Genomic DNA, 144,179 nt, shown 5'->3' on the forward strand with positions numbered 1-144,179 from the left:
ACATAGATAGTGACATGAGCTGAGGCATGAATGTCAGCCATGCAAAAATGGGGAACACAAAGGACACAAAAGCAAAGGGCCTGGGACAGGTATGAGGGTGGAGAGAGGTGGGCAGAGGGCAATTCATCTGAGGCAAGCAATATTGGGTAGAAACAGCATGTCCTTCAAGGTCCTCCGGGAAGCCACGAAAATTTTCCATCAGAAGCTGGACATGATCCAATGTGTGATTTATAAAGGGGAGAAGGGGAGCAGGGAACCAATCAGGAGACTAATGCCCATACTCTGGCACAGAAGGGCCACTGAGACCAGGGAGGGGATAGCAGAGTTGGGAAGAAGTGAATCTAGTCTGTCCATATGTCAGAAGTGGAGGAAGTAGGAAGGCACGGAAGTGTAAGATGTGGAAGAGAATAGCGAAGGGCTGTCCTCAGGGGTGAACAGGGAGTTACCAAGGGAGATGGGAAGACTGAGAGAGGAAGAGATTAGGGAGGTTTCAATGCCAGTTACGCATCCAAGTGGAGATGCCTAGTGCTTAACTGGTGCTCAATAAAACCTGTTGGATGAATGAATAAATGAATGAATGAGACTCCAGGTCCTCTGTAATGTGGAGGTGATAAGCCTCACTTTTGTGAAAAGAAAATAAGACTGCAGAGGTCATGGGTGGAGGAAGTTGCTCTGTTGCTGCCCTGGAGAGGGAGAGGTGGTCTCCCCTGCCTGCCCCTGAGCTGCCCTGCCCTGCCCCAATGCCTGCCCCTGCCCTCCCTGCCCACCCTCCACTCTATGTTTAGAGCTCTCTGACTTCCTTCTTCAAGTGTCTCCTGCCTCTTTTCCTGAGAAGAGCTACTGCAGTCCAGAGGGGCCACAGCTCCTCTCAGCCCGGGGACACTCTGCCCAGCTCCTTGGGGTGCAGGGTCAGAGTGGCCAGCCTGCTGAGGGTGCAGAGGTGAAGGCAGTGGTGCCAGTTCCTTGACCTATGAAGGAGCAATGTATTTTGGTTGGGACTTGGTTTGGGGCTTGGTTAGAGCATGGTGCAGGGAGGAGGAGGCTCCAGGTGTCCTGGGCAGAGGCCAGACCCATGCTGGGCAGGGCTACCGCTCACTCTACCTGTTTTTCCCATAACTCCTCTCCCCCATGGTTCTCCACACACCCCTGCACCCATCCTCTCATCTGGTTGGCCTTTTCATTCTCTGGCAGGTGTTGTCTCCAAACTGAAGGTGTCTGTGAACACTGTGGAAATGTGAATATGTCAAGGCTCTTATTTCTGTGCAGTTTTATCTTAACTGCCCTTCAAAGAGACCTGGGGCTTCCTAGCAGAGCCATGGCACCAGGTGGACTTGGGCTTGGATCCTGGCACTGTGATCACAAGCTGTGCCACCTGGGGCAAGTCACTTCCTGTCTCTGAGCCTCAGGTTCCTCGCCTGCAGGATGGGCTGTTTGCACAGGCTTCTCGCCTGCAGGATGGGCTGTTTGCACAGGCTTCTCACCTGCAGGATGGGCTGTTTGCACAAGTTCCTCGCCTGCAGGATGGGCTGTTTGCAAGGCCAGAGCGCTTATTTGTTAACATGCACTAGACCCTCAGCTAAATGTCTGGCCCGGAATAGAGACAGAGAAATATTAACGAGCTGCTTCCTCCCAAATCAATGTAAGACCAAAGACCCCAGAAGGCTCACTTCACAAATTCTAACATTCACTTTTCAGATCCTCATTCATTCGAAAAGTACTAAACGGCCTCTCTCCTCTCCTGTGTGCCGGGTCCTGGGCCAGGTGTTGGGGTAGATAAAGGCGTGAGCAAGACTGGAACCTCAGCGCCTGATAGACGAGAGCCCTGTGAATGGCAGAGAGTGGTGGATGGGGTCCTGGGAGCAGAAAGACCCCACGGCTTCAGGGTAGGAGGGTAGGCTGCGGGGATGAGGGGGATCTGAGCCGAAACCTGAAGGAGGGAGAAGAATGACCAAGGTCAAGGCAAGGAAGTCACCTGTTCTGAAGCAAGAAGATCATGACACTCAGAGAAAAGGAAGGAGAAACAGCAAAGAAGGAATGAGGGCATGGATAGGAAGGAGTGTGATGCCCGAGGGTGGGCCATGGCTGGAGCACGACGTGATTTGCTTCATGTTTTCCAAACAAACCCCAGGTTGTGTTGCTAAGAACGTGTTGCAGTGGACAACGGATGGAGCAGGGAAGAAATAAAAGCCAAATTCCTCGTGCTCTCCGGAGCCCTGGAATCGGACAGGCTTAGGCTTCCCTCTCAGCCTTACCACTTCATATTTAAGTGGACTTGGATAAGCCCCCTTTCCTCTCTAAGTCCTGGGTTTCTTGTCTGTAAAATGGGAAGAGTTTAGAACATGTTATATGTTATATGTTATATGTTGTATGTTATACAAAATGAAATGTGTTAATTCATGCAGTGACTGGCACAGAACAAGCCCCCAGTAAGTGGAAGTTGTTATCGTTCCTGCCTTTCTCTCCCCATCACACACATATGCACTCCTTGCCCTAACATATCAATGGACTCTCATAAGAACCTCTCCAATTTTTCCAGCCAGTTCCAAGTCAACCACTGTCAGCAGCTCTGGGTTGGGGGTGAGCGGAACAGAGGCCTCTCAGGATTCGTGCTGTAGCTCGGTTGCCTAGCAACGGCATCGGCATCTGCATCATTGCAGAGCCAAGCTGCATCAGGCACCAGTCAAAACAAAGGCAGAAGAAATGAGTCACAGCCAGGATCTGGGAACTGGTGGGAGCAGGGCCTTGTTTTTGGCAAGAATCAGATACATCCATAATATAGCTCTGGAGGGAAGCCCCCCAATTCTAGCTTCCTCTGCTTCCCTAGGGGGACCCACATCCCTCCCAATTCCCTGGGCATTCTGGTATGAGGAGAGGACTCAGAGTGGATCTGAGTGGTATGCTACAGCCCTCTGCATACACTATACATTCATGGTTTTCAGAATAATGCTATCTCCAACTTACAGCTGAGAAAGATGAGGCTCAGAGAAGATTTAGAGTTCAAGTCTCTCTTTCCCCACAGACCTTGCTCAGTTCCCTAGTCCACAAGGGTACCAATACCTCCCCAAACTTGCTCCCCAGCCCTGACTCTACTGAGCTCGAGACACAAATAGTCAAGTGCTCATGGTCATCTCCCATGAATGAACTCCAGGCAGCTCACTTAAGAGCTTCAAAGCTGGACTCTTCATCCTCCCCCATCCAGCTCCTTCTCCTTCTAAGTCCTCTTCTCACAAGGGCACCAGCACCTGGCCATGACTCGCACCTACTGAAACAGGTGTCATCCTGGATGCTTCTCTTCCTCGTCTACCTCAAGGCCAATTTGACCCCAAATCCCAGCAACAGTCTTCTCCACAGGCCTCCTCTCCATTCTCAGGACCGGACCTGGCCATGGTGTCCTGGACCCACCACCTGGTGCCCAGCCTCAGCTGCCCACCCCTCTCCACCCTGCAGCCCTGTCTAAAGGTTGCCTCTGACCTCATCACTCCTTTGCTTGAATCCCTATGATGGCTCCACCTGCCCACAGTTTGAAACCCATATTCCTTACCAAAGCCTTCAAGGTCCTGCACGGTCCCTGTGCCTGCTGCCTACAACACACACACACACACACACACACACACACAGGGACTCCCCACTCTTCACTCCTGACACTCTGAGTGACTGTACTCCTCAGTGTTCCCTGACGACAGGTGAGCAGAGGACAGCTGATAACCTTAGCCACTCAGGCCCCTCTCTGACCCACCAGTTTTCCAGTAAAAACACATCCTAAGTTCTAGGTCAGGTGCAGCTCATCCCTGATTCTGGATGCCCCAGTCACCCTCAGGTGATGCCTGTTTACACCTGAGACTGACCAACACCGTCACATCACTCCTGAGGGTATAAGGTGGCCTGTCGACGCAGCAGGAGGACCTCAGGCTTCTGGACCAAGATGACTTAGATTTGAATCCTAGCAAACAGTCTTACTAGGTCCATGGCTACAGTGGTGTTAAAATGTGTCCATGCATTCTTTTTTTTTTTTGAGACGGAGTCTTGCTCTGTCGCCCAGGCTGGAGTGCAGTGGCGCAATCTCGGCTCACTGCAAGCTCCGCCTCCCGGGTTCATGCCATTCTCCTGCCTCAGCCTCTCCGAGTAGCTGGGACTACAGGCGCCCGCCACCACGCCCGGCTAATTTTTTTGTATTTTCAGTAGAGACGGGGTTTCACCGTGGTCTCGATCTCCTGACCTCGTGATCCGCCTGCCTCGGCCTCCCAAAGTGCTGGGATTACAAGCGTGAGCCACCGCGCCCGGCCCGTCCATGCATTCTTTAACACTTCCTTCAAAAGTTAAAACTTAGTTCTCCTTCCTTTGGGTGTCTGCTGGATTTAGTGATCCACTTCTAGCAAACAGAATAAGGTGGAAATGATGGCACATGACTCCCAAGTCCAGGTGAGAAGCTTGGACTTTGCCATCTGTCTTGGATCACTCACTCTGGGGAAAGACAGCTGCCATGTCATGAGGATGCTCAAGCAAGCCCAAGGAGAGGGTCCCATTGACAGAGAGCAAAGCCCTGAGGCCTCTTGTCAGCAGCCGTGTGAGTGAACCACCCTGGACGCAGTTTTTCAGCTCCACCAAGCCTCCAGATGCCTGCGGCACCAGCCAACATCCTGACGACAGCCTCATGACAGCCCCTGGCCCAGAGCCACCCAGCGGTTCCATTCTCCAATTCCTGACCCACAGAAACATGAGATAATAAGTGTTTGTTGTTGTAAGTTGCTAAGTTGCTGTAAATTTAATACACAGCAACAGGTGACTAAACAGTATCCTAGAGCACATCACTTCACCTCACCATGCCTCCACTTCCTCCCCTGTAAAACAGAGTTAATAAGAACATATGTATACTGGCGTTCAAAAGATTAACAGAATTAGTAATTAGGAAGCACTTGGCACAGTGCCTGGTGCATATTAAACTTTCAAAAAATATCAGCCTTCATTTTGTTTACTATTATTTATTATAAAGGGTTTATTATTTGTTTCCATAGACTCCAAATAAGGCCAAACTCAAGAGGCTGGTCCTCTACCCAAAAAGGTGTTCACAGGTTATTGCATCCGCCACCAGAAGCCTAGATACTGATACTGTGATCGCTGAAAGCCATTGCCATTGTTTCTTCTCTCTCTTTTTTTTTTTTCTTGAGACGGAGTCTCACTCTGTTGCCCAGGCTGTAGTGCTTGGTACCATCTCGGCTCACTGCAACCTCCACCTCCAGGGTTCCAGCGATTCTCCTGCCTCAGCCTCCTGAGTAGCTGGGATTACAGGCATACACCACCATACCTGGCTAATTTTTGTATTTTTAGTAGACACAGGGTTTCACCATGTTGGCTAGGCTGGTCTCGAACTCCTGACCTCAGGTGATCCACCCGTCTCGGCCTCCCAAAGTGCTGGAATTACAGGCGTGAACCACCACACCCAGCCCATTACTTCTTCAAGAAAGAATTTTAGCGTAATGGTTCCTAGCCTTTGCCGAGAGCATGATGCTTGCCTCGATAACAATAACAGCAATCATAACAAAATAGGTAGCCACTATCACATACCAAGCTCTTCCTCTAAGTGTCTTACACATATAAATCCTCATGTAGGAATATCGGGTCCAGTGACAGATGAGGGAATTGAAGTGCAAAGGACAGAGGGTTATGTCCAAGGTCCCGCAGTGAGTAAGCCACAAAGCCAGGACCCAAACCTGCTCTGTCTGACCTCAAAGCCACTGCTAAGAGGAACTTCGAGAGCAGACCTGATTCTTACCTCCAACCTCGGGAACTCCCAGAAAGGCAAGTGTTGACTGTGGCAGGAACCGAATGCCAGCTCTGAAGTCAAAGGCACTGGTTTTTGGAGATGCCATACCTTCTGAACACCCTCCTGCCTGCACTTCAGGGGCTCGGAGCCTCCAGGGGCTTCCAGAAGCCGGTGGCCCTGTTTTGCTGTGGGGAGCCAACTCCTCAGCCTGCTCTCCAGCCGAGGCCCCATTTCCGTGCTGAGGCCTCCAGAGCTGAGCAAGGCCGAAGGCCCTGGAGAGAATGAGGCACCTTAGCGTCATCTCCAGGTGCTCTGGTGCTCCCCTCCCTGAGGTGTCACAAAGGCCCACGGTACAAGAAAGCACTTCCAATGCAGAGTGCTGCCACTAACACCTTCCTGGAACACGCTGTTTGGCCAATTCCAACTTCACTTCCCCACCCAGGAGACCCCCGCTAGGGGTGGCCGTCTGAGCCTCGAAACCAAATAGTGACCTTTCAAATGGTTATCAAAAGCCCCATCATCTTGTTTGTTTGTTTGTTTGAGAACTAGTCTCGCTCTGTCACCAGGCTGGAGTGCAGTGGTGCAATCTTGGCTCACTGCAAACTCTGCCTCCTGGGTTCAAGCAATTCTCCTGCCTCAGCCTCCTGAGTAGCTGGGACTACAGGCGCCTGCCACCACACCCAGCTAACTTTTGTATTTTTAGTAGAGACGGGGTTTCATCATGTTGGCAGGATGGTCTCAATCTCTTGACCTTGTGATCCGCCCGCCTCGGACTCCCAAAGGGCTGGGATTACAGGTGTGAGCTACCGCGCCCGGCCAGAAAACTCCATCATCTTTTATAGCCCTTTGTCCTAGGTCTTATCAGTGTAGGGATCACAGACTGTGGAGGAAAGGCTCGGGCACTCATGTGAGGCTCAGCATATTAGATTTTAAAGTTCACGCAGCAAAGCATGGGCCAACTTTCACACACCTTTGAACCTGGCAAGCAGGCTTGCAGAGCTCTCACTGAGAGGAAGGTGGAGCTTTCTCGCTGATGTCAAGGAAGTGAAGAAATGAAAGGCCTCCCATGCACCTAAAAATGTCTCGTTCCCACGGTCTTACAATGAGGCATCCAGAACTTGAGAGGGGACAGCAGAGCCCCACATCTTCCCTCCCATCCCTCAGTTTCCTCTGTCTCCTTGCGGGAGAGGCGAGATGCTCAGCGTGTCCTCGCCTATCTGCCGATAGAGCTTACTACTTTGCAAGACAGCCCTTTCTGGAACCTAGATTTAGGAATGAGAACCTGGGGTTAGATATTGGGTTCAGCTGTGTGACCCCGGAAAGCCGCTGCACTCCTTGGGTTCCGGTTGCCTTTCCTACAGACAGGGCTTGTGATCTCACAGTGCTGCAGAGACTCAAATACGGCATTGGCTACTAATATGCTTTAGAAACGGCAAAAGGTAAAGCGGCAAAAGGTAAAGCAGCAAAAGGGAAGGCGAGGATTATTTTTGACATAATTACTGTTATTATGAGGATGTCACACGGCACTCATTGTTCCGGAGCTTCCCCTGATATTGAACCCACATTTGCTCCCCTCTGGCACCTACTCACCAGGTCTCTCCACCCGCAGGGTAATCGCAGTGGTTGTGATGAGAAAGATAAGCATTTGTCAGATTTGTTAAGACTTGAATCCAATCTGAGAATGGCCATTCTGGAAAACATAAACCCAGGGGCATTCACTTAAGACCTTGCTACCAGTCACGAGGTCATATGCATCAAAGAAAGGAAGTACACCCATCAGTCCTTCCCCTCCTCCTTTCTGTCAACAGGCATTCTAGTGTCTTCTATGACAGATACAGAGAGACCTCCTCAGACCACCCCACATGCATCCAGCACACACCCCCAGCGCTCTGTCGCTGCTGATTTCCTTCTTTCTTTAGCACTCATCACCAATGGATAGTTTCTCATTCATCTATTTGTTTGCCTATCTGCACTGCCCTGCTAGAGGGTGAGTCCCTTCCAAGCAGAGACCTTGTCTGACTTGTTCTCCACCGAGTTGCCAGTGCCAGCCGGGGGCCTGGCAAAAGAGACCTGAATACATGCCTGTAGAATGAATTTATAAATAAATTATAACAAGGTACAGCCTCTGCACCCAGAGAACCTCTGTATGGTATAGAACAACCGACAAGCACACAGGCAATATGGATTCAGTAAGATTAATGCCATGAGAGCAGCTGAATAAGAAAAAATAGAGACAAAACAAGACGAGGGAGGAACTCTGTTTCAGCAGTGGCCAAGAAGGCTTCCCTCAAGAGAGACTTGAGTTGGGCTTTGAGGGATGAGTAGGAGTTAGCCAGGTGGAGGAGGACGTTGTGCATATAAAGAGCCAGGGGGTCAAACAAGGAGGTGTGCTTGCAATTGGACACATCATTCCTTATGGCTAGAGCATAGGGTTTACTGGGAATCTGCTGAGTGAGGGCTGGCCCTGAAATGCAAGGTCAGGATGAGTGGCCCTCATCTCAAGAGCAGCGGGAAGTTCTGAGAGCTTCTGAGCAGGAGTGTGATGAGGTCAGATTTACAGCTGGGAAGATCACTTTGGGGCAGTGGGGAGGAGAGAGGGAAAGAGAATGCAGGCAGGAGATCAGGGTGGGAGTAGGGCAGGAGAGGGGTGGAATGTCCTGAACTAGGGCCTGGGAAGGAAGCTAAGGAGACCTGGAAATGAAGAGGCAGGAATGAGCTTCTGGAGTCAAGGTGAGAATAAAATTAGGAAAAAGAAGACCTAAGAAAAATTTAAATGAAAACCTTAATTGTATGATACTAGCACAGGCCTAGATTCCTTAGGGAAAGCGGGAGGGGAGGAAACAATCACACGTGGATACCTACTATGTGCCAGGCGGTTCCCACCCACTGCCTCGCTCAGTCCATGAGTTGGGCATTCCTACCTCCATCTTATAGATGAAGAAACTGAGACTCAGTGAAGTTGAAAAATCTATCCAAGTTTTCACATGTAGGAAAGCGGAGAGCCAGGAATCAAATCCGGCTCCTTCAGACATCAAAACCCAAATTCCTTACACTATACCACCTACCTCCCGGATCAAATCTGGTTCCTTCAAACATCAAAACCCATATGCCTTACATTATGCTACCTACCTCCCAGAAAACTCAAGGGGACAAGTACTGGAAGAAAGGGAAGAGAGGAAAGTAGTGGAAGACAAAACCTGGCTGCCCCAGAGCTCGGCCTCTATGGAATTCTTCCTTTCTCATTGCCAAGCTCAGTCTTGTCTAAATGTCAATAGTAAAGAGAACAAGTGGCCCTTGTTCTTCCATGCTAATTATGTTCACAATACATTTTTTTTAATCCTTCCCCATTCCTGGATTCAGGCACTATTTTCCTTTTTGTTCATGTAAAGTGAGATTGTGGAGGCCTAAACTCTGACCTACTTTCTCTCTTTTTTTTTTTTTTGGCACCAATTGTAGGCAAATCTTGGCTTCAAAAGTGAGAATTTCTGAACAGATAGTCTGAGCTCTTAAAAGGGAAGAGAAAGCTGTCCCCAGTGGCTCACGCCTGTAATCCCAGCAACTTGGGAGGCTAAGGTGGGAGCATTGCTTGAGGCCAAGAGTTTGAAACCATCCTGGGCAACATAGTGAGATCTCATTTCTGAAATAATTTAAAAATTAGCCACTTGCATTGACACATGGCTTTAGTAACAGCTACTTGGGAGACTGAGGTAGGAAGTTCACTTGAGCCCAGAAATTCAAAATTACAGCGACCTATGATTGTGCAACTGCAGTTCAGCCTGAACCACAGAGTGAGACCTGTCTCTGTAAAAAAAAAAAAAAAAAAAAAAAAACAAGGCGGCCGGGAGCGGGGAGGTGGAATAGGGAGGGAAAAAAAGAGCTCAGATATTAAAACCCAAGAAAGGGCTATTCCTCCAAGCACCTTCTGTGCAAGATTGTTAAATCATAATTTATCACCATTCCCATTTTACAGATGAGAAAACAGAGTCAGAGGTGAAATTATTCACACAGGATCACACTAATAAGTGAAGACCAAGCCTATCACATCCATCATGAAATACGGCTCACGTGGGCTTTTCATGTGGCAGGGGCTATGACCATTGAGCACAATATGGGGACTCAATAAATGTTTGCAAAATGCAGTAGATGGATGAGTGGAATCTTTTTCACTCTAATGACAACTTTTTATCTGTATCTTCGTTTCCAAGTATAGCGCATGATACCTAATGTTTATTTCATCAAAATATGTTGAGAAGACTGACAAATCATGTTGTAACTGGTGCAGAAAGGTTCCACCTTTCTGCACCAGTTGACAAAGGATGGATGTCATGAAGGTGGGCTCAGTTGACAAAGGGTGGATGTCATGAAGGTGGGCTCAGTTGACAAAGGGTGGATGTCATGAAGGTGAGCTGGCACAGAGCCACCACGGAGAAGACAGGCTGCTCACTCATCAAAGCCATCTCTCTCCCCACCTAGGCACTAGGAAGACTCCATTTGCACCCAGCTGGGGCCACATGCTTGATAAAGGGAATGACAAGGACACAGTCCTTGAGGCAGAAATGAGCAGCATGAGCGTTTGAGGAATGATAAGAAGGATGTGGTATAAACACACCGTGAACTATTACACGGCCATGAAAAGGAAGGAAATCCTGCCCTTTGCAACAACCTGGATGAATCTGGAGGACATTATGTTAAGTGAAATAAGCCAGACACAGAAGGACCAATGCTTTGTAATTCCACTTATATCTATATCTAAAATAGACAAACTCATAGAAGTGGAGAATACCATAGTGGTTGCCAGGGGTTGGGGTAGAGGAAAATGGAGAGTTGTTCAATGGGTAAAGAGGTTCAGTTATGTGAGATGAATAAGTTCTAGAGTTCTGCTGTGCAATGTCGAGCCTCTAGTTAGCAATATGGTATTGGACCCTTCCGAATTTGTGAAGAGGGTAGATCTCATGTGAAGTGTTCTTACCACAAAGCAAGAAAAGCAAACAAAAACAAAGCTACACATGAAAACTTCAGGGGGGAGGCTGACTATGTCAGTCACCTTGATTGTGGGGATGGTATCACAGGTGTTTGAATATGTCCAAACTCATGAAATCACACACATTAATTATGTGCAATTCTTTATCAAGAACACCCCAATAAAGCTGTTTTTGAAATGCATATTTTTGTGTTTTGGATCCAAAACAAACTGCTCCTTTTGCTTTGGGGGTAGGATAATCTTTGCAAATTACAACTGGTATTCTACACCCATGTTACTTTCCCTGCTCTCTCTCCTCCCTTACCCCTACCCCTCAGGACTGTTCCAGAGCTTAAAGCAGAGAAAAGGGAAAAACCTAAATTCTTAGTGGAGGGAGACCCCTTACAGCACACAAAACATTTAGGAGAAAACATGAGGCTGTACAAACAAGGCCTTCCCCTCCTTCATAGCTTGCCACCCCTCAAGTCTGAGCAGGTTTCTCCAGACTTAGAGCAAGAAGGTATCAGAGGAGAATCAAGATACTTCAGGGGAGTCTTAGAGAAAGTGCATTGATCTCTGCTCCAGGCAGCCCCAGGAAGGGATAAATATCTTCAAGAGGTTTTTGGGATCCCAGGGCAGAGACCTCACAGGAGTACAAGGAGGGTGAAAGAAACCACAAAAGCCAAAATGCATGGTATGTCTTGGAAACAAGGCCCCAGACAGGCTCACACAGATGTGCTGGTGGCCAGGGGCTGCAGAAACAATGCAACGACATCCAAGCACCCAGCCAGCACCCAGCAGAGCCCGCACATCTGATAGGGCAGCCTTGACCCATTCTCTCTGAAGAATGAGCAGATACTGGGCTGGCCCTTCAAAACCTAAGTACAGGGGAGATGCCCCACTAGTGTTGCTTTTTCTACTTTCATGTTTCTCCCCATCTTCATACCCTGGACCTAGCCACCACCTCTCCCCTGAATTGCCACAGCAGCACTCCCACCCTCACCCTGTTACAGCTGTTTCTTCCCACAGCAGCCAGAGTGATCCTTTCAAAACATAGGTTAGGTCCTGTCACTCCTCCTCTGCTCAGAATCCCCCAGTACCCCCTGGTCTCACTGAGCCCAAAAGGCTAATCCCCTCTGTGACCTACAAGGCCCTACCTGCCCACCCCTCGGGCCTTTTCTCCCCCTTGCTCACTCAGTTCCAGCCACTCCGCCCTCCAGGCTGTCCCTCCAACATACGGAGCTCACACTGGGGCCTTTGCACATGCCCTGGAATGCTCCTAGGCAGAGCCAGGACTCACTCCTTCAATTCTTTCAGGTCTTGGCTTAAACACCACCTTCGTGTCCTGTCCATCATCGCCCCCACTCATTCACTCTCCACACTCTGATCGCCATAACTCTTATCACCTGACAGATGTTTACTGGATTATTTTCTATCCTCCACCTTCACCCCTATTAGAATGTAGCTCCAAGAGCATGATTTTGTCTGTTTCTCTTATGTCTGTATCTTGAACGTCTAGGACAGCGCTTGATGCTTCAGATGTGATCAATGAGTTTTTATTGAATGAACAAATGGCCCACGTCGACAGATAACCAAGGGCCAGTGGACTAGAATCCTGAGTCTTGAATGGATGTTACCAAAAACCAGAGAAGCCAGATCCTCAAGGTGTGTATAATATTTGAGACCTCTAGATCTTAGATGTCACCCTAGGAGAAAGTAGGGGAATATTTGATTGTGTCCACCACCCTAACGTGGAGGCTAGAAGTAGAAGTCATGTAAGTTATAGAAAATGAGGCTATGTTTCTTGCACTGTCTGTGGCCTGGGAGCCATAGCAGGTGCTCTTTTCTGGAAGCACAATCCCCAGCCAGTTGGTGGTGACCCATCGACAGTCCTGATGGCCTTGCTCTTGGATGAGCTCACCTGTTTCCCTCCTTCCTGTGCACTGGAAACAGGACTCAATCCTTTCTGTGTGTTGGCCCCTGGGCTGGGTGGGCAGTAGGTCACTATCAATAACAATTTCTAGACTTTATGGAGCATTTACGGTTTCAGAAATTGTACTAAAGGTCTTTCCTAGATTATCACCTTTAATCTTCCCAACTACTTATAAGGTTTGTAAGGCTTTCACTGTTATTAGCCACACATTACAGATGGTCCCTGACCTAGAAGCACTCCAAGTTCCATGGGGGACATGAAGACATGAATCCATAACAACCCATAATAACCATATGGTGGGAGCTGAAGCAGAAGGAAGCACAATGCTGCAGAAACACAGATGGAAAGCTGATTAATTCTATTTAGGGTGGGGGCCAACAATTCTACATCCTGCAGCTACCACAGCTCTCCCAGCTCCTTGCTTTTGAGAGCCTCCAAGCCTGCTGTTCCATCTCTTGAAGACACTCTGCCCTTGGTTTTTCAAATGGCCAGCTCCTCCCCTTTTATCTCCAGTCACCCTCTCACACCTCTTCCAAAAGTAAAGCCTCTTCTCCCCATCTCCATTATTTCCTAGGACTGTAGTTGGTCCATTTCCTAATATTGTTTGTGTGTTTCCCATCTCCTTCACTAGAATGTGAGCTCCCTGGGGCAGAGACCCTGCCTGCCTTATTCATCACTGTATCCTCAAAACCTGAATGAGTGATTGACACAACATAGGTGCTCAATAAACATGTATTGAACAAAGGCCTGCATAAGCGTGGGAGCAAATTAAGTAGCTGAAATTATAAGAGGCTCAATAGGCTGGGGGAAGGCAGAGAGGGAAGAGGAGAACATTCCAGATAGAAGAGAATGCTTAGGCAAAGCTGGAGATAGTTTGCCAGAACTCTGCAGAGGGGGTGTAAGGCCTTTCAGAGATATCCTCTGAGTCACTCCATTCAGGGAACCTCATGGTCAGTATCTTATAACCCTCCTGGCAAACACATCTTAGCGGAATTCTTAAAACACTCTAGATTCTCCTTGATGTGTGATGAATGAATGAATGACTGGGAATCATCCCAGCTGAGCAAATGAGTAGCTGCATAGGGTGGTGCTGCCTCTCCAGGCATCCCCTTCTCAACAACCAGTCTCAGTAACTGGTTAGTTCATTCTTTTGCTCAGTAGCCTGTTCACTGGAAGTTCTAATGCCAGGCAGACCTGGTTTGGAACTCCAGCCCTGCTACCATGGGCAAGGTGCTCAGCCCCTAAGCCCCCATTTCTGTACCTGCAAACGGAGTTAACAATACGTGAATGGTTGCTATGAGGATTAGGTGAGATGAGGACTGTGAAATCCTCTGAATAATGGTTGGTACAGAATGAGGGCATAATAAATAAGAGATGGATGGATGGCTGGAGGGATGGATGGATGGAGGATGATGAATGGATGGATGGATGGATGATGAATGGATGGATTGATGGATGGAAAATGGATGATGAATGGATGAATGGATGGATGGATGATGGCTTGATAGATGATTAATGGATGGATGGATGGATGATGGATTGATAGATGATTAATGGATGGATGGATGGATATTGATGGATGTATGAGGAATGGATGGATGGATGGATAATGAATGGATTGATGGATGGAAGGGTGGATGGATGGATGGTGGATTGATGGATGATTAATGGATGGATGAATGATGAATGGATGTATGTATGGATGGAAAATGGATGTATGTATGATGAATGGATGGATGGATGGATGGATAATGGATGTATGTATGATGAATGGATGGATGGATGGATGGATAATGAATGGATGGATGGGTGGGTGAATGATGGGTGAATGGATGGATGATGGATGGATGGATAATGGATGGATGGATGGATGGATGGGTGGATGATGGGTGAATGAATGGATAATGAGTGGATGGATGGATAGATGATGAATTGATGAATGAAAGATGGATGGATGGGTAAATAATAAATGAATAGTTATTTTTGATGAGATTTTGGGATTTAGCAAATTTAGGACAGCTAGATGCAAGACAGGGTGCACATCCTCCTCCCCAAGCATCCTGAGAGGTAGTGCTTTTTAAAAGCATAGATGTGAGCTGAGAAGGAGGCTTACCCTCACACCTACCCTCTTGGCAGAACTAGAGCAGGAGTTTGGAGGGCACAGGCCAGGGATGTGGGTGTGATGATCTCCATCCCACTGTCCTGTCCTCACCCCAAAGTGGAAATAGCCAACACAGCCAGAGGGCTGCCTCTGCCCCACAGGGGCAGGGGGCTTGAGGCTGGCCCTCAGAGAGCTTGTTATACCTTTGCAGATATAGTTTAGTAGCTGAGAGAGTGGGCTCTGGAGCTCAACTGTCAGGGTTTGAAAGTCAACTCTGCTTCTTATTGAGTGTCCTTGAGCAAGTGGCATGACCCCCCATCATGCCTTGGTTTCTGAATCTGTAAATTGAGAATAATAATAGCACCTGCCTTACTGGGTTGTTTAACAGATTAGTGAGTTCACACATAGAAAGCATGAGAATGATACCTGGCACACTGTAGATACCCAATAGATGTTGGCTAAGAGTAAAAATGAAAAGATGTACCATTGGCCAGGCACAGTGGCTCACACCTGTAATCCCAGCACTTTGGGAGGCTGAGGCAGGCAGATCACAAAGTCAAGAGATCGAGACCATCCTGGCCAACATGATGAAACCTCGACTCTACTAAAAAATACAAAAATTAGCTGGGCATGGTTGCACACACCTGTAGTCCCAGCTACTCAGGAGAATCACTTGAACCTGGGAGGTAGAGGTTGCAGTGAGCCGAGATTGTGCCACTGCACTCCAGCCTGGAGACGGAGCGAGACTCCATCTAAAAAATAAAAATAAAAAGATGTGGTATTATATACCTAGCCCTTACTCAGCATCCACTCTCTTCTAAGTCCCGAATGTGGGAGATAGAGAGATAACCAAGAAGTGATTGCAATCCCCATGTGGCTGTAGCATAGTGTGGGAGGCAGCTGGGTAAACAGACAGTGGCCCCCACTCACACGGCTGCCATGATGGGAGAACTATTAACAGGCTGTGAGCACCCGTGGCAAGGGCACTCAACTCAACCAGGCAACCCAGAGACCCTTCCTGGAGGAGGCAATGTACCACAAATGGCAAGGGGGCTGAACCAGGAGAAGGAGAGGGGAAAAGCATTCCAGGAGAAGGCAATGTATGTGCAACAGCCCGGAGGCAAGAGAGAACTTGGCACAGCCAGGACCTGGGAGGATGGGAAATACAGAGGCAACTTGGGAAGTGATCATTGATAGGACTTTGCAGACACACCCCATGGAGGACAAGAAAAGCAGACAGCAGCAGGTATCAAGGAGTATTGTAAGAGAGATGGAAACCTAGATAAGCAATAATGGTAATACCTGGGAGGCAGTGGGAGGAGGCTGTGGCTGAGGTACACCCAGCAGCTGGAGGGAACCCCGGGTAAGCATGTGAGAAGACTTGGCAAAAATTCTGAGAGGACACAACGACTGCAACAGCTTTCTTTCCTTCCACCAAGAGGCAGCATGGCATGGTGGCTTGGCAGTAAGCAGTGCTGGCTCTCAATTAGCAGCTGTGTGACCTTGACCAAGTCGCTAAACCTCTCTGTGTTTCTCATGCAATTGCAAAAAAGATTTAGAAAAACTTTAGCATATTTAAAGCACTTAAACCAGGCCTGGCACAATGCTCTGTTATGTGTGATTATTCATTTATTTGGCATACCTGCGTTAGGCTCTCCTGGCTGCCAGACCCAGTTCTGATCACTGGAGACATCGGAATAAACCAAACAGACAAGATTCTTGCCTTCGTGTACCTTATATCCTAGTGAGGGAAGACAAGCAATAGGCATATAGACAAATAAACGAACGTGATAGATGACATGTGCTAGCAATAATTGCCATGATAGAAATAAAACAGGGTGGCAGGGCGGTGAGTGACCCAGGAAGAGTGGCCTGGATGGCGTGCACAGCAAGGACCCTTTAGAGGTGACATCTGAACTAATTCCTTGAGGGTGAGGAGAAGCCAGCTAGGGACAGAGAGTTTTGAAGGTTGTCAGTGGCAGGCACAGGGACCCCAGGGCAGTGCATGAAAACTCAGCTCAAGGCTTCCTGAAAGGAAGTCTTCCAAGACCCCCATAAGCTGGGAACCCACTTGGCCAGTTCAAAGAGGAGAAAGAAGATAAGTGTGGCTGGAGCACAGTTCACATAGAAAACAAGGCAGGAGAGAATGCTGGAGAGAAAAGGTATTCGAGCTTTATCCCATATGCAGTAGGAGCCACAAGAGGTTCTGTTTTGGGGAGTGACATAGTCAGATGTGGTGTGTTAGAAAGACCACTCTTCCATGCAGCTGTTCAGTTGAGTACTGCATGGGTTTCTAACGCTGCTGTGACAGAGCACATCAAACTGGGTGGCTTAAAACAAGAACGTATCGCCTCACAGCACTAGAGGCTAGAAGACGGAAATCAAGGTGCCTGCAGGGCTGTAGGGAAATCCTTCTGAAACCTGCAGAGAAAGTTTCTTCCTGGCCTCTTCCAGCTCCTGGCTACTTGCTAACAATCTTTGTCGTTCAGTGGCTTGCAGCTGCCACCCTTCAATCCTCGCCCCAAATTCTCACATGGAGTTCTCCCCTCCTGGATCTGTGGCTTCCCATGGCATTTTCTCCTTCTTATAAGGACACCAGCCCTTTTGGATTAGGGCCATCCTAATGACTTCATTTTAACTTGATCGTGTATAAAGGCTCTCTTGCCTAATAAGATGATATTCACAGGTGCCAGGGATTAGAACCTCTGCAAATCTTTTTTGCCGGGGTTGGGGGGACACAATTCAACCTATGACATGTGTGTCTAATATCAGAGTTGTTTTTGACCCAAATTAGCAGGAATCTGTAGGCCAAAAGATACAGCCTTGATGCTGGCCCGGAAGAAAAGTTAAAGACCTATGAGAGCTGCTTTTGACATATTCTAAGCACAAGCATTCGCCTTTAAGGCCTTCTCAAAACAGTACCTGGTGGCCAGGCGCGGTGGCTCACGCCCGTAATCCCAGCACTTTGGGAGGCCAAGGCGGGTGGATCACGAGGTCAGGAGATCAAGACCATCCTGACTAACACGGTGAAACCCTGTCTCTACTAAAAATGCAAAAAATTAGCCGGGTGTGGTGGCGGGTGCCTGTAGTCCCAGTTACTTGGGAGGCTGGCAAAATTAAAATGTATCACCACCTGCCTGAGGCCACCTCTTTGGATGGTAAATCAGGAAACCTGGGCTGAGTTCTGGTTTTCCAAACTTTCTGGCCATGGACCAGTCACCTCCTTTCACATCCTATGTCCTAGCTAAAAGACACTAGGAAAGCAAATACACTAGGAAAGCAAATTCACCTATCCAAGCTTCCATTTCCTCATTAGAAAAATGAAAGTGAAAGGCCGGGCACGGTGGCTCACGCCTGTAATCCCAGCACTTTGGGAGGCTGAGGCGGGCGGATCACGAGGTCAGGAGATCGAGACCATCCTGGCTAACACGGTGAAACCCCGTCTCTGCTAAAAATACAAAAAAATTAGCTGGGCATGGTGGCGGGAGCCTGTAGTCCCAGCTACTCGGGAGGCTGAGGCAGGAGAATGGTGTGACCCCAGAAGGCGGAGCTTGCAGTCAGCCGAGATAGCACCACTGCACTCCAGCCTGGGCAAAAGAGCGAGACTCCGTCTCAAAAAAAAAACAAAACAAACAAAACAAAAAAAACAGTACCTGGTGGGGTTTGTTGCTGAATCCAAACAGCTGCCGCCTTCCTGCCAATTCTTATGAATCAATGATCTTTACTCAAGGACTGTAAAGTCCCTGCTGCACCTTCCTAGGATGCCCAATGGTCCCAGACTGAGGGAAGGGTTTCATGGGATGTGGTTCTTCCAGTGTTCAAACTGGGACAGTCCCAGGCAAGCTGAGACAGCTAGTCACACTAATTTTTACCTGTGCAGTCTTGGGAATTGCTTTCTTTCTGAGCACCACTTCCTTCACTTAGAAAGTGAGGCCCAGCCCTGTACGTGCTGCCTGCAGATTGCAAGTAAGACTCCTTGGGACAGCCCGGCATCTTCCTGATCTGTTTCCCAACTACCGGACCAAAAGGTAACATCAGTGCCTTCTAACGCTACTGTTATCTCAGCCATATCACTGAGCATATCTACTACCATTTACTTCACACTTTTTAAAAATGGACCAGAGAGGTTTACTTAAAACTTTTTAAGTAAAACGTTTTATTTTATTTAAAGAGGAAAAGATGAAGGACATAATGATGAGGGGTCCATAGCGATCAGGAGAGGGAACATCTTTGGTAAAGAACAGAACATAAGTGAGCCTGTTTGTTTTAGAACATCATTGTAGAAACAGAAGGTTGGGACAGAGCAGAGTATTGGGATCAAATAGGGAAAGAACTCAGAGACCCTATCATTGGACAGGCTTATTTTATCAATGAAGCAACAGAAGGACCCAAGGCAGGTACACAGAGGTGACTCACCCAAGTCCCCCCAACGAGTCTGTGGCAGAACTGGAACCCAGGCTTTTTGGCAGTGAGTTCAGTGCCCTGCCCAATCTTTCATCTCATTTTCACTCTCTTCTGCTGAAACCTCTAGTGAGACCATGTGGAGTTCAGTATAACATCTAAAGATGAGTCTTACTCCTCTCTCAGCCTTTGTGTAGGTCAAATAGATACTTTCCCAGCCCTTGGTCCTTGCAGTGGCCAACTGCTATGTGAATTGAGAGTTTGGGAAATGAAATCTTTGTCTCTGTCATGAGTATTTATTTTCCTCAATAAACTCTGGCATTGTATTATGAAAGCCCTAAAGTATTGATATTCGTCACGATTTGGAGTCCACAGGGAATCAAATTGTTTGCACAAATCCCGGTTTATAACTTAGAGATTTAAAAATAAACTGCCGTATTTCAGTTCAAGCTTCAAATGAAAACCTTTTATTCCGTCTGGGTCAGCCCGAATTCTGACCTTCACTGAGATATAAATATTATTTGCTTTCTTCTTGGGTCCAGAAATTCATTTCATTAAGTCATCCTAGCCATTTTGTAAAGGCTAATTTAGCATGGCAGGATGTGGAATATTTGGGAATCTGCTCAAGTGTGTTGCCCAAATGTTTATTTGCAGTAAAACATTCACACGCTTCATCATGGACACACCAATAATTTTATCCTATATGGACAATCCAAAGGAAGCTCATTATTTTCACACCAAATCTGGTGCTCCTCGCGGGTTCCCTGTCCTAGTAATGCCAGCACAGTCCACTTAGGTGTGCAGAAACACAAGAAGTATTCTAGATGCAGCCCTCTCCTTCACCCTCCACATTCAATCCATCACTCGTCCCATCATTTCTGCCTCCTCCCATGTGTCCCTTAAATCTGTAGGAATCATGTTATTTCTAGACTTAGCTCAAGTCTTATCTTTTTTCTTTTTCCTTTTTTTTTTTTTTTTTTTTTTTGTTTGTTTTGAGACCCGTCTCACTCTGTCACCCAGGCTGGAGTGCAGTGGTGTGATCTCGGCTCACTGCAACCTCCGCCTCCCAGGCTCGTGCGATCCTCCCCTCCCACCTCAGCGTCCTGAGTAGCAGAGAATACAGGCATACCCCACCACGCTTGGCTAATTTTTTGTGTATTTGTTGTAGGTACAGGATCTCACCATGTTGCCCAGGCTGGTCTCGAACTCCTGAGCTCAAGCGATCTGCCCACCTCAGCCTCCCAAAGTGCTGGGATTACAGACATAAGCCACTTATCTTTTTTTCACCCAGACTTTTCTAGTAGCCCCTAACTGGGGTTCTGTGTCCCAGCCCACTCCTGTGTCTACTACCTAGACTTCTGGTCAGACATCTTCCAAGTGTCTGCCTAGACGCCCTGTTTCTTTATTTTAAATTTCTCTCCTTCCTCCCTGATTCTTTTCTTTCTTTCTTTTTTTTTTTTTTTGAGGTGGAATCTCGCTCTGTTGCCCATGCTGGAGTGCAGTGGTGCAATCTCAGCTCACTGCAACCTCCACCTCCTGGGTTTAAGCAACTCTTCTGCCTCAGCCTCCGAAGTAGTTGGGGCTATAGGCGCCTGCCACCACACCCAGCTAATTTTTGTATTTTTAGTGAAGACAGAGTTTCACTCTGTTGGCCAGGCTGGTCTCAAACTTCTGACCTCAGGTGATCCGCCCGCCTCAGCCTCCCAAAATGCTGGGATGACAGGTGTGAGCCACTGCACCCAGCCTTCCCTGATTCTTTATTAGACTGAACTCTCTTAGTACCCAGCCTACTATGTCTCATGCACAGCTTTAAATATGCATTGATTCTAATGAAATAGGTAACATTGCTTTGTGTGTGATGCATTTAATTTAGATACATTGTGCCATGGGGTTAATTTCGCTGGATTTCCTACTTGCTTCCCAGTGTTGTTGCATGGAGACCTTTCCATGCAGCTGTGTGTACACCTCATTTGTGGTTTCTGGCTTTTGCATAGTATCCCACGCAGTGTGTATCCACCACATTGTACTTGTCCTTGCCCCTAATGACAGACCCCCAGGTTGACTTCAATGCTTTCCTCCACTTCCACACAGAGCCTAGCAACACCTATCCTAGTACATCTTCCTTTGCAGACATTGGAAACAATTGATCTGGATTGTATACCTAGGAATGTGCTAACTGGGACATAGGGCACAGGTGTGCTTAATTTTGCTAAGTGTTACAGGTCACCTTCTAGAAGGGATAGCATTAGGAGATATACCTAATGTAAATGATGAGTTAATGGGTGCAGCACACCAACATGGCACATGTATACATATGTAAAAAACCTGCACGTTTTGCACATGTACCCTAGAACTTAAAGTATAATAAATATATATATATATAAAGAAAAATCTAAAAAAAAATAGAAGAAAAGAAAGACTCTGCCCAATTCTATTCCAGCTTCAGAGTAGGAGAGCTCTGGTCTCCCCACATCCCCACCAGCACTTGGTGTTATTCACCTGCTAATGTTTGTCAAACTCACAGATATAAATGGATTATCTCATTGCTGTTTGCATTTTTGTTTCCCTCATTACTAGTGAGTTTGGGCCTCTCTTCACATATTGTTTAGCCAATTGGATTTTCCTTTCAGTGAAGGAACGGTCCATCTTTTTTGCCTAATTTCTTATTGAATTCATTTCTTTTTAATTGATTTGTAGGGGTTTTATATATATCAGAGGTATCAGTAATTTATTGATATGAGATATTGCAAATACCTTTACTCAGTCTGTCATTTATCGATTAACATTCCTGCTGGGTTTTTTTTATTAAGAGAGAGTCTTCTGTTTTAATGTCAAAATCATCCACTTTTTTCTCTCTGGCTTGTCAGGATCTCTGTTCCTCTCGAAACTTACTCCTGGTCCTAAGTACGTGACTGTAGCACAGACAGTCATGTGCCTCCAATGTCTTCTTGCCTTCATGGATATAAGTGACTGTGCACAGATGGGCCCCTGACCCCACTGGGACGAGGACCCCATTTCTATGGAATGTGAAATTGAGAACGAGAGCCATTCAATCAATCATGCCCCAAGTGGCTATAAAATTTGGGAGCTATTGATGACCATTTTCTACTGTGATAAAGCTGGTCTGCAGAGAAACACCAAAATACAGTAGGTGTGTGAAGAGAAACAGAGATAGAACAGAATTCCAGGGTTTCATGAACTCTCTTTCCATTCTCTAGTCCCTAAGGCCCTGCTCCTAGAAACAGTGCAGCATATTCCTGACCTGTGTTTCTCAACCACCTTTCCAAAAGGTAATATTTGGGCATTTGAATACTACCCCTATCTTAGCCATATCCTTGCACCGCACCGCACCAACCATTTACTTAATACTCTTCTTTAAATCGAACAGATTTGTTTGCTTAAAACCTTTTATTTAAAGAAGAAACTGCATATCAAGTCTGTAAACAGAAAATTAGTAGCATTTGCTATACCTACAAGTAATGACAAAAGTAAATATAACTAAAACAATGTAAATATTAGCTAGGTACCATTACGCATTGAAGATGGAGACACAGAGAAATGTACTAATAAAAGTAGATCTAAATTGAGACCATCTCTTTAACATATCCAGATGTATAAAGATTTAGGAGAAGAATAACCTTTTCTTTGTGTGACTCAATATTCCTTAATGCTTTTTCCCCAACCTTCTAAGAGCATCTCCCTATCTCAGGGGTACCTTTAAAAGCTAGTGTTCTAACAAGTGCCCTCATTTCTCTCCCTGATAGCCTTTTTATTTTCCTTCTCTTTAACCTACTAAAAGGTTTCTGGTCACCACAACCAAAAACATGTTACAACAAAGTGAGGTATCTGCAGTTAAATGGACCAAGTTTTCTGATTTATCATGAAGAATGAGGCTGCTGGGAAAATGGCCTACATTCCCTCCTACACTCCATTGGCCAGAATTCAGTCATATGAGCCCATCTAGGAAAAGGTGGGAAATGTAGTCCAAAGCTCAGCCACTGCTTTCTGCAACACTTCTACTCCATGGAAGTCATGCACGAATCTATTGTGAACCATGTCTGCCACACATTGTCACCAGCAGCTAGCACACATGCTATAGGACATGTTATAGGAGCTCAGGTGAGGAAGAAAACGAAGGAAGAGAGACAGAGGAAGAGAAGGTGCCCTATTCTTTCCCTTTAAGTGGGAAAAATGCTATTCACCTTGAGTCTTCATTCTTTTAAATGAACGTGAGCTACTTTTTCCATAGACGTAGTGATGTTAGCATAACTCAGTGAAAACGTAATGGTTTTACTGAACAGTCTCACTTTCACTCCCAGCATCTCTATGGCAGTACATGACATATAGATAATTCCTGAAAGGTCACCTGGAAAATAGATTTGTATGAATTAAGCCCTGTCTTCTTCTGGCTAAATAGGGCTAAATAGCCAGAGCAATCCCAAGAAAAAAAGAACAAATCTGGAGGCATCACATTACCCAACTTCAAATTATACCACAAGGCTGTAGTTACCAAAACAGCATGGTGCTGGTATAAAAGTCAGCACATAGACCAACAGAATGGAATAGACAACCAAGAAATAAAGCCAAATACTTACAGCCAACTGATCTTTATCAAAGCAAATAAAAACATAAATTGGGGAAAAGACACTCTATTTAATAAATGGTGCTGGGAAAACTAGATAGCCCCATGTAGAAGAATAAAGTGGGATCCTCATCTCTCACCTTATACAAAAATCAACTCAAGATGGATCAAAGGCTTAAATATAAGAGCTGAAACCATACAAATTCTCAAGGGTAACCAAGGAAAAACTCTTCTGGACATTAGCCTAGGCAAAGAATTTATGACTAAGACCACAAAAACAAATGCAACAAAAACAAAAATAAATAAATAGGGCCTAATTAAACTAAAATACTTCTGTACAGCAAAAGAAATATCATCAGAGTAAAGAAACAGTCTACAGAATGGAAGAAAATATTGGCAAACTGTGCATCTGACAAAGGACTAATATCCAGAATCTACAAGGAACTCAAATAAATCAGCAAGAAAAAAACAATAATCCCATCAAAAAGTGGGCAAATGACATGAGTAGACATTTCTCAAAAGAAGATATACAAATGGCCAACAAACGTATGAGAAAATGCCCAACATCACTAATGATTAAGGAAATGAATATTAAAACCACAATGAGATCCCACCTTACTCAGCAAGAATAGCCATTATTAAAAAAGTCAAAACACAATAGATGTTGGTATGGATGTAGTGAAAATGGAATGCTTGTACACTGCTGGTGGGAATGTAAATTAGTAAAACCTCTATGGAAACAGTACGGAGATTTCTTAAAGAACTAAAAGTAGATCTACCATTCCCTGCAGCAATCTCACTACTGGGTATCTACCCAAAGAAAAGTAAGTCACTATATCAAAAAGACACCTGCACACATATGTTTATTGCAGCACAATTCACAATCGCAAAGACATGGAAGCAACCTCAGTGCCCATCAACCAATGAGTGGATAAAGAAAATGTGAGATACATACACCACAGAATACTACTCAGCCATAAAAACAAAATAATGTCTTTTGCAGCAACTTGGACGGAGCTGGAGGCCATTATTCTAAGTGAAGTAACTCAGGAATGGAAAACTAAATGCAGTATGTTCTCACTTATAAACGGAAGCTAAGCCATGGGTACACAGAAGCATACAGAGTGGTATAACGGACTTTGGAGACTCAGGAGGAGTGGTGGCGGGCACCTGTAGTCCCAGCTACTCGGGATGCTGAGGCAGGAGAATGGCGTGGACCTGGCAGGCGGAGCTTGCAGTGAGCTGAGATCGCGCCACCACACTCCTGCCTGGGGACAGAGCGAGAGTCTGTCTCAAAAAAAAAAAAAAAAGAAAGAAAGGTGAAGGATAAAAACTAAATATCTACATATTGGGTACAATGTAACCTACTTGGGTGATGGGTGCACTAAAATCTCAGGCTTGGCCGGGCACGGTGGCTCACGCCTGTGATTGCAGCACTTTGGGAGGCTGACACAGGTGGATCACCTGCGGTCAGGAGTTCAAGACTAGCCTGGACCAACATGGAGAAACCCTGTCTCTACTAAAAATACAAAATTAGTCGGGCGTGGTGGCACGTGCCTGTAATACCTGCTACTTGGGAGGCTGAGGCAGGAGAATCGCTTGAATCCGGGAGGTGGAGGTTGCAGTGTGCCGAGATCCCGCCACTGCACTCCAGCCTGGGCAACAAGAGTGAAACTCCATCTCAAAAAAAAAAAAAAAAAATCAGGCTCAAACCACTATACAGCTCATCCAGGTAATCAAAAACCGCTTGTATTCTAAAAGCTATTGACATTTTTCAAAATATTTTTTTAAAAAAATTAAGACAGGCCTGCTTTAAAAGAGTAGTGCTATGCACAGCCATGCACCCACCACCGACATATCATTAAGATTCGGCTGCATTTCCTTTATCAGGTATCTTTCCATCTATCCATCCCCTCCACCCATTTCTCCCTTGTCATTTTTATGCATTTCAAGGTGAGTTGCAGGCATTGACACGCTTCCTTTTGAACATTTCAGCATGCATCCCATTAACCAGTGTTCAATATTTGTTTACAGTGCCTTTTGTAGTTTGGGGTGAAATTTAAGACAGTGAAATGCACAAGTCTTTGACAAATGATATCCCTGTAAAACACAAACACCTCTCAGGATACAGAACATTTCCATCACCCTAGAACCTTCCCAGTTAATTCCTCTCACCCATCCACCGTCAGAGGCAGCCATTGTCCTAATTCCTATCATTCAAGACTAGTTTGGCTGTTAAAAAACTTCACGTAAATGGAATGAGACAGTATGTATTCTTCGGAGTAAGGATTCTCTCACTCAGCAGAATGTGTTTGTGAATCATCCACGGTATTACATAATCAGGGGCTCGTTCCTTCTGTTGCTGAGTACTATTCCATTATATGGATGTATCACACTTCCTTTACCCATCCTCCCACTGATGGATGCCTGGGCTGCTTCCACTGTTTTGGCTAGTGTGGAAACACTGCTATGGATATTCTTATACAAGTCTTTGTGCAGACACGAGCTTTCCTATTTTTTTTTTTTTTTTTTTTTTTTTTTTGAGACGGAGTCTTGCTCTGTCTCCCAGGCTGGAGTGCAGTTGTGCGATCTCGGTTCACTGCAAGCTCCGCCTCCGGGGTTCACGTCATTCTCCTGCCTCAGCCTCCCGAGTAGCTGGGACTACAGGCGCCCGCCACCACGCCCAGATAATTTTTTTTGTATTTTTAGTAGAGACGGGGTTTCATCGTGTTAGCCAGGATGGTCTCTATCTCCTGACCTCATGATCCACCCGCTTTGGCCTCCCAAAGTGCTGGGATTACAGGCGTGAGCCACCCCGCCCGGCCGTGCTTTCCTATTTCTTGGGAGTGCAAATGCTTGGTCATAGGGTAGGAATATGTTTGGTTCATATATATAGGTACAAACTTCCAGAAACGTTTTCCAAAATAGCTGTGTCATTCTACACTCCCACCAACAATTTTCTAAGATTTTTAAAAAGGAAGATCACTCTGGTGACCTCCTAGGAAGACAGACTTGAAAAAAAAGTGCCCAGCCAGGCGGGTGACTGGTAGGAAGCTTTTGCAATATTCTGGAGAAGGATGATAGAAGCTTGACAGGTACCTCCGAAGTCACAAAGACGTCACTCATCTTCTTAAAAAGTTGATAATACAGTAGATTTTTTTTCTCTGTGTGCTCCGAATAATCCCAAACTACTACCAAGACACCAAACGGAGTTTAGAGAGAAAAGACCAGTCTTAATTTAGATGATAATTTATTGGGACAATGAAGACCTATAAATGTAGAATATTTTAATATCCACGCCACTGTATTGTTTTATTAACTCTAAAAAGGCTTGACCTATTTAATACCAGAGGGGAATCATCTGGGCTGAGAGAGATGAGGCTATTTTCGTGCTGTTTCTCTGTTCTTTCACCCTGCAGCTGTTGCAGGGAACACTGGCCTCCTTAGCAGGCCCCTTTGCAGCATGGATTTGGGCTCAGGAAGCTGAGCCTGGGGGTGAGTTCCAGCCCTCTCAATGAATCTGTGAACCTCTTAGCAAGCTTTCCTCATTCTCCTTTCCACTTATGTATCTGAGAATCATCAAATAGGTGGAGCAGACCCCAGGATGGCACACAAAGACTTAGGTTTGTTTTAGGGAATCAGTTTTCAGATCTTCAGCTTCCAAAAGCCTGGCTTCCAACACAGGGCCTCTGGCCATTACCAAGGCCTGCCTGCACTTCTTTCTCACCCCGCCCCTGCTTCCCAGTCACCCTTCCCCACTTAGCAAAAGTGAGAACTGCTTCTCATTATTATGACAGTGCTTTGGCACAGGGGGCAATGTCTCCAGGCCCAAAAAGGGGGAAAGATTTGAGAACGGACAGCTCCACCACAAAGCAAAATCAGTGAGTGAGGAATACTGAAGCTTGCGGGGCTCCTGGACGACTTTATTCAACCATCTATCTCTGTCTGTCCGTCTGTTTGTCCAGCTTAGAATTTGGAAATGGGATACTTGTCTCAAGGTCGAATGTATTTGAACCCGGCAATGAGGTCAGATGTTTTCCAGCAGACGGTTTGATTTGGCTGATGGTTTAAATACACAGCCTTGCCATTTGCGCTACATGGCAGACATTTTTTGAAATTGAAAGAGCTAAATGTGCTGCTTTAGGGTTTCAAAGAAAGTATGTTTAAAGCCCACACTTAAATGCAATAAATCGTAAGTTATATCGTTTACAACTGTTTAAATGTGTGATTTAAAAACTTTACATATCATCCTAAAAACGTGTTAAGGGAAAATGTAGTTTTTAAAATTATTGTTGTTTTAGGGGGACTTTGAGTAAAATTTTTTAAGACCACTGCCTGAGCTTATCTCCCTTCATCCAACTGGCTTCTCAAAGCATTTCTTCCAAATAAATACAGTGCTTTTCTCAGGAGGAAATCTGGCGAAATGAATTCTCACCATCTCATTGAGTGGGAGGAGGGGTGTGTAATAAAGCTGTCCCTTTGCCTTCAGGAAAGGAAATTCATTTGCAAAGAGTTCGATTAGCCACAATAAAGCTGTCTGATGGGCCCGGATGAAAGATAGGCATTTCAGGGCACCCCAGAATCACATGGTGTGCTTCTCAGCTGTACATATTTTCCAGGCCTCAGCTGAAAGAAGCTTTCTTCCCACAGCTGCAGGAAGGGATTGCAGGCCAAAGCCCAAGCAAAAAGTACTGCTTGTTGCTTTTCAGCGATGCAGAATCTGAAGCCTCTTTGCCTTCTTCACTTGGAGGGCAGCGCTCTCTCCAATGAGAAGGCGCCTATATACACCAGCAGCCGCCCCCTCCACTTACTTAAGGAATGTGGCAGAGGATGGAAGTGAATTTCGGGTTGGCTTGAGCCCAGCTTGACCAGCTTTCATCTGGGTTACTGAGAAAAGGGTCAAAGAACAACTAATTAAAAGCACCAGTTCTCACGCTGGAAAAAATACAATAATGACTTTAAAAGACTTTCCTCTGTTTTTCATTCCAAATGCAATTAAGTGGCAACTACCTTTGCTGATTTCCAGCTCAAATTGCTGATGGTATTTTATCTCACTCTCATGATTACAAAACAGGAGTTTGAGAGCTACCAGCAAATATGTAAGAAAGAGAGGTTGTTTCCCAGCTCATCGAGTCCAAACAAAGTTTCTCTCCTCTTGTTTTGCTCCTGGCTGGCTAATGGTTGGGTTGCTGTTGTGGGTGTGACCGTGAGCATGATGATGTTATTATTGTCTGTGGACTGTCCTCTCTGTCACCACACTGCGAAACCCCCAGCATTAGAGGCCGTGGTGTACTTCCTTAATACAGTCCTCTCCAAGCTTTTTGTAACCCTATGTCCAGCCACACCAGTGTTCACTTGGGAGCTTCCTAAGGGCAGGGCCAGGCCCTCCCATCTTTTATGTCCCCACCAGCTGATCCAGGCAGTATGGGCACTGCCTGAATGACTGAGAGACATTTATAAGAATGAAAGGATGCCATTTTTGGACTGTGTTTGGCATCTGTCACTATTGCCTTGAAGGTGGGGGTCTGCATTTTGGTCATGGCTGGCTTCTCCCTTCCTAGAGGCCCTGCATGTGGCTGGAGGTCGGTTGATGCTGAACTGAATAGATCCGCTCAACTTTGTATTTATTTTATTATAATGACTACACAGTAAACAGTCATCATTAGAGAAATGGCACAGGCCGGGCGTGGTGGCTTACACCTGTAATCCCAGCACTTTGGGAGTCCAAGGTGGGAGGATCATCTGAGGTCAGGAGTTTGAGACCAGCCTGGACAACATGGTGAAACTCCATCTCTACTAAAAATACAAAAATTAGCTGGGCGTGGTGGTATGCATCTTTAATCCCAGCTACCCAGGAGGCTGAAGCAGGAGAATTGCTGGAACCTGGGGGTTGGAGGCTGCAGTGAGCTGAGATGGCACCACTGCACTCCAGCCTGGATGACAGAGCAAGGCCCCAGAAAAAAAGAAAGAAGAAAGAAAGACAGAAAGAGAGGGGAAGGAAAGAAGGAAGGAAGGAAGGAAGGAAGGAAGGAAGGAAGGAAGGAAGGATGGATACAGGGTTTGGAGTCTGTATAAAAAGTACCACAAATGGTAGCTTAAAATGTTTTTCAGCCAGAAACTAATTGTCTTGCAGTTCTGGAGGCTGGAAGTATGAAATGAAGGTGTCAGCAGGGTTGGTTCTTCCTGAGGGCTGCAAAGAAGAATCTGTTCCATGCCTTGCCTCCCCCACCTGCCCAGCTTCCGGTGGTTTCCTGGCAATCTTTCTGGGGCCCTGGCTTGTAGATGCATCACCCCAAACCTCTGTCTTCACGCGGCATCTACCCTGTGTCTTTGTCTCTGCATCCAATTTCCCTGCTTCATAAGAACACCCATCACAGTGGATCAGAGCCCTCCCCAGTGGCCTCATTTGAACTTGAGTATTTCTGTGAAGACCCTACCTCCAAATAAAGTCACATTTTGAGGAACTGAGGGGTGAAGGCTGGAGTATATCTTTTGTGGGGGACACAATCAACCCGTAACAGATTTAGACATCCCTGAGTCACATCACGACCCCCTGAGTTTCTAGCAGGGTGACCACATACTCTCATGTCCTCAGGAGGATGCCTGGGACCCTTGTTTGTTTTTGTGCAATCAAATGTAAAGGAATATTATTCCTCTACTTCTACTGCATCTTAGAGTTTCAAAAACACCTGGATCTTTTCTCAAATGATCTTCACAGCTACCCTGTGAAGATCAAGGTATCCACAGGGTTGGTCCTTTCAGAGGGTTGCAAGGAAGCATCTTGGGATTCTTATCCTCATTTTGCAGATGAAGAAAGTGAAGCTGGAGGGGTGATATGACCTGCCCATGGTCTCACAGCCAGAGAGCGGTGGAGCTGGATTCAGACCCAGTATCTGTCTGACTCGAGGCCCGGGATCCTCTACATGCTACCAATTTGCTGATAGCATCTTCATTTTCTCTCTCAAGAGCTCACTGGTCTAAATTGTGTTTTTTTCTTTTTAATTAGGTTGGACAATTTGCATGGAAGGGAATAAATTGCCAACATTGGAAGGCACATCCTCCTAATCAGATGTGTTTATTTAAAGTGGCAGGGGGGAAAGCCAGCCGGTGGAGATGTCAGTGATGCTGTAGTCCTGCAGGAGACTGAAACTGGGAGAGGGCTGTGAGGAGGCTGGAGGAGGGCAGAGGGGCATAAAGGGGCCCCATGCCAAGGTGCAGGGGCACTTGCCTGGCACTGGGCTGCAAATCAGGTTCACCACTCCCTGCACGTAACTTCTCTGAGCATCCATTTCTTCATCTATTCAATGAAATAATCATGACGCTCAGGTTTCCTGTCTGGAAACCCAAGTGGTTGGTGAAGTCATCATCCAATTTAAGGAACACAGGAAATGGAGCATATTTGGGGGAGATAGGACAAAGCTTTTGGGGGACGTGTTGAGTTTGAAGTTCCTGAAATGATATTCAATTAGAAATAGCCAGCAGGAAGAGGTGTCTATGGGTAAGAACCTCAACAGAAAGACCAGAGCTGGGGATAGATGTTTTGGAGTTATTGGCATAGAGATCATTTCTTCATCTATTGATTCAAACATCCATCCAGCAATTCACAGACAAGTAATCAGAAGATAAAAATAGGTTGTGGGAATTCTGCAAAAGAGAGACATACAGGATTCGAGGAAACTACAGTGGAGGATACTACCTAGCTAGGGAAGATCAGGGAAGACTTCCTGGAAAAAGTGATGCTTGAACTGAGTCCTGAAGTATGAACTGGAACACATTTGATGGATGAGAAAGCTTGGAGGCCAAGGCACTTCCTGCAGAGAGCTCACCTATGGGAGAGCCAGGTTGAGCATCATGAGCCCAGCCATAGTTATAACCGATCTTAAGCCAGGTATGGTGTCCAGAGGGAAAATGGGTTTCATTTGTGTATGGGGCAGGGCAATTCCACTGTAACAAACCCCAAAATTTCACTAATAATACTGTAAAAGTTATATTTTACTCAGGCAACAGCCCAACGTGGGCAGCTTCATGTGGCTCTCATCCACCTGGAGATTCGGGGATCCAGGCTCCTTCCAGCCTGTAGCTCCATCATCCCCTAAGGCCAGAGAGGCCTCAGCTTCCAGATATTACAGAGTAGGGAGGGTTGGTGTAGAAGAGATACTGGAGAAGCACCTACCACTTGCTTAAAAATGACATCCTAGAAGTGACATACAACACTTCTGCTCACATTTGAGTGGTGATTCCTAGTATGTCACCAAGTTTGAAGCAAGAGGGGCCAAGAAAGAAAATCCCCCACCAGTCATGGCCTTCCTGGAAACAACTTCATGCTATGAATAGGGGTCATGAAACACTCTAGAGAGCCAGAAATCTCTGTCACTGTCAGCATCAAATTGAGTAACAGAGGGAGCATAGAGAGCTGTGCAGGGAAAGATTACTTGGCTGCAACAGGGCTCAGTGGGAAAGAGTGATGTGACTGATTTGCAGAGCCTGCCATGGGTATAGATAGGAACAGGTATAGTGTGTGTCAAGTATGACAGCCATTACTCAGATTTGTCTTCAGTGCAGCCCCCGTGGAGTCATGCATGGGTCCCACGTGGAGTAGCGCAAAGGTAAGGGTGCTGTGGATAAAACAGAAAGAACAAAGAACCATTTTGGTTAAAACTCTGCAGGATACTGGAAGCAAAAGCAATCCCACAGTGGGCCCCTGATAATGGAATGAAGTTCAAAAGAAGAAGAATACCTCTGGCCGAGGTAGAAGCATCTCCTGAGCCCAGAAGTTCAAGGCTGCAATGAGCTAAAATCATGCCACTGCATTCCAGCCTGGGTGACAGACTAAGATCCTGTCTCTAAAAATATAATAAATAAAATAAGAATGCCATCTTCACTTACTGCACTGGATCCTGAGGCAACTGGAAACTGCAAGAACTCCAGGGCATCTGTGGAGCTGTCCATCAGAGCCTGAGAACATCTGGGCATCCATGGAGCTCAGAGGAGCAGCCAAGTCCAGCAGGTACACACCTGTTCTTGGGCACATGCGAGAGTCCACCTGGGAGCTCCCAGAAATATCTGTAGTGGGCTGATGAGTGAGATCTTTACAAGGGGGTCAGGATCCTGCATGAGCAGATGGGAGTAGCTATCTATGACGTTTAAGAGATTATTGTTAATAAGTCCTCATTGTTACTCTAAGTGATGAGGCCTTGGGAAACTCAGCTTAAATATAATACAACACATTGCCCCCTGCAAAAATGTTAGCCTTCAGAAAACATGAAGTGGCTTTATATATGAGTCCTTACAATTAAACACAAAGATGCTGTACTCTCAAACACAAGGTTAGTGACTCGGAAAATGTCTCTGGCAATGTCAGAAGTTCTAAATGCCAAAAAACGTGTATCTGAAGTGACTTCACATGTACACTAGAGATGAATGAATAAGTAAATATATTGTAAATAATAGAAACATATTTCCCACTGTCAGAGAAAGAAATTACAAGCAAATGAAGAGAGAATCCTAGAAAAAACCCTATGGTTTTGCATTGGAGTAAGAGGGATTAAAATACTCATGTTTGTGTGAGATGATAGATAGATAGAGAGATAGATAGATAGATAGATACATAGATAGATAGATAGATAGATAGATAGATAGATAGATAGATGATAGATAGATAGATAGATAGCAGACAGACAAATAGACAGATGTATACACAGGCTAGTATACATCCATAACTTCCTAGCTCTGTATACCAAGAAAGCATGGAAGCAATGACACCCTGCAGCAGTCAGCACAGCTAACATCCAGAACTGGGTTTCTAAATGTCATTCCCTCATCAAAGGAACCAGGGCTCCCTGGGGACACAGTCGATTCCAGGACTGAAAAGGGGGAAATATAAGATGAGCCTGAAGTATCTTGTGGTGCCAGAAAATTAGGAACTGTTAAAAAAACAGGGATGCGTCAAAAAGACACATGAGCTAACCTGAAAGAGCACTCAATGACAAAATCAGAAACAATTTGAGCAACAAAATAAAAATCATATTAGATTTTAATCCAAAGAATAAATAAATATTTATGAGTCTACACTAATATAAATAAATGATTGAATAAATAAATGTGGAGATGGGACAACTCTTCCTTATAGAGGAATTCCAGTTAATAAATGTACAAGAAATGGGGGAAATATAAAATTGCTATGATAACACCCTAACAGTAATTGCTGCAGGTAAGATCCATTGATGAACACTAAAATTAATGTGTGAAAGAATAGAATATTCGCATTGTCCTCAAAGGAACTTCCCTCACATTTTTACTAATTACAAAGAAAAAAATATAACTTGTAATAGAGAAAGCTGGCAAATACCACCTAAACCAAGGGGTCAAGGTTAACTTTGCCAGAAATAAGACACATCAATATCTTGTACTCCTGATATGATGCTCTAAGAAGGGCACCTCTGTGCAATTCTTCCTCCAAAATCCATATCTTCAGTGTGATCATGGAAAAATGTCAGACAAAATTGAGAGATAGGCTACAAAGTACCTGATCAGCACATCCAAAGTGTCAAGGTTGTGAAAGAGTAGGTAAAGCAGGAATTGTCACAAATCTGAAAGGACTGAGGAGACAACTAAATGCAATCCAAGGGCTTGGATCAGATCCTGAAACAGAGAAAGGATTTTAGTGGAAAGACTAGTGAGATTTGAATAAAGTCTGTAAATCTTGTTTTATTTTATTTATTCATTTTTTGCTTGTTTTGAAGTGCATGTAAATAATTTAATCAAAATGGTTTTGGAAAATGTGACAGAGACCTCAAAGCAACACTTTATTTGTAATCTTTAAAAATGATGTATTTGTGTCCATCAATGATAGACTGGGTACAGGAAATGTGATACATATACACCATGGAATACTATGCAGCCATAAAAAGGAATGAGATCATGTCCTTTGCAGGGACATGAATGGAGCTGGAAGCCATTAGCCTCGGCAAACTAACACAGGAACAGAAAACCAAACACAGCATGTTCTTACTTATAAGTGGGAGCTGCACAACGAGAACCACGTGGACACAGGGAGGGAAACAACACACACTGGGGCCTGTCGGGGGGTGGGTGGGGTGGGGGGAGGGAGATCATCAGGATAAATAGTTAATGCTTGCTGGGCTTAATACCTAAGTGATGGGTTAACAGGTGCAGCAAATCACCACAACACACATTTACCTATTTAACACGCCTGCACATCCTGTACATGGACCCCAGAACTTAAAATAAAATGAAATTTTTTTTTAACATGATGTATTTGTGTAACTAAATGTAGCAATTAAAAACTGTGAGTAGAGACATGGAGAAAATGGGGCAGCTGTGGTTTTGAGTTGGCACGTGTGACAGATGACACGAGGCCGCCCTGCGAGGAAAGGGACAGGGCCTGGGAGCATCCTGAGGGCAGGCAGGAGGTAATCTATTTCTCTGTTGTAGTCACTTCAAGGCCATTGCCTTATTTTAACCCACGGCAACCTTGTTGGTGGGGGGCAGGGCGGTATTTACAAGTAATTCCAATTTATAAATAAGGAAACTGAGGCAGAGAGATTGATCCACAGTAGCTACAATTTGTCGAGTTCCTGCTATAGGTAAATCTTTAAACACTGTGTCATAGAATTCTCACAAAATCAGTTAGGAACAATTCTTATTCCCATTTTAAAGATGAGGAACCTGCGGTGTGAAGAGAGGAAAGGAACTGGCAGAGGCAGGTGCAGGAGTCGCACCCGGTCCCAGGGCCGCCTGCTCTCCTCCCGGGTGCCACATCCCCAACACCTGGCCCAAACCAAGGGCCTGCAATTGAAAAATAAATTACGTAAGCTCAGTCCACAGCCACTAGACAACATGCCCTCGGAAGGAGATAGTGAGGCAGATACAGAAAAAGAGAAAGATTAAGAGAAAGAGAGGAGACAGCAAGGAGAGAGAGGAGTGGGGAGTGTCCAGAGAGAGAGGCACAACCATCTTTGGGGGCCACTTTGACTAATTGAACTATAGATCTGTGTTTCCAGAAACAGATCATTTCTGACTAAAGGACAGGCTCAGATAAACAGCCTGCTGTGTTAGACTGAGTCTGATCTATGGGAAACGGCATTGACGTTGCCGTGGAAACCAGTCCTTTTCTCTCCACTGTTCAGGAGTGCTATTTTTTAAAGACATGGTATTATGTGCTTCTTGGAAAAATTATTGGGGATCAATTTCTTCTTCTTCCACATGACTCCCCATTTGGATTAGAGCACATTGTAGGAGTTCAGGGAAGATAAATTGACCAACAGCAGTTCTGACAGGTGGCCTTTCAGTTTTCCAGAAAAAATTTGTATCTCCCTAAATATCTTCTGATCCGATCGACCGCTGGGATGACTCCGGGCACCATCACTGTTTCTCCCCAGTATGCAGTCATGGGCTGCTCTTTCATCTCGCTCCTCCTCTCCCCAAGCCTGGACTGTGAGCCCAGGGGTACGGACCTGAATCTTTGCCTCTGGCACTGGCTTGGGGGAGGCACCCCAGCAGCCTTAGGAGCAGAAGCCCTGGGCTTTCCCTCCTCCAAACCTTTACGATGCTGTTCCCATTACCTGGGAGGACGGCTGTGTGTTGTCTCTCCTCCATCCTCCTGAATTCTTCCTGTCATAGTGCAGCCCGTCCTTCAAGGCGCAGTTCCAAGCCCAGGTCCTCCCAGAACCCAGTCTGACACCCACACAGACATGCCCTCCTGCCTCAGAACCTCTTGCCACACGCAGGCCCAGCCCAGCCACCCTCTCTGCACAGCCTTCATCCTGTCTTATCTGGTGGGATCTCTGGGGAGATTCTCAATGTTGGTGAATAGATTAAAAAGCATGCAAAACACACAAAGAGAGCTCGATCTACAAACCAAGATGCTGTTTTTAGGATCATTACCTGGCTCCCCTGACCCTCCATCAACCAGCAGGGCTCTGTAACACCCCATCCTGCAAAATGCAGAGGAGATGTCCCTGACCAAACCCCCTTTGGTTAAACTCTTCTAACTGATGCCACACTCCTTGGATACATTCACAGGAAGAGTTAGGCATCATCGTCTATTCTGATAAGGATAGCACTTGGCCCCAGAGTCACTCCTAAAACAGAAATATCTGCACCCACCTCCTGGCCCACTCATTCTCCCTCATTTCTACTCGTACACCTGTAGCCTGTCCATTCCAGAGAAGTGATAGCTTTCCTACTTTCTGAGGCACTGGAGTGGCAAATCCACTTATGACAGAGTGTTTGTACATGTGTTCATTAAGCCTTTCACTGATTCTGTGTAATTGAAAGACATGTTGGGTGTTTCCGTGCTGGCTTTGTGGATCAGCCAGGCTTTGTGGGTGGGATGCCAGCTCCGATCCCTGCACTCTCCCACTCACCATCTCCCAAAGCCGGGCTGGAAACCCGAGGCTGTATGGGAGTGGGTAGGGTTGTCTGAGGCCCTGTGCTCAGCAGCCTGTGCAGGCCCAGCCAGGAGGTGCTGTGTCGTCTCCCTTCTCTCTCCCACCCACCGTGCATGTTCAGCCCCAACCCCTAGCACAGCAACCCACTTGGAGCCTCAGCTTCCAACTCTGCCCAAAGTCAACCCTGGTCTCTTCCTCAGGTGGCCTGCCATCCACATTAGAGAAGATGTATGAGCACAAACTATAACCTACAAAGCAAGATGCAGAGATGCATGGTCACTGCTGCATGGCACAGTGCTTAAGACCCTGGTACCAAAAAGGTGTGGGCTTCAATCACAGCTCTGCTGCTCACTGACTGCGTGACCTTGAGCAAGCTGCTTCACCTCTCCGTTCCTCCAGTTCTTTGTCTCCAAATGGGGATGATGATGACAAAGTAGATGGTAGTGGTGCTGAAGGTGGGAGCACCTACTTCACAGACCTGGTAGGAGGGTTGTAGGAACTAAGATACATAAGGCATTTAGTACTTGGCATGGAGCACAGGGCATTTAAGTGTTGGCTTTTCTTCACAGTCACCATTGATACTGAGTTCTGGCTGAGAATCAGCTCGTTCACTCTTATAGCTGCAGCTTGACTTTCTGGAAAAGTAACTAGACAGTGTTGCTCAGGGTCTGACACGGAACAGAAGTAGGGTGGGGGTGCAAAGGAGTCCCACAAGCCTGGGATTGGACCCCCACTGCTCTGTTACAGCCCTAGTACAGTCTCTTTTTCCCCTCTGAGCCTCCATGTCTTCATCTGTCTAATGGGGTCAATGACCCCTACCTGCCAAGGTCATGCTAAGCCCTAAATTAGCAATTTAAAAAGGGGTCCTCAACATCTTCCTCCTAGTTGCGGGTAACCACCAGTTGCGTTAAGTTAAAGGCATCATCACACCTGTATTTTCATATCCGACTCCATCACCAGACTTCAGGGCAGTGATTCTGTGTCATCCTTTGCTGTATCCCCCATGCCCAGCACAGCCTGGCCCTAGAAGATGCCCAGTAGGCATCCGCTGCATGAAGGACATTGAGCTGGCAGATAAGCAGCCGGGTACACCTCTTGGTCCTTCCTTAGGACCATAACACCATCTCAGGCCCCAGTTGCCTGAGGATGGACATTCTCCTACAGTCCAATTCTAGCCCCAGCCCAAAGGACACTGTAGGGCTCACCCTGCCTTCTGGGACCCCCACCCCCAGCATCCTCCCCATCAGGCTCACTGAGTGGGAGATAAAGAACATTGCAAAGGAAGATCAAGACTCTCAGACACATCTATCTTTATTTGTTTCCTGTCAGAAAATTTCAAGAATTACACCAAAAAATACTTCAGCCTCTGCTACCTACTGACAAAAATACACCACAAAATTATAAAGCGCTCAGCGGTTTTGCTAGGGACAATTTGTTATTCCGCTTTGAATGACAAATGAATTTACAGGTGACTCAGGGTGATTGGAGGTTGGGAGAGAAGGGAGGAAAAATCAAATGAGAGCGTTTGGCAGGATAGTTTGAGCTATGCTAGTCTTATTACCCAGCTGTTGCATATGATGATTTCAGCAACACAGCAAGCCACAAAAAAATACCCTTTACATGGCCTGTCGGAGACTTGTGAGGAAGCAGTACCACATCTCAAATGACCAATTCTCCCAACTGGTTCTGGCCCTGTGGGTCCTGGAGCTGACACCCTGCAGAACTGGCCTCCCTGAAACGTTTGTGAGAGGCAGGGGAATGCCTGATACAGTTCAGGGAACTGGGAGGCCTGGTCAAGGCTGGATGCTGCCTCCTTGTCAGGAGCTTCTAGAACTCGGTTGGGGAGTTTGGACAAATGTCCCCTTTTAACACAACGAAGTGGGCAAAAGACAGTCCCATTTTTCAGCTTCCTTTAGAAATGATTTGGCATTGTGGTGGCCCCAATCTTCAGATCTCTTCCTGGCTGTCACTTGAGGCGCCTGGTTGGAATCCTATTGTTGTTGTTATTGTTATCAGCACTTTGGGAAACAACAAACAAACAAAAACTTAAAAGTCAGGTGCCTGTGCTTATCAATTGTGGCCTAGTGTCACATGCCTGTCCCGTGCCTTCCTTCTTGCAGCCACACTTTCCTTCCCTCCCTCTCCACCTGCTGCTGTCTCGTCAACATGGGCAGTATCCAGGTGTGGATCTAGAAAATGCAAGCAAAAGACAAAGAAAATCTGCCCACTCCTCAGCGTTTGCTGATGCAGAACCCACCGTCGCAGGGTGGGCATTCAGAGCCCAGGCCATGTGGGTCTACCCAGGTCTTAGTACGGAGGCCCAGAAAGTTTGTGCTCGTCTTGCAAAATACACCAGAGGCCAGTACATTTCACTATGGGTTATATGCATTCTGGGCTTAGTAATGCCAAAATCAGTTCTTCTCTCCAGCTCGGCCATTCCTCATTTCCTGCGTACCTACCCTGCAGACCACAGGCTAACGGAATAGTCCCGGTCTGTGTCACTCACATATTCTGCACCCCTGGAGCCCCCACTGAAGCTACGTTTGCTTATCTAAGAAGCCCACAGAGTCTGTGCTCTTCACCGCCCTTCAACGTCTTCCAATGGAGCCAGTTTAATGCTTTTTGTTCATGTTCTTTGTTTCTTTCCTTTTCTGCTATTACATTTTCCTAACAAAGAATAAGCAGTGGCTTTAAAAATATCTTACATGGGAACAATCAACACGAAACATGCCTTTGTACATGAGCCTGACTCGGGGACGAATCAACAATACCAAGGAACAAAAAGAAATCTCGGTTCAGACAACTCCAGCACACACCATGTTTGTGGTGCGTTCCTCCCCCCACCCTGCCCTGCCCCGCCCCCGCCCCCATATCCCAGGAGTACAGTGTTGTCTTGTAACTGGAGCTTGGCTTAGCCAATGGGGGTCCTCCTCTCCACCCCGCCCCCCATTCTGGCTGGGGCAGGCCTCTAGTGGCCCTGGGTCTTGGGCGGCTTGGGCTCGTGGATGACAGCGGCTGCCGACAGCCACGGCCCGATGGCCCGGGCGGTGCTCTGCTTGGCCACGCTGTAGTGGCTGATGACTGTGTAGAAGCGGCTTCTGGAATTGGGGTCCTGGGAGGAGTAGTAAGCATCCAGGGAGGCTGGGATACAGCGTTTGTGCTGGGGAAGAAAGAGACAGAGTCAGGGGTCATTCAGCAAACTGCTCCCAACCTGCCCAGCAACACAGCCACCCTGACTGGAGCACAGCTGCATCGGGCTGTCAGCCAGAGGGCAGGTGCCAGCTCCTGACCTGGGCCTGGCATGCAGCAGCCTTCCCAACACCAGCACCAGCACAAACACCAAAGCTCCACTTAGAAGAAGCCAGACAACCTGAACCTCATACTGACACTGATTCAAGGCCAGCCTTCTCTGCGTACTGACTGTCCGGCTGCAGTGGATGCCGTAGAGACCCCCACAGATTCCCTCTATCTGGCTGATTCACCTGTCCCCTGGTTGCCTCTCTGGGCTGTTGTTCACAGCCAATGACTATTTATTTCCTCTATTTTATACTTGCATCTCTTTTCTCTTATATCAAAAGTCTTGCTGGGTGAGGTGGCTCACGCCTGTAATCCCAGCACTTTGGGAGGCCGAGGCTGGCAGATCACGAGGTCAGGAGTTCAACACCAGCCTGACCAACAGAGTGAAACCCCATCTCTACTAAAAATACAAAAATTAGCTGGGCGTGGTGGTGCATGCCTGTAACCCCAGCTACTCAGGAGGCTGAGGCAGGAGAATCACTTGAACCCAGGAGGCAGAGGTTGCAGTGAGCCGAGATGACACCACTGCACTCCAGCCTGGGCGACAGAGCGAGACTCCATCGCAAAAAAAAAAAGTCTTCGTTCCTAACAACGTTCATGTAATGATGTATTTGCATTATCCTACAATCAATATAGAACAGTCACAAAATAGCACCAATATTACTTCTAAGAGGTAATGAACCTGGGGACTACCGGACGAACTTGGAGGTTTCTCTGCAGCTCCGTGTGTCCTTAGAATACACTCCACCAAGGGTGTAAGGTGAACACGCTGTCATCTACAACCGGCTGAAATATTTATTTTCTTTGCACATTTATGTCCTTAACTTGATATAGAGCTAGGTTCTCTAAACAATGAACCTCTTGTTTTTTCTCATTTATTTATTTTTAAATATGTCAAACATTTACATATTTCAAGGACAAATATTTAAGAAGATAGATCCGAAGAAGCTTTGTGTCCATCCCTTCCTCCTGATGAACGATTTTTATTAATTTTTAAAATTTATCCTTCCTGAATTTCTTTCCAAAACAATAAGCAAATAGCACTCACCTCCCCTTTGCCCACACACAGGCAGAACCTTCCTTCCCTCATTCATCCTTACTATCTTCAAGCACATTCTCTGTCCCTGTATGGAGGCCTTCCTTCCTTATTTTCCCAGTTTTAGTGACGTCCACCGTGCGGACGTCACAGTTTATTCAACTGTCCCCTACTGTTCCCATTGTTTTGAGTCTTCCAGAACCTCAGCTTCTTTTTTTTTTTTTTGAGATGGAGTCTCACTCTGTCCCCCCGGGCTGGAGTGCAATGGTGTGACCTTGGCTCACCGCAACCTCCACTTCCTGGGTTCCAGTGATTCTCCTGCCTCAGCCTCCCAAGTAGCTGGGATTACAGGCATGCACCACCACGCCTGGCTCATTTTGTATTTTTAGTAGAGACGAGGTTTCTCCACGTTGGTCAGGATGGTCTCAGAACCTCAGCTTCTGACCACTTGGAGTGTAGTCTAGGAAGCCAGATCTGAACCCCCTCCATGGAAGTCTAGGAAGTCAGATTACACCCTTGGTGGAGTGTATTCTAAGGACACACGGAGTTGCAGAGAAACCTCCAAGTTCATTCAGTAGTCTCCAGGTTCATTACCTCTTAGTAGTAACATTGGTGCTATTTTGTGACTGTTCTATACATATTGTAGGATAAGGCAAATACATCATTACATGAATGTTGTTAGGAGCCAAGACTTTTGATATAAGAGGAAAGAGGTGCCAGTAAATAATGGAGGAAATAAACAGTCACTGGCTGTGAGCAGTGGCCCAGAGACGCAACCAGGCGATAGGTGAGTCACCCAGCTAGAGGCGATCAGACTGGAGTGTAATCTAGGCAGTGCAGAACCGAAGGATACACATTTTCAGGCTGGCACACTTCCTATTTGATCTCCCCACATCAAAACATAATTATTGTGATGTCTTGGAAAACCCTCTTAACTAAACACTCTTTACGTTTAATTCCTTACATGTAAAATAGGAGCCAAAGAAACCCTATTTCTCAGAATGGTGGTACAGCTCAGTTGAGATAATGTTTAAGGAAACGTCTAGCAAAGGGTCTGATGTATTAGAGATACTCAGCAAATGGTAATTATAAATATTAATAGTATCAGCTGTGTTCACTCTGAAACAGACTCTGTCTTTATTGCAACTAACATTTGTTGAGAGCTCATTATCCAATAGGCCCTTTGTTAACTGATTCTACTTAAATTATCTCCTTAAGGCCTCCCAAAAATCCTGGGAGCAGGCATTATCAGCCCCCTGCAGGTGAGAAAACGAGGTTCAGAGGGGCAAGAAGACTCCCAGAGGTCATGCAGCAGGTTCCGTTCTTTCAGAGAAGGAGTTTAATCAGAGCGTGGGTCAAGGGGAGACTTGGAGACAGAGCTTCAAAGAACCTCAGAGGCACCAGCCCTGCCTTCACACCTCTGGAGGGCCACTGCAAGGGTAAGCAAACAGCCACTGAGCCAGGAAGACTCGCACCAAGCTGAGCTTTCCCAAAATGGAACAGTCCATGTCAAGAGGTAGTGAGCTACTTCCCTCACTGCTGATGTGCTGTCGAAGCTGGACCACCTCCTGGCCCTGGAGAGCACCATCTTGGGGGAGGAACTCTGCTGCTGACTGGAGACTGAGTCCCTCACGAAAACTTGGAAACTCCTTGCCAAACACATATTCCATTTTAAACAGTCAGTAGGGAGGTCGTCATACCCAGAATTTGGACATCAGTGAAGAGAAGACATTGATCAACCCTCTAACTGAACTTGATAGTGACCCGGGGCTACTCGACCACCTCTTACCTTATAGACGAATCCCTCTGGGCAGCTGTGGTCATAGGTGAAGGCTTTGTAAACCACCAGGAACACGATGCACGCAAGGAAAGCTAGGGCCAGGCTGACAAGGATGGTGACCTGGAGGAACACAAAATTGAGAGTCATCCAGCTTCAGTCCCCGCATGCAGCCTTCAGAGCCTAGAACTGGCAGGCAGCATGGTATGCTAGAAAGGGGGACAGGCCCAAGGAACTGCTTGTGTCTTGGCTTTGTTACTAACTTGCAGTCTTAGGCAAGTTAGTCTAATCACTGAAGCTCCATTTTTTTTGTTTTGTTTTGTTTGTTTGTTTGTTTTTGTGAGATGGAGTCTCACTCTGTCACCCAGGCTGGAGAGCTGGAGTGCAATGGCGCCATCTCAGCTCACTGCAACCTTTGCCTCCTGGGTTCAAGCGCTTCTCCCTGCCTCAGCCTTCCGAGTGGCTGGGATTACAGGCACTCACCACCACACCCAGCTAATTTTTGTATTTTTTAGTAAAGACAGGGTTTCACCATGTTGGCCAGGCTGGTCTTGAACTCCTGACCTCAGGTGATCCACCTCCTTCGGCCTCCTAAAGTACTGGGATTACAGGCTTGAGCCACTGCGCCCGACCACTCCTTTCTGATTTAACATGTGATTTCCCCTTCATTTTCCTTTTCCTGATAACTATGTGGGATGTGGGGCAGTTGATCATTAAGCCGACACTTTCAGTGCTTCCTGCTTTCCATCCCCACCCCGCCCCACCACTGGTGCATTCCAACCTCGGACATCAACTGCTTCTTTTGCCTCTGCTTGGACATCTAATAGACACTTTCAACACATTCCCAAACCAGATCCCCGCTCTCCTCCCCACTCAAACCTGCTCCACCTGCATTCCTCTTCATCTCAGAATATGTCAATTTCACATTTGCAGTCACTCAGGCCAAATATCCTGAAGTCATCCATGACTCCCTTTTTCTCACACACCACATCCAATCTACCAGAAGAAACTATCATTTCTGCCTTCAAATACGCCCATAATCTGACCACTTCTTACCACCTCAATCATGTCCAACCAAGTGGAAGCCATCATCATCTCTCACCTGCAGCATCTAACAGCCTTCTAACTAGTGACAACTTCCTTGTCCTTTAGGGTGTATTCATCACATAGCCACCAGAGAGAGCTTTGTAAAATCTAAAACAAAGCAGGGGCCAGGTGCAGTGGCTCACACCTGTAATCTCAGCACTTTGGGAGGCCAAGGTAGGAAGATCACTTGAGGTCAGGAGTTCGTGACCAGGCTGCCCAACATGGCGAAACCCCGTCTCTACTAAAAATACAAAAATAAATAAATAAATAAATAGCCAAGGGTGGTGGCAGGCACCTGTGATCCCAGCTACTGGGGAGGCTGAGGCAGGAGAATTGCTTGAACCTGGGAGGAGGAGGCTGCAGTGAGCTGAGATTGTGCCACTGCACTCCAGCCTGGGCGACAGAGTGAGACTCCATCTAAATAAATAAATAAATAAATAAATAAATAAATAAATAAAACAAAGCATGGCCCTTTTCTGCTCGAAAGCATGCAGTGGTCTCCAGCCTAAATATAACCCAGTTCCTGTCCACTATCTGAAAGCAACCTTTAGAAAAAATAATACAACACAAAACAAAGTGGGGGCACCATCAGGATTCATCTGAAACCAGTAATTGGTTAATTTCAGAGGCACCTCTAGGCTCGCACTGACCCCACTCCACCAGCTATGTACGAGGGGGCAGGGAAGTCCCCATGATACCAGGGCATCTAATATTACAAGCAGAATGTGTGTGTGTGTGTGTTATTTTTTAAAGCTGGTGTCCCTTTCAGTCAGTTGGCCTAGAAATATGGCAGGATTCTTCTCATGGAGGAGAGGTTCCTTTTGATTCAGAGAAAGAATAAAATTAACTTTGGGAGTGCCCATGCCATCTCTTTCCCACCCCTGGGCATGTTTATAAGGAAAGGAAGAGACAGGAGTCTACACTGCTCCAAAAATATGGAGTTGTCTGTTGGCCATTTTAAATACTGGATGGGAGGGATTTGAAAAGGAAAAGAGGAAGATGGATATAGGGAGGATTCTGTCCAAATCTCTTGGGCAGACACTGTCCATGAGCAATTCCTAATGAGTGTGTATATGAAGTTTTAGGACAGTACTGTGTAACATTCAGTTTTACGATACTGTTGACACCATGTGCTGTCCATTCTCTCCATTACCCCAAGCCAGAAGTTGAAGCCTGTTGCATGTTTATCAGCTTCCTGCCCTGGATTGGAGTGATAACAGTATGGGGTGAGATGGTGCAGAGTTCAGTCCAGTATCACACGGGCAAGAGGTGGAGCCGAGGTGGAGAAATCAAGAGAAGTTGGACTTAAAGCAAGAGATACCCTGAAGACACATATGCACCCTAGGAAACTCCTATTTGAATAGTACAGGAAAGGGGGCCACCCAAGACCACAACTCACAAATGCTGAGGACATAGGAACACGTGATCAGCATGTGTTTGGAGTACAGATATAAAAAAATTTTAAATGCCCAGATTTTCCAATAGCCAAAAGGTAGAAACAGCCCAAATTTCCATCTGCTGATGAATGAATAAACAAATTGTGGTCTATCCATGCAGTGGAATGTTATTCAGCCACGAAAGGGAATGAAGGACCAGCTGCAGATGCAGACGGCCCTTCAAAACATGATGCTGAGCCAAAGAACCCAGATGCCAATGGCCACATGTCATGTGATTCCATCTGATGAGACACCAAGAATGGGGAAATGCACAGAAGCAGGTGCAGACTGGAGCCTGCTAGGACTAGGGGGTCTGGGGGAATTGGGAATGACTGATAAGGGGTATAGCGTTTCCTTTTGGGGTGAGGAAAACATTTTGAAACTAGACAGAGGTGATGGTTGCACAGCATTATGAATGCACTAAATGCCACCACACTGCTCACTTTAAAGTCGTTATGTTTATGTTACATGAGTTTTCTCTTAGTTTTTTAAAATAAATGCCCAGAGTTCAGACAGCATCCTGGCACCTGCAGCTCTGCCCTGGGGACAGAGAGCCAATTTCCTAAGTGGTGACCCTTTCTATTAAAGGGACATTAAAATCCTGCTGGCATCCCCTCCCCTCAAAGAGAACACACCTGGGCCCAGCCAAGAGCGTTGCCTATAGTCGCAGGCTCATCCACGGACTACAGTGCAGCTGCAGAGCTCGTGCGTGCGCAGGAGGGAGTTCAGAGCCTCAGCCCCAGCCTGCCATTGCCTCCAGCCTGATGCAGGGTCTGAGGGAGCTGCTGGAAAGCTTCCCATCCCACTGACCATGTGCAACCCCAAACCTTGCCTAGGCAGTCCCAGGCCTCTTGGGAGACTCAGGAGCCGGGCAAGACCTCCCAACACGGGTATGAACATGCCCAGACAGGGCTGGATGCAGCCCCTGGTCAGCAGCAGGTTAGTAAAGGGGCACTAGGAGCTGGTGCAGGACCCAGCAAGCCCGCCTGTGGGACAGGTTCCCCTTACAGAGTGGGCTCTTCCCCTGCTAACGTCCGCTGAGTTAAGAAATCCCAAATAGGAACTGCAGGGGCTGATTCACCAAAGTGCCACCAGGCTAGAGAGCACAGAGCACAGAGCAGGCCTCTAGCAAATGCTTCTGGAAAAAGAAAAGGGAGGGAGGGAGGTCCCTTTGAGGTAGTGGTTTCAAACCCTGCTTCACATTAGAAGCAGCTGAGGAGCTCGGCAATGCTGATGCCTAGGTTGTCACCACCCCCATGGATTCTAATTCCATGGGTCCAGGACAAGGCTATCCAGGTAATTACCATGCGTAACCAGGAAGAGAAGCGCTGCTCTAGTAGGACTACCTGTGAGTGGTTCTCAAGCAGCTGCACATGTTAGAATCCCCTGGGATAGCCAGGATCGGTGGCTCACACCTGTAATCCCAGCACTTTAGGAGGCTGAGGTGGGTGGATCACCTGAGGTCGGGAGTTTGAGACCAGCCTGACCAACATGGAGAAACCCCGTCTCTACTAAAAATACAAAGTCAGCCGGGCGTGGTGGCACATGCCTGTAATCCCAGACTAGGGAGGCTGAGGCAGGAGAATCGTTTCAACCTGGGAGGCGGAGGTTGCAGCGAGCTGAGATGGTGCCATTGCATTCCATCCTGGGCGACAAGAGTGAAACTCCATCTCAAAAAAAAAAAAAAAAAAAAAGAATCCCCTGGGATTCAAACATTTCCAATGATCCTGGTGCTCTAGCCCTATCTCAAACCAACTACACCAGAATCTCTGGGGGTGCAGTCCAGGCCTCAGTGTGTTTCGAAGCCCCCAGGTGGTCCCCACATGCAAGCAGTCCTTTGTGCTGACACTTGCCGGGGTGTCCTCTGTGACTGTCAGAGTCAAGGGTCTAATGCTGACTGGTTGCTACGGGTACAGCCCAGCCCATGGGATTCTGCCCAAGCAGGGCTAACTTCCGCCAGGCCTCACCACATGCTCCATGACCCCAGAATTAGGCTCAATGGAGGCTGTTTTAGCTGAACGAGAGTTTGCCTCCCTGTCCTGAATTTGGTAACTTCTGCAACTGAAGGCCAATCATTCCCTAAGAGTCTGGGGAGGTCAGACAGTACGTTGTGGTGAATCAGGCACAGGCTCTCTCTCCTGAGGCCTCACAGTCTACAGGGAGAGGGAGAGATGGACTGACGGGTGCAGACACTTGCAATGCAGAGGTGACACCATGACTGAGGCCATCAGCACAGGGGGCTGCTGGACTTAACCAACTTGGGGGCAGGGGCATCACGGAAGTCCTCCTGGGGGATGTGACATCAGAAGTGACTTCATGGAAGAACATTAGGATTGAGGGGAAGAAGGCTCTGAGCAGAGGAAATGGCATCAGCCCTGGACAGAACATGGAGAGCACACGGGCTGTTCTGGAGGCATCACAGGCCTTGGCATGGTTGGCCCAAGGGGTATGAGTAATGGGGAAGCCTGGGGGCCTGGGCAGGGGGCAGAGAACAGATTACACTTGGACTTGATCTCAAGGACAACAGGGAGCCAGTGACAGTTCTAAGCAGGGAAGCGACAGGGTGAGAATTATGTTTTGGAGTGATGTCTCTGGGGGCAACAGGAAGCATGTTTGCAGGGGGATGGCTGAAGGCAAGGGGGCCAGTGGGAAGGCCGATGTAGTAGGGCATGCCCCAGGTGCTGAGGCCAGACGGGGCAGTGGGGTGGAGTCAATGGCCTAAGATGGCATAGGAGGTGAGCACAGCACTGCGAGACAAGAGGAGGAAGGGCCGGCTCAGGCCAGCGAGTTCCACTGGTGAGCTTTCTGGATTCTGGATGACGGAGTTGTCAGTGGTTGCTGGGGTGGGGTGGGAGCTGGAGAGTCCTGGTTTGGTTCCAGGGCAAGATTTCCTACAGGCAGGTTTCAGTTCTGCGAGGCATCCTGCTGGACCCGGCCTCCCCGGCCTCCCTTTCTGGTGGATTTGTGAAATTCATGGGCCCACGTGCCTGATCCCTGCAACAAAGCTCCCGCCATGCCGGATGAGCCTAAGAGGGCTGGGGAGAGAAACTCCCACTTCCCCACAAAGCACCTCTGAACATGAAAGCAGGACTCCACATCAATATTTATTGACTCGGTTTATATAACCTCCATCCTCAGAGACGTTCTAAAGCCCTTGGTTTCACCTCTTGAATTTAACAACCTGAGCCTCGCAATAAACAGCTCGCTAGTTCTCCAGCGCTAGATTGGAGGGTTTCATTAGAGGCACAGTCCTCACCACGGAATCACACTCTCTGCACCCGTCTCCCCTCATCCACTCGCTCAGCCACTCATCGTCCGCTCAGTGCGAGTCTATTAAAGGGCCTACTGTGAGCCGGATGCTGTGCAGTCATTGCCTCAAGGAGTTCACAGGAGGGAGAGAGTCAGACATTCAATGAGCAAATCACCAAAGAAATAACCACTAACCAAGCACTGAATGTGGTCTGAACAGAGCACACGAAGGGAGCCCTTTGACGGGGTGGTCCTGGAAGCGAGAGGGGACTGGGATCCAGGCAATCCCGGGCCAGAGCATTGCAGCATTCTAGGCTGCCCAGAGATCCTATAAGGAAGAGGAGCTCGAGGTTACAGAGGGCCTGGAAGAAGCAGTCTGGCTGTGACAAAGGGGACAAGGAGGAGAGAGCATTGAGGTGAGGCTGGAAGGAAGGCAGGGGCCAGCCCCCCAGGGCTTTGGAGGCCAATATCACCCTTGTCCTGCCCAAGAGAGTAGCTCCCCACAGAGGCAGCCCTGGTGCTGTCAGGGTAACATCTTCGCTCAGCCTGTACCCCCTCAACCACCCTCCAGTCTCATGTACCTCTCCCCACTGGCTCACACTGTCCCCCTCCAGCCCCGGCACCCTGACAGCTCCTGCAGTTGCTTTTCTGGGCCTTGGGCCAAGCCTGGAGCCCCCGTGTGCCCTTCCTCAGCAAGGAGAACATCTCCTCAGCATTCAGATCCAGCCCTGAACCCCCAATCCATCCCCACTCTGTAGCTGGGGCCTGGTTCAGTTCCTCCTCCATAGGAGCACACTGCATCCCCATCATCCCTCTCGCCTCCCAGCCACCTTCTGCTGGGAAGGCCTTGGGCAGCAAGCGAGTCGCACCCTTTTCTCTGTGCCCAGCAGTGACTCATACAAAGTGGGGATCAGAAACATTTCCTGACCTGCAGTGTTGAGTTGTATTAAGACCAGAGAGACAGAGAGAGAGAGACAGACACATAGACACACACACACAGTCATACACACACAGACACACAGAGAGACACACTCACACACACAGTTACACACACACAGACACACACACTGAGAGAGAAAGGTACACACACAGAGACACAAACACACACGAGAGAGACACAAAGAGACACACACAGTTACACACACAGAGAGACAGACACACACACAGAGACACACACACTGAGAAACACACAGAGACACACACACAGAGAGACACAGTTACACACACACAGACACAGAGACATACACAGAGACACAGACACACATACAGAGACACACACACTGAGAAAGACGCACACACACAGACATACACACATGCACACACACAGCCTCCCCCCAGACATCCACAAGCAGGCAGACATGCACCCTGGCCCAAACCGTGCCGTGTGCAGGTGTAGTGGTGCACGGAAGCACCTGCATGTCTCCTCCTGTTCTCCTTCCTCTCCTCAACCCCACCACCCCACACATGTGCCCAACAAAAGCACTTTAACCTTGAAGAGAATCAGAGTTTGGGGTTGGCACCCACGAAGATGCACCCAAGATTCCTCTTCAGGCTTGTGAGATCCAAGAGACAAGAGAGGAAGAATTCAAAAGAGAGCACAGAGCTGGCGACTCTGGCAAAGATGACTACGGTCACAGCGACCACTGCCCCCCGACTCTCCCTCCATCTAATCACAGTGGCAGGAGTCGTAACAATAACAACAGATGCTAAGAGTTATTGGGAACGTAGTATACACTATCGTCACAATCATATGAAGTAGAATTATTATCCCCATTTTGCTGATGGAGAAAGTGAGGCTCTGAGAGGTGAAGTGACTTGCCCAAGGTTCCCCAGTTGGTAAGAGGTAAGTCGAGAAAAGCCACCAAGTTGTCTCATGGGCACCTTGACCTCACCATGCCCATGACCAGCCTCAGCTGTGGCAGGAGGCAGCGCTGCCCACTGCATCTGGGGTCTGACTCTGCAGCCACCCCTGCCTCCACTTCTCCCCCAGAGCCATGCCCAGGCAGACACCAGCTCTGGCAGCTTCTGCCAATGACACAGCTTATTTATCTCCCCCTGCCCCCATATTCATCATAAGCCCCCTGGCCAGACCACCATCACCTCTCCCCTGGGTGCAGCAGCCTCACTGCTCCTGGGCCTCCAGCCTCTAGGCTTCCAGTCCACCCTAGACTCTCCAACAAGCCAACTTGGTCACACTGCCTCCCTGATGAACGAGCCACCACACCTATAGGATGAGGGCTCATCTCCTTGGCACAGCAGACAAGGCATTTTCAGATTTAACCTCCATTCCCTTTTCAGCCCCAACCCTGGCCCTCCAAGCTCCAGGCACCCCAGTTTTCCCCACCCCCATGATCTTGCAGCTGCTGGTCTCTGCCTAGAATGCCAGTTCCCACTCCTCAGCCTGTCAAGTCCCTGCTCACCCTAGACTGAGCTCAACTATCTCCTCCTCCCCAAAGTCTTCCCCAAAAGTCCTCAGGCAATGTTGAGCTGCTACCCTGTCTGATCACAGCTCTTCAAGACACTTCTCCTAGGGCACTTTAATTAACCTCACCTGTCTGCCGCCCCGCTTGGGATGCAGTGTGGGGTAATACTTCCCACTTCCATTTACTAGGCACTGATTGTGTCAGGCACTGTTCTCGGCACTGTACATGGATTTGCTCTTGCAAACCTTACAACAGCCCTATGAGGTAGGTGCTATTATATCTTCATTTTTCAGATGAGCAGACTAAGGCACAGAGAGGTTGCATAATTTTCTCAAGGTCACACAGCTCATTAAGTAATCCAGCCAGGCATCTAGCTCTATGTAGCATGGCCTGGGCTCTTAGCCTATGCTATGCTCCTCATAAAGCTTGGGCTGAGATATTTTATTCACTAATTATTAACTGAGCACCTACAGTGTGTCAGAGATAATTGCACACATTGGGCATACAAAGAGGTCAGGGGAGTCCCTGCTTGCATAAAGTCTACCTTTAATCTTTTGAGTTTCCTTTTCTGTCAAAGGGGAATTGTAACAACATCTGCCTCTCGGAGTTCTGAGGGTTACATGGGATAATGCATGTGGGACCTGAAAGTGGGTTGAGTGGTGGCCCCTGAAATACATGCCCACGTCCAAATCTCCAGAACCTGTCAATGTGATCTTATTTAGAAAAGGGGTCTTTGCAGATGTAATTTAGTTAAGAATCTTGAGATGAAATTATCCTGGATTATTCAGGCAGGCCCTGAATTCAAGCAGTGCCCTTATTAGAGACATGCAGAGGGAGACAGACCCACAGAGAGAAGAGAAGCCACATGAAACGGGAGGCGGGATTGGAGTGATGCATCCACAAGGCTGGGAACACCTGCGCTCACCACAAGCCCGAAGAGGAAAGGAGAGATTCTTCCCTGGAGACTTCAGAGGAAATGTGGCCCTGCCAACACCTCAGCAGTGGAAGTCTGACATCCTGAACTGTGAAAGAACACGTTTCTGTTGCATTCAGCCACACAGTTTATGGTCATTTGTTTTGGCAGCTCCAGGAAATGAATACAGCGCCCTCCCGCAGTGCCTGGTATACGTGCTACAAATGTGGGCTCCTCTATTCCCCCATATTGTCTGCCATGCTCCTCAGCATGGACCTCAAAAGCGCCAACCACTCAGGAAGACTGCCATATGAACTGCTCTTGCATATCTTTTCAGCCTTTCTCCCCTTGGTGAACTCCTAGTCAGGCTTCAAAGCCCAACTCACCATGTCACCTCCTCTGAGAAGCCTTCCTTTGCCTATTTGTGCTCTCACTACACTTTGTGCATCCATCTACCACTTAGCACTCAGCCTACGGGATTACAATTGTTCATTGTGTGTGTCATGTGGACAGGGACCAAATCTTATTCCCAACTTCCAACTCATGACCTGGCATGGGATAGGGAGAGGCTAATTCATTCCCTAGCCCACAACTTATCCTCATTTTTGGTACAAAGCACTGGCTGCAGTGAGTTTTCAGGACCTGTCTTAACTGTTCTATAGCTTGGCAGAGTGACTGAAGGGAAGGGAAGAACCCAGTTGGATGAAATCACTGCATATGGTCATCTGAAGTATAGTTTTTCTGATGCTAGAAGAATTCTTAGTTGACCCTGAAGTGACCTCTTTGCCTGCCTGCTGTGCCCCTCAAAGACGAGAAGCTTCTCTCTGACAGCTGGGAGAGCTGGACCCTGCATTCTGGAAAGTATTTAGGCAGTTCTCTGCAGTAACTATGACCACATCGTGACAGGGGTCAATCTCGCTTCTGCTTCTGACGAGCTGTGTGACCTTGGGTAAGATGCTTCATCTCTCTGAGCCCCTTTTTCTTCATCTGTTAAATGGGGACCAAAAAAATCAATCCCACCACATAGGATTGCTGTGAAGATTAAATGAGATGGTGCCTATAAATTGCCTGGTATTATTGGCCCAGCCTATGGGCTTACCTGATAATAACAATCATTTATTGACTATTCAATAATGAGTGAGGCATTTGGCGAGTGATTTTTATGTGTGATCTCCTTTAAACCTCATGATAGCCCTGGAAGCTGAATTATTACCCCCATTTTACAGCTGTAGAAACTAAAGCACAGAGAGGTTTAGTAAATTGTCTGAGGCCACACGGTTACTGAAGGAGTACAGCCTGCTTAGAACTCTGGAGTATCTCATTCTAAAGCCCTCAACCCTAACCATACCTTAACTGGCATTGTGATACATATTTTCCTGTCCTGCAGCCACATTTGCTTGTAATAGTGCAATGAAGCAAGATACCATGCACAAGGCATACTATAAACTTATTCTAGGAAGATATGTCACCACCCAGGTAGAAACCTCAGGAATTAGGAAGACAGTGGAGAAAACCAAAAACCCTTCCACTGTCAAGCCAGGATGCTGATCTAGGACGCTCATCAAGTCAGGAAACATGAACTTCATTAACACTCAGGTACTGCCACATCTTAGCACCACAGTGCACAATAAACCAGTCTTTTTTATGAAGAATGCAAACCCTGGAAACCTCAAAGCAATAGAACCACTCACATCAGGGAAATTAAACTTTGTGGGGAAATAAAAACAGGGCTGCCAAACAGACATTTGCCTTCTGTATGTGGCAGCTGGAACCTCCAGAGACAGAATTAGGCCTCCTGGTACCTTGTTCCTGGCTGAGCCCCAAAGATCCTGACAATAGGGCTTGAGCAGAAAGTTCAAAGGGGTTGCAACCTCTGTAAAGTCTGCCCAGATGACACCTGGGGTTTTTTTTAGCCCTTCCCCTAGTACCAAGTAGTGAATGAAGCAGAGCCTTCGAAGCCAGAAGGTCTAGACTGAAAGCACAGCTCGCCACCTGCTCACCAATGAAGCTGGGAAAGTTGCTTACCCTTTGGAATCCTCAGCTTACTTCTCTGAAAGGTAGGTGACACCTGATAACTGCCTCACAATAGCTGTTGGATGGCGGGGCATGGTAGTGCCTAAAAGCCCTCAGGATAGGCCTAGCCTATCCTAGTAGATGCTCAGCCTTTCCCGGGAAGCCTTTAGTTAATTAGCATACATGGAATGCTTACACGCATTTCAATACTTCATGCCCCTGCAACTCCATGAAGTGGGTGCTATCAATGCACCCATTGTACAATGTTGTATCAGAGAGCGATGGAAAGACCTTACATATGTGAGGGGCAGGGTGAGGATTATAACTCAGACCTGTCTCACTCAGAAGCCCAGCTGGCTAACCATATGTTAGAATGCCTATAAACCTACAATGACATTACAGTTCATTTTTATTAAAAATATATTGCACCATTATTATAAGAACAATATTGAAAATCCAAAAGGAAAAATACCTATTATAATCCTGCCATCAATCCCCCATATGTTTTTATAGGCTTGCTTCTTGTTCCCATCTACATGGATCCCAGCTTAAATCTTGATTCCTTCTGTTCCATCCCATTTTACACACTGTGGCCCCTCCAACTTTATATAATCACATAGAGCATCCTCACGTGCCAAGTCTGGGCCACCTCAGAATCAAGACAAGCCTTGACCTCACCACCTACACAATGGCTCTAAATCAGTGCGCTAATGTACAAAAAACTGTCATGAGGTACAATCAAGATGATAAAATGCAAGAGGAAAGAGTGCCATGTAAATGCTAAAGTGACAAATTAATGCTTCTTGTTGTCATTGTTGTTATCTTTATAATTATGCATCATTTATGAATTTGGTTTGGCTATCCCCTCAGCACGAAGCCATTGAGTATTAGTCTGTGTTGCCTGGGTATTACACTGTATTACATCTGTGATCCATCCTCCCCAACCAGCTGACAGCCCCTCAAGGGCAGGGCCATACCCTCTGTGTTTGACCTTCCCCAGGGCCTGAGGGCCCCACCCTTTAAGGGTTTTGCTGATGATTCATATTAATGGGACAGAAAAGCACCTTTGACATGGATCATTTCCTCTTTGACCCTTCCTGCCTCCCCAACCCTAACCATTCTCCCTGTTGGCCACCAAAGCTATCTTCTTAAATTACTCTTCTGAACATTGCATGGTGGGGCTGAAAGCCCTCCCCTGACTTCCCATCTCCTGGCACAGCAGGTCTATGACTTGACTAAGCATCAGAACCATCTAAGGAGGGTGGTAAGATGCAGAGTCCTGAGTACACATAGATTCTGATCCCCTTGTTCTACCATAACACCCAGAAATCAGCATTTTCCATACAAATCCAGGAAGTTTGAATGCAAGTAGCCTGGAGACTGTCATTGGAGCAAGACAATGTTCAAAATCCTTTGTCTGGCTTCTGACTAAAGGAGGGCAAGAAACTCACATCCTTAAATCGTCAGCTACTCAGCACTTGACAAGTATCATCTCACTAAGTCCTACCCAGGATTCCATAAAGTGAGGACTGTTGATATTCCTGGTTTTCAGATGGCAAAACTGAGGCTTGCAGATGTTGGGTAAATTGTGGATTAAATAATGGATTATCCAGCCAATTAGTAGTAAAGCGAGACCTAGAAGCCAGGTTTTCCTGGATCCAAAACACGTGTTATTTCCTTGGCACTGTGCTATTTCCATCATCTGGTCCCTGCTTACCTGTCCCACTTCACTAATTGTTCCTGCCTCAGACACACACACACACGACTGTCCTAGTTCCTGAAAGTTCTAGGCTGTCTGCTACTGGCATGCCTTCCACGGCCTCCCACTTAGAGGGTGCTCCACACACACACACCAGGAAACCTTCCCAGACTTCCTCTGTGAGCAAGGCCCCCCCAGGCTCCCAAGGCCATCAGTTCCAGCTGTGGCCATACATCACATGTGCTATCATGGCCATGTAACACATCAGCCTGCCCCAGCAGTCCATGAGCCCCTCAACAGTAGGGCCTGTGCCTCGGTGGCCGCCTGCCCAGCTCTTGGCCTGGGCCTGCACAAAGGGCACACAGGTGAACTCAGATGAAGAACTCACATCTATTTGCTCCATCCAACCCCAAGAGAAAGGCCCCAGAGCAGGGCCAGACCATCCCCCTCAGCCCAGAGGGCCATCCGTGCAGATCCCGGCTCCAGTCAGAGGCACACAACTGTCTCGCTGCATCCCTGCCAACCGTCTGTCTAGACACAGCCTGCATTACCATCTCCATGGAGACATGAGCCCGGCAGCCCAAATAGCTTGTTCCATTAAGCTACTTCCATTCCTTAATCCCCTTTCTTGGCAGAAAAGTTGACGGAAAAAAAAAAAAGAGGAAGAAGAAGGGGAAGGAAGAAGAAAAGAATCAGATCAGCAAAGTTGGTTTGGAAAATTAAAAATCATCCCCAAATTTCAATGTGTGGCACTGCTAGGCATGCCAGTGGGGGTTCCCCTGCCAGATAAACTCCTCCATGTCTCCCTGTAATTCTTGCAAGGATAAGAATAATGTCTGCTAATACCACAGTCTAGCATACCCAGCAGTATCTCCTCTGGACATACGTCAGCCATGTTGGGGAAGACGGCATTTCTGCCCCTGTGCTCAATTTGCTACCTTGTCCATGAGGAGGAAGGAATCTCTACCCTGTCTTCTACCTCCACACCCCGCTGCCCTAAACAAATACACACAGACACACAGACACACTCTACCTGGGAGGAGTCTTGGAGGGCGTTTTCACACAAAACAGTTCACACAGCCAGCCTGAGATTGGTGCCCTTGGCAAGGTCTGCATGCAAGACTGGCCCCTTCGCTGGTGTCTGGGAAGCTGGATTTTAAGAGTGTTCCCACCATCCCCAGAACTGATAGGAGTGGCTCACCCTGCCTAACTTGTACTTACAATATGGCTTAGGTTGAACACCTGGAGTCTGAAACTTGGGTGGGTGCTAAGCAAACAGTGCCTATGTGACCAGCCCCCAGTGAAGACCCTGGAGACAGTCTCTAACGAGCTTCCCTGGCGGACATTTCCCACGCGCCTCTGAAACTGCTGCAGGAATGAAGCGCATCCTCCATGACTCCACTGGGAGACGAGTCTTGGAAGGTTGCGCCCGGTTTCCCCTCGACGTTGCCTCATGCTCTTTTTTTCTTTTCTTTGGCTGATTTTGCTGTGTATCCCTTTGCTGTAAGAGATCACAGCCATGCATACAGCCATATGCTGAGTGCTGTGAGTCCTCCTGGTGAATCGTCGAACCTGGGGATGGTCTTGGGGACCGTCAACACAGCTGCCCCTGTGCTCAATGTGAAGGCAGGAGAAGGCATTCCGTATCTTATTTTTCAGGGTCGAACTGGTAACGAGCTATACTTTACCAGGGACCCTGTGCCTTAAAAGGCAGGCACCAGGTTCCAGCCCTTTGCCTTTCTCTTCCTGCCTCCCAGAGCCCAGGCCCCACCAACATCTCATCCTGGCCGGGTATGGTGGCTCATGCCTATAATCCCAGCACTTTGGGAGGTCAAGGCAGGAGTATTACTTGAGGCCAGGAGTTCAAGACCAGCCTGGGCAACATAGCAAAATCCCATCTCTACAAAAAAGAAAAAAGTAAAAATTAGCTGGGGGTGGCGGTGCATGCCTGCAGTCCCAGCTACTCAGGAGGCTGAGCTGGGAGGATCACTTGAGCCCAGGGAGTTTGAGGCTACAGTGAGTCAGGCACCCCAGCCTGGGCAACAAATCAAGCAAGAACTGTCTGAAACATGCAAACAACAAAATCCTCACAAACTCTTCCTTTCCTTCTTTCCTCATGGGTCAGGATGAGGGTAAGGGTCTTATTCTTCCTGCACAGAGAAGCCTGGGGTATCTTTTTTGGGCCAGGCTCCTCTGTGCAGGAAGAATAAGACCCTCTTCCTCTCCTTCCCTGTGGCATCCTGACTTCAACTATCTTTCAGTGAGCCTGACACTAGACATGGAAAAAAAATACACCCTCTCCTACCTTCCACCTCATGGGTTTCCCTCTGGTGGTGGCATACACTTTGGACTGCCTCCTTGCACTGCAGGATGAGACCCCTCTTTGGGGCGAGGGTGGGCACAACAGGACAGGAATCTGCAAATTCACTGAGGACCCCATCCTGAGCCTCAACCCCAGCTTTGCTTAGTGGAGGTGCTGCCCTTCAGAGTTAGGGATGCTTGCCAGGTGAATACAGCAGTTCTTTGCCATTTGGGGCTTGTCCTTATAGACAGACCTCCTTGTCAGTGAGCCTTAGAAGGCAAGAGTGGTGGGATTCCAGAATCCAAAGCCCCTTTCTGACCCCTGTCAGTATCAGTATGCAGATGGGGGTCATGGCTGACCCCACATCCACTCAGCCCCTTCAAGGGGCTTGCCAATTTCCCCTTTAAATAATACCTAGAAGCCAAGTCTGCCCTCAAAGCCCACATGTTCCCAGGTCAGGAAGTATGTTTCACTGTGACTTCACCTTTGCATCCATCTGTTCTGTCCTGATAAAGAGAAAAACCAGGTCTTGACCTCAGCTTTGGCCTGAAGCCAGAAACACGCATGCTTAGATTCCCACCCATCACTTTCTGGGTCTCTTATTACATTTCCTGGGCTCAGCTGTCTTATCTGGAAATGAGGATCCTAATAGCCACCTTGAAGCACTGATGTAAGGAGGAAATGAAATCATTGTGTGGAAATGCCAAGACCAGCGCCTGGCATAGAGCAGGTGCCCAGAGACCAAGGATCTGGGAGAAGGAACATGCCGTAGGATCTAAAGTCTTGTTCCTCTCCCTGTCCCATAGTTCCCATGTTTCAAATGAGTTTTTTTCATGCCAAACAGACTCATTTATTCAATATGAATGAATTCATTCTCTTGTTTTGGATTTATCAGACTCATGCACATATCTGAGAATAGGAGATAACCAGGGTGATCATGATATTTCTGTTGGTCTATTTGGCCTAATAAGAAGAAAAGGAATCATTTCCTTGGGGTGTTGTGAAATACTGGAATGAGGCTGAAGACAGCCTTCACTACTGGCCAGAGCTGGTCTGGAGCCAGTATAGCCTCTGGGGGCAGATGGACTCTCCGCCTGCAGCTTCTCCCACTATTACCACCTGTGCGACTTTGAACAAGTTTTGTGATATCTCTAAGCCTCAGTTTCTTCATTCATAAAACAGGAACTAGAATGCCCTCTCACACCCCAAAACGCTGAAAGGTGGAATGAGATTATGGAGCTCACCTGTCTGGCTTCGGTCTGAAACAGTATGTGTTCAGTAAATGGCATCTAAGTCAATATATCAGAATTCCTGTAAAGATCCTCTCTTGGATAGAAATGACAGCCCTAAAATGGCAAGACAGGTTTGGGAGGTAACATCTGTGGAAGGCCTGTTTACTGCCCATTGTTCTGTCTAATCCCTCAATTGGGGTCAATCCCTAAAGAAGGAGTTGGCTTTGTCTGTGGGCTGCACTCTCATATCCAAGATGATTTCATTGGAAAGGCTTAAGATGCATATTAGAATTTATTAAACATGATGTAGTTATTTTAACTTCATTTCTTGTTAACAATTTTTTTTTTTTTTGAGACAGGGTCTCCCTCTGTTACCCAGTCTGGAGTGCAGTGGTGCGATCTTGGCTTACTGCAGCCTCAGCCTCCCAGGATCAAGTGATCCTCCCACCTCAGCCTCCTGTAAGTAGGAGGACTTGCAGGCATGCACCACTATGCCCAGCTATTTTTTTATTACTATTTTTTTGTAGAGATGGAGTCTCACTGTGTTTCCCAGGCTGGTCTCAAACTCTTGGTTTCAAGTAACCCTCCTACCTCAGCCTCCCAAAGTGCTGGGATTACAAGCATGAGCCACCATGCTCAGCCTCATTTCTTACTAATAATTTTTAAAACCAACTCTATAAGGTAGATCCTGTCATTTTTCCTGTTTTATACATGAAGAAAATGAAACCCAGAGTAGTTAAGTCACCTGCCTATAAGGAAACTCAATTAATGAATGGAGTAGCCAGGATTTGAATTCAGGTGTGACCCCAAAGGCCATGTGCACCGTCTACTCACTCCACAGCCTCTGGAGTGGCCGTATGATTGTTGCAGCATGGAATACACAGGTTCCCTCCATCCTCAAACCAAAAAGATTGCATTATCATAATGTTTGGTCAGCTCCCCATGGAAGCCCCCCAAAAACCCATTAAAGAAGCCCATTCTCTAGGGCCCCAATGAATCTCACTAAGTAAATTGCCTTTTGAAAGTAAAAGGAAAATGAAACATCTGTGGCCTCAAACTTTATATGAGCAATAATTCAGGAGTCTCTTTCAGAACCCAGAGAGGAAAGCTCCCCATGGGAAGAAGGAGAGGTATAGAAGTGTGATTCCTGGGTGTAGAGCCAGAAACTCATTAATATTTGTGGAATCCTTGAAAGAGAAAAAGCACAGTTTGAACTGGAACATTCCAAAGTAGTAATTCATTTCCCAAATTAATGTGCTGTGGTATAATGGTTAGGAAGAAAAGCGAGGGTCCGACGGCCCTGCCGACGTAGGAGATAAATCTCTGGAATCCCGAAATGTTTTTCATTTTCAAAGTTCAAGTCATCATTCAATATGGGCCAGAGAATACTAAGACCTTTGACAGTGAACCTCTTATAGGATGGAGAAGCTGAGGTCTTAACTCACAAGGTTGTGCCTTTATAAGGCAACAAAGCAAAAGCAAGTGCGTCATAGATGGAAACCTGTTTACCTAGATCTCACTGACCTGTTGAGAGGAAAGGAGCCAACCTGGCCTGGTGACCTTCTCTGTGCAAGCAGGGAGCAGGCACACACCACCAATGAGTGAAAAAGGCTGGTGTGGCATGCTCGGGACCTAGAGGGAACCTGCCTCATTGACAGGGGACAGCAGCTGCACAGCTCCAGACGCTCATTGTCAAGGACAGGAATGAGATTCTAACATGGCTGATCTGATTTTTCAAGAAAGGCAGAGATCGTGAAATTACATGAAGTTTCCCAGTTTTTAAATTGGGGATGGTGCTTTCATTACTTTCTTTTGTTACTTGCATTAAGCCTTTCAACAACTCTGTCTGGTTGGGCTTTTTATCCCTATTTTAGAGGAAATAAGTTTCCAGAAAGTGATTGGCCCAGGGTCTGTTAGCCAGCAATCACCCCAATCTGTTCAACAAGGCCCAGGGTGAGGCCAGAAGTGTGACTTGTCTGGGGCTGAGCCGGGAGCTGGCTCCCAGCTGGCACCATGGGCTCCTGTGGCCAGTTACTTTACAGGGCAGGGCAGGCGGTTAAATGGGTCTGAAACATGTGTCCACAAAAATCTCCAAATACGTACAGGCCACCACCTACCACAAAGGAGGGATTTGAGAATGTAGAGGAGAAGGACCTAATATTCACTGAGCATCCCTATAAGCCAGGAGCTGGGCTTTGTGTGCATTGCCTCAGTTTAAGTCCAAAATAACAACAGCGGTTTGACAAAGATGTCATTAATCCCCATCTGACTGTGGCAAGGTGACAGGACTTCCTAGCCTCGCACAGCCAGGCCAGGTCGAATCTCTTCTTTCTGACATTTGTTCAGTACACCTAGGCCTTCCTCTAGCCTGGGATGTGGAGCTTTCATCCATGAACTTGTCAATCACTAGCGTTTGGGAAAAATGATCCAAACCAGAAAACCCTCACAAGTCTTACCAGGGTCATTTTGTACAAAGTGAAACTCAGGAAATTAAGATGTCATCGCACAGTCTTGCTGTTTCCACAGGCAATGATTGTAGCTACAAGTTTGTCCCAAAATGCAGGCAAATGGGCTTGGAGCAGTGAGGTCATGAAGCTTATTTACTGCTGCCATGATGATAATTTTAATTTGTTATTAAGAAAATGAAGGGCTAGCAAGCGTTCAGGATACAGATGATATAGCAGTTTAGCTTTGGCTGTTCAGAGACTGGGGTGCAGAAGCCTAAAAGAGAACCAGTGTGAGGCGGGAAAAGGAGAACAGGCCTTACCATCAAACTAGGATTTAATCTCTGCTCCACAATTTCCTGGCTGTGTTACCTTCAGTACACGATGCCACCTCTCTGAGCCTCAGTCTCCTTATCTGCATCTCTTTAACTGAATCATAACACCTACCTACTAGGTACATTGGGTGGACTTCCAAAGATGCTGGATGTAAAGCTCCCATAAATGTTAGCTATTATTACTGTCATTATTATTTAAATACACACCTATGGAGTCACCAATAGAGCCAACCATTTGACTTCCTGCCACTAAAATAGCCGGATGCCTGGCTGGACTGCTTAATTTCATCAAGATGGTCTGGTGAGTCACAGCCTTAATTAACTTTCCCATGGTTTGATCAGGGCAGAAATCAGACTCTTGCATTTTACCCACTCTTCCTGGCTCCAAAAAAGATGGACGTGCACATCCTTATCCACCATTCTGACTGTACAAAGACAAGAAAATCATCCAGTAGACACAGGAGTGCACGCACAGCCAGCCTGCAAGGCCACAGAGACATCGCCATAGAACATTAGAGCAAGAGCCTGGAACCTAATGAAATTATCTTCCCTCAGCCGACCTGCCTGCTGCAGCTGCAATTTGGGTCCCCTGTTTGTATGCTTATTCAACTATGACCCCGTAGCCCTGGCAGGATGAGTGGGGCCTCACAACCTAGGGTGGGGCGTCCGCCCAGGGGTGTCTTCCTTTACGCAAAGCTCTTCTTTGAGGGGTTATGGACAAACCACATGGCTGGAGGTGAGCTTCAGATCTGGGCTGCTTCCTGGACACAGAAAATAAAGCAGGACAGGAGATGCAGAGAGCGTGGAATGCTCTTCACTACAGGCTCCATGGAAGGAACTCGCATCAAGCCAGCTGAGAAAGCCAGTTTGACATTCACCTGTGGCAGACCTGGGTTTTGACTGAACTGCTTGCTCCTTGAGAGGCCCAAGGGCCCGAGGACTCTTCTTGGTAGCCCCTGAATCTGGCCAGGGCTTGGTTACAGTAGGTGCTTGATAAACCTATGCTAAGTAAAAAATGCCACCTAACTTGTTTCATTCATCTTCTGTTTATTACACTTCCATCTTTTTCCAGAAATGACTTCCGGCAACTCACAGGCTCCACGTTGAGTGTTCACACTGTGCCCAATTCTGCCCTGCGCACTTTGCTTAGTTTCTCCACAACAATGTTGTGTTCAGTATAATTACTGTTATTCCCATTTTATAGATGAGAAAAATAGTAATGGAGGAAATGGAAGGAAAAAGGATGGCCATAAGTCGGAGGCAGGAATGGTAACAGTGTCCCTACTTGCAGCAGGTGGGCAAGACATATAGCTCAAGGTTTTCCAGAAACCTGACCAATGACAGGAAACGGGTCAGTGATAACATTCATAGAGTCCAGAATATAAAAACAAACTGATTGCTCAGAAGATGCACAAATGGCCCCTATCTAACCCATGTGGCCTTGGACAAGTCCCTTCTCTCTCATTCTCTATCTTCTGTACGAAGGGAGTGATTACAATAATGTCCCCATCACAGGGCACCTATGCAGGTCAAGGAAGTAGACAAATGCAGCAGTCACTGTGCCTAGAACCCAGAAGATGCTGTATCAGTGTTCGTTCTCCTGTCTTTTTTGTGGTCTTTTGTTCTCCCTCCATTTACTGAAGGCAGCATCTTGGAGTGTGGGTGTTTAACTACAAAGTCATCGGCAACCAAGCAGCTGCCCAACCAGCTCATTATTACCTAAAAAGAAGAAAGGAGCTTTGCAAGGAAGCTTTGCAAGCATGCCAGCTCCTGAATTTCATGAGCAGTGGGCAGCTGAACGGTGAGTTCTCGCCTGAGCTTGGCTTGAAACGCATGTAAGAATGAAAGGGGCCTCCAGCACAGTCCACCTCTTGCCACTCTGTTATAGTGCCATGCCCTGGGATATTCAGGAAAGTTATGCTGTTCCCTCATCTCCTGCAGCCGAGAAACACAACTGATTTTCCTGGCCTCATTTCTGTTATAAAGAACAATTTCCCCCAGGGATCCCCAGAGAACTAAAATGGAGAAAATCTCATTCATATTTTACCATGTAAGCCAAAGCCTAATTGTTCACTGGACAATAGATACAAGCTGAATGGCTAGCCCTTTGCTGGCCCTGGGCCAGGCACATGGGATGCAGGGATGACATATATGTGGTGTCTGCTCTCAGGAAAGACTCATAGAAGGCAAGGTGAGAAGCAATGTGATGGAGATGGCACTGGGGAGTGGGGCTCCTGGGCTAGCCTAGAAGGAGACAGTAAAAGGGGGATCCAGGTGGAGAGAACAGCCTGCCCCAGGGTGTGGACGTTGGGGTGGCCCATGATGGTGAAACGCAAGTCTTGGATGGTAAGCAGAGGAAGCCTGAGAAAGGAGCATAAAGTTCAGACTGAAGAGTTTACTGGGGGCACTAGAGAGCCAGTGGGTCTTTCATATCTGGCATTCATGGACATGGTTCCACTGGAGTTTTTAAAATCACTTTGGCAGCTTGGATGGAAATTAATGGGGAGCAGTGGATTTTGGAAGTAGGAAGACCAGTCAAGGGCTCTAAAAATAATCTAGACTTGAACAAGTGTCCCATACCCCATAGTACTTCATAGCCCAGTACTCAGCTAGGTATTTTGGGAGATACCAAAATGAGGTAAATGCAGATTTTCTGGGTGCCAACTGTGTTTTGATGCTTTACATATATTATCTAAGTATGACAAAATAAGATCGGTGTCTCCATCTCACAGGTGAAATACCCAAATTCATGGAAGAGAAATGAGTCACACAGGGAGCCAGTGGCAGAGCCACACCTCACAGAGCAATCAATGTGCTCTACTCTGCAGACCTGCAACAGAGAGGGAAGCCAGACTCAGATGCAAGAAGGAGACAATGTGTTAGCTCAGTGTGTGCAGCCTGGAGTGAGCTACTGAACTCTAAATCCAAGGATGACTAATGTAAGCCTAAAGGGTAATCTGCAAATACTGCTCCATTAATATTCAATGATAAATGATATTGCTTTAGAATCAAATTCACATAAATGGAAGCTTCAGCTGTATGTCAGTACCCTGGGAACATTAAATTGTAGGCCACGTCTTCTACTTCCATGAATCATCCATACCATCTACCCCAAGGCTCGGGACATGGAAGCTACTCTGTAAACACTTATTGACTGAATGGAGCCACTCGAAAAAATTGCTGAAGGGAGTTACAATTAAGAGAATGGCAATGGGTGCATTTCTAAATGTAATCTTTCAAAGCTTCAGACAGGTGGTCGGGCACAAATGAAATTTATTTGTATATTAATTCTTCATATATTTACTGAAAACTACCCACATCCTTCCAAATGTTAAGATGATTTTGTGGGTTAATTCTGTTTTTAAAAAATATATAAAGAAATAGATTATTTCTCTACTGTCAAATTTTCCAGGACATGGAGAAAGAAAAATGCATGTACATTTTCTTTCTTTCTTTTTTTTTTTTTTTTTTTGAGTCAGAGTCTCACTGTTGCTCAGGCTGGAGTGCAGTGGTGCGATCTCGGCTTACTGCAAGCTCTGCCTCCGGGGTTCACACCATTCTCCTGCCTCAGCCTCCCAAGTAACTGGGACTACAGGTGCCCGCCACCACACCTGGCTAATTTTTTGTATTTTTAGTAGAGACGGGGTTTCACTGTGTTAGCCAGGATGGTCTCGATCTCCTGACCTCGTGATCTGCCTGCACATTCTTTTTTAAAAAATGCTTGTACATTCTTTTTACAGAGGCAGAATGACATTAATACCAGACCTGATGAAGACAGCACAAAAAGTAAAACTCAACACAACCTCACAATATTAATAAAGCAAAAATTTTAAATACAGTAATGTGTTAGCAAACAGAACTCCATGGTACACCATGACCAAATGAGGACATGTAAGAATGGCTTAATATCTGAAAATATATTAGTATAATTTACCATAATGCTGAGTCAAAGAAGACAAACCATATCACCATGTCCATAAATGCAGAAAGGGCATTTGGGGGGGGAAAAAACATCAAAATGTAAATGCTAAAACACTAGAAATAGCAAATCTGAAAGTACTGACCACTGCAATTAGACAGGAAAATGACATCAGGAGTCTAAAAATTGCAAACAGGAAATAACATAAGAAAACTAAATATCAGAAAAAGAGAAGCAATATTAGAACTATGGGCAGATGGAACAATTGTTTATTCTTTGTAAATACAAAGAATCAAAATTTTAAACAAAGTATTGGAAATAATAAGAGAAGTTGGTAACTGTCTGGTGGCAAATAAATATACAAAATTCAAAAGCATTTTTATTAAGTGTAAATAATACCCAGTTAAAAAATAATGAAAGAAAAGATTCCTTTTACAATATCAACAACAACAACAACAACAACAAAATAGGTAAAATACTTTGGAATAAATTTAACAAGAACTGCAAAAATGATCTTAAAGCTCAACTGAAAGTGATGAAAGTCATCAACAGATGCGATCTTGTTTCTAGATAGAAAATCTCAATATTTTAGGCCAGGCGTGGTGGCTCACATCTGTAATCCTAACACTTTGGGGGACCAAGGCGCGTGGATCACCTGAGGTCAGGAATTTAAGACCAGCCTGGCCAATATGGTAAAACCGCATCTTTACTAAAAAATACAAAAATTAGCCAGGTGTGGTGGTGCGTGCCTGTAATCCCAGCTACTCAGGAGGCTGAGGCACAACAATCACTTGAACCCGAGAGGTGGAGGTTGCAGTGAGCTGAGATCACACCACTGCACTCCAGCCTGGACGACAGAACAAGACTGTCTCAAAAAAAAAAAAAAGAAAAAGAAAAAGAGAGAGAGAGAGAGGGAGGGAGGGAGGGAAGGAAGGAAAGAAAATCTCAATATTTTAAAGATGTAGCATCTCCTCAAATTGAAATCTGTAAATTTATGTAATCCAAGTAAACAGTAACAGTAGTAAAATATCCACATATATATGGTTATATATAATAAGGTTAATTTATATATAGGGTTATATATAACATTATATATATAAGATATATAAATATATACATTTACCTGCAAAAGCAAAATGCAAGAATGGGTAAGGAGTGAAAGGAATGAGAGAAGAATAATTTACACAGATATAAACATGTATAACAAAGCTGTAATTGAGAGAGTTTGGTATACAATAACAAAAAACTGTCAGATCAATAGAAGAAAAGAGAGAACAGAACTAGACTGAAACCCATATGGAAATGCAGTATCTTTTTTAAAGGTTGTATGTCAAGTCAGAGAGGGAAAAGATGAATAAATGATCTTAGAACACCTGACAAACTGCCATTCAAAAAGAAATAAACTTGGATTCCCAGCTCACTCTTCACACAGAGACAAATTCCAGATGAATCAAAATTGTAACATATAAAACACAATCATAAAAGCACTAGAAGAAAACATAAATTTAGGTTGGGAGATGGCCTTAATTTTTAAAGTCAAATGTATCAATATTTTCCCTCATGCCTTGTGGAGTCCATGATTAATTTGAGTTCAAGCAAAAGTTAGAAATATTGTAGAATGAAAAAAGCAGTTACACCATAAACAAAGCTAGAAGGCAAAGGACTGAGGAGATACCAAACAAAGGAGAAAAACTAAGTCTGTGGCTTTGGGAGGTAGCAACACAAATCAGGAGGAAGGAACAAACGGTCCAGCCAGATAAGAATTTTTCCAGAAAAGAACCAATGATCAAACAGGCAATAAGAACCCAAGAAGAAGCTCAAACTCACTGATAATGAAAGATGTGCGTGGCTGGGCATGGTGGCTCACGCCTGTAATCCCAGCACTTTGGGAGGTTGAGGTGGGCTGATCATGAGGTCAGGAGTTCGAGACCAGCCTGGCCAACATGGTGAAACCCAGTCTCTACTAAAAATACAAAAATTTAGCCAGGCGTGGTGGCAGGTGTCTGCAATCCCAGCTACTCAGGAAGCTGAGGCAGGAATCGCTTGAGCCTGGGAGGCGGAGATTGCAGTGAGCTGAGATTGCACCACTGTAATCCAGCCTGGGCAACAGAGCGAGACTCCATCTAAAAAAAAAGAAGAGAGAGAGAGAGAAAGACATGGAGACTTCAAGAGGAGGGGCCATTTCCTACCTATCAGATGGGTAGGACTTAGAGTTGGTTAAAACCTGGTGCCAGCACATGGGGAGGAGCAGCTCACGCTTAGGCCCTGTGGGGGAATATATTTGGAAGGTAATTCAGCAAAATTTATTAATTAAAATGGAAGATGTATATACCCTCTGGAAAGGTTTTTAAGATTGAAGACTCTCACGCCCTCCACTTACACTTGCAGAACATATGAAAGGGGTGTGCGTGTGCATGTGTGTGTGTGCATGTCTTAGTCCATTTGGACTGCTATAACAAAATACCACAGACTGGATAGCTTAGAAACAACAGACATTTATTTCTCACAGTTCTGAAAGTCGAGAGACCTAAAATGAAGGCACCAGGAGATTTGGTATCTGGGATGGGTCCATTTTCTGGTTCATAGATGGTGCCTTCTATCGGTGTCCTCACATGGTGGAAGGGTAGATCAAGCTTCTTGGGGCCTCTGTTATAAAGACACCACGCCCATTCATGAGAGCTCCACCCCTGTGATCTAATCACTTCCCAAAGGCCCCACCTCCTAATACCTAATATCAGCTTGGGGGTTAGCATTTCAACATAGGAATTTGTGGGAAAACACAAACATTCAAACTGTAGTAGTGCGTGTAGTTCACTGGAAGGAGGTTCACTGCAGTTTGATTTCAGCAGCAGAAGGCTGAAAGCTAGAACAATCGTGGACTAATTGAGAAAGATGATGAAACATCCTCTGTCTACAACCATTAACAAGAACAAAAAGGATCTCAGTGTGCTGATGTGGAAAGATCTCTGAGATATATTATTAAGAGAAAGAAGCAAGGTACAAGAGAATGTGTATACGATGGTTACATTTGAGAAGATGAATGAGGAAATCAAGTTTAAGTGTGTGTGTGTGTGTGTGTGTGTGTGGTGTGTGTGTGCGTGTACTGTACATATAAGACCTTTAGGAAATGTCCCTGGATGAGATCATAGGAACATAGGAAGCTGCTCTTGGACTAACAGAACTTTCTGCAATGATGGAAATGTTCTCTAAATTTGAGCTGTCCAATATGGTAGTCACTAGGCTCACATGGCTACTAAGTACTTGAGATGTGGCTAGTGTGACAGAAATTAAACTTTAAATTGCATTTTGTTTTGGCCAGTTTAAATGTATATAGCCACAGGTGGCTAGGGGCTTCCAATTTGGATAGCACAGATGTAGACAACAGATATTTTTTGTGAGAACTATGAAGGAGGGAAAGGGAGACTTTAATTTCTCAGTGAATGCCTTTCTGTACTGTTGGAATGTTGTGCATTTATATGTTATTCTTATTTTAAAACAAAGGTTACTGACCACCTACTGTATTCAAGGCCCCAGAATGTATAGGCATAAGGGGCTATACAACTGAATCAGGGCAGTTTCTGTCCTCAAGAGCCCAGGACCGGAAAAACGCAGGAAAGGAAATAACTGCAAGAAGGAGGGAAAGATGACCAATTCTGCCCAGTGATTAAGGTCCCACAAAGGAAATGGTCAGTCCTTTCTGAAAATGAGGAAGAGAGGTGGGGCTACTAGGAAAGGAGGTGATGTCCCAGCCAGTTTTATGAGATGAACAGGTGGCCACCAGACTGTGGGGAGAGAAAAGCATTCGGAGTAGAAAGAACAGCTAAGCGGAGGAGTAAAGATGAAATCGGGTCCAGTGTGTTGAGAATTCCACAGGTAATTTAGCTTGTTGGGAGGAGGCTGAAGAGATGAGCAAGAGACAGGCTCGAGAGACCAAGTATAGCAGGCGAAGGAGTTCAGATTTTACCCTAATGACCAAGAGAAGCCCCAGAATGGTTTGAAGCAGGGAAAGGAAGTGATTGCCTGTGAGTTTCAGAAGAGACACACTCTGACTATGGCTTGACATGTCAAAACCGAAGACAGGAGCTGGAAATGAGAAGGGCAGTTGAAATATCTGCAAGATTTATTTTTATCCTCCTCTATACAAAAAACAATAAAGCTATTTATAGACCTAAAATTGCATTGAGTACATTTTGCTTTGTACACAAAACAATCATATTGGGTCTGTTTAGGGTTGTGCAGTATCACACTTCCTGCGGCCATCTCATTTTTTTATTAAGCTTCCTACAACCTTGAGAAGTCTTTCTGTCTTTACCTTTTCTAATTTTTCTAAGGCTTTAAATCTCTGGGAGATTGCTAGGATAAGACACTGAAATAGCGAACAAATCTGACTTATCCTTGGTGGCGTGACTATGGTTTTAGACCCAGCGAATAATGCTGCTAACTCCTAGAGCGAGGCTTCTCAGCATTTGGGGCTGGACAATGCTTTGTTGTAAGGAGCTGTCCTATGCATCATAGGACGTTTAGCTGCATCCCTGGCCTCTACCCACTAGAGACCAATAGCATCCCCACTCCCAGCTGTGACAACCAAAACTGTTTCCAGATATTGCCAAGTGTCCCCTGAGAAACAAAATTACCTCTGACTAAGAACGATTGTTCCAGGCCCCTTGGGGATGAACTCACCCAACTTCCTCATTTTACAGATGGGAAAACTGAGACCCAAAGATTGAGACCGGAAACCAGGTTTTCTGACTCAGTTTGGAGATTCTTTTAGAAATTTGAAATTTTTTTTCTTAGCCTCAGAGAAATGCAATATAAAATAAAGTTGGAGGAGTTTTCATTCAAGTCAGTTTCATTAGCTAAATATTCATTTATATTTAGCTTTTTTTCTCTCTTCATCTCTCTTTTTTTCTCTGTCTGATATCTTGTACATGATTCAGCCTCAAATTTCTGTTTAGTAGCCTGGTTTTCAAGCCACAGATGCTACAGTAGCCAAATTAACGACAATACTTTTTTAAAGACTATGAAAACACCTACCCTCTCTACTTGTAGCAATTTCATTTTTCATTTGCTCCCAGTGAAAGAAGTTAAGGGGAATGTGTCCCATCTATTTTAGGGGCTACTGCATGCCAGGCGCTGTGCTAGCCACATCCCAAGCACCATCATCACAATGGCTCTCTCAAGTGATGGGCACTGGCATCCCCATTTTACAGAAGTAAAAGCTGAGGCTGATGGAGGTGAGGTGACTTGCCCAAGGTCACACAGTCCAGTGAGTTATAGAACTAACATTCAAACCAGGTCTATCAGATTGCAAAGTAAAACTGGGTCCAGGTTGTCAAGAATTAGAATGAATGAATGATGATCACCCAAGGGAGGGTTGAAACCCCTTAAAGAACCAAATTCCCTCCCATTTACTTGGATCACAGAGCTGAGAGCTCAGCATCCCCAGGAGGAAGCGAGGCCTACATGGCAGTTGCTATAACAACTCATTTTCTTATAATTATAGAACCTAGTGGCAACATGAAAAGCTGCACATAGAGTCATCTTATTAGGGCCTTCTTCTGACAGTTCCAGGAGCTTAAACATCATCAATTTTTTAAGAATCACATTTAATATAATCATGCATTGCAGGAGCAGAGGCTCAGAGAGTGACGAAGCCAGGAGATGAGCTCTCCCACCTTGTGACTGGGATTGTGGAGCAGGTGGCATGACAGACCCTGGGGAAAATGGCATCTCTTTCTTGGGAAATTGTCGCTTCTCTTTTTCCCTTTTGGATCAATGCTTTCAGGACTCGGCCAAACAGTGTATTTAAAGAGAAAAAAGAGGACAAGAGAGCCAACACAAAATTAACCTAACACTCGGCAAATAACAGGGATCTGCAGCAAAATTTTAGTATTCTTGCAACCACATTTCAGTTTAGCTTAATTTAGCCGTTTCCCCAAATGTGCAGGGTTTCCCAATTTGGAAGATGGTATAGATAAAAGAATACACGTGTATGCATGCACACACATACACATAACCACACGTCGGTGCACATACCCCTCTGGGTCAGAAAATCCCGACTCTGCCGCCTTATTGGCTGTGTGACCCCGAGTGGCTTAATCAATCATGCTGATCCCCAGCTTTCTCATCCATATATTAAAAATATGCCTCTTTCATGAGTTACAATAAAGATAAAATGGGAAATGACTCACAGGCTATCTGGCACATAATAGAAGTTTAATAAAATAAAGTTGTTATTATTTATTACAGCAACTAATTATTTTTAAAATGTTGTTTTACTTTCTGTGAGTATCTTCCTTTTATTACTCCAATCAAGGATTTGAGAAACCTTTAGGAAGCCCTCTCTTCAGTGGCACCTTCAGCAATCCAGCCAGGTAGCAGAACTCTAGGAAAACCGATGTGCCATCTCGGCAGTGAGGCGCAGGAAGAGAAGGAAAAGTTGTAATGCTAGGACCCTAGGACTTCCAGGTGTGAAAGTGGGGAGTCAAGGACCGGTTCCAGGGGAGATGAGCTCTAAGCGGGGTCTCCAAGCAGAAAACATGGACGGCAATGGAGGCAGAGGACACTGTGTGGGCAATGCTGCAAGTGTGAAAAGGCATGGCAGTTTAGCAGTGCTGTGAGAGCCCCAGAACACCGGGAGTGCAGGAAGGCAGTGGCAGAGGGACAGGAACCAGCAGCAAGGCCCACCTTTGGAAGAGCCTGCAGTGCCGGGCTAAGGACATCACACTGCAGCCCCTAGGAAGCAGGGAGACATCGCAGATTTCTCAAGCAAGAGAGTGATCTGATGACCTAACCTGGTTTTTGTCATATTGCATGAAGGGGTGGGACAGAGATGGAGAGCTGGGAGCTGGCACAGTGGAAAGGGTAAGCCAAAAGGAGCAACTGAGCTAGGGCAGCGTCCCCTGGGATGGAGGCCCACAGGTACCAGGCATAGCTTCCCACTGGAGACCCAAGCTAGGTGGCAGCATCCATCTAGCAAGAGACCTCCCTCCCCAGAAATGAAATTATCATGCAGCTACAAGAGGAAGCTCACGTTTATCGAGCCACAGTGGAACAACTGTGTTAGCTTACATTGTCTCACTTAGGCCTTGCACTAGGTCTATGATGGAGCCATCAGCCACCCATTTTGCAGATTGGGAAACACAGGTTCAGAGAGCTGAAATGACATGTTCTAGTTCACAAACCCATGGGATCAAACCCCTAACCCACGTACGTCTTCCGTATTGCCTTTCCACAGTGGTGTGCTGAGAAACCAGCTCTTGGGGGGAGAGGAGGAGATTTGTAGCCTTTGCTGATTTCCATGGTGTAAATACTCCCACCATGATTGATTTCAAGCTTCCAACAGTTTCACAACTGGCTTGCAAACTTGGAAGAACCAGCTCTCAGGAGTGGGTGTGAGTTACTCCAGCCCACCCCTGCAGGAGTCCCATAGGAAACAAGAGTGCTCACTAAACCCTGCAAGTCTTCTTCTACGCTATGTTTATTAACCAGTGACTTGCTTTATTGCAGCATTTACTTACCAGTGTTTGTTTGGCTCAATGAGAACGTAAAGCCGGTAATAAAAGCCCATCCTTTTGCGATGGAGTAGTCATTGAATCACCCTGTCTCTCATCAAACCCTATGCACATTCCTCCTAAGGCGGCACCATGTGTGTTTTCTCTCTCGGAGGAACGTTTCGTTAAAAAATTAAGCCACGATTGCTTTGCAACTATCAATTAATAACAGCATATATTTTTGAAGTTCATTCTAACAGTACACTCACAAAGCCAGGAGAAAGCACCTGGACAAAAGCATAGGCCAGCATCTTCAGTCTGACTTTCAATAAAACCCTGGCCAGAAGTGAAATAATAAACATGAAACACTCTGGCAGCCTTTCTCCACCAAGTCCTCATGTGCAAATTCTTTCCATGCCAAATAATGACTCTGCTCCTAACCCAGCAGGCAGTGTTTTTAATAACTTGCCTAAAAATGTTCCTCAAAATTAAAAAGAAAGAGAGAGCAATAAAAACCAAGACAACAGATAATAAAGTAAAATCGCTTATCTCCATTTGCTGCTGTCAGCAAATATTAGAATCCCATGAAATGAAGGCCCTGGAATTTTGATGAAAAATTGGTAGAGGCAAATGGCGAAGCTAGAAATGTTGTCTAACTTCTTAGGAATGTGGCATCAGAAAGAGAGTTATGAGGATGTGTTATCAGCAAGAGTTCAGAAGAAAAGATAGGGCCCTGATTTTAAATAAAGATACTGGAAATGAGGCAACCAGAGCTGTTGATGTGATCGATGTGGAGTTTCTTGGTCAGCCATAAGGATTTTTTTTGTTTGCTCATTCACCTCCTTATTAATTAATTCATTCATTCATTTGAGACAGGATCTCACTCTGTTACCCAGGTTGGAGTGCAGTGGCATAAACCGGCCCACTGCAGCCTCAACCTCCCAGGCTCAGATGATCCTCCTGCCTCAGCCTCCTGAGCAGCTAGGACCACAGGCATGCGTCACCACTTCCAGATAATTTTTTGCATTTTTTGTAGAGATGGGGTTTCGCCATGTTGCCCAGGCTGGTCTCAAACTCCTGGGCTCAAGCAATCCTCCCACCTCGGCCTCCCAAAGTGCTAGGATTACAAGAGTGACCCACCACACCCAGCCTTATTCATTTATTAAGGGCATTTTTAAGTGCTTCACCCAGCCAGGTGCTGGCTAGCTTCTTAGGGTACAGAGACAAAAAAGACACCATTCCTGCCTCAAAGAGCTCCTGGTTCAGTCAGCAGGAGACCTAGTAGGTAACTCACTGATGCCAACTCTGTTTAATTGGTACTAGAATGGAGGGTCCTATAGGACGTGCATGAACCCAAAGGAGAAAGGACAGGCTTTGCATGTCAGTGCAAGCAAGACTGCACAGGCCCAGGCCATGTGCATTTGGTGTTGAGGGATAAATAGGGAGATGGCCCCGTGGCAGGCAGGAAAGACAATCCAGCTAGAAAGGACGACACAGACAACGGCAGGGAGGCATCAAATGGACAGCATCATGAGGGAAGGGCCAGTGCTTCCGGGAGGTGGATGCACCTACGGGAGAGGCAGGTGAGCAATGGAGGCACAGGAATGCCATTGTGGGGCTTGTGCTCTAGAAGGGGAGGAGAAAGGACTGGGGCTGCTGAGGAAAGGGGCCAGGGATCAGGAAGAGGGCTGGGACAGGTGGTGATGTGGGTTGAACCACAGCGTTGGAGTGAGAACAGAGAAGAAAGGATAGTCACTAGAGACTTCCAGAGGGAGAAGGGCCTGGCTCTATGGCTGCTAGATGCAGTGGCCAACACTGAGGAGGCTGGTTTCTGTGTTTCTCCCTGCTTCTTCTCCTGTTAGTGTTGGAGGGAACGTGAGCAGGATTGAGGCTTGAGACAGCGAGCCAAGGCCCCCATTTCTTGGCCCTAGATTATAAAAGGAAAGGAGAAGGAGCCACTGGCAGGTAAGTGAGCTCAGCAGCATCCTTAGGAGCCATTCCTGTGTAGCCAGGGATCCCCTTCCACTTAGCTGCAGCCTCCTTTGAGCAACCTTCCCTGACCCTGTCTACCCGGGCAGGTGGCCCAGCTGCACAGCCTCCAGGGTGTGGACCTCAGATGGCTCACTCTGCCTCTCTGAGCCTGTGTTCCTCATGTGCAAGTGGGGTAACAATCCCACCACCCTGGCGTGCTGGGACCATTCAGCACCATTCAGGGGTAGTGCACATAAAGTGCTAGTCACAGGCAGGAGCCCAAAGAGTGGAATGGATCGGTGAATGGATGAAACAGAAAAAAATCCACACCTTCTAATGTTAGCCTGAAACTTCAACCGGGGTTTTATTTTTGTTTTACTTGTTGCTGTTTGTTTTAATAATAGCCCACTGACACTGGTTCTTTTTGTTGTTGTTGTTGTTGTTGTTGCTGTTATTGTTGTTACTGAGTCTTGCTCGGTCGTCAGGCTGGAGTGCAGTGATGCAATCTCGGCTCACTGCAAGCCCTACCTCTTGGGTTCAAGCAATTCTCCTGCCTCAGCCTCCCAAGTAGCTGGGACCTATAGGTGCGTGCCACCACACCAGGCTAATTTTTGTATTTTAGTAGAGACGGTGTTTCACCATGTTGGCCAGGATGGTCTCCATCTCCTGACCTTGTGATCCACCCACCTCGGCTTCCCAAAATGCTGGGATAACAGGCATGAGCCACTGGTTGTTTAAAAAGGACTGACCCTCTCATTTCCAGTTCTTGGTCCCACCTCATTTTAACGAGATAATGGTGAGCTCTGGTCCCTTTGGGCTAAGGTGCCCCTCCCACTGCCGCTTCTCCCCACTGGATGTGCTCTAGGTCTGGACTGCAGGCATTCCCAGGATCCTTCCCAAGTGCCTGCACACCCTCCAGTCTGAGCTGGCCCTGGCCAGAGCCTAATGAGGCAGATTCTCTGAATGCTGGATCAGGGTGTGGGGTCAGGGATGCTCCTGAGACCATCCCAAGAGACAGGGCCCACAATGCAACACACCCAAAGCCCGCTCCATGTCAGGCCAGTGCTGGGAACTGGAAACACAGAGATGCACCAGACACCTCCCTGCCCTCCAGGGATCAGAAGCTAGAGGGGGCTGCAGGTACGGGATAGGCCAGGCAGAGGACAGTGGGAAAGGAGGCCTCATGAGCCTACAGAGCCCAGAGGAGGCCCCAAGTCCAGCTAGAGGATCAGGAAGGGGTCCCAGAGTTGCTGACTCCAGGAAGAGCACAGCTGAGAAGCTGCACAGAATGTTTGTTGTCTGATCCACACATTTGTTAGCTCCTTCAGGGCAGGGGTTTTGTTTTATCCATTTTTGTATCTCCCAGCAACAGGCATTGAGCCCAGGCCAGAACCAATATTAATAATGACAAAGAAGAAACGGGAAGGAGACCAAGAAGGATGGAAAGAAGGCAGGAAGGTCACAGCTTGGCCAGGACAATGGCAGGGTGACATCAAGTTGTGGCAGAGAGAATGGGATATGGAGCCATGAAGCCAGGTTCTTGCTTTGTTCTGACATTTCCTGGCTATGTGACCTTGGGAAAATCACCTCACTTCTCTGAGCATCAGTTTCCTCATCTGTAAAATGGGGATAATAAAAGTACCTACTTCCCAAGATTGTTGTTAGGCTGAAAAGTAGATATAAAAGCATATTTAAGACATTATTATTATTCATCTTATAACTGAAGTACTAAAAAATAGCCTACAAAAAAAATGACCAGACTGGGCATGATGGCTCACACCTGTAATCCCAGAATTTTGGGAGGCCGAGGCAGGAGGATCGCTTGAGGCCAGGAGTTCAAGACCAGCCTGAGCAACAAAGTGAGACCCTATCTCTACCAAAAAAAGAAAAACCTTTTTAAATTAGCCGAGCATGGTGGCATGTGCCTATAGTCCCAGCTGTTCAGGACGCTAAGGTGGGAGGATCACTTGAGCCTGGGAGGTCAAGGCTGCAGTGAGCCACGATCATGCCAGTGCACTCCAGTCTTGGTGACAAAGTAAGACCTTGCCTCAAAAAAAAAAAAAAAAAAAAAATGGCCTACCCTTACCAACAAGCAAACATGTGCCTCCAGGAATTCCTGTGGGAAGCCAGAGACCGCCCATGAATCCTGACAATGAACTGGCTACCCCTTGAAATGTTCCTCCAGGTTCTCCCAGTCACATTCCCAGGGAGAAAAGCCTGCAAAGAGATGCCTAGAGCCCAACCAACAAACAAAATCCAGCTAATCAGACAGGAAGCTAAGAACACAAGAGGAAGAAAAATGATATCAATAGGAAGAAAAGAAAATGATAATTTATTAAGCACCTAGAGTGCACCAAAGACAGACTATTCATTATTATTGTCTGATTTTATTAATGAAAAATTGGGAGCTTGGGAGTGAAGAGATTTTTCCCAAGGTCATGAAGCTAAGATATGGCAAAGCCAAGATCTAAGATGCCCAGGCGAGCCCAGCCTCAAGCCCAGGTGTACCCCGGAGGACAGCTGTGCCTCTCCACAGCTTAGCACCAATGACTTCCAAATCCAAACTCAGCTCCAACTCACAGACGAGCCTGGAAACAACCAGGCCTGGCAGCATAGCTAGATGCATAAGCACCTCCCAGAGCCTCAGTACCCTCCTCAGCACCAGCATCTTCCATAGCACCAACAACCTTCAGAGCACCAGTAACCTTTAGAGCACCAGCACTCTCCTTGGCACCAGCTCCCTCCATAGCACCAGGATCACCATGACACAAGCACCCTCCACAGCACCAAGATCACCATGACACCAGCACCCTCCACAGCACCAGGGTCACCATGATGCCAGCACCCTCCACAGCACCTCCATAGCACCAACACCTTCCACAGCACCAGCCCCCTCCATAGCACCAGGATCACCATGACACCAGCACCTTCCACAGCACCAGGATCACCATGACACCAGCACTCTCCATAGCACCAGGATCACCAAGACACCAGCACCCTCCATAGTACTGGCACCTTCCACAGCACCAGGATCCCCATGACACCAGCACCTTCCGCAGCACCAGCACCTTCCATAGCACCAGGATTCCCATGACACCAGCACCTTCCACAGCACCAGCACCTTCCATAGCACCAGGATTCCCATGACACCAGCACCTTCCACAGCACCAGCACCTTCCATAGCACAAGGATCACCATGACACCAGAACCTATATAGCACCAGCACCTTCCACACCACCAGGATCACCAGGCCACCAGCACCCTATGTAGCACCAGCACCTTCCACAGCACCAGGATCACCAGGACACCAGCACCCTATGTAGCACCAGCACCTTCCACAGCACCAGGATCACCATGACACCAGCACCCCCAACATGACACCAGCACCTTCCACATCACCAGGATCCCATGACACAAACACCCACCACAGTGCCAGCACCATCCATAGCAAAATCAGTTTTAGAGAACCTCTTGCTCTCAGATTAAGAAAGAAGGAGGGTTTTTTTCTCTGCATGTTCCCATTTTCTCACATAACCCTGATGAAAATATTTCAAGTCTGTGGCCCTTTATAATGACTGCAGGGCCTCCTTAGTTTCAGAAATGACAAAAATTCCAGGCAATTCTTTCAGCTCATCTTTCTCTATTCATCTCTCCCCACCCTGCTCCCTTCTTTTCTCTCACACAGTATAATTGCCATGAACTGCTTTCCCCAGGTTAATTTTGAAATTCAAATCACAAGCTGTCCCAGATCCATGAAGGGATTGGAATGAGAGGGGGTGCACCTTTGCAGTTCCCAAGTTTCCCTCAGCCTCTGGCAATATACCTGCAGGGTGACCCAGTGCCTGTGTAATAGCACCAAGCTCTCTACCTGGAAATTCCCTGACTCCAGCCCTAGTTCTCCAGTGGAAATCTCCATCCTGAGCTCCAAACCTGTTAGTTCCAAGGGTGGCCAGACCACCTGTCCTTCCTCTCCCCACCCATGGTCTCCAGGCACCTCACACTCAGAGCATCCCCCCAGCTCCCTACCTCAGTGGCAGGTAGACAAGCCAAACACCAAAGAGTCCCCCAATGCCCTTCCTCCAACCAGGAGCAAGTCCTGTAAATTCCACCTCCATAACAGCTCCTCCCTGGATCATGAGCCCTAGCCAGCTGACTCAGCTCAGACCTTCGGACTCTTCTTAATTACCTCCACACCTCCTCCCTAGCCTCCCTGCAACCACCTCTGCACCTGCAGGTGCATCCTTCACGGGGCCCAGAAGGAGCTCTCTTTAAGAAAGTGAAAAACCAGGCTAATTAATGCTTGCAGCTTTACATAAGCACAAGAGAATCTGCTCCATTCCTCCCATTTTGTTTCAAGTGCAGGTCTCCCTCTGCCCATGCCTGACAGGGCTGACAGAGGGCTGCCCCTGAACCACAAAGCCCTTCTTTCCTGACCCCCAGGACTAACTGAGTCAAACTGCTCAGGGATGGAGAACTTCTACAGGCCCTGGTCCCTGACCCAGCACCCCTTTTTCTCTTAGCTGACTCTGTTCTACCCAGCAGTTACCTACTGCAGGCATCATGGCTGAGCAGAGAGGCTGCCAGGCCCTGGCTCTGCATTCTGGCTCTGCCACTTGCTGGTGGGTAAACGTGTTATGTCACCTCTCGGAGCCATAGGGGATTATATCAATCTCTCACGTAGATATGAAAAAATAGCCACATCACCAAAAGTTGTCAAAGAAGACAAAAAAATAATAGCCCTACATCACTGCTAATAACACAGCCATCAACAGCATTTTAATATTAATACATTTATTTCCATATTGTTGTTCCTCAGTATTTGTAATTTTTCATAGCTCCAATCCTAGAAAGCATACAATCTTAATCTCTACTTTACTCACTCAACATTCTCTCTTTAAGTATTTGCCCAAATTATTGCACTTCATAGCCATCATTTCAAATGACTGCTGGATAAAGGATAATTTCATTAAAAACTCTTAACACTCTGTTTTTTTTTTAAAAAGCACATTTAAAAAATAATTCTCATTTTTGTCTGATTATTGAAATAATTAAGTGCACATTGCATAAAATTTGGAAAGCATAGAGAAGTAAAAATTAGATGAAAGTATCTCATAAACAATTTAGAGAAAACTACTCTCTGAGGAAAAAAAGGTAATTCTGAAGAAACTGTAAAGTAGTTCATCATATGGATGTGTTCTCATTTATGAAATCACAAGAAAGTTGTTGAAAGTCTAGTTTCCAATACTTTAATTTTATAGATAGTACTGCAGTAAACATTCTTACATGTGAACCTGGGAATATTTCTTGTGATCTCTTGCCAGGAAGGCAGGTCAACTTGACCCCATGGCCTGGTGCACCAAGATACCCCAGGCCTCTCCTGCGAGCTCTGTGCTCATTCATGCAGGTACCTGCTTATTCCTGCAAGTACTTGTACGCAGCTGGGTCTTGGTCCACTTTCACTGGGCCTGTGCTGTGTGGCAGACACTGAAAGTACAATAAAAAAGTAAGACCAGCCACTGCTCTTCAAGAGGAGGGTGGCATCTAGGGAAGTTCCACATTCCAGGGGATGCACACAGAGGGACCACACTCCTCCCCTGGGCCACATACTCAGCTGCTTCAGTATTGATTTAGCAGGGAGAAAAATAGTCAAAGACAAACAAACCCACATGTTTCTCCCCGCATACACTTCAATTCCCAGATAACCAACCACGAGTCATGTTCACTTTCAAAGCTCCCAGTCACAGTTGACATAAAAAGGCTACTATTGCGCACTTATCTTGTACAGATCCAGGTGCTTTGCATGTACTTTGTACTTCATTGTCATAGCAACCCTACTATTATCTCCATTTGATAAGTAAGGCTTGGTGACTCGCTTGTGGTCACACAGCTAGGACAAGGTGGAACCAAGGCTCAAGCCCAGCCAGGCTGCTGCATCGTCCATCCACAGGACCACTTGTTCTACTGCCTCCAGGGCTGATTGTTTGCCTCCTAAATACTTTAGATCTGCCTGCATCTCTCCACCCACTGGCCACCCTTATCTGATCTGCCACCGTTTTTTGTGTGTTTTTTCACTTGAATGACTGCAGTAGCCTAATAGTGCCCCCCAATCCCCTTTCATCCACCACACTCCATTAGCCATGCAAAAGCCAGCATCCTTTTTCTAAAACCCAAATTTAGTCATGTCCCTTCTCTTCCTGAAGTCCTTCAAAGGCTTCCTGTTGCTTTTAGTATTAAACCCTAAATGCCTTCATACAGCCTTCAATGCTTGGAACTGTCTGCCCTCCGCCCACTTCTGCCTCATCCGTGTCTGCTCCCCGCACCCTCCTAGAGCCCGGCCTCACTGTCCTTATTTCTTTTTTTTTTTTTTTTCTTTTCTTTTCTGAGACGGAGTCTCGCTCTGTCATCTAGGCTGGAGGGCAGTGGTGCGATCTAGGCTCACTGCAAGCTCTGCCTCCCTGGTTCATGTCATTCTCCTGCCTCAGCCTCCTGAGTAGCTGGGATTACAGGCACCCGCTGCTACGCCCAGCTAATTTTTTGTATTTTTAGTAGAGATGGGGTTTCACTGTGTTAGCCAGGATGGTCTCGATCTCCTGACCTCGTGATCCGCCTGACTCAGCCTCCCAAAGTGCTGGGATTACAGGCGTGAGCCACCGTGCCCGGCCCTCACTGTCCTTATTTCTATTCAGGGTTTCTATTTCTGTTTCTATTCAAGGTTGGGGCTAGCCTCCTTCCCGCCTCAGGGCCTTTGCACAAGTTGCACTCTCTTCAGCTGCCAGCACCTTGTACCTTTTTCATACCCGCTTCCCCACCCACCTCAGCTCCTAAGTGACTTCCTCGGGGCATTCCCCGGGGTTCCTCTTTCACCCTCACAGAGAATGCTTTGTGGCTCCTTGATGCAATTCATCAGAGCTAGCAACATATTCCCCAGTGCTCCTCGCGGCCCCTCCACCAAGAAATAGGAAGCCAACCATTAGGGTTTCACCACCAAGAAGCCAGCTTTTCTTCCCCACTGCCTTTGTTTTTCTCATGTTTGTTGCAATGAAGGACTAAAATGTGAGTCACCTACTGCATTTCCATCACATTTCCTGGAGATTGTGATGAAAAAGCAGGAAGAAGGGAACAGGAGAATGGAGAAGGAATAGACGAGGCATTTATCAATTATGAGATTTATCAGAACATTCCAGAGTACAAGAGAATATGATAGACCTCAGAGGCAGAGTTCTTGTTATTAGATTAAACTCAGTGGCCAGACTGTATGGCTTCAAGAAATCCTCCAGAAATAGCCTGCGTCATTTCCCCACCCACAGCAGTACTTGCTCCAAGCACGAGATGTGCTGAGCTGGCTGGAGCCAACCTCTCCTTTACTCTTTCTATTACACCATCAAGAAACTGACCGTAAATTCAGCGATTTTCGGCACCCGGAACTTCCCTTTGTTCTTCTGTTCCGGCTGATACTCCGTTCTTGTCTTCACAATCACCTGAAAGATTCAACCAGTGTGTTAGCATGCATGGAGACTTGAAACATTTTCCTTCCTTTTATTTTAGTAACCAGAATTTATTACACATGACATAAAGATCAAAAAAATAAAGAACCCCCCTTCGAACACACATAAGAGAAAATTCAAATTACCCATAATATTTCCCCATTCCAACAGAGACAACCCTAGGTAACAATTTTGATTACCCTTTTTAGATATTTATATAGACTTATATATGTACATATTGTTATATATTTACTATTTGTGAAAACATATATTTTATGAGATGAATTCATACTTTATAGTTTATAACCTGCTTTTATCACACAACGCTATATTTTTCTCCAATTTTCCAATGTAAACAAATATATGATTTTATTTTGCCTTTTGGCATAGTATAACATTTCACTGCATGTGTGTACTGCAACTGATCTAATTAAACTTTAATTGGTATACGTTTAGGTTGCCTCCACAGTTTTGGTTATATAAACAAGTTATGGGATTGTTTGTAACTCAAAGGATAAATGGAGGGGATGGAGGGGATAAATACCCCATTCTCCATGATGTACTTCACATTGTGCCTGTATCAAAATATCTCCTGCAGCCCGAAAATATATATACCTACTATGTACCCACAAAAATTAAATAAATAAATAAATATGTAAATAAATAAAATAAAATAAAATAAAATAGAAAGTTATGATGAAGATTCTGTTTCTAAGCCTTTGCACACACACTTAATTCCAATTTGATTTGGGGACTTGTGAGAAGAAAAATATAAAGTTCTGTTGAATCTGTTGTATCGTCTTATTTTTCTAAAGTCTGAATATTTTTGCAGAGGTGGTTAACATCCTATCAAGATATAATGTCAACCTGACAAGACATTTATGTAACTCCATCCCACTGTGCAGGCAAAGTGAAAGAAAAAGAAACCTGACAGATAATCAATAACTATTGCCAAGTGCTGCAGTGCCATGAGGAACACAGAAGCTGTCTAAGCCTCAGGGTCTCATCTGTAAAATAGAGACAAATAATTCTAATCATATCCCTATTTCGTAAGGTTGCTTTGAGAGTTAAGTGAGATGATAATGAGCAATATTTTTGAACCATTTATTATGTGCCAGAACTAGATCAAGCACTTCATATGCCTTACCTACCTATCACTACTATTTCCATTCTCCTAACAAAGAAACTCAAGCTCAGAGATGCTAAGTCACTTGTCCAGGGTCACACAGCTAAAATGAAGTAATCTTCTAACCATGATCACTCCTACTTCCCATTATGGCTCAAATTAACAGAATTTTCACTGAAAATGCCCACCAACTTTCCCTGGAGACAACAGTCAAGCATATTAACTAGAGCAAGAATTCTTCTATGAAGAATATCCTTTAACATCTGTGAGGCATGCCATGGACTCAATGCAGCTCAAAAAGGAAGGGATAGGGACGGCACTACCATACATGGAACATCTACCAGGTGGTACCTAAACCCAGCTAATCTATGGCTGGACTTATGGGGGTTAAGGAGGCCCTGGACCCCAGCCCATCAGCACCCCACCCTCTCTTACCTCTAGAACCCATTTCTGGATGGAAATTCTGCCGTTGTATCCCGCCCTCTTTGCAGTCTGTTCCTCCAAACAACAAAAAGAGAGCCCCTGGCTTCCTTAAACAGGGAAGCGACACACCCAAACATGGATGAGAGCTTACAGGGGGTGGGGCAGAAGGATGCTCTGTTATTTTTATTTTCTTCCTACCCCCTAGGTCAAAGAATAGGAAAACAGAAGCTCTTGTACCACAGATAAGAAAAATAATTTTCATACTTTGTGCATTTACTACATAGAAGGCATTGAGCATTTGACATGCCTTACCTCACTTAATTCTACACTATAAAGCAGATACCAATATTGTCAATATTGTAGGGGAGTGTACAAGTGTGGGCTGAGTTCAAATCCTGGCTCCAGCACTTACTAGCTAGTGACCTTGAGTGAGTTGATGAAGCCCTTCTGTGTCTTGATTTTCTTATCTATAAAATGGGGAAATCACCATGACCACCTCATTGGATTGTTGGGAGGCATAAATGAGTTGATGCAAGTTAGACATTCAGAACATTAATCCAACAACATCTGGGTGCTATCACATTTTCTTCCATAGATATCTGAGGCAGCTGTAGAGTGGAGCCTTGCACCTGTCAGGCTTCAGGGTCACCCTACCTAGACTATCAAGAGCAACACAAGGACTTCTCAGGAACATGGGCATTCAAGAATGCCCTCAACTTCCCTGCCTAAAAAAAAAAAGTTTGGGAGCCGGGTGCAGTGGCTCCCGCCTGTAATCCCAGCACTTTGGGAGGCCGAGGCTGGTGGATTATGGGGTCAAGAGATTAAGACCACCCTGGCCAACATGGTGAAACCCCATCTCTACTAAAAATTTAAAAAATTAGCTAGGCATGGTGGCACGTGCCTGTAATCTCAGCTACTCAGGAGGCTGAGGCAGGAGAATCGCTTGAACCCAGGAAATAGAGGTTGCAGTGAGCCGAGATTGTGCCACTGCACTCCAGCCTGGTGACAGAGTGACACTCCGTCTCAAAAAAAGAAAAAAAAGAGTTTTGGAAGATGAATAGAAGTTTCCTGGGTGGACAAAACAAGGGAAGACAGTCTCTGCAAAGTGAACCACAGAGCCAAAGAAACAAAAGTGTGAAATAGCATGTGATCTACAAGGACTCACTTTGCTGGCATGTGAACTGCAATGCAAATGCGAGAGTCGGAAGCCAATGTAAACAAAAGAGCAAATGGTAAAGCTCCTAGGCTAGTTCACAGCATTCTGGGATGGACCAAATGAAAGAACATACATGCAGATGCTTTGTGAACTGAAAGGATATTCTACAAATTCCAGTTATTAGAAATATTTTAGACATCACTAGATCAACTGTCAGATTATGAAGTGGTACAGAAAATTTAGATGTCTGATTATTTCTCTTAATCCATGACTTTAGAAATATTCACAAACTTGGATTTACAATTTTAATTTTATCTCCCCATGCATGTGTGTGTATATATATGTGTGTTTGTGTGTGTAATATATACATATAACATATCTATTAATATATATAATACATGTATTTATTGGTCAGTATGAGCCACAAGCCTTGGGGTAATAATTGCTTTTCATAGTAGGCAGCATTCTAATTTGGCTCCAAAGATTCCTGCCCCATGGTGTTCATGTGCTGTATAATTTCCTCCCTTTAGAATGTGGGCTGGACCTGTGGTTATGATGGGCTAGTCCCTCCCATGATTACATTGTGCTATGTAAAACTCCAGGGTAACAGACTGGAAAGAGATTCTCCACTGACTTTGAAGAATTAAACTGACATGCTGAAAGACAGCCATGCAGCCAGTACCTGAGGGCAACCCTCAACCAAGAGCCAACAAGAAAACCAGGACCTCAGTCCTCCAACCACAAGGAACTGAAAGCTGTCGACAGCCTCAATGAGCTTGAAAGAAGATCCCAAGTGTCAGTGGGAAGGCAGCCTGGCCAACACCTTGATTTCAGGCTCATGAGACCCTGTGCAGAGAAGCCAGATAGCCTATGGCTGGACTTCTGACCTTCAAAAACTGTGAAATAATAAGTTTGTGGGTTTTAAGCCACTTAATTTTTGGTAATTTGTCACACAGCAATTGAAAACTAGTCCACCTTCCCACATTGCCAAGTCTATTTCAATCATCTCTTGGCTTAATCCCTCCCTTTCTAGATCCACAGTCCTCCGACTGGTCTTGAAAATCTTCACATCAAATGTTGGATGCAAACTCAGAGACTAGTAAATTTTTTAAAAAAAATATCAAGAAGTACTTGCTTCTTAGTCTTTCTCGCTCCCTCTCTATAAACATCCTTCCCAGAGCTTTTGAAAAAGCTGAAAACCATTTCCATTCTGTGTAAACTTGAAAGACCCCATATTCTAACCAACATGTTGAGGCAGGAGACAGAAATGAAAAATATTACTGTCAGAACAAGACCATGAATAATCATTACAGGCAATATCATTTTTATTCTCATAATAATAAATATTTTGAGGTTGCTTCTCTAGCATCCATCTCCTTCTTCAACCAAAAGCTCTATGATATTCCTTTTGGGAACCCACCCCTGCCTCACTGTGTGGCAGCCATGTGGTTCAGTGGGATTGACCACTTCCTTAGTGACAGTGATGGTCCCTAGTGAAGTCGAGCCAATCAGGGCATACCATCCTATTGATCACACAATTTGATTGACTCGGACATGGGCATGTTACCCAATTTGGACCAATGAGCTATGAGGTAGTATTGACTAGTGTCTTGATGAAAGAAGCCTTATAGGTCTTCATGAGTGATTCTTCCTCTGGATGGTATGGTGGAGACTTTAGTCCTGGAATTGTTGCCACCTTGATGGGAATCAGGAGAAGAACAAAGCCAGCACACAAAGAAGGGCACAGCCAAGAGGAACCCAGAGAAATGGAGCTGGGTCCAGATGACATCCTACCCTGGGATTGCACCTTGCCTGAAGTTAGACCTACTCCTACTCTGGGATCCACAGTTATAGGAGCAAATACCTACTCTTTGAGCCTTAATCCAATTTTGGCTGGGTTTTCTGTTACTTGAAACTAAAAGCTTTCTATCTGATACACATCTTCCAAGAAAACCCAAGAAAATGAACTGAAAATGATTAGAATTTAGTAAGGTAGCCAAATACTAAATAAGTAAACCAAAATCAATAGATTTCTTAGGTGTAAGCAAAAAGTCAGCTCAAAAACATAATGGATCCACCAAAAGATACAAGAACATTCACAGCAGCTTTTTTCCTGATAGCCCCAAACTGGGAACATCTCAAATATACACTAATAGGAGAATGGATAAATTGTGGTTTACTCAGAAAATGGAATGCCTCACCGCTATACTACATATACACTGATGAATTTCATAGACATTACAGTGAACAAAAGAAATTAGACACCAAGAGGTTTTTATATACTGCGTGATGTCATTTACATCAAGTATACATATAACAATTTATATGTATAATATATTTACATAAAAATATACCACTCACCATTTGCAATCATGGGGTTAGAGGGTAGTGAAGTAAGGCAGAGTTGGGGCCATAACCCTCTCTTCAAATCCATGTCCTGCTTTGCTCTGAACCCTTATGAAATGCTACTTAGGCTCTGAGTGACTTTCTAATGAAAACAGTCCCTTTAGCTTCAGGTCCTCACTCCTCAAACCACAAAGTTCAAATACAGGCCAAGAGACAGGCGGGTACCTGACACCATGTGAGTCCTCAGTCATCTGCTCTTTTCTTTAGCTAAGCCACATTTTCTCCAAAAGCAACTCAGGCTGCTACACAATATTTTGTCTTCACCCAAGGAAGTGTTAGCTCTTTGGAACTCCATCTCCATTTCAAAAGGTCTTGGCCTGTTTGCCTGGAACAAATGGACAGTGCTCTGCCTTCATCTTCTTTGACCTCTCAGTCATTTTTGACAAGCTTGTTCTCTCTCTCCTCCTTGAAAGGTTCTCCGCCCTTGGGCCCATGGCAGCCTCTCTCTTGGTTCTGTTGCTGGCTCACCCAGCAGCCCTCCTCAGTCTCCACTCCAGGCTCCTCCTCTTTCTGCTGATCTCTCAGTGTTGGGATTTCTCAAAGTCAGCTCATGACCACTCTTCTTTCCACTACCAGCCCCCTCTGCATGTTCTCACTCCCATCACTTCCAAGTTCATTTTTTGTTTGTTTGTTTTTTACAGAGTCTTGCTCTGCTGCCCAGGCTGGAGTACAGTGGCATGATCTCAGCTCACTGCAACCTCTACCTTTTGGGTTCAAGAAATTCTCCTGTCTCAGCCTCCTGAGTAGCTTGGACTACAGGCACGTGCCACCACACCTGGCTAATCAAGTTCATTGTTTATCCTCATGACTCCCAAATACGTACTTCCACTCAGATATCACTCAACACTCAGATGACCCCACTGGACATTCGCCCTTGACCGTCCTGCCCCAGCCACCTCACTCTCAACATCTTCATGCCATGTAATCCCCAACTTAGAAGATAACAGCAGCATTGTCCAAACCACTGTTTATGTCAAATCAAACACAGAATCTCTCATGATTCCTCCTTTCCCTTTAGTCTCAAAATTCCTTCCATTATTCCACCCATTCCAGCTCCAGCTTCCTCAAAAATTTCCCTTAAATCAACCCACTCATCCAGTTGCACGGCCTCTACCCCAATACAGGACACAGTCATCTCTCTTTGGACCTTTGCCCTGGCCAGCTTCCTTGTTTCCAAATCCAGGGGAAAGATCCCTCTAGATCAAGGGAGAGACAATACCAGTAAACCTTCAGAAGACATCTGGGAGGCCAGCACCTGAGGCAACTACAGAGAAGCAGTTTTAAGTGGCCAGGGAACAGGATGGGTGAGGTGAGTAGATGACAGGGAGGAAGCTAGACAGGCACACGGAGGCTCTGAATGCCAGGCTAGGCACCTTGAAGATTAATGTGAGGGCAGTGAAGAGCTAAGGAATGATTATAAATGAGAAAACAGCCTTGCAGATATGCATTTCAGGCACAAGAGAGGCCTCTGGCCATAGTGAAGGTACACTGCGTGGGGACCAGCAGAAAGCAGGGAAAATACAACCCTACAAAGTCACTACAACCAGCCAGCTAGAGGCCTTTCATAAAGCTTCGTGTTTTGTTCCTGTGGAGCGGAGCCAGAAACATTTCCCTTCCATAAACGATAAAGTCACAGTTCCTTTTTTTTAGTACTCTGAAAGGGAAAGCAATAAGAAATGTTAGCCAATCGTTATTAATTGTACCCTGGAGGAATCAGCTTGCATAGGCAAAGAGCAAGAGAGGAGAAAAATAAATTTGCAAAGAAAGCCTCTCTTCTAGACATTCTTCTTTTTCCCTCAGTTAAAAGAAAATGGAGCAAAACAGAGCCCTGAGCGCCTTGTCTATCAGCAGAAACGAGAGAAGAAAAGTAGAGAGGGGAGGGGCAAAATTCCTCCTACTCTTTTTATTCTTAAAAGTGGGGTTTTATAGATATTTGGAAAAATGAAACTCTAGGTTTTCAAATACGATTGTGGATTTGGGCAAAGCAATAACTTTGTTTTCTTTCCATATTTACACATTGGATCCCCATTGTCCTGTCAGCTGCTAATATGAAGAACATAATTTAATATAATTGGCATTGTGAAAATGGGATAAATTATTCATCCCTAAAGGACCCCTTGTCTGGATATAATTCCCATTTCACTGGCAAGGCCAGATAATACATGGTGGTTCAGACGGTGCAAAGTACAGATCATAAAAATTTAAAATACTACTTCCCAGGATTATCAATAATGAAGAGGTTCCCACATGGAGAGGTCCCAGGATTGGCAGGAACAATAAATAAAAGTGCAGAAGTGCTGACAAGGAGCAAGATTGTATTTTTATGAGCTGGACTTGCACAGTCCAAAAATAGATCTAAGCTATACCCATCATCCCTGGAGCAAAGAGACAGGTTCAGAGCCAGGACAATGAATGGCTGGCACTGGGTCCCCACTGTGAGCCAGGCACAGTGCCGGGTGCCCTGCTGATGTGGACTCATTCAATTCTCATAATTCTCCTGACAGCATTCTCTCCAAGCCTCAGTTCTCTCCTTCAAAATCATTATTATTATTCCCATTTTTCAGATGAGGAAATTTGGCCTCTGAGAGTTCAGTCGCTTGCCTGTGATCAAATGACTGGCCTCGGGTTGAGTTAGATTCAAACTCAAGAATATCATAGTCTTCCCTATTGATCATGGTTTTGGGTTTTTTGTAAAGGTACCCACTACATGACTGGCACTGTGCCAAACTACATCCTATATCTCAGCAAATCTTCTCAATCATTCTATGAGGTAAAGGTAATTATTCCCATTTTACAGATAAGGACCCTGAGTCCCAGAGAGCAGAAATGACTTCATAACTTCACATGGCCACTAGGAGGCAGAGCCCAGACTTGAACCTAAGCTCAGTTCCAAGTGCCACCGAACACTTGAACTCTGATCCTGGGGAACCATGACATAATAGGGAGGCCATAAAAACTGTGGAATGAATCAGTGAACAAATAAATCCCATTTCTAAAGAGAGACGGTGAAGTTGCCCAGATGGGGCCTGCATCCTTAGTTGGGAACTTCCCCCATTTGCACCTCTCGCTCCTCACTCCACACTCCCTCTTTGGATTCGAGTTTTTTCCTGGGCCCTTGAAGGTTGGTATTGGGCCCTGAACACAGGGTAAAATGTCAGTGCTCAAAAGACTTTAGTGGCAGTGTTGTCCAACCTCATCAATTCACAAATAGGGAGACTGAGGCACAGAGCGGGAAAGGGATTTGCCACAGGTCACATAGTAAGACTGAGTTGGAAGCAGGTCTCTAGTACGAATGCCAACTCTCAGTCCGGAGCTCTTTCCATGGAATAAACTTTGTTTTTCTTGCTGGGCCTTGCTTTGCTTTCTCAGAGGCAGTATAAAAGTTGGTCTCAAATGAACTATCTGCCTCAATAAGTCTATAACTCCCCACTTCTTCTTTTTTTTTTTTTTTTTTTTTTGAGACAGAATCTCACTCTGCTGCCCAGGCTGGAGTGCAGTGGCCTGATATCTCCGCTCACTGCAAGCCTGCAAGCTCCACCTCCCGGGTTCACACCATTCTCCTGCCTCAGCCTCCCGAGTAGCTGGGACTATAGGCACCTGCCACCACGCCCGGCTAATTTTTTGTATTTTTTTTAGTAGAGATGGGGTTTCACTGTGTTAGCCAGGATGGTCTCGATCTCCCAACCTTGTGATCTGCCCGCCTCAGCCTCCCAAAGTGCTGGGATTACAGGCGTGAGCCACCATGCCCAGCCAACTCCCCACTTCTATGGCAATGCACAGCACGGGGCAAGATGAGGTACTCTCCACGGGATCCTCTACGGGGGACTTCCAGCTCCTGCTCTGAACAGAAGCAAGCTGCCTAGGCTGGAATCATTACAGTGGAGCCCATAATTCTGCCACCTGGGTCTTCCACAGTCCAGAGGCCCAGGCCATGTCACTGTTCATTTCTCCTTGCCGCCTGGGGTAGCCCTGTGACCTCCGGAAACAGGGAACCTGATTCTGGGACTAAATAGAGAATGTTATGAACAACAACAATAATAATTACACTGTTGCATGAAGCATCTACTATGTACTAGGCACTATGATAAACATTTGTTATGTATTTTCCTCATTTTATCTTTACAACAATCCTTAGAGAAAGATACTAGTGTCATGAGGAAACAGAGGGTCAGAGTGGTTAATAAACTTGCCCAGGGTCACAGTACAAGTAGGTGGAGTTAGGATTTGAATTTAAACTGTGCTATTCTGACACCTCCCTGTACAGACAAAGACACTGGCTTCACAGTGATCTCCCTGTGTGTCAAAGTGAACAAGTTACATCCATTCCCTGAGACCATTCACCATCTGTGAAATGGGGGTGATTTTTTTTTAATAGAAAATCTGAGGCCAGGTGTAGTGGCTCACATCTGTAATCCCAGCACTTTGGGAGGCCAAGGCAGGAGGATCAGTTGAGGCCAGAAGTTTGAGACTAGCCTGGGCAACAAGGCCCCGTCTATTAAATGTCTTTAAAAATCAGCCTGGGTGTGGTAGCATGTGCCTGTAGTCCCAGCTACTTAGGGGACTGAGGCAGGAGGATTGCTTGAGCCCAGGAGTTCACGACTGCGGGGAGCTATGTACAATCACACCACTACACTCCAGCTTCAGGATGACAGAGACCCTGTCTCTAAAAACAGATGAATAAAATGTGATGCATTCTTATGGTAAAAACAAAAAAAGATGAAAAGTATAGAATAAAATTCTTCAAATGGAACACACCTACCCCAATTCCCATTTCCCAAACATTTAACAGTTCTCTGTGTGTCCTTCCAAAACTATCTTATGAATTACAAGAATAAAAAATGCTCACACTATATGTGTTTCCCCACATGGGATCACTCCACACCATTCTCTTTAAAGCTGCTTGGACGAAGCAGCATGTCTGTTATATCTTTCCACGCTGGCGCATGCAGATCAGCCTCATTCTCAAAACCTCTGCTTAGGATTCCGCATGCATGCGCCAGAGCTCAGTTAACCAGGCCCTTCTCAGGAACAGTCCAAGTTGTTCCCAGTTCTTTCCAATATATAGTGGCCTTTGCATACTTGAAATATATACCCATAGGGTAACTTCCTACCAGTGAAAAGCATACCAGTCAAATGCTATCCACAGTTTACATTGTACAGACAATGTCAAAATACCCTCTGAAAAACACTGCATCACATTACATAACCAACAAGAGCGAACTGAGGACAAGTTTGCCCCAGTGTTGTCAACATGAGGAAATATCCTTTATTTGTGTGTGCCAATTTGGTAGGTAAAAAAGTATATTTGGTTTAAAATTGTATTTTTAAATTATAAGGCATTTTTTTATGTTTATTGATCATTACCTATTTGCTGGATCTGCCTAGTCAGAGATGTTGTCCCAATTTGAGATGATTTATAATTCATCTCTTGAGATTCTCTGAAGAACCAGGGGGCTCTAGGGCCTGGAGCCTGCAGGGATGTGCACTTCTGTTGTTCCCTGGGGAAAGCCTACATTTCTCATATCTTGCGTCTTGGAGAGAAAAAGAAACCCCGCGGAAAGCCCAGGGAGAGGCCCAGAAGGCACACAGGCCTCAGTGACAGCCATAGGTCCCCTTTCAGGCCTCCCCTGCAGAGCATCATCAGGCCCCACACCATCCCACACCCACCTGTGAAACCCCATCCTTCTCAGCATGCTCCAATTCTGCAGTCTTCTTCTAAACCTATCATCTTCAAGAGACATATTCTGGATGTCCAGTGAAAGAAAGGAAACTCTATCTGTGCTCTCCCTCAGTATGCCTTGCACTGAGCTGGGCCCATTAGACAACTGTCACACTGTTTCCCTCACTGGCACTCTGAGGTAGATATTATTGCCTGTTTTAGGGCTGAACAAACTCAAAGCCCAGAGATGCTAAGCAATGTGTCTAAAGCTACACAGTAAGTAAATAGCTTAGCTGAGATTTGAACCCAGGTCTCTAGGACTATGAAGTGCATGTGGCTTACTGTGCAAAATTTAAAGCATGCCATACATTAGTCATTAGTTTCTAAATATCTGTGTTCCTCTCCTCCTGCAAGCAGGTAAGTGACCTCCTCCAAGATGCATAAAGACTTAATAATCAATAGAAAGAAAAGAAGCGTTTGCCCAGAGCGCAGCATCAGACTTGCCAATTACGGTTCCCCTGTGGCTCTGCCAAGGTGGGTTGTGCCTGTCTATGGTTTGCTTTCTGCAGACCTGCCACCCTTCCCAGCACACCTGCATGCAGATCTTGGCTGCATTGTTTTCCTTTGGTGCACCCAAGGACAGCCTTCCACCTGTCTGAGCCTGTTTCTGCACCTGTAAAATGGGTATCATGGTAGCAACGTCACAGGGGTTGTGGGGACACCTGGGTTATTGTGGCTACTTAGATGAACCAAAGGCAGCAAAGCACCAAAGGCATGTCCTGAAATTTGATGTCTGCAAACTAATGTTCCAGCTTCTCAGGAGCTTGCTCCCATGGCCTGGAGAAAGCCACCTAGATTTGAGTCTATTTCCTCAGCTACCAAGCAGAGAAATTGAGTCCAGTTTTAAGCTAGGCAAGAGAGGGGATCAGCCAGTAATTTCCACTGCCCACTGCATGCCAGGCCTAAGGCTACCGAGATGACACAGCCTCAGGTCTAGCTGGGGCCTCAGGTCTAGTGGGCAATGGAGCAGAGAAAGCAAATTCTCCTCCCAATCAACCTGGTACCACATCTAAATACCACTAGCCTCCCCACCCCACTGCCACTGCCCCACTACCCTCTCTTCCCTGAATGTAGCAGTGGCCTTCTAACTGGTGTCAGACCTCCCATTCCTTTCTTCTACTCCCATATTGGGGGTGCTTCAGGCAACCCAGTCACCCCTGTTTTGGGGGACACTAATCTGGTGCTGCATGGAGGACTGATTGGACAGAAAGAAGTAGAGGAGATCAGAAGACCAGGCATGAGACTGAGCCTGTCCCTTGTCCCTAGGGTGGCTCACAGCAACGAGGGCAATCTTCCAAAATCAAACTCTGATCCTGTGACTCTCCTGCTTTAAATACCTTTCGAAAAAAACAAACAAACCAGGACCCACATAAACTGGTGCCCACCCCACCTCATCTCTTAAGTCTCTCCCCACCATTTGACATCACCAGCCAATGTGGCCCCCTGATCGTTCCTCCAACCTCCTCAGGGCTCAGTTAGGCCTGCTGCCTGACCATCCTGTCATTATAATTAGGTCCCCTATATGTCTTATCTCTCCTTACAACACCTTGTTCTTTCCTTAATAGCCTTTCTCATAATTTGCATCTATATGCTTTTATGTGTATGATAGATTGTTTGAAGTCTCTCTTTCTCATTGGACTGGAAGCTCCATGAAAGCAGTGGCCAATACTGTCTTTTCATTGCTGTGTATCTATGGCCTAGCACAGTGCCTGGCTCACAAAGGGTACCCTACAAGACTTGCTGGATGGATGGATGGGTGGATGATGAACGGATGGGTAGATGGATGGATGGATTGGTGGATGGATAGATAGATGGACGATGAATGAATGAATAGGTACAACTACGGCTATACTTATCAGTGGTTGAGGAAGGCATTCAGGAGAGGTTTGTCTGAACTGGGTTTAGAAAGATTAATATTGACATCATACAAGCAAAGGAGCCAGAAGGGCATTCTGGGCAGAAGGAATGGCATGTTCATGGAGGTGAAGGTATGGAACATCCTGGGGAGTGTGCGAGACTCTAGGGCAGGGTTTCCCAACCTTGGCGCTGTTGACATTTGGGGCAGGATAATTCTTCCCAGGGGCAGGACTGGGGGACTTGGGTGTCCTGTACATTGTAGGATATTTAGCACCGTTCCTGGCCTCCACCCATAAAATGCCAGTAGAATCCTCCCTCTAGTTGTGACAATGAAAAATGTCTCCAGACATTGCTAACTGCCCCCCAGGGAGACAGAACCGCCCCCGTGGAGCACCGCTGCTGCAGGTAGGTCTGGCACGCTGATATTCGAGGCACAACGTGGGAGTGAAAGGAAGGGAGGCCAGCAGGCCAGATGGTGAAAGAGCTGGAGTGGCAAGGTCAAGATTCAGGGATGGGATGTTGTGGGGTGAGGAGATGCAGAAGGTTTCCATGGGAGAAGGACCAAGGCACAGCCCTGGGGAGGCTTGGAGGCAGTGTGGAGGCTTGGGGACAGTGAGTTGCATGAAAGGGAGAAGAGGCAGGAGGCAACTCAGGAGCCTGGTGCTCCTCCCTGAGGCAGACACCAGTCTCTCCAGCACCAGGCAGGGAGAGAGCACTAGGGCCTCTGGTGTTCTGTCTGGGGGACCAGTCCAGGTCCCTTCCAGGTCCAGGAGCCTGCCAGGGGGAGGGCTTAAGGGGCAGCCACAGATGAGGAAGCCCAGAGTTTAAGGAAGCACTCTCCCAGAATGAGAGATTTCTTACTGAAAGCAGTGCAATGCAGAAAAAAAAGTTGGAACATCAAGTACACTAAGGTTCCAACCCTAGCCCTTCCACTCTTCATCTGTAAAGTTTAGGCGGGCCATTATATTGTCCTGAGCCCCGGTTTCCTCATCAGTGAAATGGGTGCACTGAGATCCGCCTCACAAGGCTGCTGGGAAGATTAACTGAAATAACCTGAATGCCCTGCATAGTCCCCTCCCTAGCCTGGAACAAGTCTTCAGACACGTTCCACAAGAGGACTCCAGCTAGCCTCCAGAAGCTGTTCTCTTGAAATTCAGATTTCATACTACAAAGGATACTTAGAATACTGATTTTCAGTATTACAAGCATACTCCCTATTTTACATTTTCAAAAAGAAAAGCCATGATCTGACATTGGGGTCAAATATCCTTCTTTCTGATAACCATCTTAGCTTCAAATACTCACTATCTGACTGGAGCCTAACCAAAGGGCTGACAGCTGACAGCTGTGTCAGGGCTCACTCTGCCTCCTCTACAAAAGTCCTGTGAGGTGAGTCCCAAAATTAGCGTCCCCATTCTACACACTAGAAGACTGATGCTGAGGCAACTTAAGAAACTACCCTCCAAGTTCTTAGCCAAAGCAGGCTGGTAAGAGTTGGAGTGGGATTTGAACCCACCTAAAGAGGTGGCTTCAGAGTGCTTGCTGGTCATCTGGACACTATTCTAAGCATTTAGAGGACCTTTGGCTTCTTGAGCAAAATTTACTTTTAACACATCTGTTCTCATGTTGGGGAAAAAATGTAATTACTCTTGTAAAGATTCTAAAATCTAAATATTAGCACAGAAAACTGATAATACAATTCCCCACTCAGAGAAGACAGACCTAAGAGAGGGGAATGGAGTGCACTGTGGGTCAGTGGCTGAGCTCAAGCCACAGACCACACCTGGGGACTCCCAGCCTGGCTCACTCTTCATTCCTGCTGAGGTGGAAGGTTCTGGAACAGCACTGCCTGGGCTTTACATCCAGGATGCTTTCCCAGCTATTTGCTGTGGGGAGCTACTTTACCACTCTATGTCTGAGCTTCTGTAAAATTCAGACCAAAGTAGTGACTCCCTCACTGGGGCCTATTAACTCCTGAGAAGAAAGAAAATTGCATGCATGTGTGAGTGATTGTGTGTATGTGTGTGTGTGTGTGTGCACGTGCATGCGCACATATAGCTTAGAATTTAGGAAGCACCTGAAAAATGGTGATGCTATTCTCTTGTAGTTTTTTTTTTTTTTACCAGGCACTTTACATATGATGCCACATCTAACTATGTTCTGACCATTGTGAGGTAGGTGTGATCCTCCCCATATCACAAAACAGGAAACTGAGGCTGCCCTGGTGAAAGACTGTGTGATGACAATCAGAGTGTTAAACTGGGTCCCCTGGATCTTTCAGGATAATTGGCTTCACGCTGCATGCATGCAGGCCCACTATGAGAGATAATGCATCATCCTTCAGGCTTTAGGACAGCTTCTGGTATACCTGGACTGGATACTCAGTGGTTATCAGACCTGCCTCCTCTCTCAAGGAAAGAATAAAGCCCTAGGAGGTGGGTGGGAGAGTAAGGGGAGACAGAGACCATGATAATCTCTAGATGACCTGCAGGCATGTAGAAGGCTAGGGGAGAGATGACCTCACCACAATCCCTTTTCTTTTCACACCTCTTAAAGACATGCAGATCTACAAGGCTATAGCTGTTGGCCTCACAAAGCCCCAAGAGAATATCCCTCCCTTCTCCTACCCAACTGCTACTTATATCTGGGTTCAAGCTCCAACATTTCTACTTACTCCTTCTGTGAGCTTGGATAACTCACCAAATTTTCATCTATAAATATGAATGAGTAATCCCTGACTCCCAGGGTTAATGCACACCTAAAACAATGGTCCTCAACTTGGCTGCATGCAGGAGCCACCTGGGAGATTTCATTCATATTAATACCTGGGTCTCACTCTCAGAGACTCTGATACAATTGTTCTGGGTCATGGCCTAGAAAGCAGGAGTTTCAAAATCTCCCCAGGTGATTCTAATATGCAGTTCAAAACCAAGAAGCTCTGATATACATGCAGCACATACTCTATTAATACTGCCCCTTCTCATCTCTTTAGTGTTAGTTGCCTGTTCAGAATTTATCTTTAAAGCCTTTACCAGTTCCTTAGGATGGCTCTTAAGAATTCTCTCTGTCTGCCACCCCACCCCTGCACGTTCTCCTATTGACAATCTCTGCACTTTCAAAACAAATGATTCAACCCCTGGCCAATCAGCAGCCCCTTTATCTAGCTTTGGCTCCTCTTCTGTTGGCTGGTTGAAGCCAATTGGTTAAGACACACAATGCCCTCCTGCAGATGCCAATGGGAAATCAAATAGATGGAATGATCCATTGTTCGCTCTTCAGCCAGGGAACTCCATCATTGGCCTCCAAGTCTCTCCCTTACCGTGTACAAAAACTCACATAATAAAACCCCAGGTTGTCTCAGGTGGACCTGAAATGATACTATTTCTCCTTTCTGTGTCCATAACCCCCACCCCACCTTTGTGTGAATGCCCACCTCCATTCTTCATGGACTACTCCCATGTCAGGAGATGTGCCATCAGCCAGTCACTCATTTCCAGCCACGCCTCCCCAAAAGACACTCTCCTGCAGTCATGCTGCTCCCCTAAAGCTCTCCATGCTTTGCATATGTGTGCCCTTTGCCTTAAAAATGCCTTCCCTTCCCCACTCCATGGTCTGCCAGGAAGGGTTTTTACTCACCTTTAAAAGCCCAATTCAAATGCTCTCCTCTGCAGTTTGCCTAACCTGTCCTTTCAGTCCCATTCCCAAACCCTCTCCACCCCAACAGAATTTAGTTGTTTCCACCTGTGCACCCTCACAATCTTTGTAATGCTCAGGTGTAACATTTACCAGGATGAATTAGATTAATCTGTCATACTAGAAAAGGATTTTGTAATTTTGTCTTTTTATAACCAACTCCCAGTATAGGGACAGGGCCTTAGCAGGTACAAACTGAATGCTTGTTGGAGTGAATCCAATCCTCTGTCCTCAAATCTATACCTGTCAATTTTTGAAAGACCTTCCCAAAATAATCAAGATGAATTTTCTGTCACCATCTAGAAGCTTATTAGTATTCACCAGCTGTAAGAAAACTTTAACAAGGAAAGATCAATTTGCTTGCCCATTTATGCAGATATGAACAAAAAAATGAATAAACACTTACCATAAATCTGAAATAACACTAGAGATGTCTTGGCTCTGGAAGGAGTAACTACATTTTACAAGAAAGGGAGCACATTTGGCAGATAAGGGAATGAAAGGATTTGGGGGTGGAATTTTTTGCTGCTTTATTTCCTGAGATGGGGGAACCTGGGGGCTGATGAGAGCAAGAGGACCTGCTTTACCTTTTCTGGAGCAGGCAGCTGTAAGTGATTAACCTCCAAAGGAGTGATGAGAGGGACGGTCTGGAAGCCATCCTCAACTGAAGGCGGCTTGGTTCCCTTCTCGCTGGGGTTACTGTTCAGCTTCACCATCCTTACGCCTTTCTTCCCAGACCTAAGGCAAGCAGTGGGATTCTGGTTACAGCAGGAGGTGAGGCAGAAAGAGAGGGCTGACGACAGAGAAAATAGCACTGTCCTCAACAGCTCCACTCAAGTGGCTTTCAATCTAGTGATCAGTCATTGATCTTCCACTAGATTTCCTGACATGATTCCCATTGTACGACAAAACTTCTTTATTCATCAAAATATGCCACCTTCCCATGGGGTTCAACAGCACTCAAATTTAAGGAATTCAAGGAAAATCCTAAACCTACACACAAAAAATATAAGTGTAAAACAAATGCCCAAGACCCTAGAGCTAAAGTGCTCACACAATGCCAGTAAAAAGATTATACTTAGTGCAAAATGAAGTCCTATTATAACACCCCCCTGCCCGCAGTATGATAAATTTCACCACACCACTCTGGTTGCTATTCTATTATGTTGGTTTTCCATCAGCAATACCCTAAAACACAATAAATACATTCAGTGTCTCAATGTGTACCCTGTTACATCATATGTGGATTGTACATGAGGTGCAATTTCCTAAAATAAAAACAAACAAAAAAAGGCTAGCTTGAACCTGATCCTGTTATTCAGCCATGGAATGCCTCCATTTCCTCAATAGCGAAGGGCCATTTTTTTTTTGGTTCCATGGAAAGTTAGCAGCCCCCATATTGCAGGATTGCCAACTAAATAAACAAATCACATTTATTCATCTCCAGATCCCTTAGAAGTCAAATGGTGCTCCCCTCCCACCCCCAGAAGCTCAACACAACTGAATTTCTTCTCTCAATCCTGCTGATGGAACGTTTAGACAAAACAGGGTTGTTGTGGGGGTGAAAGGGGTTGGAAGATATTGGGGAGTGGTTATAGCAAAAACAAATGCCTACTTACTGTGCTGCACTCGTGGGGGGTCAGAGCAGATTCAAGCCAATTTGAAGAGGAGGAGGGCGGCCAGGAGTCCTCCCTCCTCAGCCCGAGCTTGTGGTGCTGAAAGGACAGCGCCTCGCGTGTGTCTGGATCGGAGCTTCTGAGAGCAGGCGTGAGCGAGCAGGGAAGAGCTCCTGGCAGCTGCCTGCCTGCTTGCTCGCTCGCGCCCCCTCCTACCGGGGAACGCGCTCCCACACCATCTGTCATCTGGCACCACCTGCTGTTTCTTATGCATGGCCACAACCACTGCATGGGACAAAATGATTTCAAGAAAGTAGGAGGGATTTTGGCCACATCAAAAAAAAAACTAATATGCACCATATAACAAGTAATCCTTGAGCCTTTGGAAAAACTGGAAAAGCAGGCACATTCATTAGGAGAAGGGATCGCCTCCTAAGACCTTCCAGAACAATATCATAAAACACAGAATGGTTCAAGACCTCTACTGTGCTCTGACCCTCTGGTCAGGACAGAAGGGAAATATACTTATTGTGTATCTTTCATGCAGTGGGCACTTTTCCAGCCTCTTTCAGACTATCTCCCTCATTTGCAAAATGGGGTTTCTAATAGTACACACACGATGGGGTTAGTACAAAGCATGAAATGGGATAGCAGAGGGAATGCATGTAGTACAGAGCAGGGACTATGGCAAGCACTGTATTCACATTAGCTACTACACTCAACATTGCACTGTGATCACACAGGTCAGCCAAGGTAACCAGAGCTGGAATTTGAACCCTGATCGGTGGCCACCAAAATTTGTATCCATCCCAGGACATTACATGGCTTCCAAGTTGGTGCCTGGAATCAGAGAGGGCAAAGTCCTAGTGTCTGCTCTACCAAATTCTGACTGTATGGATTTTGGACACTTTGCATTCATTCTTTAAACCTCCATTTCCTTATCTCTGGTGTAAGAATAATAATATCTCTCTTGCAGAGTGATTGTAAATATGAGAAGAGATTGTGCTCAGGGAAACCCCTTATTACTTAGGGACAAGGTTCTGAACGGCTGAATTATTTCATCCCTGGGGATTGCTCATAGATTCTCTTCAAATCCTCTGAGGTCAAGGCTGTTGCCACTGTTTTCACTAAGCTGTGGTTCAAGTCACTGATGGTTGTTCATTCCCAGCTGCAGTGCTGCTTATGATGCACTTCATGAGGCCCAGCTGTCTGGTCATTTGTAATAGGGTCCCCTTTTGCTTTCAAAAGTATTCTAGTTTATGTGATAAATTGTTAGGTCACCCTAGTTAGTGCTCATGTGCTGAGCATACACTCTACTAGCTAAAAGGTCAGGAGAAAACTTAAGTATTATATATATTGTTCAGTAATGAAACGTGTGGGGGGGCGTGTGTGGAGAGACAGAGAGAGATTTTCTGAGACAACAAAGGCTAGCACATCTGAGCTGTACAGGGCTATATTAATAGAAGTAGGCAGATATATGATATGGGAGGGTCCCAATAAATGTTAGTCCTCCACTCTCTTCTTTCCAAAGACCTAGATGAGTTTTCAGGTGCAATCATTGTGACAACATAATGTGGATAACCACGTGGAGTCAATTGTGAACACTTGCGTTTAATCTTTTTCCTCCTGAGGAAAAAGAAATTCCCTTTGACATGACTTGTGATTGATTCACACATAGAAATCACACTTTTAAAAATTTCAAGCCAAGCTTCTGCACAGCAAAGGAAATAATTAACAGACTAAAGAGACAACCTACAAAATGGAAGAAAATATCTGCAAACTATGCATCTGACCAGGGGTTAATACCCAGAATATATAAGAAACTCAAATAGCAGCCAAAAAAAAAAAATCTGATTTAAAAATTGGCAGCTGGGAGCAATGGCTCATACCTGTAATCCCAGCACTTTCGGAGGCCGAGGCAGGTGGATCACAAAGTCAGGAGTTCAAGACCAGCCTGACCAACATGGTGAAATCCCGTCTCTACTAAAAATACAAAAATTAGCCAGGCGTGGTGGCGCATGCCTGTAATCCTAGCTACTCGGAAGGCTGAGGCAGGAGAATCACTTGAACCTGTGAGGCAGAGGTTGCAGTGAGCTGAGATCATGCCACTGCACTCCAGCCTGGGCAACAGAGCGAGACTCTGTCTCAAAAAAAAAAAAAATGGCAAAAGATCTGAATAGACATTTCTCTAAAGAAGACATACAAATTGCTAACATGTATATGAAAAAAGGCTCAATGTCCCTAATCATCAGGGAAATGCAAATCAAAACTACAATGACATATCACCTCGCCCTAGTTACAATGGCTATCATTAAAAGACAAAAATAACAAATGCCATCATGAACGTGAAGAAAGGGGAACTATTATACACTGTTAGTGCGAATGTCAATTAGTACAGCCAGTATGAAGAACAGTGTGGAGGTTCCTCCAAATTTAAAAATAGAACTACCATATGCTACAGCAATTCCAGTACTGGATGTTCATCTAAAGAAAGGGAAATCAGTATGTCAAAGAGATATTTGTACTCTCATGTTTATGACAGCACTATTCACAATAGCCAAGATATGGACTCAACCCAAGTGTGCATTTGACAAATAAATGGATAAAGAAAAGGTGATATATATATATATATATATATAATATATATATATACACACACACACACAATGGAATACTATTCAGCCACAAAAAATAAATTCTGTCATTTGTGGCTACATGGATGAACCTGGACATTCTGTAAAATGAAATAAGCCAGGCACAGAAGGACAAATACTGCATGATCTCACTAATGTGAAATCTTAAAAAAAAAAAAAACCAAAAAGTTAATTTCACAGTAGTAGAGAGTAGAATAGTGCTTAGCGTGGCTGGAGATAGTAGGGAGTGGGGAAGAAGGGGGAGAGATTGGTCCAGGGGTACAAAGTTACTGTTAGACAGGAAGAATAAATTCTGCTGTTACCTTATTCCCTCTATATAATCAAAATTTTGTATCCTTTGACCAATGTCTTCCCCCTACTCCCAGTCTCTGGTAACCACCATCTCTTCTCTACTTCTAAGTTCAACTTTTTTAGTTCCCACCTGTAAGTGAGACTACGTGATATTTGTCTTTCTGTGCCTGGCTCATTTCTTTTATTTTTATTATTATTATTATACTTTAAGTTCTAGGGTACATGTGCACCATGTGCAGGTTTGTTACATATGTATAATGTGCCATGTTGGTGTGCTGCACCCATTAACTCGTCATTTACATTAGGTATAATGTAATCCCTCCCCCCTCCACGACAGGCCACGGTGTGTGATGTTCCCCTTCCTGTGTCCAAGTGTTCTCATTGTTCAATTCCCACCTATGAGTAAGAACATGCGGTGTTTGGTTTTTCGTCCTTGCGATAATTTGCTGAGAATGATGATTTCCAGCTTCATCCATGTCCCTACGAAGAACATATTTTATCTTTAAAAATTAGCAAGGAAAAAAAGTGAGAGTAAACAAATACGAGTTGTCACATTTATTGTTGTTATCTGTGACAGTGACTTTTAAAAAGGAGAAGAAAATATTGTCCATAATATCGGCTACTATATAATGTGGACCTATTGCTTAAGTGACCTATATATTCATTTTTGATGTATTCATTAGTTCTGTAATAAACATAGAGTACCTGCTATATGGCAGATAACCAGGGATATGTATTATGAACAAGATGGGAACATAATGATACTGGAAGGAAAATATTACTAACCCCATTTTATAGAAGAGACAACTGACACTCAAAGGGGTTAAATAACTTATATAACATTATAGCTGTAAATCCTTTCCATCTATAAAACTTCTTTGGTTAATGAGAACCCAATAAAGTGAGGACTGTGCCTGTGTTGTTCACCGTGTATATCCAGCATGTCACCTATTGCCAGGTAAAGAGGAGGTGTTCAATAAATATTTTTAAATAAAAAAAAATTCTGCTGTTACACTGCACAGTAGGGTTACTATGGTTAACAATATTGTATTGTATATTTTAAAACAGCTAAAAGAATTTTGAATGTTCTCATACAAAGAGATGATTAATAAATGAGATGGACATGCGAAATACCCTGATTTTGTCACTATAGAATGTATACATGTATCAGCCAGGCACGGTAATTCACACCTGTAATCCCAGCACTTTGGGAGGCTGAGGCATGCGGATCACCTGAGGTCAGGAATTCAAGACCAGCCCGGTCAATATGGTGAAACCCTGTCTCTACTAAAAATACAAAAATTAGCCAGGCTTAGAGGCGGGTGCCTATAATCCCAGCTACTCAGAAGGCTGAGTCAGGAGACTCACTTGGACCTGGGAAGTGGAGATTGGAGGGAGCAGAGATCATGCTACTGCACTCTAGCCTGGGTAACAGAGCGAGGCTCCATCTCAAAAAAAAAAAAGAATGTATACATGTATCAAAACACTACACCATCCTCCATACATATGTACAATTATTATGCGTTAATTAAAAGCAAAAGCAAAATTTAAAAAAATAATTTCAAGCCAGCAGTATTGAGTTTAGTAAGGTCCAAGCCTGTCTCAAGGCAGTGGGAAATTCAGGTCTCCTGATATGTGAGGCCAGGAGAGAAGCTGCAGGAAGAAATAGAGGGCTGAAGTGATATGGGAAGTTTTCTCCTGGTTGGCGAGGTCCTATTTTTTCTTCTTCCAGCTATTTTGAAATATACAATAGATTTTTATAAATTATAGTTACTCTACTGTGAGGGGTTCTTAATACACTAGACTATTATAGTATAATAGACTATTTTTCTGCTGTGTAATGATCTTTTTTTTAAGAGACAGGGTCTCGTTCTGTCACCCCCACGGGAGTGCAATGGCACAATCCGATTATAGATCACTGCAGCTTCAAACTTCTGGCCTCAAGTGATCCTTCTGCCTTGGCCTCCCAAAGCACTGGGATTATAGGCATGAGCCACCTATGCCTGGCATGGAGTTCTTTAAAATATGTTTGCAGTTGAAAACAAAAATTATAACATCTTCTGATGAGGTACTCAGTGTATATAGAGTAATATATAAGACAACTGCAATACAAAGAATTGAGGCTAAAGGGACCAATATGGTGGGAATGTTTCTATATTCTACTTGAAGTGGCAAAAGTAGGCAAAGTTAAATTTTTCTATTGTTATCTCTATGGAAACCAAAAGTATACAAAGAGATATAGTCAAAATGCAATAGATCAAGTGGGATACAAAAAAAGTTCCAAAAGAAGGCAGAAAAGGAAAAGGAGAGGAACAAAAAAAAATTAGGGGGCAGAAGAAAACAAATGATGAAACAGTAGACTTCAAACATACCAGTAATTACATTAAATGTAAGTGGGCTAAACAAACTAATTAAAAAGTTTGTCAAAATGGAGAAAAAACACAAACCAAATATATGCTGCCAACAAGAAATTCACTTCAAATATAAAAATATAAGTAGATTTAAAGTAAAAGTATGGACTCTGGGCTTTCAGCTCAAAGGAAAACAAAGTGCAACCTTCTTCTGTCATGCAGCACCTGATTTCACATAACACCAGCCACCTCTTCCATGCCATCCAGGTTCAAGCACACCAAGATCAAAGTTGTATACCTGAGGTACACTGGTGGGGAAGTCAATGTCATGCCTGCCCTGACCCCTGAGATCAACTCCATGGACCTGTCTCCAAATAAATGTTGGTGATGACATTGCCAAGAAAGCTAGTGACTGGAAGACCCTAAGGATTACAGTGAAATGAACCATTCAGAACATGCAGGCCCAGATTGAGGTGGTACATTCTGCCTCTGCACTATCATCAAAGTTCTCCAAGAATCGCTCTGTGACAGAAAACAGCAAAAAAACAGTAAGCAGAGTGGAAATATCATTTTTGTTGCAATTGTCAGCATTTCCCAATGCAGCACTGATATTTAGCTAGAGAACTCTCTGGAACCCTTAAAGAGCTCCTGGAGACTGCCCACCAACTGGTAGACTGCACTATTGATGGCTACCCCCCTCATGGCATCATAGATGTCATCAACAATGGCACAGTGGAATGTCCAGCTAGTTAACAACTACAAAGGAAAATATTTAAATGAAGGATCATTTGACAACAACAACAAACAAAAAAACAGTAAAAGGATGAAACAAGATACACCAATGTAACACTAACCAAAAGAAAGCTGGAGTAGCTATATTAATGTCAAACAAACTATCCAGAGCAAAGAAGAGAGAAATAAAGGGGGACATTACACATGATAAAAGGTCAATTCACTAAGAACACATAACAATCCTAAATGCGTATCAACCTAATAACAAAGCTTCAAAACGCATAGACCAAAACCTGACAGAACTAAAAAGAGAAATAGACAAAACCACAATTATAGTTGGAAACTTCAGTACTTCTCTCTCTTTAATTGACTGATAAGGCAAACAGAAAATTCAGGAATATTAACATTTTGGACTGGATAATTATGGTGAGAGTTGTGGGGTAAGGCTGTTCTGTGTATTGTAGGATGCTTAGCAGCATCTCTGGTTTCTACCTACCAGATGCCAGCAGCATCCCCTCCTAAACTGTGATTATCAAAAATGTCTCCAGATACTGACAAATGTCCCCTGGGGGCTGTGGGGGAAAATCATTCTCAGTTGAGAACCACTGCTATAGGAGAACAGAACATCATCAATTAAGTGGATCTAACTGACATTTACAGAATAATTCACCCAAAACAGGAGAATAAACATTTATTTTTAGTGCACATTAAACACACACCAAGATAGATCATATCCTGAGTTATAAAACAAACCTGAAAAAAAATTTAAAATTGAGATAATACAAAAAAACTGTTCTCTGACTATAATGGAATTAGACCAAAAATCAATGACAGAATAGTAACAGGAAAGTCTCCAAACAGAAGTTAAACAACATTGTTCGAAACAATTCATATATCAAAAAGAAAGTCTCAAGAAAAATGAGAAAATATTTTGAATGGAACAAAAATGAAAATACAAGATATCAAAATTTGGGGAGTGCAGCTTTAGTAGTAATGAGAGATAAATTTGCAGCATTAAATGTGTGTATTATAAAAGAAGAAAGATTTCAAATAAATAATCTAACCTTTCACCCAGAAATAAGAAGAGCAAAATAAACCCAAAGCAAACAGAAGGAAAGAGATAATAAACAACAGAAATCAATATAATTGAAAACAGAAAAACAATGGAGCAAATCAACAAAGGCAAAAGTTTGTTCTTTAAAAAGATTAGTAAATTTGGCTGGGCAGAGTGGCTCATGTCTATAATCCCAGAACCTTGGAAGGCCAAGGCAGGAGGATCACTTGAGCCCAGGAGTTCTAGATGAGCCTGGGCACCATAGTGAGACCCCATCTCTACAAAAAATTTAAAAATTAGTTAGGCATGGTGGCACATACTTGTAGTCCCAGCTACTCAGGAGGCTGAAGTGGGAGAATCACTCAAGCCAGAGAAGTCGAGGCTGCAGTGAGCTATGATAGAGCTACTGCACTCCAGCCTAGGTGACAGAGCAAAACTGTTTCAAAAGAATTAAAATTTAAATTTAAAAATTAGTAACTTTGATACACCTCTAGAAAGACTGACAAAAAGACAGAACACACAAATTACTAATCCCGTGAATGAAAGAGGCACTAACACTACAGAGCATGAAAACATTAAAAGGATAATAAGAGACTACTACAAACAATGCTATGTACATAAATTTGATAAAGTAGATTAAACGGGCCAATTTCTCAAAAACTGTAGACTAGCAAAACTTACTGAAGATGAAATGATAATCTGAATGATAATCCTAACTATTAAGGGAATTGAATTTGTAGTAATTTTCCCCCAAAAAGGAATCTTCAAACCAGACAGTTTCACTGTGGGAAAACATATTTAAAAAAAAAATTCTATACAATCTCTTCTAGAAAACAGAAGAAGAGATAAGCAGTTCCCAATTTATTCTATGAGGACAGCATTACTCTCATACCAAAACCAAAGACAGTACAAGACGAGAAAAATACAGGCCAATATGCTTCATGAATATAGGTGCAAAACTTTTCAACAAAATATTAGAAAATCAAATCCAGCAACAGACAAAAAGAATAATACACCATGGGCTTTAACCTAGGAGTAAAATTGATGAAGAGAAAAACATTTAATAAAATTTATGTCCATTCACAATAAAAACTCTCAGCAAACTTGGAACAAAATGAAACTAAGCTTGATAAAGGACATCTTAAAAATAAAATAAAACTTGGCCAAGCATAATGGCTCATGCCTGTAATCACAGCACTTTGGGAGGCAGAGGTGGGAGGATTGCTCGAGGCCAGGAGTTTGAAACCAGCCTAAGCAACATAGTTAGACCCCCATCTCTGCAAAAAATTTTAAAATTAGCATTATGTTATTCTTAATGGTAAAAGACAAAATGCCTTCCTCCTAATATCTGAAACGAAGCAACACTCTCACCACTCTTACTTAGAAGTGTACTAGCCAGTGCAATGAAGCAAGAAAAATTAATAAGAGGCATACAGATTGGAGAGGAAGAAATAAAACTATCCTTATTTGTAGAGAACATAATTGCTTGCATTAAAAAAAAACAAGAGATCTATTTTTTAAATACCTTCAACCAATTTAGTATGTGGGTTTAACATTCATGAATATATGAATGTGCACAAATTAATCAATCATATTTCTATTTATCAGAAATGAATAATTAGAAATCAAAATGTTTTTTACAATACCATTTACAATAGTTCCCCAAAATAAAAAACCTTGGCATAAATCTAGCAAAATACATACAGGATCTGTATAGTGAAAATTACAAAATGCTTATGAAATATCTTAAAGGCCTAAGTAATTGAAGAATACCAAGTTCACTAATTGGACATTCAACATGGTAATGATGTTGAATCCATAAAAATTGATCTATGGGTTAATTTTCAATTCTAACCTCTGGCAGAAATTTTCGAGGATAAGGTTATTCCAGAATATATATAGAAAGGCAAAATAACTATAATAACCAAAACAATTATTTTTTAAAAGTAAATAAAATTGAAAGAATCACACTATCCAATTTTAAGACTTACTATAAAGCTATAATATTTTATACAGCACTGTAATGGCAATGGGTAGACATACAGATTAATAGGAGAGATGAGAGAGCACAAAAATAGACCCACACAAATATGGCCAATGGATTTTTGACAATAGCGCAAATGCAATTCAGTGGAGAAAAGATGGTCTTTTTAAAATGATGTTGAATAATGAGCTTTGACCTAAACCTCATATCTTATATAAATATAGACTACACATCTAAAAGTGAAATATGAAACTGTAAAATGTTTAGAATAAATCATAGGAAAAAATACTTCATGTCCTAGGGTTAGGCAAATAGTTCATACACTTGACACCAAATGCAAAATCTATAAAAGATAAGATTGACAAATTGGGGTCCATCAAACTTTAAGATTTTTGTTTTGCCAAAGACACTGTTAAGAAAAAATAAAAAGACAAGCTATAGACTTGGAGAAAATATTTGCAAATGTACCGGACAACAGACTTGTATTCAGAATACATAAAGAATTCTCATAATTTGACAATAAAAAAACAAACAAAAAGTGGGCAAAAATCTTGGCTGGATACTTCATCAAAGAGTATGAATAGATAGCAAATAAGCACATTAAAGGATGTTCAAAATCATTAGCATTACGGTCCTGGAGATCACATAATTAATTCAATCGGCCTTTTTGTGAATGAATCTATTAGATTCCTTCCCAAGAGCTCATTTTCACAGGGAAGGAAATGGAGCATGATTAAATGGAAGAAACAAAATTTTTTTTTTTTTAAAGGAAGGTGGGCAGGGCCAAGAAGGCTGACTAGCAGTGGTCGGAGGATCACACTGAGAAGAACCAAAACAGCATGAGAATCCTGCACTGGCAAGCAAGGTATCCGTATTCTTTCATCAGGACTGACTAGGTGGTTGGCATGACCCACAGATAAAAATGAAAAGGTGGTGTGTTGGCCCACCTGAGAGCCACACAGGGCAAGAGGAGTCCTCACCCCCAGCCAAGGGAGGTGGTGAGTGAGCATGCTACCCAGCCTGGGAAACTGCTTTTTCCACAGATCTGTACATCCCCAAATCAGAAGATCCCACCTGAGAGCCCATGCCACCAGGGCCTTGGGTCCCAACCACAGAGCTGCACAGATTCTCAACAGCCACTCAGCTGGAATCTACCTAAGACTACCAAGTTCCAGGGGGGAAGGGTCGGCAGCCATTACTGCAGCTGCTAGCTGCCTAAGACACTGAACTCCCAGGGCTGGGGAGAAGGGCGGCAGCCATCACTATAGCTCCAGTGATTTTTCCCTACTGGAGCTGAGGATACTGGGTGGCTTAGTCCCAAGAAGTATTCCCCACAGCACAGCACACTGGCTGTTGCAGACCATGGCCAGACTGCCTCCTTAGGCTGGACACTGACACATTCCTCCTCACTGGGGGGGGCCTCCCTGCAGGAACTCCAGCAACTCTAGCCAGGGTTTTAGGGACAGAGCTCTGATTTCCCTGGGCCTGAGCCTCTAGAAGGAGAGTTGGCCATGGTCTCCATGGACCAGCAGACTTAACCTTTCCTCCTGCTAGTTCTGAGGAATCCAGGCAGCTCAAATGAGTGGGTTTCTCCCCTAATGCAGCACTATCCCTCCACCAAGGGACAGCCAAAGTGCTTCGTTAAATGGGTCCTGGTTCCCATCCCCCCAACTGGGTGATACCCCATAACAGGGGTTGCCAGACACCCTATACAGGAGCATTCCTACTGGCATCCGGTTGGTGCCTCTCAAGGTCAGAAATCCCAGAGAAAACGCAAGCACCCATCTTTGCTGTTCTCCAGCCACCTCGGGTGACATCTCCAGGTGTGGAAGATACCCAGATGAATAGGGCCTGAAGTGAACCCCCGGCAAACTGCAGCAGCCCTACAGAAAAGGGACCTGACTACTGAAAGAAAAACAAACAGAAAGCAACAACAACAGCATCAACAAAAACCATCCCCACAAAAATCTCATCCAAAGGTCAGCAGCCTCAAAGATCAAAACTAGACAAACTCATGAAGGTGAGAAAGAATCAACGTAAAAACACTGAAAATGAAAAGGCCAGATAATTCTCCTCCAAATGATTGCAACATCTCTCCAGCAAGGGCACAGAACCAGATGGAGGATGAGATGGATGAATTGACAGAAGTAGGCTTCAGATGGTGGGTAATAACAAACTTTGCTGAGGTAAAGGAACATGTTTTAACCCAATGCAAAGAAGGTAAAACCCATGATAAAAGGTTACAGGAGCTGCTAACTAGAATAGCCAGTTCAGAGAGGAACATAAATGACCTGATGGAGCTGAAAAGCACAGCACAAGAACTTTGTGATGCAAACACAAGTATCAAAAGCTGAATCAATCAAGTGGAAGAAAGAATGTCAGATATTGAAGACTATTCTGCTGAATTAAGGCAGGCAGACAAGATTAGAGAAAAAAGAATGAAAACGAATGACCAAAACCTCCGACAACTATGGGACTATGTAAAAAGACCAAATCTATGACTGATAGGAGTACCTGAAAGAGACGGAGAGAATGGAACCAAGTTGGAAAACACACTTCATGATATCATCCAGGAAAACTTCCCCAACCTAGCAAGACAGGCCAACATTCAAATTCAGGAAATACAGAGAACCCCAGTAGGATACTCCATGAGAAGATCAACCCCAAGATACATAATATATCAGATTCTCCAAGGTTGAAATGCAGGAAAAAATGTTAAGGGCAGCAAGAGAGAAAGGCCAGGTCACCTACAAAGGGAAGGCCATCAGACTAACAACAGACCTCTCAGAAGAAACCCTACAAGCCAGAAAAGAATGAGGGCCGATATTCAACATTCTTAAAGAAAAAAATTTTCAACCCAAATTTCATATCTAGCCAAACTAAGCTTCATAAACAAAGGAGAAATAAAATACTTTTTAGACAAGCAAATGCTGAGTGAATTTGTCACCACTAGGCCTGCCTTGCAAGAGCTCCTGAAGGAAGCACTACATATGGAAAGGAAAAAATGGTACCTGCCACTGCAAAAACACACTGAAATACAAAGACCAATGGCACAGTGAAGAAACTGCATCAACTAGTTGCAAAATAACTACTAGTATCACGATGACAGGATCAAATTCACACATAACAATATTAACCTTAAATGTAAATGGGCTAAATGCCCTAATTAAAAGACACAGACTGGCAAACTGAACAAAGAGTCAAGACCCATCGGTGTGCTGTATTCAGGAGGCCCATCTCATGTGCAAAGACACACATAGGCTCAAAATAAAGGGATGGAGAGAAATTTACCAAATGAATGAAAACCAGGAAAATGCAGAAGTTGCAATCCTAGTTTCTGACAAAACAGACTTTAAACCAACAAAGATCAAAAAAGACAAAGAAGGGCATTACCTAATGGTAAAGGGATCAATTCAACAAGAAGAGCTAACTATCCTAAATACATAAACAACCAATGCAAGAGAACCCAGATTCATAAAACAAGTTCTTAGAAACCTACAAAGAGACTTAGACTCCCACACAGTAATAACGGGGGACTTTAACACCCCACTGTCACTATTAGATAATTGAGACAAAAAATTAACAAGGATATTCAGGACTTCAACTCAGCTCTTGATCAAGTAAACCTAACAAATATCTACAGAACTCTCCACCCCAAAACAACAGAATATACATTCTTCTCAGGGCCACATGGCACTTACTTGGAAGTAAAACACTCCTCAGCAAATGTAAAAGAACTGAAATCATAACAAGCAGTTACTCAGACCACAGTGCAATCAAATTAGAACTCAAGATTAAGAAACTCACTCAAAACCACACAACTACATGGATATTGAAAAACCTGCTCCTGAATGACTCCTGGGTAAATAATGAAATTAAAGCAGAAATCAAGAAGTTCTTTGAAATCAATGAGAACAAAGAGACAACATACCAAAATCTCTAGGATGCAGCTAAAGCAGTGTTAAGAGGGAAATTTATAACACTAAATGCCCACATCAGAAAGTTACGAAGATCTCAAATTGACACCCTAACAGCACAACTCAAAGAACTAGAGAAGCAAGAGCAAACAAATCCAAAAGCTAGCAGAAGACAAGAAACAGCTATGATCCGAGCGGAAGTGAGACACAGACACAAAAAATCCTTCCAAAAAATCAGTGAATCTAGGAGCTTGTTTTTTGAAAAAGATAATAAAATAGATAGACTGCTAGCTAGATTAATAAGAAAAGAAAGAATCAAATAGACACAATAAAAAATGATAAAGGGGATATCACCACTGACCCCATAGATATACAAAAAACCACAGAGAATACTATAGCATACCTCTATGCAAATAAACTAGAACATCTAGAAGGAATGGATAAATTCCTGGACACATACACCCTCCCAAGACTAAACCAGGAAGAAGTCGAATCCTTGAATAGACCAATAACAAGTTCTGAAATTGAGGCACTAATAAATAGCCTACCAACCAAAAAAGGCCCAGGACCAGACAGATTCACAGCCAAATGCTACCAGAGGTACAAAGAGGAGCTGGTACCATTCCTTCTGAAACTATTCCAAAAAATCGAAAAGGAGAGACTTCTCCCTAACTCATTTTATGAGGCCAGAATCATCCTGATACCAAAATCTGGCAGAGATACAACAAAAAAAAGAAACTTCAAGCCACTATCTCTGATGACCATCAGTGAGAAATCCTCGATAAAATACTAGCAAACTGAATCCAGCAGCACATCAAAAAGCTTACCCACCATGATCAAGTTGGCTTCCTCCCTGGGATGCAAGGCTGGTTCAACACACACAAATCAAGAAACATAATTCATCACATAAACAGAACTAATGACCAAAAAACACATGATTATCTCAATATATACAGAAAAGGCCTTCAATAAAATTCAACATTCCTTCATGTTACAAACTCTCAATAAACTATGTATTGGTGGAACATATCTCAAAATAATAAGATGCATGTATGACAAACCCATAGCCAATATCATACTGAATGGGCAAAGGCTGGAAGCATTCCCATTGAAAACCAGCACAAGAAAAGCATACCCTCTTACCACTCCTATTCAACATAGTATTGGAAGTTCTGGCCGGGGTAATTAGGCCAGTGAAAGAAAAAAAAAGAGTATTCAAATAGGAAGAGAGGAAGTCAAATTGTCTCTGTTTGCAGAAGACATGATCCTATATCTAGAGAACCCCATTGTCTCAGCCCAAAAGCTCCCTAAGCTGATAAGCAACTTCAGCAAAATCTCAGGATACAAAAATCAATGTGCAAAAATCACAAGCATTCCCATACACCAGCAATAGACAAGCAGAGAACGAAATCATGAATAAACATCCATTCACAATTGCTACAAAGAAAATAAAATACCCAGAATACAGCTAACAAGGAATGTGAAAGACCTCTTCAAGGAGAACTACAAACCACTGCTAAAGAAACTGAGAGAAGACACAAACAAATGGAAAAACATTGCATCCTCTTGGCTAGGAAGAATCATTATCATGAAAATGGTCATACTGTCCAAAGTAATTTATAGATTCAATGCTATTCCCATCAAACTACCATTGATATTCTTCACAGAATTAGAAAAAACTACTTTAAAATTTATGTGGAACCAAAAAAGAACCCATATAGCCAAGACAATCCTAGTGGCCACAGAGATTCTTTTCTCTGAAGTATAATGTTTAATTTCCAAACATTTCAGAGTTTTCTAGATATGCCTTTTGTTGTTAATCAATAACTTATTGAACTGTGATCAGAGAATGTATTTATACTTAAGGTATAATTCCTTTGAAATTTTTTAAGACTGACTTTATGGTTCAGTATATGACCAATTTTGCTAAATGTTTCATGTGGACTTTAAAAGAATATACATTCTTTTATTTGGGGATGGAGAGATGAATAAAGGTGAATGTGGTCAGATTTGTTTATCATACTGTTCAAATATTCTGCTCACTAATGGATTTTTTGGTCTGTTTGTTCTGTCAGTAACTACAGTAAACGTGTTAAAATCTCCCACTATAACTGTGAACTAATTTATCCTTTTATTTATGTTAGCTTTTGCTTTGTATACTTGAGGCTACATAATTAAGCAGGTACAAATTTAGAATTACTTCTGGTGGATAAACCCTTTTTCATGATGAAATGTCCCTCTATCTCTACAACTGTTTTTTGTCTTAAAGTCTATTTTATGTGGTATTAATATAGCTGTGTCAGCTTTCTTTTGGTTAATGTTTGTATGGTAAATAGTTTTTCATCCTTTAACTTCATCTTTTATCTCTCCACATCCCCATGTGTGAGATCTTCTCCTTGCAAGCAGCATAAAATTGGACTTTATCCAGTCTGAAAATCTTTATCTTTTGATTGAACTATGTGGTCCATTTACATTATATAATAATTAATACATTTGGGTTTAATCTACCATCTTATTTTCTACTTTTTCATCTGTATATTTTTCTTTCTTCCTTTTTACCTTCTTTTGGATTATTTAAATATTTTTGTTACATTTTTACCACATTTGCTTTTACTTCTTTCTTTTTTATTACTTCAGCCATTACTCTAGAGATTGTAATGCACATCTTTGGTTTATTATATTCTAATGTAAATTAATATTTTTACTTATCAGACAAGCAAGGCCTTAGAACAATTTAGCTATATTCACACTCTCCTACCTTTGTGCTCTTATTGTCATAAATTTTAATTATACATATATATAAAACCCACCACATCCTATTATTATAATAAAGTTTTAATAATATTAATGTAGATTTACCTAAATGTTTATCCTTTGCATTAGTCTGTATTGCTCTGTACATTACCAGGCTTCCATCTAGGATTATGTTATTCTGCCTAAAGAATAGCTCTTGGCCAGGCACGGTGGCTCACTCCTGTAATCAATCCCAGCACTTTGGGAGGCTGAGTTAGGCGGACCACTTGAGACCGGGAGTTCAAGACCAGCCTGGCCAACATGGAGAAACCCTGTCTCTAAAAAAAATACAAAAATTAGCCAGGTGTGTTGATGCATACCTGTAATCCCAGCTACTCGGGAGGCTGAGGCAGGAGAATCTCTTGAACCCTAGAGGTGGAGGTTGCAGTGAGCCAAGATTGCACCATTTCACTCCAACCTGGGTGACAGAGCAAGACTGTCTCAAAAAACAAACAAAAAGAATAGCTTTTAGTATTTATTTTATTGCAGCTTCATTCACAACAAACTCTCACTTTTTGTCTGGCATTGTCCTTCATTTTTAAACAATATTTTTGTTGGATACAAAATCCTATGTTGACAGTTTTCTTTTTCAGCATTTTAAAGATGCCATTTCAGTTTTTATTTCTCTTAAAACATAAGTATCCATCTTATGGTTACTCCTTTGAAGATAATGTTTGTTTGTTTGTTTGTTTTTACTCTGGGTCCCTTTATTGTTTTCTCTTGGGTTTCATTTTCAGCAGTTTTGTTATGTATCAAAGTGTGGTTTTACCTGAATTCATCTTGATTAGGGTTCATAGCACTTCTTGAATCAGTGGTTTAATGTCTTTTGTCAGGTTTGACAAATTATCTGTCTTTCTTTCTTCAGGAATTTATTGGCCTCATCTCCTTTCTCCTCTTTTTCTGGGATGTTAATTACAAATACATCAGGCCTTGTCCCAGTGTGTCTTATGGCATTTTCTGTATTGTCCATTTTTTCCCTCTCCATGTTTTAATCTAGATATTTTCTATTTGACCTATTTTCCACTGTACTAATCTGCTTGTCTAATCTTTACAATAAGTTTTTTTCTGTGTACTTTGTCCAATTTGCTGTTAAATCACCTATTAAGTTGTACATTTTTGTTATTTTTTTAAAATATGTAGATATTCTTTATAGTTCTCTCTGTAGCGTTCAGGACTTTGATGAAATTTAGCATCTTGTCATCTATTTTCTTGATTATATTATTCACAAATATTTCAAAGTCCAGGTTTGATATTTCTTGTATCTGGATCACATGTGGATCTGAGTCTATCTTTTTTTCTCTCCCTTATATTTTAGTAATTTGACTCTGACATACCCATTTTTTTAACATTTTATATTGTGTACAAAAAAAATTATACAGACTCTAGATACTGTTAGCTTCCTACAAAGAAAAATTACTTTTATTCTGGCAGGCAGGGGCATATTCGCCCTGCTCCAATAAGGGAATAAGTAGAGGCCCCAGGTTTGAGATTTTGTAAGGCCTGACCTATTTTTAGTTTGAACAGCCCCTCCAGGGTCTCAAATGAAAGTCTAGGGCATTTACCAGGACACGTCCCCCATGCCAGGCCCTGGCCTCCAGTTGCCTCTCTGTGGTGCTATGAGGCTTCAAAGGTTCTGCTTAAGTTTCTTAGCCTCTTCACATTCACTTTCTATTTGGGTCATCAGTCATGTACAGATTAAGAATCAGAAAACATCTTGAGGAGGAACATGTTAGAGAAGGTTGGGCTTGTTCTCAGCAGTTCCCTTTTCTCTGGGATCTTCTCCCTCCCCGTCCTGGATAACACATGGTAGCACTGAACCTCAGTGTTCATCTCCCCTATCCCAGAAAACTGCTGAAAGCTCCAGATCACCACTTTCTGCTCAGTTTCTATCAGCAGTGTGAAGGGAGAAAATAGTGGAGAATTTGAGGCTTACCGCCAATCTCTCCAGAATCTTAGCTCCTGAGTCTATGCTGCATCGGTCCCTTTCCTTCAAACAGCTGCTTTGTTTCTTCTTTCTGCTTGTAATTAACATATTTTACTTTTGGGACCAGTTTTAAGTTTACAGAAACATTGAGTGGAAACTACAGTTTCCATACACCCTCTCTTCTGCCATCACCACCCCCTTTTCCTTACAAACACACACAGTTTCCCCTATTACTAACATCTGGTATTAGTGTGGCACGTTTTACAATTGATGACACAATTTTGATACACTTTTATTAACCGAAGTCCATAGTTTACATCAGGGCTCACTTTGGATCACACATTCCATGAATTTTGGCAAATGCATGTAGGACGTATCCACTGTTACAGTATCATACAGAAGAGTTTCACTGCCCTAAAAATCCCGCATGTTCCACCTATTCCTCCCTCTCTCCTTCCGAACCCTTGGGAACTACTGATTATAATTTTGCCTTTTTCAAGAATGTCATCTAATTGGAATCATACAGTATATTGCCTTTTAAGATCAGTTATTTTGTTTAGTAGTACGCATTTGCGGTTTCTCCAGGTCTTTTCATGACTTGATAACTCATTTATTTTTACCACTGAATACTGTTCCATTGTCTGGATGCACCATATTTTGTTTATCCGTTCATCTCTTGAAGACATCTTGGTTGCTTCCAAATTTGGGGAATTATGAATAAAGCTACTTTAAATATTTGTGCAGGTTTTTATTTGAAAATAATTTTTCAGCTCATTTGGGTAAGTACCAGAGAGGACAACTGCCGGATTGTATGCTAAGAGTATGTTTAGTTGTGTAAGAGACTGCCAAACTGTCTTCCAAAGTGTTCATACCATTTTGTATTCCCACCAGCGACGAATGAGAGTTTCTGTTGCCCCACATTAGTATCAGTGTGTTAGGTTTTAGCTGTTCTAATATGTGTATAGTGGTAGCTTATTGTTTCAAACACCTATTTTTTATTTTGACCAAAATTGTATTTGTTTTCAGCAGAAGTACTGCTAAGATAAGCTTCTCCACCACACCAAAGAAGAACATGAGATTTGCTCTCTCCAGTCCTAAGTTCAAAACTTCTGAGGAAAGGCTCTGATTGGCCCAAGTAGAGTCCAGTGCTCACATCTGACAAGGGAAAGGAGACTTATAAGATGACAACCCCAATGCAAACCCCATGATTGAACTGGGCAAAAGCATTTATTGGAAGGAAGGAAGCATTTCTAAAAAGCAGAAAGGACTGTTGAGAACTACAATCAACAGATACCTATCACAGCACCATGCCGAGAAGTGCAAACTTTATAACCTTACCCTTAGCCTAATAATACATCCTTAAGGCTACGCATTGGCACTGACGTGGATGAAACACGGAAATATTCATTTGAACATTATCTGATATTGCCAGATGGCTTTCACTATAAGTAACTTATAAAGAATATTTTAAATCATCCATGTTTTTACTATAGTATCATACACATTGTTTTCACTTATGATTTTTAATTTGACATTGTTTCCATGAGTTTGTAAGCATCTTCCTTAATAATTGTGAGTACAGTATGGGAATTAAGGACACAGTCTCTGGAACCAGACTGTCGGCGTCAAATTCCAGCTCTGCCACTTGCTAGATTTATGATCTTGGGTCAGTTATTTAACTTCTCTGGGCCTCAATTTCCCCACTGAAAAGTAAAGATACTACTAATACCATATTGGATACTACTAATACCAATAAAAGTAAAGATACTACTAATACCATTATAAGGATTAGATGAGTTCATACTCATCTAAAAAGTGCTTAAAACAATACATGTATGTCCAAAACAAATATTTAGTGTTATTATTCTATTATTACGTAATCTTTTTAAAGAATCAGTCTTGCATTAATTGGTGGTATTGTTTTCATTTTTCTATTAATTTATACTTTTAAAAAATTATTTTATACTGTCTAATTTCCTTAAGTTTGTCTTTTGAACTTCCTGGGACAAATACCTACTTTATTGAATTGCCTTCTTCCTATTTAATCATGAAAGAAGTTAATGCCATTACTTTATCTCTGATGTTTGTTGTTTTTCCATTATAATTTTTCACATATAACTGAAGATTTGCTTCTCTTTTTGATTCACGACTTGTTCAGTAAGATGGTTTTGGTTTGTTTTAATTTCCAAATGCTTGGTTTTCATTGTTGCTATAATGTGTATCTTTTGAGACTACTTTCTGGTTTTATTATGTGTAGTCCAAAACTGTGGTCTTTTCTGCTTTGGGGAATGTATTACATTTTCACAATGGCCTAACATATGAACTATTTCTGTTAAAATTCTCTGGACATAAAGAAAGAAGCCATATTATTTATAAATACAGATTTGTATACATAACTGCTACATCATGTCTGTTAGTTATGCCATTTAAATCTTCTCTGCCCTCATTTTTTTACTTGCTTGATCTGTCAAGAAATGAGAGAGGGGTGTTTCTATCTTACATGACTGTTATGAAATTTCTCCTTGCATTAAAGCTATGATATTTGGCACACTGTTTCATGATGTCACATCTTCTTGTGAATTTTACTTTTGTAAGTGTAAAATGAGCTATTAGTCCTATTTAGCATTTCATGATTTGAATTCTTCTTTATCTAAAATACAATTGCAAGCCCTTCTTTCTATGGTTTCTATTTGTTCTTCTCAGCTTTGAAGAAACAAGTTGGACTTGTTTCTTCACTAGGTCATTGTACATTATAGGTAACCTTTTCAATATAAGGATTTAACCCCTTAAAATTAACTCTTAGCCAGGCATGGTAGCACTGTCTATAGCTACTCAGGAGGCTGAGGCAGGAGGACAGCTTGAACCCAGGAGTTCGAATCCAGCCTGGGCAAAATAGCAAGACCACATCTCTAAAAAATACATGTAAAAAAAAGTAATTCTTATGACAACATGTATTGTCATGTACTTGTCATAATTCTTTCTGATTCTTTGCTATTTTCTTCATTTCCTTCATTGTTTTCTTTTTTTTTTCTGCTTTAGGTATTTTTTTTAATTATACTTTAGGTTTTAGGGTACATGTGCACAATGTGCAGGTTTGTTACGTATGTATCCATGTGCCATGTTGGTGTGCTGCACCCATTAACTCGTCATTTAGCATTAGGTGTATCCTCCTAATGCTGTCCCTCCCCCCTCCCCCCACCCCACAACAGTCCCCGCAGTGTGATGTTCCCCTTCCTGTGTCCATGAGTTCTCATTGTTCAATTCCCACCTATGAGTGAGAACATGCGGTGTTTGGTTTTTTGTCCTTGTGATAGTTTACTGAGAATGATGTTTTCCAGTTTCATCCATGTCCCTACAAAGGACATGAACTCATCATTTTTTATGGCTGCATAGTATTCCATGGTGTATATGTGCCACATTTTCTTAATCCAGTCTATCGTTGTTGGACATTTGGGTTGGTTCCAACTCTTTGCTATTGTGAATAGTGCTGCAATGAACATATGTGTGCATGTGTCTTTACAGCAGCATGATTTATAATCCTTTGGGTATATGCCCAGTAATGGGATGGCTGGGTCAAATGGTATTTCTAGTTCTGGACCCCTGAGGAATCGCCACACTGACTTCCACAATGGTTGAACTAGTTTACAGTCCCACCAACAGTGTAAAAGTGTTCCTATTTCTCCATATCCTCTCCAGCACCTATTGTTTCCTGACTTTTTAATGATGGCCATTCTAACTGGTGTGAGATGGTATCTCATTGTGGTTTTGATTTGAATTTCTCTGATGGCCAGTGATGATGAGCATTTTTTCATGTGTTTTTTGGCTGCATAAATGTCTTCTTTTGAGCAGTGTCTGTTCATGTCCTTCGCCCACTTTTTGATGGGGTTGTTTTTTTCTTGTAAATTTGTTTGAGTTCATTGTAGATTCTGGATATTAGCCCTTCGTCAGATGAGTAGGTTGCAAAAATTTTCTCCCATTCTGTAGGTTGCCTGTCCACTCTGATGGTAGTTTCTTTTGCTGTGCAGAAGCTCTTTAGTTTAATTAGATCTCATTTGTCAATTTTTGCTTTTGTTGCCATTGCTTTTGGTGTTTTAGACATGAAGTCCTTGCCCATGCCTATGTCCTGAATGGTACTGCCTAGGTTTTCTTCTAGGGTTTTAATGGTTTTAGGTCTAACATTTAAGTCTTTAATCTATCTTGAATTAATTTTTGTATAAGGTGTAAGGAAGGGATCCAGTTTCAGCTTTCTACATATGGCTAGCCAGTTTTCCCAGCACCATTTATTAAATAGGGAATCCTTTCCCCATTTCTTGTTTTTCTCAGGTTTGTCAAAGATCAGATAGTTGTAGATATGCGGCATCATTTCTGAGGGCTCTGTTCTGTTCCATTGATCTATGTCTCTGTTGTGGTACCAGTACCATGCTGTTTTGGTTACTGTAGCCTTGTAGTATAGTTTGAAGTCAGGTAGTGTGATGCCTCCAGCTTTGTTCTTTTGGCTTAGGATTGACTTGGCAATGCGGGCTCTTTTTTGGTTCCATATGAACTTTAAAGTAGTTTTTTCCAATTCTGTGAAGAAAGTCATTGGTAGCTTGATGGGGATGGCATTGAATCTATATAGATTCCTTCATTGTTTTCTATACACACTTTTTTTCTCCCAGTAATTTGGAAGGTGCTTTGTTAAAATTACATCTGTAGTTATTTCTTAAGTCAAAAACATTTGAAACAACACTTATCTCTTAGCCTTGGGAATAGAACACACTTTAGATCTTCCTTCGTGTAAAATGAGATCATCAGCACACATGTTTCTTCGCCTTCTCCTTTTCCTGCTTCTCCTTTCTCCCACCTTTATCAGTCAAATCTTAGATTAACTCGTCTTTATTTTCACTGATACATACTTTTCTCTGTTTTATTTCCACTTCCTGAGACACTTTCATCAGAATTGGAAGTAAGAGAAAAATTGATACAATGTAAGTTTCTCTTTCCAGAAGGCCTCAAATGATGCTTTATCTGAAAATAATTATTTTACATACATAGGTTTCAAGGATTTGTGATGTTATGTGATAGGTTTTCATTACATCCTACGTTTAGTGTTCTTTTTCCGTGTATACGCATACCGCCAATGAAAGACGTGATAAAAGCACTTTAAATGTCTCATTATAAATCCTGTTGTCAGTTTAAGAATGTTTTTCAAAATGTAATGGTCTGATAAGAATATAAGGTTTTTAGAAATCTAAGAATCTCACAGACACAAGCACAAAAGGAAGCTATACTAAGACTATTACTAGGAGCTCTATATTTAAATTTCAAATAACCACAGTCAGAAAGCTATGAAAAGCATGAGATTCTCTTTTTTCTTATAAAAGGAGACATTGCCTACTTTTGATTTCAAGGGAAAAAGGACAATAGAGAGGCAGAAAGGAAGTGGCAGAAAGGACAGTCAAAATTTCTCCTCCAGCTGGCTAGAAATAGATGAAGATGGAGATTCTCCAAATAAAGGAGACAAGCCCTAGGGGTGATACTTTGACATTAACTTAATGCAAGCAGGATGACTTACAAAGAACCCTTCCAACTGAGGTCTAGGAATCCATTTAGAAAGAAATAAGGGCTTTTTGAAAAAGTTTCTGGATTTTGCCTAGAAATTTGTGTCTTTAAAGAGCATTCTTAGAGACTATTTTCCTGTTAAATAATCCATTCATCTGTCTCTTCTAAGAAAACACTTCCTAGTTTGTGCTGTAAAACAAACCACATTTGAATGGAAAGTTTTCAGTTACAGGACAGGTTCCCCAAAAAGCCAGCTCTGGGAAGCTCTGAATACAGGATGTTTATTAGGGTGTGGTTCCAGCATGAAGAAGGGAAGAAAAGGAAACAGGGTTGGTCAGAGGAAGATGGTAGGTTGTGATACAGCCTCAATGAGCTCCTCAGCTGACCCCACAAGTAGCTATGAAGCTGGGATGGCCCTTCTTATAGCCACCCCACGTTGAGATGCAGGTGGGCTCTCTTCCCCAAATAGGCATAACCCTGGGCAATGTGGCTGTCTTCAGCTAAGGCCGATTCCCAGAGAGGGCTAATAGCTAAGGGTGGTCAGCTAGCAGCCGAGGGAAAAAAGTCTTTCAGTCCCAATGGGAGATCTGTCCGGGCTGCTCAGCATCCACTGCAGGCTCTGTCCTGGCTGTCCTCATGCCACACTCTCTTGCTCAGCACTCACACCACCGACTGCAAATCCCATCACTATACAGATAGCTCCTAAATGTATACCTTCAGCACAGAGATTTCTTTAGGACTCCAGACCCATATATGCAACTATTTCCTTGATATCTTCACTTGATGTTTCAAGACACCTGAATCTCAGCATGTCCAAAACTGAATTCATGGTCTCTATTATGAACTAAATATTTGGGTCCCCCTGAAATTCCTATGTTGAAATCTACCCCCAAAGTGATGGTATTAGGAGGTGGGGCCCTCAGGAATGGGACTAGTGTCCTTATAAAAGAGACCCAGAGAGCTGTCTACCTCTTTTTTCCCCCACGTGACAAGGAGAAATCAGCCATCTGGAACCTGGAAGAGGAAGTGCACCAGAACCTGGCCATGCTGGCACCCTGGTCTCTGACTTCTAACCTCCAGAGCTGTGAAAAATACATTCATGCTGTTTATCAGCCACCCCATCAATGATGCTTTGTGAAAGTGGCCGGAACAGACTGAGGCAGCCTCTGCCCTCCAACCTGCTGCTCTTCCTGCCGTGCCTCCTTCAGGAATCTGTCCCATCATCCACCCATTCATTGTTCCAGCCAGATACCTGAGAAGAATTCCTGCCAACTCCTTCTTCCTCCTACATCCAATCACCAAGTCCTGGCAATTCTCCCTCCCAGATATCACTCAAATCAGTCCACCCCTGTCTCCACAACTCCACCCTACTCTGCTCTGTCTCCTGATCTAATGGCCGTGCTTTCCTCCCCACCAATCCTACAGCCTGGCCTCCCAAACACCCACTCCCTCCCAGCCCATGACTCTCCCCTGATGCTTCCTTTCATGTTTCCTCTTCAGGGAGCACTCTTCCCACTCCTTTAATTAATTCCTTGTGATTCTTGAGAGCCATTTAAATATTACTTCCTCAGAGAAGCCCCCTGAGGCCCTGGACTCTGTCCAATTCCTTAGCACCCTGTTCATTGTTGAAATACCATGATACATAAAACTATGTAATTAGTTGTGTAATTGTGACTTAATGAGAATGAGGACTGAGTTTTTACAATCTAAATATCAGCAAGCAGAGGTGGATGGGTAAATCTTGGTTCACTGCATATGATGAAATATTATGCAGTCATTAAAAATGATGGCATAGAATATGGAATAATATGGGAAATGATTACGACATAATTTCGAGTAAAAAGAGGAATCAAAGTTGTATAGACATTATATAATCTCAACCTTGAGAAAAAATAAAGATTAAAAAAATACAAAACTGTTTATTGGATTTTTTTCTGGATGATGTTATGGGTGATTTCCATTATTTTTAAAATACTTTTTTGTTCATGTCCTCAAATACATGTGTTTTTTTTTGAGACAGTCTCACCCTGTCACCCAGGCTGGAGTGCAGTGGTATGACCTTGGCTCACTGCAACCTCTGCCTCCAGGGTTCAAGCAATTCTTCCACCTCAGCCTCCCAAGTAGCTGGGACTACAGGCGTGTGCCGCCACAGCCGGCTAATTTTTGTATTTTTAGTAGAGACAGGGTTTCACCATGTTGCCCAGGCTGGTCTCAAGCTCCTGACCTCAAGTGATCCACCCGCTTCGGCCTCCCAAAGTGCTGGGATTATAGGCATGAGCCACCATGCCACTGCTGTTTATTTTTAAATATGGGAAAAACATGAATAATTTTCTGCCAGAAAAAAATCCACTGAGTTCTAGAAAATACAAATTTTTAAAAAACAGTGAGTTTATCGCATACTAGTAAGCCAATATGATAAAACCAAATATTTGAGTATAAGTTTGGAGGTAATGAAAGAGCCCACGGAAAATTCCTTTTATGAGCCTGAAAGTCTCTGATATACCAGAGAGGATTTGCAGAATGCAAATAGTTATCGCTCTTAAACCAGGTGCAACAGGGACATGAGCGTCCCCTCCCAAAAGATGGACCATACATCTCCACCAAAGAAAACAACATGTAGTATTTGCAAATTCCTCATGAAAAGTTTCTCTTTGTAGAGAAACTTTTTTATATTTTTTATATTTATATTAAAGAATAAGGGGAAAACAATCATCCCTTACTGATTCATACAAGATGGCCCTTGCCTCCTTTCAGTCCATTCTCAAAACAGTCGCCAAAGTAGTTACATGTTAATTGGTTCATTGAAATTCACTGCTCAAAACTCTCCAATAGTTTTTACATCTAACTCTGAAGAGAGGGAAAGCCCTCTAAGTAGCCCAACATAATCCAATTTCTGTTACTCACGCTCCCATCTTCCCTCTCCTTCTCACTCCATGGGACTACTTTCTTCTTCTGTCTTCTTTTTCCTTCTTTTTCTTTTCTTCTTTTCTTCTTCTCTTCTTTTCTTCCTCTTCCTCTTCTTCCTCCTCTTCTTCTTCCTCTTCCTCCTCTTCCTCTTCTTTCTTTTCTTCTCCTTCTCTTCTTTCTCCTCTTCTTCCTCTTCTTCTTCCTCCTTCTCCTTCCTCTTTCTTCTTCCTCTTCCTCCTCTTCCTCTTCTTCCTCTTCCTCTTTTCTTCCTTTTCCTCTTCTTCCTTCTTCTTCCTCTTCTTCTTCTTCCTCCTTCCTCCTTCTTCTTCCTTCTTCCTCTTCCTTTTTCTTCTTCCTTTTTGCTCTTCCTTCTTCCTCCTCCTCTTCTCTTTCCCCTTCTCCCCTTCCCCTTCTCCTTTTCCTTCTTCTTTTTCTTTTTTCCTGTTCTTCAGCCTCAGGACCCTGGCCTTGACCCCAACTATTTGCATGTCTGGTTTGCTTACTTCTGGTTTTTATGTAAATATCACTTTCTATGTGAGGCCTTCCTTTGCCATTCTGCTTAACATTGACTCCCCTGACACCCTCATCTCTTTCTCTCATTTATTGCTCTAGTTCTCCATAGCACTTATTTTTTTAAACATACTGTACACTTTAGTTATTTTGTTTATCACTTGTCTTTCCTTAAAGATGGATTTTTGTATGTTTTGCTCACTTTTGCTCCCCCGGTACCTAGAAAAGAATTTGGTACAGAATATAGACTCAATAAAGATTACACGAATGAAGGAATGAAGGAATGAATGGGTAAGTGTCTCACTTGAACCTGACTCACGTAAGTAGGAGCCTTGTGCATGGATGTCACCCCTCCTCCACAAGCTGTGCCATAGACCATTACATAACTGAAGACTCCCACCTTCAGGCAGGAGTGGGTAGTACATGTTTGTAACTACTTGGCATTGCCTTTTGTTGAGTTGAGGTAATTTCAGTTTTAAGTTGGTCTCTGCCTCTTGATCTCTGGAAGATTCAATTTCATAGAAATTTTTTAAAAGAAAAGAAAAATATTCACACAAAAATCTGTACACAAATATTTATAACAGCGTTATTTGTAGTAGACAACAATGGAAAACAACCCAGATGTCCTTTAATGGATGAATGATGAAACAAACTGTGGTATCTCCATAGCATGGAATACTACTCATCAATAAAAAGAAATAAACCGTTGATACATCCAACACACCTGAATGTCCAGAGAATTATGCAGAGTGAGAAAGGCAATCCCAAAAGGTTAGATAGTGTTTGATTCCATTGATATAGCATTCTTAAAATGGCAAAATTATAGAAATGTAGAACAGATGAGTGGTTGCCAGGGGTTAAGGAGAGGGTTGGGGATGGAGACAAGTGGTTCAGAAAGGAAATATCTCGTTCATGTCCAGCCTAGGCAACACAGCAAGACCCTGTCTTGAAAGAAAGAAAGAAAAGAAAGATAGAGAAAATAAAAAAAGAGAGAAAAGAAAAAAATGAAAAAAGAAAAAAGAGAAAGAAATGAAAGAAAGAGGACAGGAGAGGAAAAAGAGAGAGAGGGAGGGAAGGAGGGAGAGAGGGAGGAAATGTTCCTAATATGGCATATAGTAAATACTGAGGCTAATGGAGTCACCTATAATCAAACTAGGCTATTCCCAGTTGTTAAAAAAAAAATTCACTAAACTTCATCAGATTCCTAGAACAATGGGGTCCAATAAGAACACATTAAAGTCAGAGAAAGACCAACATGGCACCTGACATTCTGGAAATCTTAGCCAGTGCAATAAAGCAAAGAAAATAAGTAAAAGGTATTTACAGGTTGGAAGGAAGAAATAAAAGTCTCATTTATAGATGAAATGATTGTAGAAATCCCAAAAAATTCTGTATACCAGCAATTAACAGTGGAAAATTCAAGTTCAAAGTGCCATTCAGAATAGAACCAAAAATCACAAAATATTTGGTGTACATCTTACAAACTATGTGCAAGATCTGTAGAGTGAGACCACAACACATTCAAAACCTAACAAAATGTAAAAAGACCTAAATAAATGAAGACATATCCCATGTTCAGGAATCAAAAGATTCAACATTGTTACAATGACAATTTTTCCCAAACTGATCCATAGATTCAGCGCAATTAAATAAAAATCCCGAGCGTTTCTTGCAGAAATCAACAAGCTAATTCTGAAATTTATATAGAAAGGCAAAAAACTGGAATAGCCAAAACAATTTTGAGGAAACACCTTAAGCTGTAAGACACGATACTTAGTTTCTAAAATTACGATAGCCAAGCATAGGCCAAACTACCCCCAAAATTACTATTGCCTCAAGACAGTGTGGTATTGGAGAAAGGATACCTAGATCAAAGGAACAGTATTAGAGCATCCAGAAATAAACCCACAGAAATATGATCAATTGATATTTTAAAGGAATCTTTATATTATTATAATAAGCAATAACTTAGCCTAAGAATTAGGATACAGTTTTTAATTTTTTTGAGATAACTGTAGATTCACAAGCAATTATAAGAAATAATAGAGAGATCCTGTGTACCCTTTACTCAGTTTCTCCCAGTGAATATCCCAGATGTGATTTTGCAAGATGTCACTTGCAATACTATAGTGCAAAATCACATACAGGATATTGTGACTGATATGTGCAAGACACAGACCAAGGATCTCTCATGTTGCACTTACATAGCCACATGCCCTTCTCTCCATTCCCAACCCTCTCTTTAACCCCTGGCAACCACTGATCTGTTCTACATTTCTATAATTTTGTCATTTCAAGAATGTTACGTAAATTGAATCATATAGTATATAACCTTTTCGAATTGGCTTTCTCACTCTGCATCATTCTCTGGAGATTAAAGTGTGCTGCATTTATCAATGGTTTGTTTCTTTTATTCATGAGTAGTATTCCATGGTATGGAGACACCACAGTTTGTTTCATCATTCATCCATTAAAGGACATCTGGGTTGTTTTCCATTTTTGTCTACTACAAATAACACTGCTATAAATATTCGTGTACAGATTTTTGTGTGAACATAAATTCATTTCTCTGGGATAAATGCCCAATTGCTGGGTTGTATAGTAGTTGAATGTTTCATTTTTTCAAAAATTACCAAACTATTTCTCAAAGTGGCTGCAGCATTTTACATTCCCACCAGCAATGTATGACAGCTCCAGCTGCTCTGTATCCTCACCAACTTTTGTTATAGTCAGTATTTTTTTATTTCATCCGCAGTGTTATTTCATCATGGTTTTAATTTGCATTTCCCTAACAATGCAAATTAGGGAATTTGCATTTGTTCCTCCTTAGATCTATGATCCATTTTGAATATTTCTTTTATATAAGATATGAGAGCTGGCTACAGTGGCTCACACCTGTAATCCCAGCCTTTTAGGAGGTCAAGCCAGGCAACTGCTTGAACCCAGGAGTTCAAGACCAGCCTGGGTAGCATGGTGAAACCTTCTCTCTACAAAAAAAATACAAAAATAAAAATAATACAAAAATTGGCTGGGCATGGTGGCACATGCCTATAGTCCCAGCTACTCAGCAGGCTGAAGTAGAAGGATTGCTTGAGCCTGGGAGGTCGAGGTTGCAGTGAGCCATGATCACGCCACTGCACTCCAGGCTAGGCCAGAGTGAGACCCTGTCTCAAAAAACAAAAAAAAAAAAAAGTGAGGTTTAGGAAAACATTTACTTTTTTGCACATGGATATCCAATTGTTCCAACACCATTTATTGAAAAGACTACCCTTTCTTTACTGAACTGCATTTGCACATTTCCTTTATAAAATATCAGCTTAAACTTATGCTTCCAGGGAAATGGAGCAGACACACTTTTCCCTATTCCTGTCTCCAAGTATTAAAAACTAAAAACTTGGAACATTATATATAAAACAAACATAAGAACGCTCTGAAAGCTGTAGAGAACAGACCAGTTAAGAACCTCAAGGCCCAAGGAACAACACAGGAGTGAGTTCTTAGGCTTTCTTTTTGTTTCATATATTCCAGACTTGAAGCTTAAAAAGCCAGGACCCTGGAAATGCCAAAAGGCATAGACAAAAAAGGCCCAACAAAAACCAGCTCTCTCTACCTGAAAAACCAGGAAAGGAATAGCTGAGCAAGACAGAAAACTTTACAATGATAACCACTCAACTAGCCAAATACCACAGAAAAAACTGGGGCCCCAACCACATTAACAGCAGTAACGGCTAAGTAGGAAACCCAGGCTTTCACACTCATGAGGCTATGCTGATGTGTCCCAACACCCGCAGTGGAGTGATGCCAGAAAAGGCAAATTAGAAAGCCCAGATGTTCACCCCACTAGCCAGAGGGCAGGAAAAAGAAAACAGAAAAACACAGACCAAAAATAACAGAAAAAAACTAAAATACAATGGAAAACTTAAGTACTAATATTAACTACATTAAATGTAAATGATCTAAATATATGCATACCAATAAAAGACAGACATCGTCAGAGTAGATTAAAAAAACATGACCCAGCTATACGTTATCTATAAAAAACTCATTTCAAGTATAATGATATATAGGCAGGTTGAAAGTAAAAGAATGGAAAAAGATATAATAAAATGGAAGCAGGAATATTTATATTATTATCAGATAAAATAGACTTAAGAACAAAGAAAATTACCAGACAAAAAAGGGCATTATATAATGATAAAGGATCAATTACCAAGAAGACTTAGCAGTCCTAAATATGTATGCACCAAATAATAAAGCTGCAAAATATGTGAAGTAAAAACTGTCAGAACCTAAAGAATAGAAAAACATACAACTGGAGACATCAACACACCTCTTTTAACAACTGATAGAATAACTAAACAGAAAATCATCAAGGATACAGAAGAACTCAGCATCAACCAAGAGAATCTAATAGACATTTGTTGAACACTTATCAACAGTAGAATATATATTCTTTTCAAGTGCCCATGAAACCTATACCAAGATAAGTCATATCATTGGACATCAAACAAGCCTCAACAAATGTAAAAGAACTGAAGTCATACAGAGTGTGTTCTCTGACCACAATGGAATCATTCTAGAAATCAATAAAGAATAACAGAAAAATCTCAACAATTAGAAAGTAAACAACATATTTCTACATAATCTACAAGTCAAAGGAAATCTCAAGGAAAATCAAAAAATACATTTAAGTAAACCAAAATTAAAACACTTAGAATCTGAGCTATTTGATCAGGAGGAAAAAAGAGAAAACACAATATATCAAAATCTGTGGGATACAGCTAAACCAGTGTTGACAGAAAAACTTGTAACACCAAATGCATATAGTAGAAAAGATGAAAAGTCTCAAATTAATAATGTAAGCATTCTTTTCAAGAATATAAAAAAGAAGAGCAAAATAAAACCAAAGCAAACACAAGAAAGGAAATAGTAAATAGAAATGAAAGAAATTGAAAACAGAAAAACGAGAGTTCCTCGGTGGCCACTGATGGATGGCAAAATCATCTGGCCATCATTCTGTTTTCTTAATTCCAGTATCTCTCCAGGACAGTGGAGGATTATTTTTTTTCTTTTAAGATAGAGTCTTACTCTGTCACCGAGGCTGGAGTACAGTGGTGCAATCTCGGCTCACTGCAATCTCCAGGACACTGGAGGCTTTCTAGTGGGCATTTCTAGCTAGTGCAACCGAAGTGGATGATTTGAGGATTAGACTACCTGCTCATGTAACTTGCTTGCGCTCTCTGGTCCTGCTCAGTCTTCAGTCCAGATGCACTATTTCCATTTTATGATAGTCTACTGCTAGTACTCAGTTTTTTTTACTTGATAAGTCTGATAGAATCCTATTTATAAAGTGAAGTCCCAGATCCAGTCATCTGGTGCCTCAGGGCCAAGCAATCTGTCTCTACCAGAACCCCGAATCATTTCAGAAGTTGTTTTTTTTTTTTTTTTTTTGAGATGGAGTCGCCCAGGCTAGAGTGCAGTGGCACGATCTCGGCTCACTGCAAGCTCCGCCTCCCGGGTTCACGCCATTCTCCTGCCTCAGCCTCCCGAGTAGCTGGGACTTACAGGCGCCCACCACCAAGCCCGGCTAATTTTTTGTATTTTTAGTAGAGACGGGGTTTTACCGTGTTAGCCAGGATGGTCTCTATCTCCTGACCTCATGATCCGCCCACCTTGGCCTCCCAAAGTGCTGGGATTACAGGCGTGAGCCACCGCACCCAGCCCAGAAGCTGTTTCTCAAAAGGCATTTAATTCTATGCTGTGGACAGCATGACCCTGATCCATAATCCCATTACAGAGCCCGTGTTAGGCTTTCCACAAGCAACATACTACATCTTTCCTCACTACTGACATCTCTAACATCATAAGGTCTTCCAGATCATATGACTCCAGCAGCAGGACTGCTTACACCACAGCCTGAAACTACTGCAGAGCCCTTTCTGCACTGTGTCTCATTCAAAGTTAACAACCTTCTGTGTCACCTAATATATGGGCCAGATCAATATTCCTAGATGAGCAATATATTACTTCTAGAAATACAAAGAGGCCCACCATGCATGTGCTTCAGTTTTTGTGGTGAGGGATTCAAGATGTGAGCAGTGATTTTCACTCTGGAGGGGATATCCTAGCATACCCATGGCCATTGGACCCCTAAAAATATCACTCAAGCTTTCCACATTGGACTCCTAAAATCTTCACTGAAAATCCAGGCAGGTCCCTGAATCTTTGTAGCATTTATCTTCCTCTCGGCAGCACACACATCTTTTACCAAGGCCTCCAGTATACGAGCCACCTGTTGCTTGTTCTGCTGATCAGCATAAAGTTATTAATGTAATGATCAGTGTGAAATTCCATGGGATGAACAAGCAGTACAGATCTCTTTGGACTACATTATTATGAAAGGTAGGAGAGGGCTGGGCGCAGTGGCTTATGTCTGTATTCCCAGCACTTTGGGAGGCCAAGGTGGGAGGACCACCTGAGCTCAAGACCAGCCTGGCTAATATGGTGAAACCCCATCTCTACTAAAAATACAAAAAAAATAGCCAAGTGTGGTGGCACACACCTGTAGTCCCAGCTACTCGGGAGGCTGAGGCAGGAGAATCACTTGAACCTAGGGGGCGGAGGTTCCAGTGAGCTGAGATCGCATCACTGCACTCCAGCCTCAGCATCAGAGCGAGACTCTGTCTCAAAAAAAAAAAAAAAGAGGGTAGGAGAGTTAACATAGCCCTGAGGCAAAACCTTAATACTGTCTGCCCCATGTGAATACGATTGTGTGACCTTTTCTGATTCAAATGGAAAGGAATCCATTTGCCACATCAATTGCTATATACCACGCTCCTGCTCTAACAATGGTACCCGTCTAGCAAAGCAGTTGTGTTCAGTTAACTCTGTAGTAGTCTACAGTCCTTTGGGTCTTTAATGGTAGCAATAATCTGTCACCTTCCTCCCATTCCACAGAATGTGATCTTGTTTTATTATTATTATTATCTTGGCTGGGAGAAAGGAGGCAGTTTTAGGCTTGTCCTTCCTCACTGTGATAACTCTTACTCCACCAGACAAGCATCCAATGTAAGAGTTACTCCAACTGCCAGGTATATCAATTCCAATTATACACCCAGGGCCTGGGGAGATGGCTATTGGGTAGGTTTCTAAACCCAGTGGGCCCATTGTGAGAGTCTCAGGCTATCTCTGGTGCAGTTCTAAGAATTTTTCAGGAAGACGAACGGAGAACCTTTGAGGCCTGTCTTGCAGAAACATACCTGCCTTAAAATGCTTACCATGCTTAAGAGCAACTTGGGAAGAATGGCTTGGGAGCAACTTGGGAAGAATGGCTTCATACAAATATAGCAGAATTCACAATACAGCACAGCTGGGCTATCAGTCAATTATGCTCCTGTGGTGCGAAATCCAAGAAGCACATTTTCATGGCTGCCATAGGTACAGTCCATGACTCAGCAACTGGAATACTACTGCAGTAGCATACCGCCACCTAACTCGGCATTCTCCCTAAAATAAAATGCTGCACTAGTGCTGTTCCCCTTCTACTCCCAGGCTGTCCAGCCACCCGACTCCCACAGACCCACTCCTAAACTCAAGACCATTATTTCACTATTTTATAAGTTTACTCCCATAAGATTCTCAGATTACCCAAGACTTTTCCCAAATTTTAACATTTCCTCAGCTTATATTAGATGTAAAATACCCTGAATTTAATTAGTTCCTATGCTTAAAGATTCCACTGTTTGTTTTCTCATGAAAGTTTACCTGAAACCTTTCAGGTGACCTGGAATAAATGGCTTAATGATATTTTGAAGTATTGACGCTTCTTCTCTATTCTGTACTCACCAAAATTTTTCATTAAAACCACTAGAAGATCTCTTCCCTCCCTTCCCTGCACAACTAAGCATGAAAAAACCACTGCAGAACCCAAAACATAAGTTGCAAATATTAGACTATTGGGCTAAAATAAAATGCCTTTCATCTACACAGAGGAAAGAGTCAGATATAGATTTGGTGAGTGAATGTTTCTACTCATGAAAACTAGACAAATGACACTTTGGGCTGGAGATGAAGAGAAGGCAGGACCACAACGCAGTCTGAAGTCTTTAATGTAGCAGGGGTGGGTCATTAGCCCCTACTGAAATTATAGAACAGAAATAAGTTACAGTATTGCAGCTTATGTTCAGTGATGTATCAGTAAAGTCTTATGTTTATTATATTCTATTTAACATAACAGATTGAACACATATTCACCAGAAATTATTAAACAAAAATTAAAAGATTTAGAACAAATATTTAGAACATTCATTTCAGTGGGAGTCTTCATTCCTCCATGGTTCTAGAACAGTGAAATAAACTGAGTTTGTATCCAGCATTAGACTCTTATTTTAAATCTAACAAATATTGATATAGCTAATAAATTGAAACAGACTACTATGCCAAGTTGTATAAGTCACATAAATATAAACATACATTGAAGCAAACCTAAAATCTTCATTCACATTCACTACAAAACTTTATACAGCATAAATTACAGTATAAACAGTGTAAATATGTCTCATTTTGCAATGGACTTCAATTGCATAAGCTAAAATTTGAAGCTTCACCCAAGGATTTAGCAGCCTGAAATTTACCCAGCATAATATAAAGAAGTTGTGTGACCCTCCATGCAGGGAAACTTGAGAGCCCACATGGCAAAAAAAACCTAGGCCATTTCCCCAGGCACTGTGTCCTTCCATCTGGAAACAGGTGGATTTGATAAATAGTCACTAGAAGATCATGTTACCACAAATTCTACACCGTCGTAGTCTCCTGAAGTAATTAAGTTATAACTATTAGAGGAAAAAACAAAACTGTGAATTACTTTACAGTCCTTACAACTTGTGCTATTTCATGAGAATTTTGTATATTAACACTTTGTAATACCTTTGTAAAATAATTAGGAAGCCCACCCTCTCAATGCCCCCAAAAAAGAATGGATGTCATCACTGTAATCATCCTGGATATAAAAGTACCTGCCACTCCAAGGGAAAGAAGCAACTAGAGTACACAGAATTTGATCATGAACAAGCCTCATTTTGTCTTTCCCTCCTAAGTTTCCAGTTCCACCTAGGTCTTTGATTCAATTTAGAGAGAGAGATCGTACCAGCAAAAAAGCAGAAAAACTGGCGGAGGTAAAAGTTGATTACTACTTAACGTTGAGTAGAAAAAAAGGACTTATAAAACAATACTTCTAAATGATTTTCAGAATTCTAATCCTCTCATTCATTGACTTAAAAATAATGTATTACTTAGGGGCCTGGCAAGGTAAAGGGCATCTCCTCTGATCTTTGCCCAAAAATTGTCCTAAAATACTCCATATTATAATATAGTCCATTATAATATATCCATATTATAAATGCATACATTTACTAATTTTCTTTAGGGTGAAAAGATGGCTTAAATAATCATTAGCTTAGTTTTAACACCCAAAATAATCGTTGCTATGTAAATTCTAAGGTTTTTTCCATAAAATAATTGAGAAGTTTAGAGGAAGCCAAAAATAATTTAAGTGAATCCAAGTTTAATTTAAAAGTTACATCTAAAAGAAGAGATGAACAAAGCAGCAGTTGTAGACTCATTAATAAAATGGAAAAGCTGGTAATTATAAAATTCATGCAATTGCATTGGTATGCTAATTAAATTTTATGTATAAGGTTAATTTAAAAGTATGTAGAATAAGTATTAATTTTGAAAATAACACTTGCATGCATATGGTAACAATATTTAACTAAAGGTATTATTAAGTAGCAAAGAAATACTATTAATTTATAAAGAAGGTAGTTTTTCTATTCGACTACTAAAGTCCCAATTCTAATAAAACACATCAAAATTAACAAATAATTATGATTCATTTAATGTTTCATCTTTAGATTCTTCATAATCTTCTTTGGGAAACATCCAAAGATAGGTTAATCCTAAATTTAAAAATGACAAAACTGAATTCTTGTTAATATAAAATATCATCATCAGTAGTCACTGAAAATTTTTAGCATTTCTAAGGCTATAAAGCAACAGTTAGAAACTCCCTGTACTTATTGTTTTAATGACTTTTACTTTCTCTAGTTGAACATAAAAAGTTTCCAACAGACTCAATATGTAACTCATATTTTTCTTTTCAACTCCAACTCCTGCCAATAACCTTGGTGACTTCAACAGTCCCATTTGCAAGAAATGTGTCACAGAAACATTGTGTCACAGGCTTTCACCTCCAAGCCACTTACTCACAACCAAGGCCATTGCCTAGACACTGTCATCACTGGAACTTGTGCTTTACCTCTAGGAGCTGAAACTTTTCAAATGTTCCTAGATGACATATTTTTATGCTCCTACTTTTTATATCCCTATACTCTCACTAAGCAAGGTCTCTGCCCTCCTTTGAACTCCCAATCCCTTGATCTCCTGCGAATTTCATTTGTCTCCCTCCTCAGCCCCACAATCATCTCTCTCATTACCCCTGATTAAGTCCCTATAATCCCTGACTCCAAAACTGAAAATTCCTTTGTCCTCGGCATTGCCTGATACTCTGTACTCAGTCCTCTCCTCTCTCTCCATCTTCACATTAAAGTCTTCATCTACATCTACTGTTAGAACTACATATGACCTTTATGCACTACAGATACCACACTACCTCCCGTACAACACTTCCAATAACTTGCTTAGCATTTTTTCCTGAGTACCTCACTATTACCTAAAATTCAACATACCAAAAGTAAAACTCAGTACCTTCATAAAATGAGTCCTTTCTCCTGACTTCCTTATTTCTTATTCACTCTCAAAACTCAGTATCATCTTATCCCCATACCTGATCATCTATCTCCTCTCTGCACCCTCTGCAACCCTCATTTGAGTGCATTTTACTTTTCACTTGGATGCTATTACAATCCCCAGATTTTCTTTTTCACCTCCTATTTCACCTCCATTCCAAATCTTTCCACAAATGACATCATATTTTCTAAAATGCAAATCTGATAGCTCCACTGCTTTAAAATGTTCTATATATTCATAAAGAAACAAGATATTTGCATACTCTTACTATCTTCCTATGAAATACTTACTAATTACAAAAGAAAAAATAGTAACTATAAATGGATAACAACTTAACCAACAGCTCAAAGTTAACATCATCAATAAGGGATCAGTGAAGATCACATAACTCAAGATGCAATCCTTTGGGAAGTTATATTACACATACAATGTGCCAGCCAAAAAATGCATAACATGAATCAAATCATAAGTAGGCATCAGCAAGTCTTGAGAAATAGCCTGAAAAATGACGGGCCTGTATTCTTCAAAAATATCAATATCAAAAAAGACAAAGAAAGCCTGACAAACTGCTACAGATTAAGGAAGACCAAAGAGACACGACAACTAAACACAATACATGATCCTGAACTGTATATCTAGTACTACATTTTTTAAAAAATTCCTATTAAAAACGCTATTGGGGCAATAGGGAAAAAAGTGAAATGTAGGCTATAAATTATGTTTGATATTGATGTTCGATTTCCTGAATTTGATAACTGTAGTGTGGTTATACAAAAGATATCGTTGCTCTTAGGTTATATACACTGAAATATTTATACACAGAGAGAGAAGAAGAATGAGCAAGCAAATGTGGCAAGACGTTAAAAAGCAGCGAATCTTAGTAAACAATATACTGGAGTGCTTTGTATTAGCCTAATAATCTTTCTGTACATTTGAAATCATTTAGAATAAAAGATTAAGAAAATGTTCCATTTTTTCATTCCTTACTGAATGAAGTACAAATCCTCAGCCCAAAATTCAACTTAGACTCTTTGAAATACTATCTCAATATACTTTTATACCTTTCTTAGGTTATTGTGTTAAACAATTTTTAATCAAAGTGTACACTCCCTAAACATTTTCTTGACTCCATGAATTTGCTCATGTTCATGTCTAAAATATACTCTTGGCTGGACACAGTGACTCATACCTGCAATTCCCACACTTTGGAAAGCTGAGGCAGTAGGATCACTTGAGGCCAGAAGTTCAAGACCAACCTGGGTAGTTCAAGTAGTTCAAGACCAACATAGCTAGACCCCCACCTATACAAAACAAAAATTTAACTAGCCAGGCATGGTGGTGCGTACTTGTAGTCCTATCTACTTGGGAGGGAATGCTGACGTGGGAGGAGTTAGAGGCAGCAGTGGGCTATGATTGAGTCACTATACTCCAGGCTGGGTACAGAGTAAGACCCTGTCTCTTTAAAACAAAAAAAAAAGGCCGGGCGCGGTGGATCACTCCTGTAATCCTAGCACTAAGGAAGGCCAAGGCAGGCGGATCACCTGAGGTCAAGAGTTCGGGACCAGCCTGACCAACATGGAGAAACCCCGTCTCTACTAAAAATACAAAATTAGCCGGGTGTGGTGGCACACGCCTATAATCCCAGCTACTAGGGAGGCTGAGACAGGAGAATTGCTTGAACCTGGGAGGCGGAGGTTGCAGTGAGCTGAGATCGTGCCATTTCACTCCAGCCTGGGCAACAAGAGTGAAACTCCCTCTCAAAAAAAAAAAAAAAAAAAAAAAAAAGGATAACTGTATGTAGATTTCAGTAGAGGTGACAAAAAAAAAATAAGTAGAACAGCCTAAAGAAAACCAGAGGTACATGACCAGAGGTCAAGGGTAGGATGGAGATTTAAGGGTAATATACCCAGGAAGAGTAGTTGAAGCTATAAAAATCTGTGAGTTATCTCAGAGTGAATATGTAAAGAGAGAATGGGACCAACAATCACTCCTAGGACAGCATTTGTTATTAGGTGGTAGCAAAGGTAAATATGGTAAGTGAGGCAGGACAAGGGCCGTAACACAGCCTGCAGGACACTAAGACATAAAAAGGAGCAGTAGTAAGATAGCATTAAATATGACAGTATATTCAAAGGAAAAGAGGACTAAGTAGAGGTATAAACGAAAAGAAGAAGATTCTGCCCTCAGAATAATGTAGTATATTGTACCTCAGAGGGTACGATAGAAAAAAAGAAAGAAAAAGAAGAAGGAGGAAAAACATGGAGCACAGAGAGAGAATTTCTAATAGCATGATGGACACAGGGCTCAAATGAAGTTTTAAAGGTCAATAAGTATTATAATAAGTGCCTACTATGTGCCAAACATTGTATTTAAGAAAGGAAATAGGCTGGAATTAGCAATGATTGGTTATACACTAATGTTTGGAGAAGGGAGGATACAGAAGGGAAGGGAAAAAAATCTATACTCTCTATATTACCTAAATCGATTCTTACCAGAAGATAAGAAGATTCACCTTGTGCAATTTGAGCCTGCAAACAATATAAAAATTAAGGAAAATTTAAGTTGGCCTCTAGCACTGGTTTTCCCATTAATAAATACATATTATGGAATACAAGTTATAATACATTTTTAAACATAATTATTAGTTTTATAAAGAAGTTCTGTAATCTAGTTTAACACTGTAATGTAAAATAATGAACTGGTTTACAAGAGGCTATTTATGGAAAACACAGCATATTATTTTAAGTTGTTAAATAATCCTTACAAGATTACATTTAAGTGAAGGCCTCTTGCTGAGGCAGAAAAGAACCCAATAAGTTCAAAGTTATGCAGTGATCTGAATTAGCACTCAGAAGTATGTCCAGGTTTTTTGTACACTGCTCTGCCTATTCAAACATCCTTTTCATTTAAGATACCTCTGACTTCTTTTTCCTATCCACCTCCCACCTCATTCTCCTTCTTAAATGGATAAGAAAAGTGAAACACATTATCACTAATATGCCATTATTGCAAACAATTCATGCTACCACTGATGCTATATGAATCACAAGTTTCCACTGCTTGAAAAATGGCATTCTGTTTTCATGATTATCTTATGAAAATATTCTTCATGAAATTAAATACTGCAATTTTACTGACTATGTAATAGAAGTTGCCATAGAATGACCATACTAAGAACTCACAGAAACATTCATGACAGCATGCGCAGGAAAGAAAGACATGTTAAGGAAAGAAATGCATGTTAAGGAAAGAAAATAACTTGTGATTTATCAATTCATATTGCATTATTACTTACATAAATTTTATCCAACTTCATTTTTTGAAAATCCAGAACTACAAATTATTTTAATAAACACACCAGACTACATCTAATTTCGCTCTGACCACAATATCAACTCAATAGTGATGCAGCTTTAGAGCACAGTTTAATTCATGAGTTGTTTTCCAGGAATGAAATAATGACATCAAGGCTATAACTCAAGGGCAGATTTTGTTAAATGCATTAAGTAGGAATGTAGCTTCCATGGAGAGGAAATGACTACATGAAGTGACACAATGTATAATTTTATATTGCAGTTAAAATGTTTTTCTTCATCAATACCGATGAGTTTCATAATTTGTATTTTTTAATTGGCATTAAGATTCACATTTAACAGAAAAGTATGTTCCCTTTGCTCAGTAAATTCCAGTCAACACGCACCGTCTACATTCCTCCACTCACTCCTATACCTGTGCTCTCTGCGCTGTTTGCAGGTGCTCTGTACTTCTAATTATGATGAATAGTGATAATATGGTAGCCTCATTTCTATAGTTCTGTATATTGAATGTGACAATTAAGAAAACTACTGATCTCATGCAATCCCAGGATAATTAAACTGTTACAGAGGCCACTCTCTTTAATACAATAAAAATTGTGTTAACTTACTTTCACTAGATAACCTTTGGCATTTCAGCCTGTGTCTATATTTTTCATTTTCTTCAAGCATTCTTGAAATGACTTTGTATACTCTATTCCATACTAAAACCTTAAAAAGATAAGCACAGTAAAGGAATGCTGAGCAGAAAAGTAGGAATATATTTTCATGGAGGCAACTGGGAATGACTCAACTGTGTTGTATGTCAATTGATATCATCATTATAAGGCTATATTAGCATTTAGAGAACTAAAACCTAAGTGTAATTGTTTACCCACGATCACTGAAATATCTGTTCTCTTTGTCAAAATTCCTAGAATTTCCTCCCTGTAGTATTTAAATTAACTGTCCTGGATGAAGTTGCCTTTCAAGGGCAATGACTATAAAGTCCTACCTAATCGATTCTAACACATTCCATTCTGAAAGCTAATTCTAAAAAATTGTGAATTTATATTCCAATGATTAAACCATTGGGCAATGATTTGATTTTTTAAACGTATTTTATTCCAGTTAAGAATTAAGTATTTCTCCTAGGACATACCAAAGCAACAGTACTAGAGAACATAAATATACTGGAACAGAAGAACAAGGATTATAGAATCAAACAAATAGATCTAGGCTCAAATTCTGGCTTTGCCATTTTCCAGTTGCCTGGGGGAGTATTTTAATCTCATCTAGGAATAACTTCATACATTGGATTATAAGAATTAAGGAAAAAAATATTTAATACATATGTAAAGCACTTACCCTAGTTATCTGGCACACAGTAATTAAAAGGAAGTATTAGTTATTGCTCTTTTCTCCTCACCTAAAAGGAACTGGTGCTCAGAAGAAACATCTCAGTACAGTGGGAAAATTAGGTGCTCATTCAAAATATATTTGGTGCAAGAGTTATTAACCTCTAATGCTATTTTATACCATACACGGATATCAAACAAACTAAAAGCTCAGAAACAACACAATGTTATGTGTCACTATCAACCAATAATTTCTTTAAACTGAATATAAACGATGCTGTGAAATATAAACATACAGTAGCAATCAAAGACTTGCAGAGCATCCGATCTTGAATATGTTCAAAACACTCAAGTTACCATGACATTTGGACAACTAGCAGCGAGAACAGTTCAACAGCAGTGGATCATCCTTCTCAGATTGCCTGCTAGAAACCTATTACATATTCCTTGTCTTTAAAAAGACCAGTATAGATACATTATTCTTTTCTATGAAATCTGTGATTTTCTTCTTATACTACATTATCTATCACAGTTTATTATATTCTGTGGAACATATATCATGCTTTGAAAAATCCTCCAGTGGGGTTACATTCTGATTAAAATGTGTTTTATACCTTCACTGGTATAACACTGGAAGGACAATTCTTTATGGTTAATAAATATTTCCAAACCCAGTTCCATTTCTTCTGAATTACTTCTATTTCTCATTTCAGAAAATTAAATTATTCAAAAGATGGTACTATCTTCACTGTCTTGAATATCTTTACACATTTTTATTTAGAGAGGATGATCTAAAATTCAAATATTGC

The 144,179-nt window shown here is 43.6% G+C and overlaps 2 protein-coding genes across 2 annotated transcripts in view; both read right to left on the reverse strand.

Moving 5' to 3' along the window:
- Positions 1 to 38,436: 38,436 nt before the first annotated feature.
- On the reverse strand, positions 38,437 to 101,498 carry NSG2 (neuronal vesicle trafficking associated 2). Its single transcript, XM_003273249.2, has 5 exons — positions 101,259 to 101,498; positions 100,227 to 100,377; positions 83,170 to 83,253; positions 43,273 to 43,383; positions 38,437 to 40,310 (listed from the first exon to the last, which is right to left on the reverse strand). Exons 2-5 carry the CDS (start codon positions 100,353 to 100,355, stop codon positions 40,119 to 40,121), a joined length of 516 nt encoding a protein of 171 aa, XP_003273297.1. The 5' UTR covers positions 100,356 to 100,377; positions 101,259 to 101,498; the 3' UTR covers positions 38,437 to 40,118.
- A 34,506-nt stretch (positions 101,499 to 136,004) lies between these two features.
- C2H5orf47 (chromosome 2 C5orf47 homolog) overlaps positions 136,005 to 144,179 on the reverse strand; it is a 17,221-nt gene continuing 9,046 nt past the window's right edge. Inside the window, exons 3-5 of the mRNA XM_003273248.2 lie at positions 142,645 to 142,744; positions 141,212 to 141,247; positions 136,005 to 137,869 (exon numbers count right to left, since the gene is read on the reverse strand). Of these exons, the coding sequence (XP_003273296.1) occupies positions 141,228 to 141,247; positions 142,645 to 142,744 (120 nt within the window). The 3' untranslated portion in view covers positions 136,005 to 137,869; positions 141,212 to 141,227. The remainder of the gene's footprint in view (positions 137,870 to 141,211; positions 141,248 to 142,644; positions 142,745 to 144,179) is intronic.

The sequence above is a fragment of the Nomascus leucogenys genome, chromosome 2, assembly GCF_006542625.1.
Source record: "Nomascus leucogenys isolate Asia chromosome 2, Asia_NLE_v1, whole genome shotgun sequence".
In the NCBI taxonomy this organism is placed as follows: domain Eukaryota; kingdom Metazoa; phylum Chordata; class Mammalia; order Primates; family Hylobatidae; genus Nomascus; species Nomascus leucogenys.

Excerpts from the sequence above, each read along its gene's own strand:
- NSG2 (XM_003273249.2), bottom strand. The coding sequence starts at position 100,355 with ATGGTGAAGCTGAACAGTAACCCCAGCGAGAAGGGAACCAAGCCGCCT. Across the intron at positions 83,254-100,226 it reads AGCTGCCTGCTCCAGAAAAG|GTGATTGTGAAGACAAGAAC; the intron begins GTAAAGCAGGTC and ends TGAATCTTTCAG. Across the intron at positions 43,384-83,169 it reads CGAAAATCGCTGAATTTACG|GTCACCATCCTTGTCAGCCT; the intron begins GTCAGTTTCTTG and ends GTGTTCCTCCAG.